General features: G+C 45.0%; 1 protein-coding gene across 2 annotated transcripts; it reads right to left on the bottom strand.

Moving 5' to 3' along the window:
* Positions 1-8,153: 8,153 nt before the first annotated feature.
* On the bottom strand, positions 8,154-95,136 carry TRIM65 (tripartite motif containing 65). Of its 2 annotated transcripts, XM_077459371.1 has the most exons (6): positions 94,555-95,135; positions 63,554-63,649; positions 52,612-52,848; positions 29,725-29,896; positions 29,166-29,309; positions 8,154-9,947 (listed from the first exon to the last, which is right to left on the bottom strand). In XM_077459371.1, exons 1-6 carry the CDS (start codon positions 95,008-95,010, stop codon positions 9,391-9,393), a joined length of 1,662 nt encoding a protein of 553 aa, XP_077315497.1. In that variant the 5' UTR covers positions 95,011-95,135; the 3' UTR covers positions 8,154-9,390. The 2 variants fall into 2 exon arrangements, with proteins under 2 accessions (XP_077315497.1, XP_077315498.1); XM_077459372.1 differs by lacking the exon at positions 63,554-63,649 and having other exon boundaries at positions 94,555-95,136.
* Between the last annotated feature and the right edge of the window lie 26,760 nt (positions 95,137-121,896).

The following is a 121,896-nucleotide window of genomic DNA, read 5'->3' as shown; positions in this document are numbered from 1 at the left end:
CTGTCACCCCTCCCATCATACTTCCCTTCACTGCCATGCCTCCCATCATACTGCCCTGCCTCCCATCATACTGCCCTGCCTCCCATCATACTGCCCTCCACTACCCCCTCCTATCTTACTGCCCTCCACTACCTGCTCTCTTGGGGCCTCCCCCATGGTGGCAGACCACCAGGGCCGGTCGCAAGTGCAACCTTTGCAACCCTGGTTGTTTAGCCATTGGTGTCATTTTATTTTGTTATTTTATTTCTTTTCTTTTTAAGATCTCCTGCTGGGGGGCTATGTTGGGGTCTAAACAGACCTCTGATGTTCTGCCTTTGAGACAGAGAAATAATATTGAGGACAAAGCTCTCAATCTCCATCTCTGCAGCTTCAGCTGCACAAAATGAACGGACAAGAGTAGCTCTGTACAGAGCTTCCCAGCCATTCACAAACTGAAGCATAGTAAACACAGTTGAGACCTGCCAGGTTCCTCATTTATACTCCACATGTGGGCTGCTTCTATGCCCATATTTTTCACTATGGCTTTCATGTTCTAAAGGATGTCTAAAATCTATGTGTGACCCACTATATACAGGTGCAAGTCCGGTCACGGGACCCGCGGACTCGATTGCCGCGGACATACCCGCGATCGTCTCACGGAGCAGCCAAATGAAGAAATGCCGTTGTAAACAGCATTTCTCCATTCTGCCTAGCAACTAGTGACGCTGATCTCTGCTCCATGTGATTGGAGCAGAGATCAGTGTTCACTAAATGAAAGCCCAACCCCCCCACAGTTAGTAACACCCCCCTAGGAACACTTAACCCCTACACTGCCACCCACTGGTTAACCCCTTCACTGCCAGTGTCATTTACACAGGAATCACTGCATTTATATAGCAGTGATTACAGTATAAATGACAATGGTCCCAAAAATGTGTCAAAAATGTCCGATGGGTCCCCCACAATGTCGCAGTAACAATAAAAATTGCTGATCGCTGCCATTACTAGTAAAAAAAAAAAAAAAAAAAATGATTAATAAAAATATCCCTATTTTGTAAACGCTATAACTTTTGCGCAAACCAATCAATAATCACTTATTGCGATTTTTTTTACCAAAAATATGTAGAACAATACGTATCGACCTAAACTGAGGGAAAAAAATGTTTTTTTTATATATTTTTGAGGGATATTTATAACAAAAAGTAAAAAATAATGCGTTTTTTTCAAAATTGTCGCTCTATTTTTGTTTATAGCGCAAAAAATAAAAACCGCAGGGGTGATCAAATACCACCAAAAGAAAGCTCTATTTGTGGGAAAAAAAGGACGTCAATTTTGTTTGGGAGCCACGTCGCACGACCGCGCAATTGTCAGTTAAAGTGACGCAGTGCCGAATCGCAAAAAGTGGTCTGGTCTTTGACCAGCAAATTGGTCCGGTCTGAAAGTGGTTAAGGGAGCCCGAGTGCCACCCCCTCTCTCCAGGCACCCCCTCTATGTAGAATGGATAGATTCATGTATTGCATGAATCTATCCATGGCCGCCGCCGCCACCTCCTATTCAGACCTACAGCCCATTTTATGATGCTGGGTGCCTGAATTACAGCAGCGGGGGTGTTTTTTTAAGCACCTGATTAGAGCCATAGGCTCTAATAGGCATCAAAAATGGTGGACTCGGGAACGAAGAGCATTGCTGTTAATATTTGCTTTTCTAACACTGAAACGCCTCTCTGCCAATCAGGTAGCGCAGGTCTGATACCCATCACCTGATGGGCTGAAAGGACAGGTGATGCTATTGGACATCTAGCAGGAAGCAAGAAGAGACACACGGAGGACACAGCTTGCTGCTGTCTGACCCACCACCAAGATGGGGTAAGTGCCGGTCAGACAGCGGGCAGGTGGGGGTCACAATGGCTGCATTTGATGGGGCACAATGGCGGCATTGATGGGCACAGTGGTGACATTTGATGGGCACACTGGCGGCATTTAATAGGCTCAGTGGTCAATTGATGAGCATATTGGCTGTAATTGATGGGCACGGTGGCTGTAATTGATGGGCACAGTGGCTGCATTTGTTGGGGCACAGTGGCTGCATTTGTTGGGGCACAGTGGCTGCATATGATGGGGCACAGTGGCTGCATATGATGGGGCACAGTGGCTGCATATGATGGGGCACAGTGGCTGCATATGATGGGGCACAGTGGCTGCATATGATGGGGCACAGTGGCTGCATATGATGGGGCACAGTGGCTGCATATGATGGAGCACAGTGGCTGCATATGATGGAGCACAGTGGCTGCATATGATGGAGCACAGTGGCTGCATTTGGTGGCACAGTAGCCGCAATTGATGGGCACAGTGGTCGCAATTGATGGACACAGTGGCTGCATTTTTTGGGCATAATGGCTGCAATCGATGGACACAGTGGCTGCATTTGATGGGGCACAGTGGCTGCATTTGATGGGGCACAGTGGCTGCATTTGATGGGGCACAGTGGCTGCATTTGATGTGGCACAGTGACTGCATTTGATGGGGCACAGTGGCTGCAATTGATGGACACAGTGGCTGCAATTGATGGATACAGTGGTTGCATTTGATGGGGCACAGTGGCTGCAATTGATGGACACAGTGGCTGCAATTGATGGACACAGTGGCTGAAATTGATGGATACAGTGGCTGCAATTGATGGACACAGTGGCTGCAATTGATGGACACAGTGGCTGCAATTGATGGACACAGTGGCTGCAATTGATGGACACAGTGGCTGCATTTGATGGGGCACAGTGGCTGCATTTGATGGGGCACAGTGGCTGAAATTGATGGACACAGTGGCTGCAATTGATGGACACAGTGGCTGCAATTGATGGACACAGTGGCTGCAATTGATGGACACAGTGGCTGCATTTGATGGGGCACAGTGGCTGCATTTGATGGGGCACAGTGGCTGCAATTGATGGGTACAGTGAGGCTGCAATTTATGTTTTTTCAGTATTTTTCAGAAATATTCAGTTTGTTTGCACCCCCACAAAAATTTGGAGCGCCAGCCTCCACTGAGCATACTTGTAGGTCTGGAACAGTTCTACTGAGAATTAGGAACTTCAATCGGATTAAAAAAATCTGTAAGCTAAAAATGGATGGTACCTGAGCCTCATTGGATAGGGGAGAAGAATCCTGGAAGTTTGCCTGTAATGCAGCCTTACGGCGATGGACCCTGTGTAATGGAACCCTGTGCAGTGTTTGTTCTGACCAAAGTGCTATATCCTGCAGGGTGCAATCACAGCGGCCATTTAGCACTCGATTGGCCTGTCCAATGAGAGGTGATCTCATATGTAAACATATGAGATCATCTCTCATCGCCGGCTCCCCTCCTCACACAGACAGCGTGTGAGGAGGGAGAGCTTCCGTGCTGCAGCGTCAGTGAGAACACACACACACACACAGTGAAACACACACACATGCCCACCTGTCCCACCTATCAGTGCTATCTGTCCCCAGTGCCACCTATCAGTGCCACCTGTCCCCAGTGCCACCTGTCCCCAGTGCCACCTATCAGTGTTATCTGTCCCCAGTATCACCTATCCATGCCACCTGTCCCCAGTGCCACGTCCCACCTGGCCCCAGTGCCACTTGCCACCTGTCCCCAGTGCCACCTGTCAGTGACATGTATCAGTGCCACCTGTCAGTGTCACGTGTCATCAGTTCCACGTATTAGTGCCATCTGTCATCAGTGTTAGGTGTCATCAGTGCCACGTATTAGTGCCATCTGTCATCAGTGCCACGTATTAGTGCCATCTGTCATCAGTGCCACGTATTAGTGCCCTCTGTCATCAGTGTCACCTGCCATCAGTACCACGTATCAGTGCCATTCGCCATCGGTGCCACGTTAGTGTCACGTGTCATTGTCCTGGTGCTCCAGGGCCTTCAAAAGTGTAATAGGTAGTCAACAAGTTAGATGTGTAATTTATGCTCCTAGAACATGTGACGGCGCTCCCTGCATGTTGGGTCTCTCTAAGTGGCCAGGCTGTGGAAAAGTCCCACACATGTGGTATCGTAATACTCAGGAGGAGTAGAAGAATGTATTTTGGGGATTTGTGGTATACACATGCCATGTGAGAGAAATAACCTATTACAATGACAATTTTGTGGGAAAAAAAATAAAAAACAAAAAATGTTTTAATTTTGCAAAGAATTGTGTGAAAAAATTACAACACCAAAAACCTCACTATGCCTCTTACTAAATACCTTGGAATGTCTACTTTCCAAAAATGGGTCATTTGGGGGGCATTTGTACTTCCCTGGCCACCAGTACATCAGATGTGATCAATTTTTTATGATTTGCACCACAGCTTGTAGACTCTCTAACTTTCACAAAGACCAAATAATATCCACTACTTTGGGTTATTTTTACCAAAGATATGTAGCAGTATAAATTGTGGCCAAAATTCATGAAAAAATGAATAATTTGCAACATTTTAATCACAGAAACAAAGAAAAATGAATTTTTTTTTTAAATTTCGGTCTTTTTTCATTTATAGCGCAAAAAATAAAAAACCCAGAGCTGATCAAATACCACCAAAAGAAGAACAAAAAATGAATTTGGGTGCACTGTTACATGACTGAGTAATTGTCATTCAGAGTGTTAGAGCACTGAAAGCTGAAAATTGGTCTGGGCAGGAGGGGTGTTTAAGTGCCCAGTAGGCAAGTGGTTAATCACTGCTGGGTTTTTTATTTTTTTGTGCTATAAAAGAAAAAAATAATTAATAATTTTTCTTCGTTTCTGTTATAAAATTTAGCAGATTAGTAATTTTTCTTCATAAGTTTTGGCCAAAATTTATAGCACTACATATCTTTGGTAAAAATAAGTACAAAATGGTGTATATTATACACAAGAGTCCACAAGCTATAGTGCCAATATCTGAAAATTAATCACACCTGAAGTACTGACGGCCTATCTCATTTCTTGAGACCTAACATGCCAGAAAAGTACAAATACCCCCCAAATTACCCCTTTTGGGAAAGAAGACATTCCAAGGTATTTAGTAAGAGGCATGATCAGTTTTTTGAAGTTGTCATTTTTTCCCACAATTCTTTGCAAAATCAAGATTTTTTTTTTTTCCTTTTTCTTTTTTTTCACAAAATTGTCATATTAGCGGGTTATTTCTCACACACAGCATATGCATACCACAAATTACACCCTAAAACACATTCTCCTATTACTCCCGAGTATGGCGATACCACATGTGTGAGACTTTTACACAGCCTGGCCACATAGAGAGGCCCAACATGCAGGGAGCACCATCAGGCGTTCGGGAGCACCCAGGCCAATTCTGACATTTCTCTCCTACATGTAAAAATCATTTATTTTCTAGAAAATTACATAGAACCCCAAAATATTATATTTTTTTAGCAAAGACCCTAGAGAATACAATGGTGGTAGTTTTTATCTTGCACGGTATTTGTGCAGCAATTTTTTGAATGTGTTTTTTTGGAAAAATAAAAAAGTTTTGTGCTTACAAAAAAAAAAAAAAAACAGTAAAGTTAGCACAATTTTTTTGCATAATGTGAAAGATGAAGTTACGCCGAGTAAATAGATACCCAACATGTCACCCTTCAAAATTGCACATGCTCGTGGAATGGCGCCAAACGTCGCTACGTAAAAATCCCCATAGGTGACGCTTTCAATTTTTTTACGAGTTACATATGTGGGCGGGACTTACGTATGCGTTTGCTTCTGCATGCGAGCACATGGGGACAGGGGTGCTTTAAAAAAAAAATGTATTGTTCATTTTACTTTATTTATTTTAGTTTGACATTTTTTTCTCCAAAATAAATTTTTTGATCACTTTTACTCCTATTACAAGGAATGTAAACATCCCTTGTAATAGGAATATGGCATGACAGGTCCTCTTTACAGCGAGATATAGGGTCAATAAGACCCCACATCTCCCCTACGAGAAGCACCGGAGGGCAGTGGGGGGGGGCACGCCCCTCTCGCCTCCTGTAAGAACGATCAAGCAGCGGAACATGATTGGTCTTATGGTGTAGGGAATCGCCGGCTGAAAAAGCTGATATCTGAATGATGCCCGGCATATATGACGGCCGGCGGGCGGGAAGTGGTTAAAAAGTTTTTTTTAACACAAAGTTGTCCATTTATACAATATTTCTAACACATAGCATGTACATAGCAAAAAATACACCCCAAAATAGATTCTCCTACTCCTCCTGAGTACGGCGATACCACATGTGTGAGACTTCCACGGCCTGGCCACATACAGAGGCCGAGTACAGTCGAGCATGGCTGAGTATCACCGAGTATTGCAGGGTATCACCGAGTATGGCTGGGTATTGCAGGGTATCACGAGTATGGCTGGGTATTGCAGAGTATCACCGACTATGGCTAGGTATTGCAGAGTATGGCTGGGTATTGCAGGGTATCACCGAGTATGGCTGGGTATGGCAATTTATGGCAGAGTATTGGCAGGGTATTGCAGGCAATTGTTGAGTATTGCTGGGTATTGCAGATTATTGGCAGGGCATCGCAGAGTATTGTCAGGGCATTGCAGAGTATTGTCAGGGCATTGCAAAGTATTGTCAGGGCATTGCAGAGTATTGGCAGGGCATTGCTGGGTATTGCAGAGTATTGGCAGGGCATTGCTGGGTACTGCAGAGTATTGGCAGGGCATTGCTGGGTATTGCAGAGTATTGGCAGGGAATTGAGGGGTTAATTGTCGGTGAGCAGCACTGTGGGCACTGCAGATCCAGCCCACAGCGCTGCTGACACCGATCTCTACCCCTCCGCTGTACCGATCGGTTGACGCCGGTTTGTTTGCAAGTGATCGCTCCGTCATTTGACGGAGCAATTACGTGGTAAACAGCCTCGATGAGCGGCCGTTTACCGTGATCCGTGATGCGCCAGGTCCTGTGGACCCAGCAGTCATGGATGCTCTCGAGTGCGCGCCCCGCGAGAGTGGAATTCTGGGAGGATGTCATATGATGGCCTCCCAGAGTTAAGCAACCGCCCTGTAGCCATCATTCGGCTATGGGCCAGTTGTTAAGTGGTTAAAGGGGACCCAGTCCATGAAGATCTTTTAAGTCAAAGCCCACTGTGATGGGTGAAGGTTGCACTCCTGTTATGTTAAGAGTCCTGCAGCAGGAAGTTTGCATGTTGCAGTTTCTCTTTCTAAAAAAAAAAAAAAAAAAAAAAAAAAAAAGATCTGTGCACTTCTAAGGAAGTGTTGCAGTTTCTCCCCCAGCCAGTAGAGGGCACAAGTTCACTCAGTATGTCCTATTCCTGTAGTCAAGAAAAAAGAGGGGACAAACTGCTCTACGGAATACAACAGAAAACTGATAACCCAAAATACAAGGTCTATCGGAAGCTGCAACTCTGATGTACACCAAATATACACAAAATAGAAATAAGAAAAAAAGGAATTGCGCTAACCTATATAGACTAAAATTGGTATGAACCCAAAGAAATATATGTACCAATCGAAAAGTGAAAAACAGCTGGAAATCTCCAGTTGTTACACCTGAAAAATAAATCCCCTAAATAAATATATATGCGTATATATGTGCAACACTAGCCAACAAATATACAGTTGCATCTTATATGTCCAGTGATCATATCAAAGAAAAAAAACATACTGTGTGCTGAATTAATAAAAATGAAAAGATAAAAAGCATGAGTGATAAACTGAAACTAAAGCAAGGTGCAAAACAATGTAAACATAAATAGTAATTGTATAATAGATAAACAAATGAATGTGAATAAATTAATTAATAATAATAATAATATATAGTGTCCATATATGATTTAAAATGAAATTAATAATAATAATAATAATAATAATAATAATGAGTAGTGTCCATATAGTTGACTGACCACCCGTGATGAATTTACAGTGGATGACTGGATTCCAAACAAAAGAACTTTTCAAAGTGCGAATGTGCTCTTGCCACCACCACATATATAAGTTGGCTCCTTACCGACTCAATACGACCCCCCCGTTACAGAGGGTCTCAGCAGGCAGAAAAAAATTGGATAGGCATTCACATTAATGAGCTGCTTGTCCGGTCCCAAATCTTCCACAAGATGGAGCTAGTGCAGTCTCTGTAGTCTCTCCCCTCCCGTACACCACTCTCCACTCTGTGCAATACCACATAAAAGATAAAGGCTCCAAATAGTGTAAAACCATCAACTTTTTAATTCAAAAAAATAGTAATGCACTTACATAAATAACTTGGCATCAGGCTTAATAGGAAGTGTGCGCCGGCTGGACGCACACAAACAAACCAACCCGTACTTTCTGGTGATTAGCAAACGAAAAGACAGAGGTGACGTCAGCGAGTCGCTCCATCCTGCGTGTTTCGTAATAACTTACGTCGTCCAGGGGCTATTCCTGTAGTCTAGTAGGTGGTAGAAGGGCGGACATTTTTTTTTTTACTAAGGATGAGCTCAGGTGTGTTTGCAACTTTTACATACACAGTATAGTTGAAAAAACTGAGCTGATAATAAAAGATATGTTTTATTAATACTAAGTATCCAGAGGTCCCTTTTCTTCCCCCATTTTCAGATAAACCACAGTGTACTTTTCACATATAGTCATATATTTTAATATCTTTTAGCATACTTAGATAAGTCAATACAAGAAAATTCTCTTCATCAAATACCCAGATATAGATTTTCTTTGCAACAACTATTGTGAAGTTTGTAGAGAAAGTTGAAAGAACAATATAGTGGTCACTACATACCTCTGATATTTAGGTGTGGTGTATTTAACTAAAGCTACTTGTTGGCTGAATCATTGGTGCAGAGTCCAGCAAAACACATTTCTGGTAATGTATGTAGATGCATTTAAAGCACACTTCCAGGTTGGGCAAACAATAAAAAAGAAAATTTCCCTAACAGTAGTTAAAATTAAAAACACTGCTCCGGTTGCAACACTTGCCTTTAATCTGGAGCTGTCCCTGCAGTACTTCTTGACCACTACGAGATGTCCTCAGTATTATAGGTTGATTAGAGTCCAGCATCGCTCTGCCTGGAACACTGATTACATTACTGTAAATGCAGGGTGTCATGAGGTGTCACCAGGATGCCCTGAAATCACTGTGTACTGTTGCAGAGAATGGTACTGACATCACATCAGGGCTGCTCTCTGCATCTCCGAAAACCACTCACTGTTAGAAAAGATTGTGACAGGTTCCAGGGCTTTACATAACTTCCCAGAAAAATATAAATATATTTTAAAAAGTACCTATACACTGGGGGGCCTCTAGAGGAGAAGGTTGTGAGAGGCATCAGGTTGGGCTTTAAACATGTAATACATGCTTTAAACACTGACCATGCAGAGGTATGAAATAGCCTGAACACAGGTGGTTCTTTTTCAAATATGTTTTCATATTGCATAGCTAGATTTTGTCACACTGCCCCATCCTCCCCTACATTTTGCACACGGTGCAGTTTGACACTGACATCTTCTCCAATCCAAAATACAGGGTACAATCTTTTAATGAAAACACAGTGGAACATGTGCAGGTTTTCCACATCCCCATCCTTGATGCCATAAAAGGTAATGCTACCAGCCGCACAGTCTAAATGAACACCAATCCTTTTGTACATCGGTAGGTTCAGCTGAACTTCTTTGTTACCATGCCAAGCAGAGTGGCCCATGCTCCGTAACTCCAGACTCCATGAACAGCTATTTCTTCCAATTTGGTTTTCCATTTGTTTGGTACGTTTTAAGGAATCATAGGCTACCCCTATCTGCACAAAGAAGGTTGATATTTCCACCTCCCAATAATGGCTTCCCTCCGAGAATCCCTCTGTGCACATCACCTGCCAGCTTTGAAATCTATTGGGGGATTCAGGAACAGTATTACCCCTTGAACTTGTCTTGTGTGTGGCTTTACAATTCTGATCTGATATTCTAATGTGTTTGTTGGCTGTCTCTGGGTCAAACATCAGGTTTCTGTAATCTGTAGATTGAAGCAAGCATATATCCATTAGAATAATAAAAACATGACGTTAACTCATAACGCATAACACATAGAATGCTGAATGTTGCTCTGTCTTGCTTAAAACAGTCACGTGCATTATTTTGGTCAGTTGTAGTGCTTAGCAGAACATACCTAATACATGGGCTACTATCATGCATGAATTAATGAACAGGAAAAGATTGCTAAAGTGTAAATCAAAGTAAGAACTGGATCAGCCATCGGTTCTAAAAGCCAGCAAGAGAAAAGTGGAAGCTGATTTTCATGAAAGTCAGAAAGATCTGTGATGTTACAGATGTAGGAATCCCCTGGGTTACTTAGTAATTGTGACTCAAAGTGCACCTGTACTCATATGCAAGTACAGTAAAACCTTGGATTGAGAGTAACTTGGTCTGAGAGTGTTTTGCAAGACAAGTCATTTTTTTTTTTTTATAAATATTGACTTGATAAACAAGCGAGGTCTTGATATACAAGTAGCGTCACATCACAACTGAGTATAAAAGAGAAGAGAGGTGCCTCTAAGTGTAGTAATATAGTTACATTTAATGAAGGTACAACATTTAGCAACTCACATGGTTGATGATTAAAACAGGCACATTCAAAGAGGCACATCTAAGTACGTAGGCATCCGGGGTAAAGCTGTCCACACCACCATCGATGTCATTCCTTCCATGCTGAGCTGCATGAGCGTTTCAAGTCTCGCTTTGAGATCGCTCTGCTGCAGGATAGTCTTCCCTGTCCCTATCACAGACTGACAGTAATGAGAGCCGGCGGTGCAGAGGATGGTCTATGTGGACAGCTTTACCCCAGATGCCTGCATACTTAGACGTGCCTTTTTTAATCATCAACCATGAGAGTTGCTAAATGTACTTTCATTAAATGTAACCATATTGCTACACGTAGAGGCATCTCTCTTCTCTTTCATACTCTGGAGACTGCCTTTTGTGGATGAACATTTTATGGTTACACAACTTATCTCATTGCTATAATCTGTAGGATTTACGAATGAATGTCTGTAGAAAGAAACATCTGAGTTTCCATTATTTCTTATGGGGAAATTTGCTTTGATATACGAGTGCTTCGAAATACAAGCATGTTTTCAGAACTAATTATGCTCACAATCCAAGGTTTTACTGTTTATCTTAGCCATCTTGCTAGAATTAAAGGCTAAAAAGTAGAAGACGACTGGGAAAGTCAGCCTCTTCTTGCAGAAAATGTTTCTCCAGGCTTCTTGTATTGCTGGCCACAAGACAAAATTGCTGACAGCATAAACACAAGTCTAGGCATTTGGTCAAATGCTCTTACCTAATCCTCAACTTCAAAAGAGGTTATGTAATCAAATGTCCAAGCTCTTGATTGTGAGCAGCACAGCCATGAGGTGACAAAAATTATGACCTTCTATACCAAGAAGACCCTACATGTGAGCAGAGGTCAATTTTAACACTATATTAGCCTCTCTCAGCTTGGTAGCTACAGTTAAGCCTGTCAGGGTGAAATGCATTATAGTGGGTGGTTCTACAAGAGGGACTCGGTAGTGTGTATCTGTGGTCTGAATAAAGTGATGTCATTGGTGCGTGCCCTTCTGTTTTTTGATACATTCTGCATGGCACTTGATTCATCCATGGATGGAACACAGATGAATGCTTGGAGTGGTGTTAACTGCCATCAGTTTATCTAACCTCTCTGCCAGCCATTAAAAAAATATCTTAATGCTGGAACAAAAAGAAGGGGTTTCATGGACTTCCCAATCATGTGATCACTGTGATTGGCTATCACAGTGATCATGTGATCATTACAATCATTGTAACTAGCGACTGTCAATGACAGCAGAGATACAGTCCTGGGGGGACAGGATAGAGTGCAAAGAAAGAACAGATACAGTTGGCAGCATGGAGTAAGACCCATCTCTGTGCTATAGTATGCATTTTGCCAATAGGTTAATAGAAGATACATTTCAACATGTGTCATACTTTATTTTTATAGACCTATTTTGTATACTACTTGACCGTCATACCTACACTTTATGACCAACAGTATGTAGATATAGTTATCTAGTATAGATCTAGTATGTAGATATCCCTACAAATTTCTGAGCCCAGTTGCACAAAGCCAGGTCTGTAAAGACATGGCTTGATGAGTTTAGTGTGGAGGAACTCCAGTGGCCTGCACAGATGCCTAAAATTAAAGGATTTGTTCATCTTTAATGACATTTGCAAAAAAATCCACTATGCATTACATCTTCATCGGTTCATTAATGTGCTTTCTCTTGCAGCAGCTGCTGAGTTCAGCATTCTGCAAGAGTGAAAGAGAATAGACTGTGAATGCAGGAGTAGGGAACAGAGGTATCGATAAGAAAGAGACGGGGGTCTAGCCCAGAGCCCTGACTCAGCTCCCAGGGTCCAGCGCCTGGGCAACAGAGACACAGAGTGAAGCTGCAACCGTGAATACACAGATTGTCAGTCTACAGCTATTTGATCATGTGACCCGCCTGCCTCTATGCCCACTCCCCAGATGCACTCGTTTGGCACCTTTTTTTGCTCTGCAAACACACAGGCACACAAACGTATGATGCTGAGCCTGGTCACTGCTCATCTACTTTCACAGACTGGCATGTCCTCTCTCTACCATTGCTCCTACATGTTTGTCCAGGACTTGCTTATTGCTACCACTGCTCCCATATGTTTGTCCAGGACTCTCTTACTCACATAGGTAGCAGCACCCAGTGCACTCACAGCTTTTAACTGTGACATAAGGAATTTATTACATGTTTGCCCTTTGCACCTACTCAGGTTGCACAGTAAGGACTTGTTTACAATTGTGATGCCCTCTGAAGAGCGGTTTGTGGTGAGAATCTATTATGTCCTTTCCTCACTATGTATTTGAATCCGTAAAACACCCACACCACCATGCCGCAACTGCGTGCATTACATACAGCTTCTATGCAGCCCCATTCAGTTGAATGGGTCACAATTACGTGTTACATAATGTACATTTTACATCTGGAGGAAAAGAGTTTTAACCTTTGAATACGGAAAGGCTTCTTCACAGTAATAAGCTGTTAAAATGTGGAATAGACTCCTTCAAGAGCTGATCCTGGCCAGCTCAGAAGATTGTTTTAAAAAAGAAAGTCCTGGAGTAAATGAAAGAATGCACATGACAGGGGTTAAAAGGGGCTTGTTAGGACCTAGTTTAATGCCACAGGATAGCTCAGTAGTTGTAGGGGGCAGGTTTTGAGCTGGGAGGAGAATACATTTTTAGTTGTATAGGAAGGGGAGGGCTTCAGTCAGGAAAAGAAAGTGAAAGTGAGCAACTTCACTACAACTTATACTCCATACTTAGCAACTTTCCGTGCCTCATGGCAGACATCGATGGCCCAGCTGCGGGCAGCCGCCGCTGTGCATGGCATGACATGACAGGTCAGTGGGGTGCTGCTGGGAGCCAGGGCGGAGGTTCCACTCCTGCCCCCCCCTCCCCGACACCTGCTCGGAGGCCCTGACTCAGCTCCCAGGGTCCAGCGCCGCACCAGGAGCCCCATGAAGTCCATGTCTAGGGACCCTCCGGTCCCAGCACACAAGCGCCGGCAGGCTATGGTGCCTGTGGGGCCCGGGAGGAATCCCCTTCCACGGTGAGACCTGAGGGGTGTGGGGCTACAGCACGAGTCACTCCAGCCCGACCCCCTGCTGATTCTCCGGCGGCAATGGCAGCGCCCGTGAGTGGCTACACGGCCACCCGGGTGGCTCGGCATAGGAGAGTGTAGACTGCGGGACCCGGCGAGGCTGGGGTCCCCCAGCAGATGACTGCACCACAGTGTGTACAGGAACACAGGGAGAGGGAAGGAAGGGGATAGCGGTGCCATGAGAGCGGCTTCATCCTTCTCTGTGGGGGTGATGGTTCGATGGGTCAGTGATGATGAGCGGCCTGGGCCGTCTGGTCTACAGGCTACAGATGACATCACCCAGTGGGCCCCAGCAAGACGCTTTCTTATCTGAAGGGGAGCTGGAAGAGGAGAGTGGCTGGAAGACCAGGCAGCGTTGAAGATCCTGGTGACGGCCGGTGGTGGTCCGCGGCAGCCTGGTAAGCGGCCTGTTTGTCTTACTTCTGTGTCATCTTCTGTGTGTGTCTGTTGTTAGGGGGGTTTGTATGCAGGTAGCACAGATATTTTTCGGGGGCCCAGGAGTTGGTGTGGCTTTTATCTGGCTTGCGGGATGTATTGAGGCGCATTGATTCGTATGCTAGGGCAGGGACCCCCACGTCAGCGTGGGTTCCACCTGGGGGGGACATGGGTCCTTCTGCGACCGTGAGTCTAGTGATGGCTGGGCCAGTAACGGTTTCCCCTTTGGCGACCGTCACCCCTGCTCTGGCCATTGGCCTGGCCCTGGCGACTGTAAGCAGTGCCAGAGCGGACGACGGACAAGGTAAGGTGCAGGACAAGGAGGTGGACCGTGTACGCTTGGTGGTTTCAGCCAAGTGTGAAGTATGTTTGTTTAAAGGGACCGCTAGGAGCTCATCTCAAGCCGGAAGTGCGTGAAAAGTTTGGGAAGGGCGAGTATGTAGAAATTTTTTCCCTGCTCCCGCTAGAGAAGTTTAACTTGGATAGAGGTAAGTTGGATTACAGCAAAAAGGAGGATGAGGAGAAGAGGCGGCATAGACTCATTGCCCGGTCATTCACCAACTGGCTGCAGGCCTTTGCAATTTTGGCCAGTGTGATTGGGGAACGGACGCCTGAAAACTGTTCTGCCCTTTTCTGTTATTTGGACACGCTAGAGGAAGCGTATCGAGTCTACGGGGGACTAGCTTGGCTGGGTTATTTTGAGCAATTTCGGGGGCGCAAAGCAGTGTGGCTATTACGTTGGGACCACAAGGACATCAGTCTTTGGATGCGGCTCATGACATTGGCACGGGCTGGAAGGTCGTTTTTTCCATCAGGGGCCAGCGGATCTTCCTCCTCTGGACAGTCGGCCAACAAGAAGAGGGGATGTTGTTGGGCCTTCCAACGAGGGAACATGCAAATTTGGAGCGTCGTGCAAATTTAGGCACGGGTGCTCTGGATGCGGGGGCTCCCACTTCTTTAATCAATTGTACAAAAGAAGGGCATTAGCCAGAACATAGCAAGGATGCGTCCGTTTCTAGGTAGGTATCCTAACCATGAAGCGGAGGACCTGCTGACTTTGGGATTTCAGATTCCTTGTAGTATTCCTTGCCCCCCACAGCTGGCGGAAAATTGGAGGTTGACGAGGGCTCACCTGGGGGTAGTATCTGATAAGTTAAAAAAAGAAGTTGAGCTGGGTCGGATGGTCGGTCCATTCGAGTGTGTGCCGCTTGAAAATCTGGTGGTTTCTCCGTTGGGGAATGTACTCAAGAAGAAACCCAATGTCAGAAACCATGAATCAGACCGAGACAGAAGTACAATTAAATCACACTGGTTTATTAATAAAAAATAAAAAGGTAAATAGAGTAAGCGTAGTCAAGCATAGCCAGAGTCCAGTAACCAGATGGAGTAGTCAGCCAGGCCAGAGTTCAGTAACCAAATCGGGTAAATCAACCAGGCCAGAAGTCAGGGATCCAGGTAGAGGAACAGCAAGCAGGATAAGGAGCCAAAAGGGATGTCAGAAAGCCAGTCTTTAAACAGGAACGCAGGAGATGGTGTCTTGTGATGTGACCAATGCGAAGGCAGAGATGAAGTGAGCTGGACAGTTTTAAGTAGGCAGGTCAGACGAACAGGATCAGGAACAGCTGGGTAACCGTGGAGAGAGATGAGAGCTGGCAATAAGCCGACAGCTAGGCAGCCAGCCCAGAAGGAAGGGCTAAGCAGTGCCCCCTCCTCAATGACCCCTCTCCCTCGGAGGGCCACCGGGCTTGAGGGGAAAAGTCTATGGAGGAGGGACGAGGGGCATGTACGTCTGAGGATGAAACCCAGGAGCGTTCCTCTGGACCGTACCCTTTCCAATGCACCAGGTACTGAATGCGTCCACGGAACCTAAGGGAGTCAACAATGGATTGTACCTCATACTCCTCATGATTCTCAACCTGTATAGGGTGAGGACGTGGCAGACCAACGGTTTCAATAAGGAGACATGAAATACATCTGAGATGCGCATACTAGGAAGAAGGTCCAACGCATAAACCACTGGGTTAATCCTGCAAAGGATACGGAAAGGCCCAATAAACCGAGGTGCAAACTTCAGTGAGGGAACACAAAGTCAGAGGTTGCGAGTAGACATGTGCAGAGTAAAATATTTCGTTTCGGAATTTCGTTTTCGTCTGAAAACTTAATTTATTTAGTTACTCCCGAAATTCGTTTTTATTTATTTCGTTTTTCGTTCAAAAATTGCATTCGTCCGAAAATCCACATGAATCACGGTCGAATCTGTCTTTGAAGGCTTATGGTGTCTGTCGAATGTATAAAGAAGATTCGACGGAGCTAGTATATAGCATACTTTAGAACCCTATTAAAGTCTATGGGACTCCAACGTTCAAAATCTAAAGTGCTCATTTTAAAGGCTAATTTGCAAGTTACTGTCCTAAAAAGTGTTTGGGGACCTGGGTCCTGCCCCAGGGGACATGGATCAATGCAAAAAAAAGTTTTAAAAACGGCCGTTTTTTCGGGAGCAGTGATTTTAATAATGATTAAAGTGAAACAATAAAAGTGTAATATTCCTTTAAATTTCGTAGGGGGGGGGTTGTCTATAGTATGCCTGTGAAGGGGCGCATGTTTCCCGTGCTTAGAATTGTCCCTGCACAAAGTGTCATTTATGCAGGAAAAAAAGTCCTTTAAAATCACTCGCAGCTATTATGAATTGTCGGCTCCGTAATACAGAGAACACTCATTGAAAGTCATTGATAAAAAAATAAATAAATAAATAAAAAAAGCGTGGGGGTCCCCCAAATTCAATTACCAGGCCCTTCAGGTCTGGTATGGATATTAAGGGGAACCCTGCCTCAAATTTAAGAAAAAATTTGACGTGGGGTTCCCCCTAAAAATCCATACCAGACCCTTTATCCGAGCACGCAACCTGGCAGGCCGCAGGAAAAGAGGGGGGGACAAGAGAGCGGCCCCCCCTCCCTCCTGAACCGTACCAGGCCACATGCCCTCAACATTGGGAGGATGCTTTGGGGGTCTGTGACCCCTCAAAGCACCTTGTCCCCATGTTGATGAAGACAAGGGCCTCATCCCCACAACCCTGGCCGGTGGTTGTGGAGGTCTGCGGGGCGGGGGGGCTTATCAGAATCTGGAAGCCCCCTTTAACAAGGGGGACCCCCAGATCCCGGCCCCCCCCTGTTTGAAATGGTAAGGGGGTACAAAAGTACCCCTACCATTTCACAAAGAAAGTGTAAAAAATGGTTAAATAAAACAAACACACTTTTGAAAAATTCCTTTATTAAAAATAAAAAAATAAAAAAAAGATTCCAGCGGCGGTAATCCACTCTTGCTATCCAGCGACGGACGGTCATCTCTCCACCTGAAGGGTCTGGTTATGGATATTTAGGGGGAACCCCACGTCAATTTTTTTCTTAAATTTGAGGCAGGGTTCCCCTTAATATCCATACCAGACCTGAAGGGCCTGGTAATTGAATTTGGGGGACCCCCACGCTTTTTATTTATTTATTTTTTTATCAATGACTTTCAATGAGTGTTCTCTGTATTACGGGAGCCGACAATTCATTATAGCTGCGAGTGATTTTAAAGGACTTTTTTTCCTGCATAAATGACACTTTGTGCAGGGACAATTCTAAGCACGGGAAACATGCGCCCCTTCACAGGCATACTATAGACAACCCCCCCCTACGAAATTTAAAGGAATATTACACTTTTATTGTTTCACTTTAATCATTATTAAAATCACTGCTCCCGAAAAAACGTCCGTTTTTAAAACTTTTTTTTGCATTGATCCATGTCCCCTGGGACAGGACCCGGGTCCCCAAACACTTTTTAGGACAGTATCTTGCAGAATCTTTTCTCTGTCAAATCTTTTTTCTCTGTCGAATATTTTCTCTATATAATCTTGGACTAATAGAGGTAAGGTTAGGCACATTCGAACACAGGTTCTATAGACACAGATTGTTCAGAGTCATGTCGAATCTCCTATTCTATATCGAACTGTTGTAACAATGAAAACGAAAATAAAGCATTTATTTATGTCGGATCTTTCGTTTTTCGGATTTTGTGCTTTCGTTATCGTTTGTCAAAACGAAAACGAAAATAGCTGAAATTCGGACGAAAATGCATTCGGACGAAAACGAATGCACATGTCTAGTTGCGAGATGACAGCCAGACCCCGTCCCCAACCTGGTAAGAAGGTGCCGACTCCCGTGGGAGTCTATGCCCGGAAGTGGGTGCAAATACCTGTCTTAGACAGGTATCTGCACCCCCCTCCCTCCTAAAAGGTGGCAAATGTGATACCCCTGGGTTCCAATGAGCGGAAGTTCCACTTTACAGTGGAACCGCGCTTTAAGTGGAATACAATGACACATCTTTGAGAACCGGTCAACCACCATAAGGATAACAGTGTTGGCTTGGGAGTTGGGCACCTCCACAATGAAATCCATTGACAGGAGGGTCCAGGGCCTCTCTCCATTGGGTATGGGTTGTAGGAGACCTACTGGAAGGTGTAGTGGAATCTTACTCTGAGCACACACGGAACAGGCAGCTACGAAGGCAGTTACATCAGCCCGTAGACTAGGCCATCAGAATTGTTGGGAAATGGCCCAAATGAGTTGATTCTTCTCAGGATGGCCAGCTGCCTTGGGAGAATGGTAAGTCTGGAGCACGGAGGCACGGAGACTGTCTGGGGCAAAACAGCGGTCACAAGGTTTCTCAGGAGGAGCATGGACCTGAGCAGCAAGAATTTTGTCACCCAAAGGAGAAGTAAGACTGATGCGAACCGTAGCCAAGATACGATCAGGAGGAATCTCAGGAACCGGAACAGACTCCGACTTGGAAGTGGAGGAAAATTGACGTGACAAAGCACCAGCCCTTACATTCTTAGTACCAGGTAAGAATGAGACATTGCAATTAAAACTCGACAAGAAAAGAGCCCATCGCGCCCTTCTGGGAGAGAGGCGCTTAGCCTCAGACAGGAATGTGAGATTCTTATGGTCATTAAGAATGAGAACCGGCACAGTGGTACCTTCAAGGAGATGTTTCTATTCTTTCAGGGCTAAAATTATCACCAACAGCTCTCTGTCACCAATCTCGTAATTGCACTCAGCAGGTAACAATTTCTTGGAAAAGTAGCCACATGGATGCATAGCGCTCTCAGAGATAGGATGTTGAGACAGAAGGGCGCCAACTCCAGTCTCAGACGCATCAACTTCTAGGATAAAAGGCAATGTAGGATCAGGATGTGCCAACACAGGAGCAGAAACAAAGGTAGCCTTGAGAGTCTCAAAGGCCTTAATGGACTCCAGAGACCAACTCTGTGGGTTACCGTACTTTCTGGTCATATCAGTCAATGACTTGACCAGAGACGAGAAGTTATGAATAAACTTCTGATATTAGTTGGCAAAGCCCAGGAAATGCTGCAGAAGACATAAACCCATGGGTCGAGGCCACTGTAAGCCCTTGTACACACGGTCGGAGAATCTGTCGGAATGAGTCTTATCGGACCGTGTCGTCAGATAATCCGACTGTGTGTGGTATGCATCGGACTGATTCTGTCCGAATCTCCGTCCGACCCAATTTTCCAACATGTTGGAAAGATTTCCCAACCAACTGGGCCGGAAGGACCTAATCCGATCATGTGTAGAGCATTTTTATCGGACCAAGTGCCACGCATGCTCAGATCAAATTCCTACATCAAAGCTATTGGCTACTAGCCTGAATGTAGTCCCATCGTAAGGAAATTACGTCATCACGTTCTGAAAGATCGGATTTTTCGCCAACTTGGCCCGACCGTGTGTATGCAACAGTTTCGGACACAATCCGTCGGGCTAAATCCGACGGGCAAAATCCGACGGATTTGGTTGGCAAAATCTCCGACTGTGTGTACGTGGGCTAAGACTGCCGAAAGTTTCTCTGGGTCCATCGAAAAAACAGCAGTGGAAATGACATAGCCCAGGAATATAACTTGTTCACGATGGAACTCGCACTTCTCCAGTTTACAATAGAGACTGTTCTCTCTTAGTTTCTGAAGCACACGACAGACATATTTGTGATGGCTCTCCAGGGACTTAGAAAATATGAGGATATCATTGAGATAAACCACCACACATAACTGCAACAAATCTCAGGCAGGTCAGACGAGCAGGATCGGGAATAGCTGGTTAACTGTGGAGAGAGATGAAAGCTGGCAATTAGCCGACAGCTGAGCAGCCAGCCCAGAGAAGGAAGGGCTAAGCCAGCCCTGACACCCAACAAGTTTTGGTTGATTCATCATTTATCGTATCCAAAAGGGGGTTCGGTGAATGAATTTATCGATCCTGGCCTGTGTTCCGTCTCGTACACCTCTTTTGATGCGGCGGTTCATTGGGTTTGTTTCTATGGCCGTGGGACGTTATTGGCAAAAACGGATATTAAATCCGCTTTTCGATTGTTGCCAGTGCATCCTGACAGTTTTCACTTGTTGGGTTGTCGGTGGGAGGGCGGCTATTTCATTGATCATTGTTTGCCGATGGGGTGATCTATTTCATGTTCATTGTTCGAAACGTTTTAGTTCATTTTTTGAATGGGTGGTTCGGGAAGTGTCTGGGATTCTGTCGGTCATTCACTATTTGGATGACTTTTTGTGCATTGGACCAGCTGGCTCCAACCGCTGTCGAGTTTTGTTGGGCACAGTGCAGCATATGGCAGATTGATTTGGTATTCCGCTGGCAGCTAACAAAACAGAGGGTCCTGCATCAGCTGCAGTCGCTTCTAGGTAAGCTGAACTTTATGGGTAACACCTGCCGGATCATGCCGATGGGTAGGCTGCCACCACAGGGGTTAGTTCGCCACGGCATCACATTCGCCTTACTCGTGATCACAAGGCGGATTTGCTGGTATGGGAGTTCTTCCTGGAGTCATATAACGGCAGGTCGGTATGGATGTCGGAAGCAATGTACAGTTTGGTCTAGAGCTCTTCACGGATGCCGCAGGATCAGCTGGGTAAGGGGCATACTTTGGGGGGCAGTGGAGTGCTGGTCACTGGCCATTAGTTTGGAGGGAGGCAGGTTTCACCAAGAACTTGCCATTGTTGGAATTGTTTCCAATTGTACTTGCCCCTGAAATATGGGGGGAGCAGTTCCATAACAAAAAGATCAGTTTCAACTGCGATAATATGGCAGTTGTGCAGGCGATTAACAGTGTATTTGCTTCTTCGCCACCAGCGGTGCATTTGTTGAGGCATTTGGTGCTGACTTGTTTGCGTTGTAATGCTTTTGTGTATGCTGTGCATGTTCCGGGTTGCGGGTTGCACTTCATGCAATTCATTGGCCTATGCCCTTTCTCGGTTAGTGGAAGAAGTCTCGCTCTTTGGCTCCAGGAGCAGTGCAATTGGGGGTTCCTTGTCTGTGACAGCTGTGGCGGATTGCCTTGGAGTAACAGCAAAGCTGGTTCAGAGGTCGGTGAGTGCGGCTACCTGGTCAGTGTATTCAAAAGTGTGGGAGGAGTGATTTGGACTCCTACACAGCCTAGGTGGGGAAGCAGTTGTGGGGGACGATGGGTTCCTGGTACTGTACTTTTTAGGTTGTAACGTGGAAAAAGGGGTGTTGTCATCTGTGTTGAATAGCAAGTTGGCAGAGTTGGACTTTTTGTTTGTAAGTTATTGGGTCGCTTGGATTGCACCAAGGATTTTTTTGGTAAGCAAGCAGTTAAGGGTTACCGTAGAGGCAGGTGGCCGGCAGACTGCAGGTGGCCAGTTTCCTTTTAGATATTGGGTTCATTGTTCCATGTTTTGCCAAGTGTGTGTACTTCGCCTTATGAGGCCTGGTTATTTCAGGCTCCCTTTTCATTGGCATTTTTTGCCGCCATGCGCATTGGGGAATTGGTATGTTCTTCCAGATGGGGGTCTGATGGGTTGCAGTCCGCTGATGTGCAATGTGGCGATAGTTTGTTGATATTTTGGATACGTAGATCCAAGATGGATCAAGCTGGTTGGGGAGTTAGGGTAGAGCCGTTTGAGGTTTCTGGCTCACCAGCTTGCCCGGTACTGGTGGTTTCACATTTTCTAGCATTACGCCCTGGGCGCATTGGTCCATTTTTGTTGCATGAGGATGGCTCTGCGTTGTCCCGGTACCCGTTCATGGCGGTTTTCCTCAGGTGTTTGAAGTTGTTGAGTTTTTGTCCATTGGACTTTGCATCGCATTCTTTCCGCATTGGGGCTGCTACAGAGGCTGCGCAATGGGGTTTGAGCAAAGGGGTCTTGCGACATATTGGCAGGTGGGAATCTCTGCTTTATCGTCTGTAAGTTCGTCCTAATTTATTATAACTGTCATGGTTGGTTGTATGTTGGTTTGTTCTCTCTGTGTATGTATGGTTAATATATTGGGTATAGCTTTAGGTATGTGTGTGCCTTTGTTTTTGTCATCCTTTTTCTTTCCAGGTGAGGGCTCGTGTTTGATTTGGATCATGGGCCACTCATATGTCCACTGGGGTGCGAGGAGAGCTGATGTTTGGCCTGATGGATGTCAATTAGGCATTCCCAGGGAGGAGGCTGTCATTCGCTGGATTGTGGTGCCAGGCCTCTTGTGGAGCAAAGTGGTACCTGAAGTTGAGCATTATGCTCAGTTTGACAGAGCACCGGATGTGCTTGTTATACATGCTGGGAGCAATGATTTGGGTCTTAGGAGTGGAAGAGATCTAATACAGGATATAAAATGTGATTATTTTTTTTTTTGATCGTCTGGTCCGAGATGGTGGCACGCACACGGGTGGCCAGGTCAGTTTCCGGACTTAACAGAGCCAGGGTGAAAGCTAACCAAGAGGTGGCCTGTTTTTTTATGCAGAATGGGGTTTATCCGTTAGGCACCGGGAGCTAGAGTCAGAACCCTGGAGATATTTACGGGGAGACGGCGTTCATGTGAATGCCATGGGTATCAATATGTGGTGTCTTGGCCTGGAAGATGGTATTCAGAGGGCACTGTGGATGTGGAGGTCTGCACAAACCTAAGGTGTCAGGTTTGTGTGGTGGTGGCAGGGTGCAAGGTCCTTTTTTAGGTTATATGGGCACCAAAAGGTATGGTGTAATGACACGTCTGAGGTACAGCTCCCAGGTGGTGGATGTGTAACTGCTAGTTGTCTGAGTTTTTTTTTGCGGCTGGAGGCCGGTGAAGCGACAAGCAGGTACTGTCCTGGGTTTTTATGCCTATTAGGACCTTGCAGCCTTTTCTCTTTAAATAGTCTGGTCTAATTTATGTTATTAATGTTAATGATTGGTTATTTATATTTGTTAATTCTCCTTTAAGGGGGTGTGGCAGGCAGCCTGTCCTATGTCTACAGGCTTTTGCTAGTAGGTATCCCTCATTCCCATCTCAAAAAGTTGGGAGGTATGAAGCAGAATCTTTGGGGCTGTTTGGAAGCGCTGTATACAGAACTCTCAAAACGCCCCTGCCCATTACAATGAATGGGCAGCGCTTCTGAAGTGCCTGAAAAGTGCCTTGGAAGTGCAGCAACATGGGAGTTTTTAACCCTTCATCGGCTGCTAGCGGGGGTTAAAAGCAACCTGCTATCGGCTAAAAACTGGCGGCCCTAGTGTGAAAGGGGTATAAGGTTGGCTATTACCCAGCCTCATTTATACTTACTAAATGGCTTTGGTGTGGCAAGTATACTGTGAATACCTGTGGCCAGGATCTCAGGTGTTCAAATCACTGGCAGCTGCTCAGCCTGTACAACTGAATGACAGCCTGAAAGAAGCCAGGGCTGTCTGCACATCCAGTGGGTACCCCCAGTCTGGGTCAAATGTCTTGCCCTTGATGCAGTCGGATTGCATTTAGGGGCAACCATCTATCCCAAATAGCAGGTAACCAATGAATGTGCTAAAACATGTCCTAAATGTCTTTGGCTTGTCATTCAGCTGACACCGCTTCCCCAGGAAAAAAATGATCTATGGAACAAAGCCAAATGCTTGTTCTTGAGGTGTGGGACCTGCGCATCTTAGGCAGGATGGAGAGGGGAGCCAAATGGAAAACCAATTTGAAAAGTAAGCACTATTTTACAAAACAGAGGACTGCATAATAATGAGGCTTATGCATAGAGGATTTTTTGCAAATGTCATTAAAAGTTGAACAAATCCTTTAACCCTACTGAACATCCTTGGGATGCAATTGCATGCCAGTTGCAAGGCAGGTTTTCTCATCCAACATCCGGTACCATCACAAATTGCAATTTACACAGAGACATACAAAATCTTGAGGAAAGTCTTCCCAGTCTTGCTATAACAGTGAACACTGTTATAGCAGCAAAGAGTGGACCAACTCCTTGTTAATGCCCATTGCTTTGAAGTTCAACAAGTTTATAAAAGGTGTGATGCTTAGATGTCTACAAACATCTGTCAATAATATACATATATTTTTATGTTCTTCCTCTAACTGTAACTTGGCATCTTTATTGAACGAAAGCTGCAAAAAAATGACATTACAGGATAAGCGTTACTATGGCTATTTTAATGCTAATGAACTTGCCTATCTAGTCTGAAAAAAGGCTAGTTAGAAAGTAAATGATTTTGGCAGAAAATGGAAGTGATTTCACTTGTCCATATATGTGGCTTTTGAGGACAACAACAGAGCTCAATGGAAAAAAAGTGAGCAGTGATCACCATTGTGTACCGACTGGGCAAGAAGCAAGCATTAAAGTGGATGTAAACCCTCATATATACCCAGTGAAGGGAACGGCCTCAGATGATACACAGAGATTAAACAAATCTCATCTCTCTACATAAGTTTTACATGTATATCTGCTGTCTTTTACATTTTATATACTGTTTAGAAAGTTTCAAACGTGTTAGGAGATTTTCTTTTCTGGTTCAGCACTGCAGTGAAGCCTGGGCAAACAGCCAAGACAGCTGCTTGAAGGAAAAGCACACCCCCCCCCTCTCCTCATAGGTAGAAACTTTCAGAGCTGATCATTGAATCGCTCAGCACTGTGCTAATCTATTTATAGCATCCTTCCCAACACAAAACTCAAACTGCTTTTATCATATGTGATGGAGATTGTGTCAGGAGTTATCAGGCTGATTACAGAAGAACTGAGCAGGAGACAGCTACAGGACATAGTGCTTTGAAGAGAGATAACAAAACACTGCAGATATATGTGCCCAGCTCAAATTTCATGAATCGGGTTTACATCCACTTTAACTATCAGCACTGATTGAAGTCCCTGATTCAAAGCTAGATAATTGTGTGGATAAACGAATACTTTGTTATATGTTTAACTAGTTCAGCTCTTTTGACGTGTCCGGTACCTTCAAAGGTTAAAGAGATTTAACAAGCTCATAGATGAAGTAGCAGCCGTGAGTTTGTTTCTGTTTTTATTCAGCTGGCTCAGTTCTTTACTGTAAAAGTGATCTGGGTGGCTGTAGAGCTATCCAATTACTTGAATCACAGCTGCTGCCCCCCTCCACCAGCATCTCCCTTCTCATCCTGTCCCCAATCCCCTCAGCAGAAGTGGTTCAGAGCCGTCATCTATTCACTCGCACACAAGCTCATCTTTTATTCTGTACAAAAAATCAGGGCTTATACAGTGTTTATGTGTACTAAAATGAATTGTAATGTATTTTTTTCCAGAATATAGATTTAATAACCAGTTGCCCAAATATTGTGCAAAAAAATCTATTTACTTTCTCTTTTTCCTACAGGCCTTCTGCTTTCAGAAGGTATATCATGTTCTGCAGGTTTTAAATATTTTTCTAACCAAAAATGCAGAAAAAACAGATGTGTGAAAAATAAAAAAAATAGCTACAGAGGGGAATCGGTTAAATATGTAGTTTAGGGTTGAATGCTTGTAAATGTGCTGGATTCACTGGTTTAGTCTGTGCCTTGCCTTTTAACCTATTCAGCTCTCTGTTCACCCTTTTATAGCTTTAACAAAGATTTCCCTTTATTTACCATATTTTGTGTAAATGATTATAGTTGAATTCCGTACAACCCACAACAAATAATTACCATTCACTAAACAATACAATGCAGAAAATGCAAGTACATCTGTTGTTGTTTTATTGCCGTCTGTGTCCCCTCATTTCCTGTCAAGACAGGAATAATGTAAAATTTCTTCAATAAGGGCACAGACAAAAACCCATTTGTAACAAAAGATGAAAATTTGACCCTTGGACAATTTTTATATTGCTGTCTGTGCATTCTTGTCTCGGTTATGCCCACATTCCCCCATTTCTTTTATTGGTGTCAAAGGAAGTAGGGGAAAATCTTCTCATTGGGGTCACAGACAGAAATAAAAAAATAAAAAAGCTAGAATTTTTAACTCATACTTGCAAAAATAGGTTTTCCTGAAGCCAACATGGCTTATGATAACCCCCCCAACACCCCCCCCCCCCCTCCACCGACAAAGACCAGTTTAAATCTGTAAGTAAAGAGAGAGACTGGCCCATTCTCCTTTTTGTCCTCAAGATCCGTAAGGACATGATGTTGCAATAAGTACCTACCTGCTGACTGATTCGGAGTCCACCTGGGTTCAGTCTCTCCCAGGCGGAGTCCCACATCTTAGGATGCTAAATGCACCAACAAGATGGGGAGCCCCTTCTGGTGGTATTTTGAGGCTGGCGGTTCTCTAACCAGAAGTGTCAAAACCTTCTGTGGTGCACCTGAGCTGGTGTTTGGATGCTGGAGTCTGTGCTGCATGTTTCTGGGCCTTTGGTCAGCTCTTATTTTATGCTATCCTTTCACTCTCCCTTCCCATTATTCCTGGGGCTTAAATTGTGTATGTCTTTTCTTAATTAGACTGCAGGTTTTTTTTTTCCGTTGGTAATTTTTTGCCTCTTCCTGTTGCTTCCTTGAGTACTGGTGCGAGTTTGCTGGGGCGCGGTGTGTGTGTCACTTAGCACAGCATATTTCCAAAAAAAAAACCCAGAGGTATTAGCTTTGCCATTTTTGTAGGGGGGTAGGGGGACACATTAGCATTGTTCCTGAAGGGCCTGCTTTAGGTTCTTTTGGGAGGGAGGACAATTTTTAGTTCCTGGGAGTTCATTCTGTTATGCATTTACTGGCACACCGTCTATCTGTTGATCTGTCTCTTGCTTGAATAGCTCTTTGCTTCCTCTTCTGAGCAGTGTGCCTGCACCACAAACCTATTACCAGACTAACATGTCTGTGGATATTGCCTCTGAGACCTCTCTAAGGGCAAAGGACTCTGTGAGCCAGCAAGTCATGGCCCTTGATGGGCAAGTAGTTATTTAGTGTCTAACCGAGTTCTCCAGCCACTTATGCAAGCAAACTCTAGGCACAATGTCAAGGATGCAGCCCTGCAGAGGAGGTAAAGGGGTTGCAAACCCTTGTTTGTTTTTTTTCCAAAAAAATAACAAACATGCCTACACTTCACAATCGTTTTGCACAGAGCAGCCCCGATCCTCCTCTTCTGGGGTCCCCCACCAGCCACTCCTCTTCATCAGGTGCCCCAAATGGAAAGCTGCTTTCTCTGGGGTCACCTGTGCAACTTTGATCCCGAATTCCACTGCTGCATCTATTGACACAAACAACGGGACTCAGCCCTGCCCCCTGTGTCACTGGATTTGATTGACAGCAGCAGGAGCCAATGGCTCCCATATTCAATATATTTATACCCAAGTGCAGTAGTCCAGGAACCGACGCATTAATGTAAAAACGAAATGTTGTTAATTCTAGAACCAGTACATAAAAGAGTTAATTGAGGAAGTTGTATGGCTTGAGAACAACACACGCTAAGCAATAAGCAACACAAGTGCTGCAAACCTATATAAATATGTTCCATAATGGCTGTGCAGTAATGATGACAGAATAATAGCCCAACTTGTATGCTTACATGCCTGAGCGGCCCACTTGTGCTGGCAGGGATGGCCTTGTGCAGCAAGCCAAAAGATGGTGAAATAGCAGAGCCTGTATCCAGTTGATAAGGCAAGGCTATGTGGCATGCCCATGTATGAACTAAAAGGATGTCTCTACATGGCGGAAGCCAGAGCCATGCAAGCCAGAAGTGGTGCACCAGATCTGACTTCACTAGTGTGCCGGAGCCCGGAGGACACGAAACCCAACCCGCTACCTGTAACAAGTAAAGAGGCTGAGAGGCATGAAGCGCAAGCAAGGGCATGTGTTAGGCCATTTCCATGACCTGGTCATGATTTGGTCATTGATATGGCCTTACACATGATTTTGCTTGCGCTTCATGCCTCTCAGCCGCTCTGCTTCTTCTGCGTAGCGGCTTGGTTTTGGGTTTTCCGGTCCTCTCATGAAGTCACATCTGGTGTGCCACTTCTGGCTTGCACAGCTTTGGCTTCCACCGTATAGTGATGTCCTTGTAGTGGATACATGGGCATACCTCATCATTGGACATACAGTTTCTGCTAAGCCACATTTACCATCGTTTGGCTTGCCGCACACTGCCACCAGCACAAGCGGGCCACTCGAGCATACAAGTTGGGCTATTATTCTGTCATCATTATCATTAGTGCACAGCCATACTATGTAATTTTTTTTAATAAGAGGCTTTTAGTTTTAACATTAATGAGTTGGTTTCTGGACTACTGCACTTGGGGATATATATATATATATATATATATATATATATATATATATATATATATATATATATATATTTATTTATTTATTTTTGATCATAGGACCTACTCAGCTAGTCCCTAAGTGCTTTATCTGCTAAGTGAATTTGTTCATGGTTGCTAACTACTGTGCTGTCGCCTCACTTTCGGGCTCAAATGGGCAACACAGCAGCAGTGTCATATGTTTAGAGACAAAGGTGCACTGATGGCGGCTTCCTGAAAGAAGACGAATGATCATGTCTGGTGGACACAGCCGGTGACCTATCGTGCGACTGCACGGCCCTGCAAGATACGTGTTCTGGGAGGATGTCATATGACGTCCTCCCAGAGCAGCATGCTCCCGCCCGGCCATTTTTTTTACTATAGGCCAGATAGGAAGGTGTTAAACTGGTCCTGTGGGTTTAGACAGGGCCAACATTATAAGTATGCTGCCATGGATTGGCCTCAGGAAAGAAAAATTACAGTAAGTGTTTGATACAATTTTCTGTTTTCTTACTGAATAATTCAAAAATCCATGATGAGACAGTACCTTGAAAAAGCTGGTTTCTGATGGTGCTCATGGTTGTGGGATCTGTTACTAGTTCTGTCTTCAGTTTACTAGGAAATGATCCTAAGGTCTGTGTTGGGCGACATGTACTTGTTATACCAAAACTGGAAGACTTTACTGAGATCTCTATAAAAGAGAGAAACTCGTTACATCCAATATAGTAGAGTGCATATAATATAATTAGATATTTGGTGTCCTCCAAACTCATCTCACTTGTTTACTCCAATGAGCTGCAAGTACCCATTTGGAAACTGGCTAGAGATGAGATTGAAGAAAGCCCAGGCTGCCCTCTAATCTTGATATATCAGGGAACTCATGCTATATCAAGATACTTGATACGGGATCTTAAGCCCCATACACACTATCAGATTTTCTGCTGATTTTTGTCTTCAGATTTACCAAAACCATATAATATGAGGTCAAACCTTAGGAGTTTCAATTTGTATGCAATCAGGCAGGCCCTTGTACTACATGGTTTTGGTAAATCTGAAGGTAAAAGCCAGCAGAAAATCTGATAGTGTGTATGGGGCTTTACACTTACCTATAGTTCCTGCTTGTGTGGCCACAGGGTGTAATGCATTGGGCAGCTCCTCTTGAAGTAATCTTGTGACTTCAGGCAGAACCTTAGTGATTGCATTCATCTGTGCTGTTCCACAGAGCTGAACGTTTGGTGGTACTGGAGCACATCCAACTGGGGCAAGTTGTGGAAGACCCTGCGACAGCAACAGGATAACTTAATGGAGATCTAAACTCTAAATAGATGAGTTGTGCATCATAAACAACTGCCACATATTTTTAAAATACTGTTATTTTTTTTTTACTTTTTGGCATCTCTCTGCTGCTAATCTTCTCTTGCCCTTTCAGCTATTTCCTGTCTACATGCACTTGCTCCAGCATCAGCTGTACAAAATTCCTCCAGACTGGTCTACTGATAACAACAATGATGTATCATGCCTGCACAATCTCATTGGCTTGTAGTTGGAACTAGGAGTACGTGTGACAAAATGAAAATGCAGGAGCAAAATTGGAATTTATTTGTCACCACATAACAGAAAGTACTGTCGAAGTTAATATGAGGTGCTAGTGGTTTCTGTTTAAATCTACTTTAGGGCCCCTACTAAAAATAGCGCCTGTATAGTGCCTGAAAAAATCTGGCCCCTTTCACTCCAGTGTGAAACCTGGAGGGCTTTCACACTGGAGTGGTTTGCTAGCAGGATGGTGAAAAAAGTCCTGCTAGCCGCATCTTTGGAGCGGAGGAGGAGCGGTGTATTCACCACTCCTAAACTGCTCCTACCCATACCGCAGGCAAAGCGCTGCTGCAGTGGCGCTTTGCGGGAGGTTTTAACCCTTTTTCGGCCAAATTAACCCTTTTTCGGCCGCGGGTTAAAACTGCCCCGCTAGCGGCCGCATATTTAGAGCCACTTTACCGCCGACGTCCGCACCGCCCCAGTGTGAAAGGGGCCTAAGGCTTGGTTCACACTTGGTGACAGCAGAAGTCCGGTGCATCCCTGTTCTCCATTTCTCAGTGGTTGTGCTGTGTAATTTGGTCCCCTGTATAACCTACAAAACCTGGCTGCTTCTGCCTGGTTCTGCTCTCCCCCTATAAACTGACCACGGTTTATCATGGCTGTTGAGCCCTGACACTGTGGTCAGTTTTCACGCTTCCGTCATCTGCAGTTCTTTTGTCTGCTGTCCCCCGTCCTCTCCCCGCTTCCTTCCCTCCCTGCCTGTCAGCTATGTCCACTCCCCAGCCACCCCCCCCCCTGCTACCATCATAACTATAGTATAAGCATGTCATCCCCTCTGTTAAATAACATTGTGTCCCAGTGTCTGTGCTGTATAAAAAAGATGTCAATTTCTGCCTTATGTCAGAGCGTCTCCTGGCACTCATGTGACCGCTCGGCTCTCTATTCTCTCTCTTCCCCGGCTCACATCAGCAGGAGTTCTTGGCCCCTCCTACTATAGCTGTCAGCCTGGGAGAGGAGAGAGCAGAGGAGTCACGTGACACTCTGATATAAGGTAGAAATTTACATTTTTTTTATATAGCACAGACACTGGGGCACATAATGTTATTTGACAGAGAGGATTGTATGTTTATTCTATGAAAAGGAAAAACAGAAAAGTGCAATATTTGTTATACAATAGCAAGTAACATATGACCACTCAAATCAGGTAAAGGATGAGAAGCTCATCTAGGGGAAGGAAACCCGCGAGTGCAGTCCACAATGCCTCAAGTCCGGGATGTATCCATGCAGTGACAATCGCGGTGAAGCAGAAAGACGCCGGCAAATGCTGTGGTGTTCCGGGTTGGCTGCATGCTCTGAAATGCATTGTGGTTCTCCTTTCCCCCCGTGATGTCACACGCCTATGTGTGCTGCGCTCCAAGCTGGTTAATTCCAGCCAACCCGGAACAACACAGCATTTGCCGGTGTTCTGTCAATTTCTCCAACCCATCAGAAACTCAAACCGTGTCACTTAGTAATTGGATATTTTGACAAATTGGTGGTTGGACACAACACAGACAACCGGATAGAGTGCGGTACAGGAAGACTGAGCTGTTTTGACAGCACAGCGGCTAACTTGGACAAAGTTATTGCCGCCAGAGGTGGCCATTTTGTTGATTAGTATCAGAGCGGAGTAAGAATCTCCACTCATATTATCCTGGACCGTAATCTATTCGGTTGCCAGTGTTGTGTCCAACCACCAATTCCTCAAAAACTCCAATTACTGCTGGTTTAAAGAAAGCGTAAGTTAAGTGGTTGGAGCTTCTGACGGGTTGGAGAATTTGACAAACACCATCTTTCTGCTTCACAGCGATTGTTGCGCCATGGATACATCCCTGGACTAGAGGCATTGTGGACTGCACCCGTGGGTTATCTTTCCCTAGATGAGCTTATTCTTTACATGATGCGAGTGTTCATATGTTACTTGCCATTGTAATAAATATTGCACTTAGAGGCGCTTTTCTGTTTTTCGTTTTCAAATTGCATCTCAGAGTTGGCTTCACTCCAGAGAAAAGCTTTCACCCTTAGTGCTGGTCTCCCACTCGAGAATTATGCAACACCATCATTAAGACTTTTTATTCCTTCTCCATGGATGTTTTGTTTCCCATCTCTTCCGCCATGGACTCTTTTAACCCATCACTCATCTAGTGCATGTTTTTAACACACACATCCTGTGCGCTAGCATTACCATTTGTTTTTGTATGTTTATACTATAGTGGCTTAACAACCACTTTACGTTAGCCAAGAAAAAGTATTACCTAAACTCCAAACTTGCTTCATTGCTGCTAACTCAGTACAACATTCAACTAAAGTTATACACAGTAATATTTGGGGTAACAGATTTAATTCTACCCCTTTAAAGATGACTTGTGGATTTTTTTTCCTTCCCAAACCCCCATACACATACCTTTTGGTCTATCCTTATCCCCTTTCCTCCCCTATACCCTTCTTCTTTCTTCATAACCACCACACACACACACACACACACACACACACACACACACACACAACACCCTTTACCAACCCTAGTCCAAGTGGTGCCAAAACACATTACTGCGCTCTCTCTCTATTCTTCCTCCACTCCTTCTAACACTCCAAATAAACCCTTCCAATCCCCTTTACCTATCAGACTTACCATACACCCATAGCATAGCTTATGTCAGCTACCTGGTACTGCCCTATGGCCCAACCCCAATACCCATGCTATTAACATAAGGTGTACCCTCCCTAATACAAACAACCAACCCCTTTACCAACCACACACTTAATACCTTACCAACACCCTTCCCTGGACATTGCATTTACCATTGTTTCTTCATTTAAAGTACTATACAGTGCCATTCTCTTGAAAAAGAGAAGTCTTTGAGCCAGATTTATAATCATCTGCTTTTACCAACATCAGGGAAAAAGATGAAAAACTGCGCTAAGGTAAACAAACAATAAGTGGAAAATTAATCCCCAAAAACTGAAATCAGCTGCGGCTTGACTGTATCACATATTACAGAAAAAGGCAATTAGAAAAAATATTAAGCCGGGCTGCGCGTCACGCTAAACATCACCTCGTGTTCAGTGTCCAGGCAGGACGGGTTTGTCCGTGTGCGTCCGGCCGGCGCGACGGACTTAAGGTTTGTAACTTCAACGACCTTGTAAGTGTTATTTTATATTCTTACGTTTTTTAATAAAGGGTTTTTACACTATTGGAGCCCTATTCTCTTTTCCATGGTGTACGTTTTGAGCCTTCCAAATTTGTGAGAAGTATCCCACAAAAAACGCATCCAGCTATGAAGTTCCGGTAAGAAGTAACTTCAGATACTTGGTGGTGGATTGAACACTTTTCGTATATGGAGGATTCTATTTGCATTTAATCCATTACAGCTGGACTTTTTTCTTCATTTTTTCATTTGTTTATTATTTTGTGTGTGTTTAAAGACTTTCAGTTCACGGGTGTTTTGTGATGTGATCACTTGATTTACAAAAAAAAATTTGTACACCAACTTGTGACCTGCCCTCTTAAGAGTGTGGCTGGGAATAATATTTATATTGTTTGTTCTCCCACTGGTTGGAGGTAGAACAATATTGTTCTTACATTGTTACTTTAATTTGTTGTAGTGCACTTAGTGCGGCTTAACCTTTTACCAACATCATACTTCAAGTGTGAGCCACCACGCTGATCGTAGCCTTTCTTCTCGTAAACAAGGTGCATTCACAGTGGCACTCCTTTGTTTAGCTTTTCTAAATGCAGACTGCATCTGGGAAGTACAAACAACTTTTATGCTTTCAGATTACGTTTTCCTGTGTTTAGATGTTCCTATGTTAAAGTAGGTTCAGCGGCATTTAGCTAAATTTACACATGATTAACGTTTTCTAATCAGATCCTCGATGCAGCTAAACTGACTGCATCTAAAATGGTGAGTTTGAATTACACCACTGAAAACTAATTACCTGGGGGGTGTGGCTTGCGCACACAGGAAGATGGCCGCTTAAGCCCAGAGCTCTCCACAGCCGACCAGATTACAGCGATTAACGGGCAGGTGAATAACCGTATCGTTATACCGACCATACCAAAATACTTTCCAGCTATCAGAGACCATTATGTCTCGTAAACGGGGTCAAGAACAGGGCCTGAAAAAGCTCACAAACTTCTCATTTAAATAGAACGGTGGGCTGAGGAAAAAACAAAATGGCGCCGCCGGAGCTGAGGAGAATAATACAGCGCTATTTATTGATAAAAAACACGGCCAAATGAACGAAAACTGTACAGGATTATCATCCTCTTATATTACTGACTCTCCTCAAACTTCACTAACCTCTCAGAGTCCCGCAAAATCGCAGATGAAAATGGACTCATATCACCAGAACACTAACGCAGTGAATACAGTAATACAAAGTGAGAGTACCATATCTTTATTACAATCATCCATTGCTGCTTTCCCTACCTCAGGACAGCCGGTTTTGGATACCACAATGAAAGATATGCTAATATCATTGCAGTCCTCATTTGTATCAAATTTATCCTCCCTAATCCACAACTTCTCCCTAGAAATGAAACATATGGATGGGAGATTACATTATATGGAAGATAAAATGGAGGAATGTACTGTAACAGTTAACAAACTAGTTGATGCATATACAGAACAAAAAGATGATTTCTTCCGGGTCAAGGCAAAACTGGCAGATCTCGAGGACCGTTCTCGACATAATAATATTAAAATAAGAGGAGTACCGGAGTCCGTTCCACCCACAGAATTACGTAACTATGCCAGCACAATGTTTTCATTATTACTACCTGATTTATCTCCAATTGAACTTACTATTGACCGTATTCATAGACTTCCCAAACTGCGACACCTAGAAGAATCGATTCTCAGAGACGTCATTCTGCGAATTCACTTCTATCAAGCCAAGGAACAAATTTTATCGAAAACCAGAGAATTAAAAATTCTCCTAGCTCTGTATGCAGATATAAAACTCTTTGCGGATCTATCGCAATCTACATTGCAAATGAGACGTCAACTAAAGACAATAACAAAAGCACTATCAAATCATAAAATGATATACAAATGGCGCCACCCGGCCACTATACTAACCACCTACAATGGCAAACAGCATGCCATATCTATTATTGATGGCAGTATGCAGCTACTCTATTCATGGGGTATCATACTAGACCCCCCACAAAATGTTCCTAAACTGCGAGGAAAGCCAAAAGTGTTTCATTTCAGACACCACAAGGAACAGAGTAAAGCGTAATTTAAATGAAACCTTCCTGCCCGATATTTATTAATAGTTACATGTCCGGTCAGCCTTTTTGAACTGGAATCTTATTATCTGAACTTTCCCCCCTTTCTAGGTCAGCACCTCCTAGAGATATTTACTGCTGACTTTGTGTCTGTCCTTTTTGGAACGATTTATTATTATTTTATTTTTTATAGATATAAGTTTTGATATTGATAATTTTCTTTATTTATTTTTCTTTCTTTCTTGAATAATACGTGCCCACTAGTAACGTATATTAACTATTTAGTATATATAGTGAATTAACTATATTGGTTTATTTTTTATAACAAGTATTGCATTTTTGACATCCTTATAGTGTAGTCCTCTACATTGTTTAAGGTATTGTATCTCATGTCTCTACTCTTTACTCATATCTAGCAATATAACTGAGAATTACTTTAACCACTTGCCGACCGCCTAACGCCGATGTACGTCGGCAGAATGGCACGGGCAGGCATAAGCACGTACATGTACGTGATTTGCCTCCCGCGGGTCGGGGGCCCGATCGGGCCCCCGCCCGGTGCCTGCGGCGGTCGGTTTTCGTTCGGGAGCGATCCCGGACGAGGGGACGGCCATTCATTCATGGCCACCCCCTCGCGATCGCTCCCGACGAATAGAAATCCCCGGTGACATCACTTCCTCTCCTGTAATGTAAACACAGGAGAGGAAGTGATGTATTCTCTCCTCCGTGTCGGTATTTTTCGTTCCGACACGGAGGAGAGCGGATCAGTGAGTTGCACCAACACATCCCACACACAGTAGAACATGCCAGGCACACTCACACCCCCCCTTTACCCCCCGATCACCCCCCCAATTACCCCTGCCCCCCAGTCACAGTGACACCAATGTCATTTTTTTTTTTTTTTTTTTTTTTTTTGCATTGGTGTCATTTGTGACTGTAATAACTGTTAGGGCAGTTAGAGTTAGCCCCCTTTAGTTCTAATGTACCCCCCTAACCCCCCCAATAAAGGTTTAACCCCGTGATCACCCCCCGTCGCCAGTGTCACTAAGGCTGGGTTCACATTGCAGCGGTTTATGAGAACGAATGTGATTCGCACCGCACTGCAGTGCAAATCACATCCGATCTCTGTGCGATTCGAGTTCAGCCATTCGCCGCACCCGCCGCACCCGCCACACCCGCCGCACCCGCCGCAAATTCGCACGGGACCCTTTTTTTGGCCCGCAGCAGAATCGGATCGCATGGGTGTTCACACCATGCGATCCGAGTTTGCAGATCGCACTGCGATATGCGAACTGATCTGGGGGTGTCAGTAACATTTCACTGACACTCCCAGCAGTTCGCATAGGGCAGTGTGAACTGCCGCCGGGAGGCATGCGATGCGGGAACCCGCCGCGGATTCGCGGCGTTTCCGCATCGCTCCAGTGTGAACCCAGCCTAATAAGCGATCATTTTTCTGATCGCCGTATTAGTGTCCCAGGTGACGCTAGTTAGGCAGGTAGGTATTTAGGTTCGCCGCAGCTTTTTATAGCGCCAGGGACCCCCATATACTACCGCATAAAGCCCCCTGATTGCCCCCTAGTTAACCCTTTCACCAGTGATCACCATATAACTGTTACAGGTGACGCTGGTTGGTTAGTTATTTTTTTATAGTTTCAGGGCACCCGCCATTTATTACCTAATAAAGGTTTAACCCCCTGATCACCCGGCGGGTGTCATTTGTGACTAATAACTGTTAGGGCAGTTAGGGTTAGCCCCCTTTAGTTCTAAGGTACCCCCCTAACCCCCCCAATAAAGGTTTAACCCCGTGATCACCCCCCGTCGCCAGTGTCACTAAGGCTGGGTTCAGATTGCAGCGGTTTGAGAACGGATGTGATTCGCACTGCAGTGCAAATCACATCCGATCTCTGTGCGATTCGAGTTCAGCCATTCGCCGCACCCGCCACACCCGCCGCACCCGCCGCAAATTCGCACGGGACCCTTTTTTTGGCCCGCAGCAGAATCGGATCGCATGGGTGTTCACACCATGCGATCCGAGTTTGCAGATCGCACTGCGATATGCGAACTGATCTGGGGGTGTCAGTAACATTTCACTGACACTCCCAGCAGTTCGCATAGGGCAGTGTGAACTGCCGCCGGGAGGCATGCGATGCGGGAACCCGCCGCGCATTCGTGGCGTTCCCGCATCGCTCCAGTGTGAACCCAGCCTAATAAGCGATCGTTTTTCTGATCGCTGTATTAGTGTCACAGGTGACGCTAGTTAGGCAAGTAGGTATTTAGGTTCGCCGCAGCTTTTTATAGCGCCAGGGACCCCCATATACTACCGCATAAAGCCCCCTGATTGCCCCCTAGTTAACCCTTTCACCAGTGATCACCATATAACTGTTACAGGTGACGCTGGTTGGTTAGTTATTTTTTTATAGTTTCAGGGCACCCGCCATTTATTACCTAGTCTCACTAGTGTACCCCTAAATTTAGGGGTGTCTACTTTCCAAAATGGGGTCATTTGGGGGGGGTTTGTGCCATCTTGGCATTTTATGGCCTTCAAAACTGTAACGCCCTTAGAAAGCCTGAAGGCGGTGCTTGGTTTTCGGGGCCCCGTACGCGGCTAGGCTCCCAAAAAGTCCCACATATGTGGTATCCCCGTACTCAGGAGAAGCAGCAGAATTTATTTTGGGGTGTCATTTCACATATGCCCATGGCATGCGTGAGCAATATATCATTTAGTGACAACTTTGTGAAAAAAAAAAAAAAAAAAAAAAAGTTTGTAATTTTCCCGCAACTTGTGGCAAAATATAAAATATTCCATGGACTCAACATGCCTCTCAGCAAATAGCTTGGGGTGTCTACTTTCTAAAATGGGGTCATTTGTGGGGGTTTTGTGCCATCTTGGCATTTTATGGCCTTCAAAACTGTAATAGGTAGTGAGGAGTGAAGTCAAATATTTACGCCCTTAGAAAGCCTGAAGGCGGTGCTTGGTTTTCGGGGCCCCGTACGCGGCTAGGCTCCCAAAAAGTCCCACATATGTGGTATCCCCGTACTCAGGAGAAGCAGCAGAATTTATTTTGGGGTGTCATTTCACATATGCCCATGGCATGTGTGAGCAATATATCATTTAGTGACAACTTTGTGAAAAAAAAAAAAAAAAAAAAAAAGTTTGTAATTTTCCCGCAACTTGTGGCAAAATATAAAATATTCCATGAACTCAACATGCCTCTCAGCAAATAGCTTGGGGTGTCTACTTTCTAAAATGGGGTCATTTGTGGGGGTTTTGTGCCATCTTGGCATTTTATGGCCTTCAAAACTGTAATAGGTAGTGAGAAGTGAACTCAAAAATTTACGCCCTTAGAAAGCCTGAAGGCGGTGCTTGGTTTTCGGGGCCCCGTACGCGGCTAGGCTCCCAAAAAGTCCCACATATGTGGTATCCCCGTACTCAGGAGAAGCAGCAGAATTTATTTTGGGGTGTCATTTCACATACGCCCATAGCATGTGTGAGCAATATATCATTTAGTGACAACTTTGTGTAAAAAAAAAAAAAAAAATTTTTTTTTGTCATTATTCAATCGCTTGAGGCAAAAAAATAAAATATTCAATGGGCTCAACATGCCTCTTATCAATTTCCTTAGGGGGTCTACTTTCCAAAATGGGGTCATTTGGGGGGGTTTTGTACTGCCCTGCCATTTTAGCACCTCAAGAAATGAGATAGGCAGTCGTAAACTAAAAGCTGCGTAAATTCCAGAAAACGTACCTTAGTTTGTAGATGTGACAACTTTTGCGCAAACCAATAAATATACAATTATTGACTTTTTTTTTACCAAAGACATGTGGCTGAATACATTTTGGCCTAAATGTATGACTAAAATTGAGTTTATTGGATTTTTCTAATAACAAAAAGTAGAAAATATCATTTTTTTTCAAAATTTGCGGTCTTTTTACGTTTATATCGCAAAAAATAAAAATCGCAGAGGCAATCAAATACCATCAAAAGAAAGCTCTATTTGTGGGAAGAAAAGGACGCAAATTTTGTTTGGGTACAACATTGCATGACCGCGCAATTACCAGTTAAAGCAGCGCAGTGCCAAAGTGTAAAAAGACCTCTGGTCATTTACCAGCAAAATGGTCCGGTCTGAAAGTGGTTAAGGAATATATTTTCTATAATTGTATCCAAGTAGATATTTTCAGTATGTCCATTAATGTATTGTCCCTAAATGCACGTGGACTGAATCATCCCGGAAAAAACGCTCTTCTATGTGGAGATCTGCTTTATCACTCAACTGTGATATTTTGTGTGTCCAAAACACACACATTTTGTTCAAGATGCATCTCCCCAATGTAAACACAAACAGTTTCCACATATCTTTCAATCAAATTACTCTAAAAAAAAAAAAAGAAGTGTGTTGATAGCTGTCAGGAATACCCTTTCTTTTCAAGTTGACAATTGTATCACAGATCCGGAAGGTAGATATATCTCTTTAATCTGCACTATCAATAACATACCTTATACCTTGGTGTCCATTTATGCTCCAAATGTATGACAAATGCCCTTTATTAAAAAAACTATATGTGCAGCGAAAAAAGTCTAAAAAGGACATCTCCTAATTTGTGGGGATTTCAATTTAATTCCTAATAATGATATGGATTCCACTGCTGCTTCCAAAAGATACGCTTCTCCACTAGCTGAGTTTATCACCTCTAATGATTTATTTGATGTGTGGAGATGCTGTCATGCTAGCGAACGAGATTATACCTATCACCACGTCATAATACTTATTTGAGAATAGATTTATTCTTAACCGACAAATGGTTACTTCAGAACATTTCAGCTTCCCACATCCATGCCGCTACCTGGTTGGACCATGCCCCTATTAGCATTACTTTAGCTGCTAAATCCTCTCAACTTAATTCGTACATTTGGAGAGCTAATAATTATCTCCTCCAAAATGATTACTACTCCATGATCCTTCAACAACACCTAGATGAATTTTTTTCAATCAACTCAACAGATAGGTCCAATCCGATGGTGGTGTGGAATGCTCATAAAGCTGTTATGAGAGGCGTGTTTATACAACTAGGAGCTAGAGCAAAGAAAAAGAGAACCCAGAGATTAGGTGAACTTACTAAAGTACTAAATTACTCATACTGAAGATCTTAGCAAAAACACTCCTCTCCTTAAATCAAATTTTTTTTCATTACGCCATGAATTGAGATCCTTACCTTTAGAAAAGTATGAAAAATCATATAAAAAATTCAAAGCCAATACATACACAACAGGAAACAAAGCTGAGAAAGCAATGTCATTGCGAATTAAAGGTTATTGATCAAAAACTAGAATCCCATTCCTTTATCATCCACATAATAATGAGAAACTGCTCAAACCTGATTCTATTTCTAAAGCATTCAGTGCATATCATGCAGAATTGTATAACATTAAAGACCATGCTACTACAAACCAACCTTCCCAAGAAGAAATTAATAATTTCTTGGATAGTGTTAACCTTTCTTCCATCTCACAACAACAATTAGAACATCTTAATTCTCCATTCACTGTCCAAGAAATACTACAAGTCTTCCGTAACCTTCCTAATTCTAAATCCCCTGGTTCAGATGGCTTCACTGGAGAATACTATAAAAAATGTCAATGTACCTAAGCTCAGTATTTGTGTAAGGTCTTTAATTTAGCCGCCGATACATCATCATTCCCCATTGAAATGCTTAACGCTTTACTTGTGACCCATCCCAAACCAGATAAAGAGCCCTCATCGCCAAAAAAATTCTGTCCTATATCCCTGCTTAACTTAAGACTTAAAATATATGCAAAAACTATAGCCAAAAGATTAGAAAATATTCTTCCTTCTCTTATACCAATTGGGTTTTACAAAAGGTCACCAAGCATCAGATGCTACTAGAAGAGTAATAAATGTGATCCACCATGCAGAAATTACAAAGACGCCATCCTTATTTCTATCACTTGATGCTGAAAAAGCGTTTGATAGAGTACATTGGGGTTATCTATCATCAACTCTCAAAAAATTTGGATTTCAGGGTAAAATACATAAAGAAATTATGGCCTTATACTCTGTACCTTCGGCTTGAGTATACACAACAGATTCCCTATCGCTACCATTCCAAATAACTAATGGTACAAGACAGGGATGCCCCTTATCCCCTTTAATTGACAATCTTATTAAGGAACCCCTGGCTGAAAGCATTAGGACCAATCAGAAAATCTTAGGAATTTCCATTGCTGACCAAGAACATAAAATCAGCCTTTTTCGGGTGATGTTATCCTCATGGTTCCAAATCCCTTAATCTCCTTACCAGAAATTCTGATAATTTAATTTAGTTTAGTAATGTCTCTTATTATAAAATAAATGATAACAAGTCATACATTCTCAATTTGGGTATATACAAGCAGACCAGCGAACTTTTAAAAACACAATTTCCTTATTCTTGGGCCGAAAATACAATAAAATATTTAGGGATTCAACTGTCTACATCTTCTAAATCATTATTTCAACTCAATTATATACCACCCCTCACAAAATTATAGGGAGACCTCGCCAAACTAGCAACATATGAATTCTCCTGGATGGGTAAATTGGCAGCCTTTAAAATGCCCCACCTACCTCAAATGTTATATTTATTTAGAACTCTCCTGATTCCAATCCTGATTTCATCTACATACTTCAAATCACTTCAATCTATCCTCTCTAAATTTATTTGGCAGGGTAAAAAATCTAGATGTGGTCATGGGAACTTAATAAAACATCGCCAAGCAGGTGGTACAGGTTATGTGGATTTTCAAGATTATTATTTGGCCTCGGTACTCAAGCAATCCAAGGAATGGTTTATGTCTTCTCAATCCACAATATGGGGGAAGATGGAATCTGCTAAAATTCCAGGGGGTAATTTATCTTTATGGATACCTTCCGTAGCACTTGGTTCCAAGATTCCATCTTGTATGTCTCCAACAATAATCGGCAACTCTTAAATCCTGGACCCAAATTCTAAAACTTACCTCTTCATATCCTCTTCTAACCGCAGCCCAAATTCCCTTGGAAACATTACATAATTTTATGAAATCAACTTCCCTTACATCTTGGGTACAAAAAGGTATAAAATATCTAAGTGACTTAATTGATAATGGGGAAATTAAAACATTTCCCTCACTTCAAAAATAATTTCACTTGCCAAATTCAGACATATTCCTTTACATTAGAACTAAGAACTGTATTAACGAACTTCCTTCATGGTATTGCAATGTTCCAACAGAGGCTTGGTCCTTCCTCAAAATCCCCACTCACCCTCGAAAAGGGATTTCTCTCTTTTATACTGTTCTTCAACAAAAAAATATTTTTATTAAATCCGCTCCAATACTTAGATGGGAAGAAGATTTAGGACACACCTATACGGTGGATCAATGGGAAAAAGCTTGTAATACCACGTATAAAGCCACCTGCTATTCCACACTATGCGAACTATCCAGTAAAATATCTCAACACTGGTACCTTACTCCTGAAAAAATGTCTAAAGTTAGCAGAAATTCGGAAAATAAATTTTGGAGATTATGTGGACAGAAGGGAAATATGTTTCATATATTCTGGACTTGCACCAAAATTAAATTATACTGGGAACACATTTTTCAGTTACTCTCTGTATTCGCCAATGGAAACATACCTTTAAATCCTTCTCTAGCTTTACTGTCCCTTGATATTGATTGCTTTACTGTCTAGCTTTACTAGCTTTACTGTTGCTTGATATTGATTGTTATCCTACTCCAGTTAGAAATGTACCTTTCTGTCCTATTATCAGCTAGAATTAGTATTACAAGGAAATGGCAAAAATCTGATCCTCCTACGGTACTGGAAGTAGTAGAATCGACCCAAACACATTTTATCTATGAATTAACATTAGCCCTCCGACAAACTAGTAAAGAACATATCTATAAATTATGGCAACCTTGGTTAAAATGGACTAACTCCCAAGATATTGTTCAGGTCTTCTGTTCCTAACTTCTGTTGAATATATCTTTTCTTTTTCTTTGAAGTATCAGAGAGAATACATTCCTCTCGGACACAATATAGCTCCCATAGGGGTGTCCGAGATGATAATTTTCTTTGTTACCTCCAATTCACTTGAATTACCATTTTTTGTATCAATGAAAGGATACTTCTTATATAGCTACTCTTTTATTATCTTTTAAACAAGTATTTCATGAATTTAAAGGCAAATGCATTTATTATCTCTTATTTGATACTGATGTTTATCTTTATATATGTTATATACACGTTGTAATAATAGCGTCTTATCTGTTATTATATTTTCTTTTTTTGTTATTTGTCTGGATAAACTTTCAATAAAAACTATTGAATCGAAAAATAATTACCTGCATTTATATGCATTTGGAAATGTCCTAAACACATACTGTATAACTGCAGGTTTGGCAGTGCCAGTGTGAATGAGGCCTAATGTGCAACTAGACTCAAGACAGTTATAAATAATACAGCAGCTGCTCTTTAGCCTAGACCCACTTTTTCATCCATTTCACAATTCTGTGTGGTTATAAAGCAGCTACCATATTAGTTGAGATGCAGATTATCAGCATATCTTTCTGCTCCTTGACACAATCAGTGTCATAGAGGCATGGGCAAGATAAGCCTCTTATGATGTAAAACTCAGGATAGGCAACTATGTAGCTAAAAGGACACAGGGTACCTATAGGTGTATAGTAATATAATACAAAATCCGAAGTCCCCCAAAAGGAACCCCGTGGGTGCTGCAACAAAGTGTAACTGTCATGGTTATGCATTAGAGTTGTTCTCCTTACCTGTCTGCATGTGTTCATTTCTAGAGACCAGCCGAGCTTCACCTGACTGCTTTTATTTCCTTCCTCTGGAATGGCTCCACCCTAGCCCCTATCAGACTACACTATATTAACCTTTGCACTGCTAGCCTATCCTGCTGATCAACCTTTGTGTATTAGCTTCCTGTTTCCTGTCGTGTGCTCTGCTTCTGATTTCCGTTACCGACCTTGGCGTGTTCTGACCATCCCTGCTTGCCTGTGACCCTGACCTATTGGCGTGTACCTGACTACTCTGTTCTGCTTGTGGCCCCGACCTTGGCTTTGTCCCTCACCATCCCTATCCTCCTGTTACCTACTGTGGGTGTGAGCTGGGGGACCCTGGGGGTCGCGACCTGGAGCCAGTTGCAGCCAAGACCATCTTCACCACTCGAAGCTCTGGTGAACACCAGCTGGCTCTTAGACTCGGCGCCCCGGGGAATCTTACGCTCTTACCCCAGTGGGATCTGTCCCCCGTCTGCAGCCGTCAGCCGTAGGGTCCACAGCCTTGCGGTGCATCCCCAACCCTACGGTGTGCACCTGTCACCTGGGCTCTAGGTGACCTGACAGTTTGATCAGCCATGGACCCGGCTGACGTGCCGCTCCCTGCTGTCGATCCATTGCAGGGCATAGTGCGGAGACTCGAGACCCAGGAATCTAATCAGACTCAGGTGATGCGATTCCTCCAGGATCTGGCTTCTCGCTTCGAGCAGCTACAGGCTTCCTTGGGAACCCCGAACCCGCAGCCTCAAGTACAGTCTGCGACTGCACCTATCGCACCAGTCGCATTCACGCATTCATTAGTACTGCCTGCTCCGTCCCGTTTCTCTGGGGACTCCAAGGCCTGCAGGGGCTTCCTCAGCCAATGCACCATTCATTTTGAGCTCCAGCCTCAAAACTTTCTATCCGATCGGGCAAAGGTAGCCTATATCATTTCCCTCCTCTCCGGTGAAGCTTTAGCCTGGGCTGCCCCCCTGTGGGAGAAAAATGATCCAGTGGTTTCCAGCCTGTCCGACTTCTTGAAGCTCTTTCGTAACATCTTTGAGGAGCCAGCTCGGGTTTCTTCTGCGGCTAGTGCCCTTTTACGCCTTCGCCAAGGATCTGGTTTAGTGGGCCAATATGCACTTCAGTTCCGTATCCTTACAGCGGAATTGAGCTGGAACAATGAGGCCCTGGTCGCAACCTTTTTACATGGCCTCTCAGACCGAGTGAAGGACGAATTAGCAGGAAGAGCTATCCCCGCCGGTCTAGACGAAGTCATTTCCTTATGTAATCAAATTGACATTCGCTTCCAGGAGAGGTCCTTAGAAAAAAGACACCAGCACCCCCCAGGTTCTAGTCAGCCTGAGCTTTTTCCCCGTCGCCCTGTGGAGCATCCTCCGTCTGCTGAGGAGCCCATGCAGCTGGGCCGGACCAGACTAACCCCCGAAGAACGTGCTAGACGCAGAACTCTGGGCTTGTGTCTTTATTGTGGGGGAAAGGGTCATTTTCGTGACTCCTGCTCGCTCCGTCCGGGAAACGCTCGGGTCTAATACATTTGGAAGGTGGAGTATTGGACCCAGAAACATCACCTTCTCGTCTCCTTCTTCCGGTGTTCCTCCACGTAGGCACTTCTCCCCAATCAGTCCTAGCATATCTGGACTCCGGGGCTGCCGGCAATTTTATGGACTGGAGAACTGCCTCTTCTATGAAGCTTACCCTTTCTCCCCTTGCTACTCCACTAGTAGTCTCGGCAATTGATGGCACTGTGCTCCCAGGGGGTCCTATCCATTTCCAGACGCTACCTATTAGGATGTTGGTAGGGATACTCCACCAGGAGTGGATCTCCTTCCTCATCCTACCCAAGGCCTCTACCCCCATTGTATTGGGTCTTCCTTGGCTGCAGCTCCACTCGCCACATGTGGACTGGGTATCTGGGCAGATCCTGGCCTGGGGTCCTTCGTGTTTCTCGTCTTGTCTTTCCAAGGTGACCCCCAAGAGGAAACTTCCCATTGCTACCACATCTGTCTCGTCCGATCTTCCTGCGGCTTATAGCGATTTCCGGGATGTGTTCTGTAAGAAGTCTGCTGAGGTACTTCCTCCTCACAGATCTTTTGACTGTGCTATTGACCTTGTCCCTGGAGCAACCCTGCCCAGGGGTCGTACCTACCCTTTATCCATTCCAGAGACCCAAGCCATGTCTGAGTATGTCGCTGAGAATTTGGAGAGAGGTTTCATCCGGAAATCCTCATCGCCTGCAGGAGCAGGGTTCTTTTTCGTTGCCAAAAAGGATGGCACCCTCAGGCCCTGCATTGACTATAGAGGTTTAAACGCTGTGACTATTAAAAACCGTTACCCCTTACCTCTAATATCTGAGCTATTTGACAGGTTGAAGGGGGCTTCCATTTTCACTAAATTGGATCTCAGAGGTGCATACAATCTCATTCGAATACGAGAAGGTGACGAATGGAAGACCGCATTTAACACTAGGGACGGGCATTACGAGTACTTGGTTATGCCTTTTGGTTTGTGTAATGCTCCAGCTGTGTTCCAGAACTTTGTCAACGAAATATTCAGGGATCTACTGTACCAGTTTGTTGTCATCTATCTGGATGACATTCTCATCTTTTCCCAAAATCTGCCTGCTCACAGAAACTATGTACGCACCGTACTTCAGTGCCTTAGAGAGAACAATCTCTATGCCAAGATGGAGAAATGTTCCTTTGAATGTTCCGAGGTCCTGTTTCTGGGATGTTTTGTTTCTAGTGAGGGTCTTCGCATGGATCCCGGAAAGATCTCTGCCATTACCAACTGGCCCCTTCCTGCTAGCCTTAAGGCCACACAGCGCTTCCTTGGCTTCACAAATTATTATAGGCAGTTCATAAGGAATTACTCTTCCATTGCTGCGCCTATTATCGCTTTGACCAAGAAGGGTGCTAATGCCAAAGACTGGTCTTCCGAGGCTGTCTCTGCGTTTCACGATCTGAAACAGGCCTTTGTCTCTGGACCCCTCTTGAGGAGACCAAATCCTGAAGACCCATTTTTTATTGAAGTAGACGCTTCTTCGATGGGGGTGGGAGCTGTGCTTCTTCAGGACTTTGAGAAGAAACGTCAACCATGTGCGTTCTTCTCCAAAAAAAATTCTCAGGCAGAGAGAAATTATGCCATTGGTGATCGGGAACTTCTCGCAATTAAATTGGCGTTGGAGGAGTGGCGTCATCTCTTGGAAGGTTCCCCTCACTCCATAACGATCTTTACTGATCATAAGAATCTACAGTACCTACAGAATGCTAAACGTCTGAACCCCAGACAGGCCAGGTGGAGTCTCTTCTTTTCTCGTTTTAAATTCACGATTACGTACAAACCTGGTTCCTGCAACGGTCGAGCTGATGCGCTCCCTAGGTCATTTGACACCTTGGACGAGGAGTCCAACCCTGATCCTGAGCCGATCATTCCTACCTCTTGCATTGTTGCCCATTCTACCACCCTGGAATCAAAGATTCCTCCTGGTAAGACCTTTGTTCCCACGGAGCTAAGAACCAAGATCCTTCGTAGGGGACATGATTCCAAGATGGCAGGTCATGCTGGGTTCCTCCGATCCTTCCTGCTTATCAGTCGTCACTACTGGTGGCCTAATCTCCGCTCGGATGTTAAAGACTATGTTAAGGCTTGTCACGTCTGTGCTCAGTCTAAATCTTCCACTCAAGCCCCTGCTGGTCTTCTCATGCCCTTGCCCATTCCTAAGGAGCCCTGGTCTCATATCGCCATGGATTTTATCACTGATCTTCCACTATCGGAGAATAATACGGCCATTTGGGTAGTAATCGATCGGTTCTCCAAGATGGCTCATTTTGTTCCTCTTCCTGGTCTCCCTTCTGCCCCTGCCTTGGTTCCCATTTTTGTACAAGAGATTTTCCGCCTTCATGGTGTTCCTTCGCATGTCGTCTCGGACAGGGGTGTGCAATTTACTTCTCATTTTTGGGGAGCCTTTTGCAAATCCCTCGACATTACCTTGGATTTTACCTCTTCTTATCATCCCCAATCCAATGGCCAGACTGAGAGAGTTAATCAGGAGTTAGAGGTCTTTCTCCGTACCTTGGTCTCTGCCCATCATGATGATTGGGCATCACTATTACCGTGGGCTGAGTTCTCCCACAATAATCATGTTAACGTCAGTTCTCAGAAAACACCCTTCCTCACTGTTTATGGAAGACATCCTCAGCTTCCCCTTCCTATGATTTTTTCTTCTGACATTCCAGCTTTGGCTACTGTTCAGGAATCATTCAATTCCATGTGGGCTGACATTCATGATTCCCTCCAGAAAGCTGCCAACAAATTCAAGAGTTTTGCTGACTGTCGCAGGCGTAAGCCATCCTCTTTTCAGCCAGGAGACAAAGTCTGGCTCTCCACCAGGAACATCAAACTCCGGGTTCCTTCCCTCAAATTTGCCCCAAGATTCATTGGTCCATACACCATAATTTCTAAACTGAATCCGGTTTGTTTCAAGCTCCAGATTCCCAAAAGCCTCAAAATCTCTAACTCCTTCCATGTTGCCCTTCTAAAGCCGTTAGTCCTCAATAAGTTCTCTCGTCCCTCCCCTACCATAGCACCGGTCTCTGAGGATGATCAGGAGTACGAGGTTAGCCAAATTTTGGATTCCCGACTCTGTAGAGGCATTCTCCAGTACCTCGTGCACTGGAAAGGTTTTGGTCCTGAGGAGAGGTCGTGGATTTCGGCTTCCGAGGTCTTTGCACCTCGTCTGTTGAGGAAGTTTCATTTGAAGTTCCCCTCTAAACCTGGTCCCAGGCGGGGGAGGGGGAGGCCTCGTAAGAGGGGGGGGTACTGTCATGGTTATGCATTAGAGTTGTTCTCCTTACCTGTCTGCATGTGTTCATTTCTAGAGACCAGCCGAGCTTCACCTGACTGCTTTTATTTCCTTCCTCTGGAATGGCTCCACCCTAGCCCCTATCAGACTACACTATATTAACCTTTGCACTGCTAGCCTATCCTGCTGATCAACCTTTGTGTATTAGCTTCCTGTTTCCTGTCGTGTGCTCTGCTTCTGATTTCCGTTACCGACCTTGGCGTGTTCTGACCATCCCTGCTTGCCTGTGACCCTGACCTATTGGCATGTACCCGACTACTCTGTTCTGCTTGTGGCCCCGACCTTGGCTTTGTCCCTCACCATCCCTATCCTCCTGTTACCTACTGTGGGTGTGAGCTGGGGGACCCTGGGGGTCGCGACCTGGAGCCAGTTGCAGCCAAGACCATCTTCACCACTCGAAGCTCTGGTGAACACCAGCTGGCTCTTAGACTCCGCGCCCCGGGGAATCTTACGCTCTTACCCCAGTGGGATCTGTCCCCCGTCTGCAGCCGTCAGCCGTAGGGTCCACAGCCTTGCGGTGCATCCCCAACCCTACGGTGTGCACCTGTCACCTGGGCTCTAGGTGACCTGACAGTAACAGTACATTTTCCAGTGAAGGAGTCCTTGGTAATCTCCCTTCCTGGCTTCAGATACCCCAGTTTAAGACCCCTTGAATCGAAGCGTGTCAGGCCTGCTCATTTGAGACTCCCACATTGCCTTTTCTGTCCATTCCATGTCATTTTATTGGATTTTGATTGTGATATTCCCTTACAAGTCATTGTGAGAATTTTATTCCAATAAATATTGGTTGACCTGCATCATACGGAGCTGTTTTCTCTCATTCCCTTTTATATATCATCCTGCTCCTTTTTTGATCCTGGTCTGTCCATGTTCCTGTGGATGTTTTGGAGACGTACCTGGCTGGCGTTCCTGCGATCCTTCGTGTGCCTTCACTGGTCGGGGATTGTGAGCCGCTCACCTATTTACTTCAGGCGACACTCATAGGAGAATCACAGGTGCAATTGACTCACTGCCATTGGTATGTGTGTCCATCACATCTGGTTAGCGTACCCTAACATGTGTGTATTGCCTTTGGGATCTGATTGGCCTACCCATATCCTTACCAAGGTTTCTAGGAAGGGAGATTACCAAGGACTCCTTCACTGGCCTATGTACTGTTACACTTTGTTGCAGCACCCACGGGGTCCCTTTTGGGGGACTTCGGATTTTGTATTATCTTTTTGGGACATTTATTTGCTTCACACATTATTATGTATATTTTTCACTTTTTGACCATTTTGTGTTCATGCATATGGTAATATTTTTAAAGCGCTAAACATATTGTTACACATTTGCTTGACTTAGTTTGAGTGTTGGCAGCTTTTGCACTGATTTTGGGTTTAGTGCCGTATTTCTCCTTTTCTGGTTTAGCATATTCTCTCCTCACACATCCCTGTTCTTGCTCTTGTGCTAGCGATCGTGCGTGGCCCGCGGTCATCCTAACTGCCAGCCTTGCGCACCGGCTCCCCCACTGTGCAGCGGGCGTACGTGTGCTTGCTATAGGCATTTAAAGGGCTGACCTGCCGAAGTATAATGACAGCGGCTGGTTGGCAAGTGGTTAAAAATAAAAAAATGTGATCACTTTTATTGCTGTCACAAGGAATGTAAACATCCCTTGTGCCAGTAATAGGTGGTGACAGGTAGTCTTTATGGAGCAATCGGGGGTCTAAAAGGCCCCCAAATCCCTCCTTTGCACTTCAAAGTATGCAGATCACCAAAAACGGAGATTCTGAATACTGTACTTTTTTTTTTAAATCACCGCTATTGGCAGCCGAGTAAACCGGAAGTGACATTGTGACATTTCTGGCTTCCTTCCAGTCTTGCTCTAGCCGGTGGAAGTGCCAGATTGTGACACGGGTCTCACGGTGGGACAGGAGGCCCGGGAAGAGCGGCAGAAAGTGGGGAGGGGGGGTGTCCCCTCCTGCTCCTTCGGGATAACAGCTGATTAATTATCCCTAAAGAGCCGACCGCCCACTGTAAAAAAAAATGGCTGCAGGCATAATCCTGGTATAACCCCTTAAAGTCGAGGCCACATATGTGCGTACGGTTGGTGCTAAGGGGTTAAAGTGAACTTGTGGGCAAGTCCGCTGCTGTGTCTCAGCCAATCAGGAGGGAGTGTCCCAGACAACCAATGCTCTTGTGCAACATCACTGGATCGAGATAGGGCTCAGGTAAGTATTAGAAGGGCTAAGGGGAGCTGCTGCACACAGAAGGTTTTTATCTTAGAATCATAGAATACATTAAGATTTTTTAAAAAAACTTCTGCCTTTAGAACCACATTAAGATGACCACCATGTAACTAGCTGTTTAAGAAGGAGGTGGCAGTGGCAGTTTTCCCATTTCTTTTGTGACAGGTATAGTTAAAAGGCATCCTCTGTCAAAAAAAACGCCCAAAAAGTTCTACCTGCAAAAGAAAAAAGTAAAATCCTCTTGTATTGAATTGTGCTATTGTTGTGTTGTCTCCATTTATCTTGTAAAGCAGGGGGCAAACTGTTGGCGTTATATATAAATTCTGTATAATAAAAATAACTCACGCTGGCCACACCACAGGCCTCACTGCACTTGGTGGGATCCTCCTGCTGTCTTTCACCTCATTTCTGTGTCCAGTAGTGACGTGGAGGTCAGCAGAAAGAACCACTGAGCAAAGTTCGGGGACCAATAGATCCACACTCACTGTAGGTTAAAAATGGAAGCTGCTGACTTTAAAATTTGTTTAAACTGAAGTTCCACTTTAAAAACAGAGGTTTGTGTTAGACATGTGCATGACGAAAAAATGTGTTTCGTTTTGTTTTGGTTCGTTAATCTAGTTATTTTGTTTAGTTAAATTCGGTTGATTTGTTCAATTTTTCAGAATTCGTGCTTTTCAAATTTTTACCGTTTTTTTTTTTTTATTATTTGAAACGATCAAGTCGATAAATTTATTAATTGTTCAAAATTAAAATGTTATATTACTTGTGATTCAAATGCAATGATTCAAGTGAACAAACAAAAAAATAATCTTCCTCAAATGATTATAACGGTTTAAAAACAGCATTATTTTGAAATGGTACTCTAATAACACACACAGTCTTTGATTTCAGCAATATGTATAGTGAGAATTTGACTGGAGTTCAATGTGAAATTCAATAGAATTTCAGTCCGAATTTCTGAAATTTGTACGAATTTCATTACGTTATTCGGAGCATTCTGTAAAATTTCTTTATACTGTAATTCAGGTATTCCGATATATCCGAATAATGAAAAAATTGTGCGAATATTAATTCGGAACGAAGCGGACTGCACATCTAGTTTGCATTACATTTTCAGTGTGAAGCCACAACACCGCGTGAAGGCCCCTCTGAAAAGTGTGTCCCCCATGTCATATCAACGAAACGGGATTGCTGGTAGGCTAGAGTGCATTTTCCCTCTGTAGAAAAATAGAATGGGATGCTCTCTATCAGTGTTACCTCTAGAAATTCTGCATCACTAGTCTTGGTATCCAGTAGCTGCTCTGCCTCTGTACGATACTTGTTTAGGTCCTGAAGATGTTGCTGTAGCAGATGAAGATGGTCAGAAACCTGGGCCAAGGCTGCTTTCTCTTCACACCTTGTAGACTCAACAACCAACGTCTGAGATTCCTCCAATGTTTTCCGCACTTGGTCAAACTTGGTCATCACTCTGGTCACCAGGTTAGTATGAAAGTCCTAAAACCAGTATGGATGGAATTTAGAATTTTGGTGATCTAAATGTTTGTAGCTGATCAAACTTAAAGAGACACTGTCACAAACTTAAAATAATGCAGGTAAAAGCATAGAAAAATCAAGTACCGTATTTGCCGGCGTATAAGACGACTGGGCGTATAAGACGACCCTCTATTTTTCAAGTGAAAACATAGGTTTTGGGCAATACTCGTGGCATAAGACTACCCCCCTTCTGAGGCAACACCATTTTAAAAAAAAAACATTAGAACGATTAAAAAATACAAAGCAAGAATGCTAACTACTCATCCGCCTTGCTGTGTTATGTCATAAAGTAAATCAAACTATAATAGCACAAACAGATCTATTGAATGCCACAACACTGGAAAGTAGAATTTTTCACTAACCAAACCTATACCACTCTTGGGTTATATTCTATGGGAATTGTCTACCAAAATGCATTTAATAACCCCCCGTCACATGTCCCAGATTTACCTGTCCCTCTTGGGTGCCTGGGACCTCAAAGGCAAACAGCAGGATGTATAGTAGTAGGAGATCAGTGAATGGATTTACCCAGGGAAGTATGGTGAGCGGTGTATTATTTTAATGAATACAACTCCTGCTTGGATTGGCAGAGGCTGTAGCATCGTCAGCCCTTGTCTCTCTCTCTCTCTTAATAGAATACATCGCTCGCTGGGATTGGCTCAACGGCGTATACTGTTTGTAGCTGCAGCCACATACAATATTAGCAGACATTTGGGGGCTGACATCCATCGGGCAGCATTGTATACCTGTATACCCGGCGTATAAGACGACCCCCGATTTTTGGGCATTTTTTTTAAGTGTAAAAGGTAGTCTTATACGCCAGCAAATACAGTAAATAAAATGTACCTATGTGCCTTTGAACTAGCTGACTAACCCTTCCAGTACGCACAGTTACAGTCCCTCTGCCTCCTGCCCTCTCCTTTTCTGAGAATGTCCAGATACTATCTGTGCTTGTCCAGCTCATCTGCTCCTCCTCTCCCTATATAACTTTTTTTGTATCTACTAAGAAAGAAGTGAAGGGGTCTGCTGATGTCACATGAAAAATGTCAGCACACTGTGGCAGTCTCAGTCCTTTTAGATGTCTACATGAGGTAGGCTTTTACACACAGAGCAGAAGGAGCTCACTCCTCCTTAAAGGCACTGGGACACATTTGATGCCCAGCAAAGGCATCCAGTGCATCCCTTCATCCAATTCAAGCAACTGTACAAGAATGTGGCAACCAACCCAACACCTATAACTGCCCTTTGCAGCAAGGTGCACATGGAAGGACAATGGATGTCACAAACAAAAGAGACTCTGGAAATTTAGAGTTAGGACTGCAGTATATACAGAGGTCCCTTGATGTGGGTATGCATATATTTACAGATGTGTGCAAATAAAATCCCTCTGTTTTTAACGTACGCTGTTAGAAACATTGACAGAAACAATTTGATTGTTTTGCAGGCTGGCTAGTAAGTGTGCTGGAAAATCTTGTTTGTGATGGGTGTTTCCCTTCTATGTGCACCTTGCTGCAAAGGACAGTTGGGGTGTGTAATACTGGAAAATATTGATATTAATGCAGATGGAACATGAGAATAATATGTCTTGTACAACAAAGCTTTGAAAGGACTTTGATATGGAGGCAAATTACAGTGTTTAGAGCCAGCCTGCAGTAAATATGGCTAGAACAAGGCATAAGGTCATTATCTAACCAGTGAGATTCCTGATGATATTCAACTGCCCCCTCACATCTGGCCAGCATGGTGCCTGAAGGGTGATGAATTGGATGGACACCCCATGTTTTGCGTGTCCTAGTTTCCCCCCCCCTCCCTTTTTTTTGTGCTAATGTTTATAACTTGATATATGTATTATTATATGTTATTTCTTATATTCATGAAAAAATACTTAGATCACAATTGTGGTCTTATATCATGATTATATGTTAACATTATTAGTTTCAGTTATAAATTTGTAATTTCCTTTTTTTTTTTTTGGGAGATATTTAAATAATTTCCTTTTATATTATATGATCATGTCTTTTTTATTTATTTTTTCATTGTATTGTATGTTTACCCATTTACCAGGATGATTTGGCGCAGTTCTGTCTAGCCTGTATCTGCCGATGTGTACAGGCAGTGTGAGATGCTGTGTGGCCACCCAGTGTCAAGGGCTTTATTGGCCCATATGACGCTGTATCTGTTCGGGTGGGGGGGGTTTGTAATTCATGCTTTCCCCCGATCAGTGTTGTGTTGATTGCCTGATGTGACAGTTCCCTGCGTACTGCTCTCACTATTACAGTGTTGTGCAGGTGCGGGAATCACTGTCGGGCGCATGCGCAACAACACTGTTGGCCGATCCGGATGGCTGATTGGATGACTACGGATGGGGCGTGTGTATTTAAGACACGCCTCACTGGCGTATCTTCCGGGGATAATTTGTATCCCTTTTGGGCTGTCCGTACTGGACAATTTGCTGGGGGTGGCTTCAGGATTACTTTATATCTATAAGTATATCTTTGTTTTTCTATACACCGGTCATGTCTGTGTTCTTTTGTTACTTTGTCCTACTTGTCTGTGTTGGCTGTATGTCCATGGACTGTTTCATACCATTATACATTACTAACAGATTCCTGGACTGGACGGCGGTGATTTCCTTGCTAGGAACTTCCTTTTGCTGATCATCCCTTGTCAGTGTGTTGTACCTGTTTGCTTCAACTTCTTGTGGTCAACATCTATGTTTATCTCACCTACATTGTCCTGGTGAGTTATATTATATATATATATATGTTGTTCTTGTTTTGAATATTCACTACATTTATTCTTTATCTTTTTAGAATATTTGTTTGTTCTCTATTAATTGAATTGCGGATCTACGTGTGGCTGGCCATTCCTGCATAAGCAATTTTATTAATACTTTGGTGCCCATACATACAGGGAATTTCTTCTTTTTTCATTGTATCCTTGTGGATTCGGTCTAGTTATACCTTTTCTTTTCCTAGTAAGTTTGCATTTATTTATATGTACAATTTCCTGGTCCCTTAAATACCCATTATATGTTATTACACATGCCCCCATGGTGTCTCATTCTCACTGCTTCTTTTTGCACTGGTGTTGCGGACTTTTGAGCCAGATTGCGCTTGATCATCTTATGGTCTTATTTCTTCACTATGTAAATTATATGTTTATATTTCTCTTTGCAAATTATTATACTGTATTTATCTCCTATTTTATTAGCTGGTCAGAATAAGCTCCAGAAGAAGCGTGAGGACACACGAAACATGTAGAGCATAACATCATATCTTAATCCCTTTTGATGTTCCGCCATTTTGGATTAGCTTCTATTTCACTGCTTAGAGTGTCTGCTGGTGGTTTTCACCATTATAGTATTGTATTAGAACAGCGGTAACATATTAGGGACGATTCTCAGATCAATTATGGAATAATTTTCTTCTGTAATTATTGTGTGTTTTAAAAATGTTTTTCTTGTAAATAAAAATTATATTTTTTAACTAAACAAATAGTTGTACTGTGCCTAAAAAGTCCATAGCCCAATTTTAATTTTTTTTCCATGTCTAAAGTTTGAATTTAGGACGTGGCACGTGTCTACTTGTAATGTTGTATCCACCTTACCACATGGTGTGGCGATACACGTAGAATTTTTCAATTTTTGGATAAAAAAAAAAATTGATAAAAAAGGACCCAGGCCTGAGAGATTCAGAGAGAATGCGTGTGTGTGAGTGTTAGACTTGCAAGACCCCTTTCTTCCCCTGTTAGCCCATCTTTCTTCTCCTTATTTCTAACTGTAATGTACTGATACCCCTATTGTAACCCTTATTCTAATGCTGCGTGCACACAACCGATTTTCCCATCGGAATAAACTCCGAAGGTTTTTCCGACCGAGTTCTGACGGAGTTCTGCTGAAACTTTCTTGCATACACACGATCACACCAAAGTGCGATTGTTAAGAAAGCAGTGACGTACAACAGGACTAGAAAAGGGAAGTTCAATAGCCAGTAGCCAATAGCCTCGGTCTCTTACTTGCTTCAGAGCATGCGCCGTTTTTGGTCCGTCGGAACAGCATATAGACGAGTGGTTTTCCCAATAGGAATTAATTCCATCTAAATATTTAAAACATGTTCTATTTCTAGGTCCGTCAGAATTTTCGTAAAAAAAGTCAGACGAGACATACACACGAGCAGAATATACAATGAAAAGCTTCCATCTACTTTTTCTGTCAGACATTCCGCTCAGGTGTACGCGGCATTAGAATTAGTTGTCCTTTTATTGGAAGCCAGACACCCCAAACAGCACATATTACATTTGGCACCCCAGAAAGCATGTGGAAATCCTAAAAGCCACATAGAACCTACAGGACACAAGGGCTCAGATTCACAGTTCCATAAGGATAAGCAGGACTTCTATGAATCTCTCATTGTAAAGTCAGCTGATAACGCCATACAAACCAGAAGGGCTGCAAGTGTGGTGAGTCTTTTCTATGTATATGCAAAAGTTTACATTTTTTTGAATGATATCAGGTACAAGTGGTAATGAATGAAGAATATTGAATGCTAGAAGAGCGATTTGTTTTTGGTTTATTTGTGAATTGTAAGAGCTAAAGGCAATTGAGTTTGGTTTGTTGCTCAGTGCAGTGTTGGAATGTTAGTACTAAGAGTTGTGTATTGTGTGGATTGTATAGTTGTGAAATGGAACTTGTGTATACATATGTTAAAAAATATTCCTCTGCCAGTTATTCATGAACCTCTTAAAAGCCACTATTGTCTCAGTGTCAGCAACATAATAGCAGATTATTGGGTAAACAGCTAACAAAGAAAGTGAAGAACGAAAGGTTGACAAATTAAATTGCAGTGTTGCTATTCATGCAAATGGGGGGGAAGTGGGAAGCAGAGAGAAGACGTCTCAGGGAGTAGAAAATTTGTGAAAACCTTCTAAAGATTGCAACAGCCTCCAGTATTGAAATGAATTGCAGGCTACAGCTGGCAATTTGTCAGGAAGAAACTGTGAGCTACAAGAACAGCTTCAGAGGTGCAGCATGGAGTGTGATACAAAGAGCAAACTTTTAGAGTCATTGCAAATAAAGTTGTCAGAGATGGAAGTGTTGGTTACGTCTTTAGAAAACTAAAGGCCCTGCATGGCTAGGCCACAGACAGCCGCGCGGGCCCCCCGCTGGGGTGGCGGGGAGACGGGCCCTCCGGGGAGGACGGGGACCCCGGCGGAAGGGTACTGGTACTACTGGCTGGTATTGATACTGGTGGCTGGTACTGGTAATGCTGGTGGGTACTGGTACTGCTGGCTGGTACCGATGACTGGTACTGGTGGCAGGTACTGATACTGCTGGCTGGTACTGATGACTGGTATGGATGATGGGTAGTGGTACTGCTAGTGGGTACCGGTACTGATGACTGGTACTGCTGGTTGGTACAGGTACTGTTGGTACTGGTACTGATGGCTGGTTGTCACGTACCTTACAGCCGAGTCTGAAATGCTGAGGGTGGCCTCTTGCATGGTTCTGGTCCCAACACCCCTGGTAGTGGTGACAGGGAGTGCTGGGGCAATGAAAGGGTGCAGGTGCCTGCAGGCTGAAGGCTGGAGCTTAGAGGTACAGGATCCTCTCGGAGGAATGCATGAAGACTGATCACCAGAACTCAGCGGGAGCCAGACAGGTTAGTAAGGACTCAGGAACAATTGCAGCATCAGGAACAGGCAAAGGTTGGCAACTGGCTGGCAACAAGGTGCATAAACGGAAGGCTAGTTCATAGTCATGGACAGGCAGAGGTTGGCAATGGGCTGGTAACAAGGTACAGAATCAGGAAGCGTAGCCGTAGTAGAGAATCCAAGCCGAGGTCTTTATAATCAGTATAGGTAGATAACAGGCAGGGGTGATCCAGGAGAGTGGTCAAGGAAGCCAGGTAACAGGTCAAACAGCAATCAGGAACACAGGAACAAACTGAAGATGATCCAGCACTGGTATCAGGCAGAGACTCTGTTTATATAGGGCACCATGCGACAGGATTGCCGGACGCGAATGTGCGTGCGGGAATGCGCACACACATTTGTATGGGCACACACGTTTGTATGGGTGCGCCAGTGCGCGCGTTCATTCCGGAATTCGTTCGTATCTGACGGGGACACTGCGCATGCCCATTGGCATTAGCGGAACTAGCCAATTAGCCACTGCTGCACGGAGAAAGGCATTAGCAATGTGAGTTCTCTGACAATTTTACTGCTGGTTGGTACTGGTACTCCTGGCTGGTACGTCTGGCTGGTACTGATACTGGTGGCTGCTGTCCCAAATCGTGGGTTCCTGTGTCCTAACCCGCCATCCCCGAGCATAATTGTGACAGAAGCATGCAGCTGCAGTAGAGAGTAGAGCTGCTTCCTGACACAGGCGGAGTACATTTGGTATCACTCCACCTGTGAAGGAGCCAGCGCTATACAGGAAGCATCAGCTCTGCTTCCTCTAGCGGAGGCTCAGTTCTTCGCACTAATGCTTGGAGATGGTGGTTCGGGAACCCCCAATTTGGGCTTGCCGACCTGCCATCTCAGAGCAAGACATGGCAGGCCACATCGGAGACGTGGCGGGCCAGCGGTTGGGCACCCCTGATGTAAATGCATAATCAATTACCACATGGTACCATGAGCTTGTTAATTAGCAATTGTTTGCAAACAATGAAAAAAAAAAAAAATAGTCGAGCATTAATGGATTAAAAAGTTACAAATGAAGTTACAAATGTTGTGATGCGGTACAGATGTTTTGTTTTTTGTTTTTTCCATTAACTAATTGTCTTTCAGATTGAAATTAGCACTTACTCTTCTCATGAGGAAAGTCCATGGATGTCTTTAAAGCGGAGGTCCACCCTAAAGTGGACCTTCCGCTCATCGGAACCCTCCCCCCCTCCGGAGCCACAATTGGCACCTTTCAGGGGGGAGGGGGGTGCAGATACCTGTACAGTACAGGTATCTGCACCCACTTCTGGGATAGCTCTCTGCGGAAAGGGGCGTAGATTACCCGCCCGCCCGCCCCTTTCAGCAAGTGCCCCGCTGCCTGCTGGGAAACACACAGATCCCAGAGGCAGCGAGGACCGTCCTTATTGCGCAGCGCGACTCGCGCATGCGCAGTAGGGAACAGGGAAATGAAGCCGAAAGGCTCCATTTCCTGATTCCCATACCCAAGATGGCGGCGGCAGCACCCGAGAGACGATCTAGAGATCGGCTTCGGGTGCCGACATCGCGGGCGCGCTGGACAGGTAAGTGTCACTATTTTAAAAGTCAGCAGCTGCAGTATTTGTAGCTGCTGGCTTTTAAAAAAAAAAAAAAAAACGCGGAGTCCCGGTGGACTCCCGCTTTAATTAAAAGTTGAGTGTTTGTCATTGTTTTATGGTGGTTGTCTTGTCATGTTGTTTTTGTGTGATAATGGCCAGATTTTTCATGTTTCTTATTGTTTGTTTTTTTACTTTTTTTTCCTTCAATTTATGTGTAATTCTCTTTTTGTATTTGTTTTAGTTTTCGTGATTTTTTTTTGATTGCTCTTAGTAGGTATTGATGTTCTACTTTAAGACCCACTGTTTGTGTAAGCAAATATTTTAGTGGCCAGCTATACTGTTTTTTTTTTTTTTTTTTTTTTTGCATCAGTATACAGCACGCCATGATCTCTCTTCATCAAATTGTGGCTAACTTTGCGCCCTTGTTACTTTGGTTCCTTCTTCTTGTCGCCACCATTTTGCCTGTTGGCAGTGCTATTTTCACATCACATGCAAATCTTTTTAACATTTTCCTCTATTTAATTCTTTGTTTATTTTATTAAAGTTTCAGAGAAGAAGTATATTACAAAAAGTATGCTACCCATTCCATTTTCATATCTATCCCCAACCCCCCCCCCCAAACCCGCTCCCTCCCTCCCCTCTCTCTCTCTCCATCTCTCCCCCGCGCTCCCCCCCTCATTTCCCCTCGGATCCACTCATTCTGAGATATTCCCTTGTTTTCTTGAACTCCAGCCATTTTCCCCACTTACTAAAGTAAGTTTCCACTTGGTCCCCTCTTCTAGATATTGATTCCTCCATTGATCTTACCCACTCTATTTTGCCTAACCATTCCCTCATAGATGGGGGTTCGGGGATGCCCCATTTCTTTGGGATCAGGCTTTTTGCTGCAATCAATAAGTGAGGAATCAATGAGTTTTTATATTCCCCCAGTGTTTTGTCAGTATCGTGAAACAGGCATGTCCATGGTTCCTTCTTTACCTCTTCCCCTGTTATTCGGAAAATATTTTCTATAATTTTCTCCCAGTATGGGCCAATCTTTCCACACTCCCACCATATGTGTGCAAAGGTTCCCACCTTATCGCAGCCCCGCCAACATAGTGCTGACATACCTGCTCTCCTCTTATGCGCTCTTTGTGGGACAACATACCATCTTGCCATTAATTTAAATGACATCTCTAATGACATATTGTCCCTAGATATTGTACCTGCTATTCTTAAGATCTTCTTTCTACGTTCCTTATCCCCCACGGTGCCCAACTCTTCTTCCCATTTTTTCAGGAATAGTGGTTCCCCTGGGTCCTCTTCCTCCTGTAGGATTTTATAAATTTTGGACATACTTTTTTTCTTGCAGCTCGAGTCCGAGAGCATTCTCTCCATTGGTCTGAGATCTCCTGTCCCTCGGAGTGGTCGAGGCAGAGTCTGAACAAAATGTTTAATTTGTGCATATCTCCAACTATCAAAGTTCCTACCTCCCGTGGCCAGCTATACTGTATAGTCTATGACAGGGATATGCAATTAGCGGACCTCCAGCTGTTGAAAATCTACAAGTCCCATCATGCCTCTGCCTCTGGGTGTCATGCTTGTGGCTGTCAGAGTCTTGCAATGCCTCATGGTACTTGTAGTTCTGCAACAGCTGGAGGTCCACTAATTGCATATCCCTGGTCTATGACATGGTACCTACAGTGGGGACGGAAAGTATTCAGACCCCCTTAAATTTTTCACTGTTTGTTATATTGCAGCCATTTACTAAAATCATTTAAGTTATTTTTTTCCTCATTAATGTACACACAGCACCTCAATATTGACAGAAAAACACAGAATTATAGAATTTTTTTGCAGATTTAAAAAAAAAGAAAAACTGAAATATCACATGGTCCTAAGTATTCAGACCCTTTGCTCAGTATTTAGTAGCAGCACCCTTTTGATCGAATACAGCCATGTTCTATCTTAGCCACCCTAATTGCAACCTTGCATTTCTTGTTGCATTCTTTATAAAGTTTGAATGCTGATGACAATCCCTCAACCTATTTTTTGAAGGCCTTCGCTTTAATACATTGGCATTTTTACATTGGTGTTAAGCCATCCAGGAAATTTTGTTTGCTTGTTTAAATTTATTACCCAATGGGATGCACTGGCTAATGCACTTTTTAATATGCTCTTAAAGCGAACCCATCTCTCCTCCGTGTTCTTTGTTCCTAAGATTTTATCCCAATTTATATCTTCTAGCAAGGATCATAGTTTAGGGAAGTTGGCTCTTTTGAAATTCAGTGTCTTTGTATTTCCCTTATGGTTCCTATTTGTGTGATTTATACTGAAGCCAATTGACCTGTGATTGCAGTTTCCTAAATGTTCCTGTATTTCCACATCCATGATCAGGTCTGTATTGTTGGAAATCAGTAGATCTAGTTGGTGCATCTACCATCTGACCCATGAAATTGTCCTGCAAGACATTTAAGAACTGGCGAGCCTTAGACTAATGCATGGTTCCCTCAGCCCGTCTATGTCTGGATAATTAAAAGCCTCCATTATGATAACACTTCCCATCCTTGCCGCTAATCCAAATTGTGATAGGAGGTCCGCCTCCCCCTTCTCCTTCAGGTTAGGGGGCCTATAGCATACTCCCCTTAGCTTCATCCCTTTGGAGCTCTACCCATAAGGATTCCACCTCCTCCCTAGCTCCCTTAGTGATGTCATCTCTCACATTCATGTGTACATTATTCTTGATATACAGGCATACCCCTCCCCCTTTCTTACCCTCTCTATCCCTACGATAAAGATTATACCCTTGAATGGTTGCCAGCCAATTATGAGAGCTGTTGAACCAAGTCTCTGAAATTCCCACAAAATCCAAATTCTCCACGTGCAACAATATCTCTAGTTCACCGATCTTGTCCATCAGGCTCCTGGCATTGGGGAACATGCCAAGTAGTTTAGACTGGATGCATACTATCTTCTTATTGGGTGTTCCGAGATTGCAACTAGGACTTAGTTACTATACTTACCTTGTCAACCTACCACTAATGCTCCCAATACTACCCTCTGGACTATGTTCCATGTTGACTATATCTACCTCTGGACCCTCCCCCGGATTGCCTAGTTTAAAAACCCTGCCTAAGAGAGCTGGTCACATTGTCCTGCTATGCAAATTGGATGCACATCCAATTCGCATAAGTGTGAACCCAGCCTAAAATGCAAATCAATTTATAACTTTGAAATGCGTTTTTTGGGGGGGATTTTTGTTATTCTGTCTCTTGCTTTTAAAGTAAACCTACCATTAAAATTATAGACTGATCATTTTTTTGTCAGTGGGCAAACATACAAAATGAGCAGGGGATCAAACACTTTTTCCCCTTTCTGTAGATTAAAACAATGAAGCATCAGCCTGGAGAACATTAATTATTACATACCTTAATATTCTCACTTTTACTGTTCCAGTCCTCAATCTCTTTTTCGATGTTCTCTTTCTGGTGACCATTGGATACTAAATCATTTAAAAGACTCGTCTGTAACATAGGAGAAAAATAAATGTGCAATCATGTTGTGTAGATCCATAGAGCCCTATTCAGACTTATACGTTGCATTGACATGTGTTAAAACAAGCTTTTTGCCTTGTATTGCGGCAATGTGTGATGTATTGTTTTATTATTCATTAAGTCACAATGATCTACTGGATTAAAGCTTTACTAAACCCTTCTCTCTTTTACAGCCAAATAAGCCGCCATCTTAGCTTGTTAGAGCTGCAGTTGCCATGGTGCTGCACATCATCGGTTATGACTGACACCAGCCATTTGATGGTTTGACAGTTTGGTTGAGAGCACAAGCAACTGTGGCAGTTATCATTCATGGCATGCCTTCAATATAACTGTTTAGGGAAACCATCAAATCAATGGGTTTAGCTCTGCTTTAAGTTCTGGATTAGTTCTTATTCACTTGCAACCCATTTAGGTCTCTAATCTCCAAATGCCCTGGTCTACCTTCTTATTACAGTTTTTTCATCCAATGGTTTAAAACCCACAATGCCTCACAACTTTTTTTCTGTTTATAGTCCAGACTCAGTGGAAATGTGTTTCCTGACCCCTCACCCCAGTTCTCTATACTGGCAGAGCTGAGTATTGGTCACACCTTTCAACACAGACTTGTATTGCAAAGGAGGAATCATAGAAATGTTGCTTTTCTAGTGGGAAGTGCTTAACCACTTTCAGACCGGACCATTTTGCTGGTCAATGACCAGAGGTCTTTTTACAATTTTTTTTTTTTTACACAAAGTTGTCACTAAATGATATATTGCTCACACATGCCATGGTTATATGTGGAATTGTACCCCAAAATACATTCTGCTGCTTCTCCTGAGTACGGGGATACCACATGTGGTTGACTTTTTGGAAGCCTAGCCGCGTACGGGGCCCCGAAAGCCAAGCACCGCCTTCAGGATTTCTAAGGTCATACATTTGTAATTTCACTCCTCACTACCTATCACAGTTTTGAAGGCCATAAAATGCCAATATGGCACAAAACCCCCACAAATGACCCCATTTTAGAAAGTAGACACCCCAAGCTATTTGCTGAGAGGCATGTTGAGTCCATGGAATATTTTATATTTGGCACAAGTTGCGGGAAAATTACAAACTTTTATTTATTTTTTTTTTTTTTCACAAAGTTGTCACTAAATGATATATTGCTCACACATGCTATGGGCATATGTGAAATGACACCCCAAAATAAGTTCTGCTGCTTCTCCTGAGTACGGGGATACCACATATGTGGGACTTTTTGGGAGCCTAGCCGCGTACGGGGCCCCGAAAACCAAGCACCGAATTCAGGCTTTCTAAGGGCGTAAATTTTTGACTTCACTCCTCACTACCTATTACAGTTTTGAAGGCCATAAAATGCCAAGATGGCACAAAACCCCCACAAATGACCCCATTTTAGAAAGTAGACACCCCAAGCTATTTGCTGAGAGGCATGTTGAGTCCATGGAATATTTTACATTTTGCCACAAGTTGCGGGAAAATTACAAACTTTTTTATTTTATTTATTTTTTTCACAAAGTTGTCACTAAATGATATATTGCTCACGCGTGCCATGGGCATATGTGAAATGACACCCCAAAATAAATTCTGCTGCTTCTCCTGAGTACGGGGATACCACATGTGGTTGACTTTTTGGAAGCCTAGCCGCGTACGGGGCCCCGAAAGCCAAGCACCGCCTTCAGGATTTCTAAGGTCATACATTTGTAATTTCACTCCTCACTACCTATCACAGTTTTGAAGGCCATAAAATGCCAATATGGCACAAAACCCCCACAAATGACCCCATTTTAGAAAGTAGACACCCCAAGCTATTTGCTGAGAGGCATGTTGAGTCCATGGAATATTTTATATTTGGCACAAGTTGCGGGAAAATTACAAACTTTTATTTATTTTATTTTTTTTTCACAAAGTTGTCACTAAATGATATATTGCTCACACATGCTATGGGCATATGTGAAATGACACCCCAAAATAAGTTCTGCTGCTTCTCCTGAGTACGGGGATACCACATATGTGGGACTTTTTGGGAGCCTAGCCGCGTACGGGGCCCCGAAAACCAAGCACCGAATTCAGGCTTTCTAAGGGCGTAAATTTTTGACTTCACTCCTCACTACCTATTACAGTTTTGAAGGCCATAAAATGCCAAGATGGCACAAAACCCCCACAAATGACCCCATTTTAGAAAGTAGACACCCCAAGCTATTTGCTGAGAGGCATGTTGAGTCCATGGAATATTTTACATTTTGCCACAAGTTGCGGGAAAATTACAAACTTTTTTATTTTATTTATTTTTTTCACAAAGTTGTCACTAAATGATATATTGCTCACGCATGCCATGGGCATATGTGAAATGACACCCCAAAATAAATTCTGCTGCTTCTCCTGAGTATGGGGATACCACATGTGGTTGACTTTTTGGAAGCCTAGCCGCGTACGGGGCCCCGAAAGCCAAGCACCGCCTTCAGGATTTCTAAGGTCATACATTTGTAATTTCACTCCTCACTACCTATCACAGTTTTGAAGGCCATAAAATGCCAATATGGCACAAAACCCCCACAAATGACCCCATTTTAGAAAGTAGACACCCCAAGCTATTTGCTGAGAGGCATGTTGAGTCCATGGAATATTTTATATTTGGCACAAGTTGCGGGAAAATTACAAACTTTTATTTATTTTTTTTTTTTTTCACAAAGTTGTCACTAAATGATATATTGCTCACACATGCTATGGGCATATGTGAAATGACACCCCAAAATAAGTTCTGCTGCTTCTCCTGAGTACGGGGATACCACATATGTGGGACTTTTTGGGAGCCTAGCCGCGTACGGGGCCTCGAAAACCAAGCACCGAATTCAGGCTTTCTAAGGGCGTAAATTTTTGACTTCACTCCTCACTACCTATTACAGTTTTGAAGGCCATAAAATGCCAAGATGGCACAAAACCCCCACAAATGACCCCATTTTAGAAAGTAGACACCCCAAGCTATTTGCTGAGAGGCATGTTGAGTCCATGGAATATTTTACATTTTGCCACAAGTTGCGGGAAAATTACAAACTTTTTTATTTTATTTATTTTTTTCACAAAGTTGTCACTAAATGATATATTGCTCACGCATGCCATGGGCATATGTGAAATGACACCCCAAAATAAATTCTGCTGCTTCTCCTGAGTACGGGGATACCACATATGTAGGACTTTTTGGGAGCCTAGCCGTGTACGGGGCCCCGAAAACCAAGCACCGCCTTCAGGCTTTCTAAGGGCGTACATTTTTGACTTCACTCCTTACTACCTATTACAGTTTTGAAGGCCATAAAATGCCAAGATGGCACAAACCCCCCCCCCCCAAATGACCCCATTTTGGAAAGTAGACACCCCTAAATTTAGGGGTACACTAGTGAGACTAGGTAATAAATGGCGGGTGCCCTGAAACTATAAAAAAAAACTAACCAACCAGCGTCACCTGTAACAGTTATATGGTGATCACTGGTGAAAGGGTTAACTAGGGGGCAATCAGGGGGCTTTATGCGGTAGTATATGGGGGTCCCTGGCGCTATAAAAAGCTGCGGCGAACCTAAATACCTACCTGCCTAACTAGCGTCACCTGTGACACTAATACAGCGATCAGAAAAACGATCGCTTATTAGGCTGGGTTCACACTGGAGCGATGCGGGAACGCCACAAATCCGCGGCGGGTTCCCGCATCGCATGCCTCCCGGCGGCAGTTCCCACTGCCCTATGCGAACTGCTGGGAGTGTCAGTGAAATGTTAATGACACCCCCAGATCAGTTCACATATCGCAGTGCGATCTGCAAACTCGGATCGCATGGTGTGAACACCCATGCGATCCGATTCTGCTGCGGACCAAAAAAAGGGTCCCGTGCGAGTTTGCGGCGGGTGTGGCGCGAATTCAGCCATACTATCTGTATGGCTGAACTCGAATCGCACAGAGATCGGATGTGATTTGCACTGCAGTGCGGTGCGAATCACATCCGTTCTCATAAACCGCTGCAATGTGAACCCAGCCTTAGTGACACTGGCGACGGGGGGTGATCACGGGGTTAAACCTTTATTGGGGGGGTTAGGGGGGTACCTTAGAACTAAAGGGGGCTAACCCTAACTGCCCTAACAGTTATTACAGTCACAAATGACACCAATGCAAAAAAAAAAAAAAAATGCAATTGGTGTCACTGTGACTGGGGGGGCAGGGGTAATTGGGGGGGGGTGATCGGGGGGTGTGAGTGTGCCTAGCATGTTCTACTGTGTAGTGTCGTGTTGGTGCAACTCACCGATCCTCTCTCCTCGGTGCCGGAACGAAAAATACCGACACGGAGGAGAGATTACATCACTTCCTCTGCCTGTGTTTACATTACAGGAGAGGAAGTGATGCAATGCTTCACTTCCATTCGTCAGGAGCGATCGCGAGGGGGTGGCCATGAATGAATGGCCACCCCCTCATCCCGGATCGCTCCTGAACGGATACCGACCACCGTTGGCACCGGGGGGGGGCCCGATCGGGCCCCCCACCCGCGGGAAGGCAGGGACGTACAGGTACGCCCATATGCCTGCCCGTGCCATTCTGTCGACGTATATCGTCGTGCGGCGGTCGGCAAGTGGTTAAAATAGGATTTTTATAACAGCTTACCTGTAAAATCCTTTTCTTTGAAGTACAATCATGGGACACAAAGCCATAGTGATTACTATGTGGGTCATAGGCCACCTTCAGGTGATGGACATTGGCAGTTGCGGTGCATGAATCTATGGTCGCTGCTGACACCCCCTATTCAGGTACCCAGCCCATTTTCTGGCACTGGGCATCTGAATTACACAGTTTTTTGGAAGCACCTGATTAGAGTTATAGGCTCTAATAAGCGCCCCAAAATGTGAGAGGTGGGCGCAACGCTGTGCGTTCGCTTCTCACTCTGCTGTATGTTTGAACCGCCTCTCAGCCAATCATGTTGCCATGTCTGTGTTACCTGTCACCTGAATGGCTGCAATGACAGGCGCTGTGATTGGATGCCTATCAGGTGTCCAATCATAACAGAGGACGAGAGGAGGAGGGACGGGAGAAGAAATCGGGATCGGGGAAGAAATGGAGGACACCAGACACCGCTTGCAGCCTGCAGCCATCACCCGCTGCCCACCAGAGACAAGGTAAGAGCCGGGCAGATGGCGGGCGGGGGGCACAGTGGCAGCACTTGGGGCACAGTGGCCCCAGAATTTTTCAGTTTTGTTTGCGCCCCCCAAAAGTTTTGAGCACTTGCCACCACTGGACACCCTAAACAGGAAGTTGCCTCCCTATATAACTCCTCCCACTACTGGGAGTACTTCAGTTTTTGTAGCAAAGCAATACACGTGTATACCAGAAAGAGGGGAGGGACCTATGTTTCCCCCGTGATGTACTTCAAAGAAAAGGATTTTACAGGTAAGCCGCTATGAAAATCCTATTTTCCTAATCGTACATCACGGGACACAGAACCATAGTAATTACTATGTGGGATGTCCCAGAGCAATGCCAACTAAAGGGAGGGAGACACAACAGAATTAGGGCAACATGAGACTAGAGGAGTTATACTTCTGCCTGCAGCACACTATGCCCAAAGGCAATAATCTCATGCCTTTTTACATTCACCTGATAAAATCTGGTAAATGTATGGACTGAAGACCAAGTTGAGGCCTTGCAGATTTGAACCATGGAAGCTTGGTGATGCACTCCCAAGAAGCACTAACAGTCCTAGTGGAGTGCGCTTTTGATTTGAGAGTGTGCCATCCTCCTCTTTAAACCATAAGTTTGAACAGTTACTTGCTGAATCCATTTAGAAATAGATTTTGATGTTGCCTGTCCTCTTTTAGGACCTTTAGGCAACACAAACAAAACATCAGTTTTTCGAATCTGAGCAGTCGCCTTTAAGTAGCCCTTTACTGTGCTCTAACCACATCAAGAGAATGTAGTGATTTTTCTTCCATAGAACAGGCTTCTGGAATAAAAAAAGAAGGTAGAACAATATCCTGGTGTAGATAAAAACCAGACACTACCTTCTGTAGAAAGTTAGGATGAGGATGCAATACTACCTTAACCTTGTGAATAATAATATGGCTCTTTACAAGAGCAGTCAACTCTGATACCCTTCTTGTAGAAGATATGGTTACCAGAAAAAATAGTTTCCTTGTCAAAAGGACCAAGGAAATATGTCGTATTGGCTCAAAAAGGCTGTTTTTGTAACGCCGACAGAACTAATTTAAGTCCCAAGGGTTCAGGGGTTACCTCACTCAAGGTCTCAAGTACTCAAGGCCAGCTTAATTTCTAACCCCATCTGCTGAAAGTCAAGCATTCTACCTATGACATACTTCCTGGGGTGCCAACCCCTGGATTCATCCCAGGAGACATGTGCCTTCCAGACTCTATAATATGTGATTCTGGAGGCCGGCTTCCTTGCATAAACCAAGGTAAATACCACTGAACTTGACAGTCCACGTTTCTTCAGAATGTGGATCTTAATAGCCAAACCGTTAAATTTAGTGTTTGTAAGGTAGGATGGAATACCGGACCTTGAGAGAGAAGGTCTGGACATGGTGGTAGGGTCCATGGGACCCCTACCACCATCCTTATGATCTCTGCATACCAAGATCTCCTGGGCCACAAGAATCACCAACTTAATTTCCTGCTTGATCCTTCAAAGATGTCGTGGATGCAGGCAAAATAGGAGGGAATGCCTAAATCAGTGAAAACGGATTCCACAGGAACACCAAGGCATCTGTTCCGCATGCTAGCGGATCCTTTGTTCTTGACACAAAGTTGTCGATTTCTTTGTTGAACCTGGATACAAACAGATACGGTCAAAATATATTAATACATTAAAATGTTTGTTCGCCAATGCCAGAAGTCTGCCAAGCAAAATAGGCGAGTTGGAAGCTCTGGTGCATCAGGAGAGCTATGATGTAATCGGTATTGCTGAAACTTGGCTTCATTCCCCACATGACTGGGCTATTAATATTCCTGGCTATGCACTCTTTCGGAAAGACAGAGTAAAAAGGAAAGGTGGAGGGGTCTGTCTGTATGTGAGAAATTATCTCAAAGCGAGTGAGAAAGAGGACCTGGTGGACGGAGAGTGTGATGAGTCTGAGGCATTATGGGTGGAACTGCATACAGATACGCGTAGTTCAAAGTTAATCATTGGAGTTTGTTATAGACCACCCAATGTTAATGAGGAGGTGGAGACTCAGCTCCTTGCACAGATAGAAAGGGCTGCAAGGGCTGGGACAGTGATAATAATGGGGGATTTTAACTACCCAGAAATTGACTGGGGTAATGGCACTGCTGGGACAGTTAAAGGGCAAAAATTTGTAAACCTATTACAGGACAATTTTATGGTACAGTTTATTGAGGCCCCAACTGGTAATCTCAAACCATGCAGAACGTATTACTAATGTTCAGATAAAGGAACATCTGGGTAGTAGTGACCATAACATGATTTCATTTGATGTTAGCTGTAAGCAAAAATCACATACGGGAAAGATAAAAACACTTAATTTCAAGAGAGCAAATTTTCCAAGGATGAGGGCTGCTCTCCAGGACTTAGACTTCAAAAAGCTTGTTTGTGATCTCACTGTAAAGTATATTCCCATGGGCAATAAGTTTAAAAGGTTAAAAATAAAGCCGATGTGGATCACGGCCAAAGTTAAAAAAGCTATAAACTATAAAAAAGAGCTTTCAAAAAATATAAAAATGAAGGAACGCTAGTGTCATTTAAATGTTACAAGGAATATAACAGAATGTGTAAAAAGGAAATCAAGGATGCAAAAATTCTAAATGAAAGACAGATTGCAAAAGACAGTAGGACAAACCCCAAAAAATTCTTCAAATATATTAATAGTAAAAAGGTTAAGTCTGAGCATGTAGGCCCTTTGCAAAATAATCTGGAGTGGGTGACTGGGGACAAAGAGAAGGCTAACTTATTAAATACTTTCTTCAGCTCTGTGTATACAAAAGGAGCATGGATAAAATGCTGCCAGTTTTAGCGATGCTTTACCGTCATTTTAGCGGTGCTATTTGGCTGCTAGCGGGGCACTTATAATCCAGCTAAGGGGGTTAAATGTGCCTGTGAAGCGCCCCTGCCAAAACGCACCGCAGGTGCTTCGGCAGCGGTGCCCATTCATTTCAATGGGCGGGAGTGGTGGAGGAGCGGTATACACCACTCCAAAGATGCTGCTGGCAGGACTTTTTAAGGTCCTGCCAGCGCATCTACTCAGTGTGAAAGCACTCGGGGCTTCCACACAGACTGCAGGGGAGCCATTTTGCAGGCACTTTACAGGTGCTATTTTTAGCCCAAAAGCACCTGAAAAACGCCCCAGTGTGAAAGGTGTCTAACTGTTAGATTTTATGAGATGAAGGGGAAAAAATAAATAAAAAATAATCGGCCTAACATAATCGGCCCAAAAAAAAAAAAAAAAAATCGGCATCATATATCGGCCATCGGCCGTGGCAATTTCTAAATATCGGCATTGGCCAGAGAAAAACCCATATCGGTCGACCTCTACTTTGGAGTCAGACACATTGGGAAATCTAGAGCTTGAACCTTCTTGTTCCAAGCTGATAGGATACTGTATTGCAGCAGTCTTGAATGAAACTAAGCATAAGGAACGGCCTTGAATGAATCTGCCATCTTTCCCAACAACCTCATGCAAAGCTGAATAGAAGGATTCATCTTGCTTCGACCACCTGAATCAGTTCCTTTATGGCGCTGATCTTTGCCTGGTGCAAGAATACCCTTTTCTGGGTGTATCTATGATCCGACCCAAGTATTCTAGCCTCAAGATTTCTCTAGGTTGAGAATCCAACCTAGAATACAAGGGTACTGACTGGTCTATCAAGAGTAGATCGTCAAGATAGACTATAATCGTTATACCTTGGGCCCTTAATTTGGCTAGAGGAGTGGCTAGAACCTTTGTAAACACTCAACGTGCAGTAGCTAGACCGAAAAGAAGAGCTACAAACCGAGAATAAAGGTTTTCTACCTATAAAAGTAGATATTACTGGTGAGCGCAGAAATAATGAAAAATATAAAATTTAACCTTGTGCTGAATAGTGAAAAAACTGTGAAAAAGAAAACTAAAGCAGCTGGCACACACAAAGAAACGTAAAATTATGGAAATGTGGTGCTGCAAATATTATCAAACATGTGTAACTAAGTGTAAATAGCCACCTCCCGCCCGCCCTATAGCCGAATGACGGCCGTAGAGCTGGCGGCCGTCCCTGGACGTCCTTTTGTTTACTTCCGCAATGCGCGCCGCCGCGGACGCGCATCGCGGAAGTTTTGTGCTCGCCGTGTCTCCCGGAGACAGGCAAACATAGATCGCCGTGAACGGCCAATCAAAGCGGCCATTCACAGCGCGATCGCAGCTGCCAATGGGAGATGATCTCAAATGTAAACATATGAGATCATCTCCCATTGCCGTGTCTTTCCCTCCTCACACAGAGACAGCGTGTGAGGAGAGAGAGGATCTGTGAGTGACATTTTTTTACTGTGACTAAAATCTGTCAGCCCCAGTGCCATCTGTCAGCCCCAGTGCCATCTGTCAGCCCCAGTGCCATCTGCCAGTAGTGCCAGTGCCGCCAGTGCCACCTGCCAGCGCCAGTGCCACCTGCCAGTGCCATCCGTCAGCCCCAGTGCCGTCAGCCCCAGTGCCGTCAGCCCCAGTGCCAGTGCCACCTGCCAGCGCCACCTGCCAGTGCCATCTGCCATCCGCAGTGCCATCTGCCAGCCCCATTTGCCAGAGCAATTAGCCAGAGAAAATAGCCAGCACCATCTGCCAGTGCCATCTGCCAGTGCCAGCCCCAGCGACATCTGCCAGCAACATCTGTGAGCGACATCTGTCAGCGCCATCTGTCAGCGCCATCTGCCTCCAGTGCCATCTGCCTCCAGTGCCATCTGCCTCCAGTGCCATCTGCCTCCAGTGCCATCTGCCTCCAGTGCCACGTGTTGTCAGTGCCACGTGTCGTCAGTGCCACCTGCCACGTCAGTGTCACCTGCCACATCAGCGTCACCTGTCAGTGTCATCTGCCAGATCAGCGTCACCTGTCAGTGCCATTTGTGATCAATAAAAATGTCACAAAGATTATATTCAGCTGAGGAGGCATATGATATTCTTGCAGCCGACGAGAGCAACGGGGAGGTTTCCGCTTCGGATTCCTCCTTATATTCAGATTCTGAGTCTGACGTGGACTACGAGCCTGTCCTCAGCAGCGGTACCATGACAGCCTCAGAGGAGGAAGATGAAAGTCCGCCTGTCAGATGAAGGCGTACTGGTGAGGAGTCGGTACCATCCACCAGCACTGCAGAGCCATCCACCGGCAACCCAGTGCCATCCACCGGCACCACAGTACCTCGGCAAAGGCCAAGTACCAGTGTGTCAACTCGGCCCCAAAGGGTTAGGTCCCATGCCAGCCTTCCCTATTCCCTCCAGAACCCCTTGTGGCTTCCTCCTAACTCAGGAGAAGCTAACGTTCCCCCTTTCACTGCCAACCCAGGAGTCCAGGTGGACACACACAATTTTTCCCTGATGGACTTTTTCCACCTAATTTTTACAGAGGACATGCTTGAATCCATTGTGGTCCAGTCCAACCTATATGCCCAACAATTTATTGAAAGCAACCCAACGTCCTCTTATGCCCGTCCCTACGAGTGGAGAGCCCTAACAGTGGAGAAGTTTAAAAAAATTTTGGGCCTCACATTTTGTATGGGACTAAACAATAAAAATGAAATACGTACATATTGGTCATCCCGCCCCATCTATCACATGCCCATCTTTTCCCCAATAATGCCCCGGACCAGATATCTCATGATAATGAGATTCCTACACTTTAACGACAATACCCAGTGCCTTCCCCGGAATGACCCAAATTTTGATAAAACTTTACAAAATTCGGCCGCTAATAAATTATTTTTCTGAGATCTTCCCCCAGTTGTTTACACCAGACCAACACATATGTGTGGATGAGTCCCTGATCAAATTTTCTGGCAGGCTGGGCCTAAAGCAATTTATTCCCTCCAAAAGGGCCCGCTATGGGGTGAAGATGTATAAATTGTGTGATCGAGCCACAGGGTATACATATTCCTTCATGGTATACGAAGGGAAGGACACCCAGCTACATCCCCCTAATTGCCCCGAATACATCGGATCGAGTGGGAAAGTTGTTTGGGAACTCATAAACCCACTCCTGGAGAAAGGCTACCATCTTTATGTGGATAATTTTTATACAAGTTTACCCCTGTTCCGCAACCTCCATAGAAAGCAAACTCCAGCATGTGGCACCGTAAGAACGAACCGGATGGGCTTTCCTCAAAGCCTCGTCAACAAAAGGTTAAGAAAAGGCGAAGCGGCGAGTTTACGGAACGAGGACATTTTGGCTGTGAAGTGGAGGGACAGAAGGGATGTGTACATGCTTTCTTTGATCCACAACAACACTTTTGTTGAGATCCCCAGGAGGGATGGCCCAAAACAAAAACCCACTTGTATCCATGAGTACAACATGTTCATGGGGGGTGTCGACTTGAACGACCAGATGCTCGAACCCTACCTTGCCACGAGAAGAACATACAAGTGGTATAAAAAAAATTCAATTTATTTCTTTAATTTGGCCATATACAACACGTATGTAATCTATCGTAAATCCACAGAAAGACCCATACCCTTCCTTTGCTACCAGGAGGAAATCGTCACTGCCCTTCTATACCCCAACGGTCCACCACAAAACATTCGATCCGATGTAATTAGCAGACTCTCTGAACGCCACTTTCCTGATAAAATCCCTCCCAGACCAACAGGCTGAAGACATCAGAAAAAATGTCGGGTATGCAGCAAACGAGGATTGAGAAGAGACACCACTTATCATTGTGCCCAATGCCCTTCCCAACCAGGCCTCTGCATAGGTGACTGTTTCCGCCGTTACCATACTTCAGTGAATTATTAGTGAAGTATGGTAACCATAACCCTCACTTCCTGCCATTTACCTTCACACCCCTTATGCCTCTGCTTGCTCTGTAACTTACCCTGGCTTGTTATTCGACCACGCTTCTGCCTACTGATTCTGTTTATGCCTCTGCCTGATCTGGAACTGACCCTGGACTGTTATTCGACCACGCTTCTGCCTACTGATTCTGTACATACCTCTGCCTGATCTGGAACTGACCCTGGACTGTTTGACCATGCCTTTTGCCTGCCTCTTGGACTGATCTTGTACCCTCTCAGTGGACTAGTGGGATTCATAACAGGGGTCTCACATATGTGAGGGGCTCCAGAATAGTTTTTTTGTATGAAGAAGACAATTTCCTTTGTTTTCTCATTCCTAGATTAGGGTCTGGAGACTCGGAGGCTTCAAAGAGATTTGGGTGGGAGAAGCCACTACCCCTATCCCCATTCTGTCCTGAACAAGGCCCTACTTCTGCCTGCTGCCTGTAGGACCTATACCATCATGCCTCTGCCTGTCGCATGAACTGACCACACCACATGGATGGACCATGTTCCTGCCTACTACCAGGACCAATATTTTGGCAATGCTGACGATCTCTGCCTGCACTGACCTTGGACTGTATATGGACAGTATCCCTGCCTGCTGCCTATATTGACTATGGACAGTATACCTGCCTGTTGCCTGGAAAATTGTGTTCACTTTTGCTGACCAAGTCCCTGCCTGCTGCCTGGACCAGTGCTATCATCCTGTGGACAACTGCGCTGCTAAAACCACAGGTAATCTTTTGTTTACTCTTTTCTCAGCAGAATGTATTTTGGGGTGTAATTCTTGGTATGTGCATGCTATGTGTCCCTGGAACACCTGATGGTGTTCCTTGCATGTCGGGCCTCTGTATGTGGCCAAGCTGTGTAAAAGTCTCACACATTTGTTATTGCCATACTCAGGAGGAGTAGCAGAACATATTTTGGGGTGTCATTTTTGCTATGTACATGCTATGTGTTGGAAATATCTTATAAATGGACAACTTTGCGTAAAAAAAAATGCGTTTATTATTTTTTTTCCACATTTTCCCAAAACTTCTGGAAAAAAAATGAACCATTCAAACGACTCAATATGCCTCATAGATTATACGTTGGGGAGTTAGCTTTCCAAAATGGGGTCACTTTGTGGGCATTTCCATTGTCTTGGTGCTCCAGGGCCTTCAAAACTGTAATAGGTGGTTGAGAAATAAGATTTGTAATTTATGCTCCTAGAACGCCTGGTGGTGCTATTTCAATATTGGGCCTCTGTATGTGGCCAGGCTGTGTAAAAGTCTCACACATTTGGTATTGCCATACTCAGGAGGAGTAGCAGAACGTATTCTGGGGTGTCATTTTTGCTATGTACATGCTATGTGTTGAAAATATCTTATAAATGGACAACTTTGCGTAAAAAAAATGCGTTTTCATTTTTTTCCACATTTTCCCAAAACTTCTGGAAAAAAAAATGAACCATTCAAACGACTCATTATGCCTCATAGATTATACGTTAGGGTGTTAGCTTTACAAAATGGGGTCACTTTGTGGGCATTTCCATTGTCCTGGTGCTCCAGGGCCTTCAAAAGTGTAATAGGTGGTTGAGAAATGAAATGTGTAATTTATGCTCCTAGAACGCCTGATGGTGCTATTTCAATATTGGGCCTCTGTATGTGGCCAGGCTGTGTAAAAGTCTCACACATTTGGTATCGTAATACTCAGAAGGAGTAGCAGAACGTATTTTGGGGTGTCATTTGTGGTATACACATGCCATGTGCGAGAAATAACCTATTACATTGAAAATTTTGTGAGAAAAAAAAAAATCTTCATTTTGCAAAGAATTGTGGGAAAAAGATGACAACATCAAAAACCTCACCATGCATCTTAGTAAATACCTTGGAATGTCTACTTTCAAAAAAGGGGTCATTTGGGGGGTATTTGTACTTTCCGGGCTTGTTCTGGTCGCAAGAAATGAGATAGGCCACCAGTACATCAGGTGTGATCAATTTTTTATGATTCGCACCACAGCTTGTAGACTCTCCAACTTTCACAAAGACCAAATAATATCCACTAATTTGGGTTATTTTTACCAAAGATATGTAGCCGTATAAATTGTGGCCAAAATTTATGAAAAAAAAATTATAATTTGCAAAATTTTATCACAGAAACAAAGAAATATGCGCTTTTTTTCAAAATTTTCGGTCTTTTTTCATTTATAGCTCAAAAAATAAAAACCCCAGAGGTGATCAAATACCACCAAAAGAAAGCTCTATTTGTGGGAAAATAAGGACACAAAATTCATTTGGGTACAGTGTTGCATGACTGAGTAATTGTCATTCAAAGTGTGAGAGCACCAAAAGCTGAAAATTGGTCTGGGCAGGAAGGGTGTTTAACCACTTAACAACCGCCCATTGCCGATTAACGGCTTCAGGGCGGTTGTTTAACTCTGAGAGGCCGTTAATTAACGGCCTCCCAGAATTCTGCTCTCGCGCGCCCCCTGGGGCGCGCACACGAGATCATCCGTGACCGCCGGGTCCACTGGACCCGGCGCATAACGGATCACGGTAAACGGCTGCTCGTCGCGGCCGTTTACCACGTGATCGCTCCGTCAAATGACGGAGTGATCACTTGTAAACAAACCGATCGGTACAGCGGAGGGGAAAGAGATCGGTGTCAGCAGCGATGTGGGCTGCATCTGCAGTGCCCACATCGCTGCTCACCGAATTTAACCCCTCAATTCCCTGCCAATACTCTGCAATACCCTGCAATACTCTGCAGTACCCTGCCATTACTCTGCAGTACCCCCCAATACTCTGCAGTACCCCCCAATACTCTGCAGTACCCCCGCCAATACTCTGCAGTACCCCCGCCAATACTCTGCAGTACCCCCGCCAATACTCTGCAGTACCCCCGCCAATACTCTGCAGTACCCCCGCCAATACTCTGCAGTACCCCCGCCAATACTCTGCAATACCCCGCCAATACTCTGCAATACCCTGCCATAAATTGCCATACCCAGCCATACTCGGAGATACCCAGCCATACTCGGAGATACCCAGCCATACTCGGTGATACCCTGCAATACCCAGCCATAGACGCCCCCCCCACCCCTCACCGCCCTCCGGTGCTTCTACCAACTCGCCAGTAAGATCAAAGCCAGAATCTTTTTTTTATTTTTTTATTTCAGGCTTCCCAGCCTAGAGGTGAGATGTGGGGTCATATTGACCCCCAGATTTCACTGTAAAGAGGACCTGTCACCCCACATTCCTATTACAAGGGGTGTTTACATTCCTTCTAAAGGCCCATACACACGGTCGGACTTTTTGACAACAAACATGCAAATTAGCTGTTTTGGAGCAACATCCGACTGTGTGTACGCTCCATCGGACAAACTTTTTCTGTTTTCATCTGACTTTTGTTGACTGTGCGAACGGACAAACTTTCTGGCAACAAAAGTCCGATGGAGCAAAGTCCGACCGTGTGTACGCAAAAGCATCGGACTTTTGTACAAGGTACAAACACGCATGCTCAGAACCAATGCAAAAGATCAGACTACAATACAGAAGTTCACCAAAGGTGGCGCTGGAGTCATTGAAGTCCTCTTTTGAAGCAGCGTCAGTACGTTGTGACGTCATTACGTTCGTGTTTGTTATCAAAAAGTCCGACCGTGTGTATGCAATACAAACTTGTGGACCACGCCCTTTGTACAAAAGTCCACGGAAAAGTTTGTAAAAAGTCCGACCGTGTGTATGAGGCTTTATAGGAATAAAAGTGATCAAAAATTAATTTTTGGGGAAAAAAATGTCAAACTAAAATAAATAAAGTAAAATGAACAATAAAAAAAAAAATAATAATAATTTAAAGCGCCCCTGTCCCCATGTGCTCGCATGCAGAAGCGAACGCATACGTAAGCCCCGCCCACATATGAAAACGGTGTTCAAACCACATATGTGAGGTATCGCCGCGAACGTTAGAGCGAGAGCAATAATTCTAGCCCTAGACCTCCTCTGCAACTCAAAACATGTAACCAGTAAAAAAAAATTAAAGCGTTGCCTATGGGGATTTTTTAAGTAGCGACGTTTGGCGCCATTCCATGGGCATGTGCAATTTTGAAGAGTGACATGTTCGATATCTATTTACTCAGCATAACTTCATCTTTCACTTTATGCAAAAATTGGGCTAACTTTACTGTTTTTTTTGTTTTTTTTAAGCACAAAACTGTTTTTTCCCCCTAAAAAACGCGTTCGAAAAATTGCTGCGCAAATACCGTGTGAGATAAAAATTTGCAACGACCACCATTGTATTCTCCAGGGTCTTTGCTAAAAAAAAATATATAATGTTTTGGGGTTCTCTGCAATTTTCTAGCAAATAAATGATGATTTTTACATGTAGGAGAGAAATGTCAGAATTGTCCTGGGTGCTCCAGAACGCCAGATGGCGCTCCCTGCATGTTGGACCTCTGTATGTGGCCACGCTGTGTAAAAGTCTCACACATGTGGTATCGCCCGTACTCGGGAGTAATAGCAGAATGTGTTTTGGGGTGTAATTTGTGGTATGCATATGCTGTGTGTGAGAAATAACCTGATAATATGACAATTTTGTGGAAAAAAAAAAAAAGGAAAAAAAATCTTGATTTTGCAAAGAATTGTGGGAAAAAAATGACAACTTCAAAAAACTCATCATGCCTCTTACTAAATACATTGGAATGTCTTCTTTCCAAAAAGGGGTCATTTGGGGGGTATTTGTACTTTTCTGGCATGTTAGGGTCTCAAGAATTGAAATAGGCCGTCAGTCCTTCAGGTGTGATCAATTTTCAGATATTGGCACCATAGCTTGTGGACTCTATAACTTTCACAAAGACCAAATAATATCCACCAATGTGTACTTATTTTTACCAAAGATATGTAGTAGTATAAATTTTGGCCAAAATTTATGAAGAAAAAATTACTAATCTGCTAAATTTTATAACAGAAACGAAGAAAAATTCATTTTTTCGCAGAATTTTTGGTCTTTTTTCTTTTATAGCACAAAAAATAAAAAACTGAGAGGTGATTAAATACCACCAAAAGAAAGCTCTATTTGTGTGAAAAAAAGGACAAAAATTTCATATAGGTCCAGTGTTGCAACACTGAGTAATTGTCATTCAAAATGTGAGAGCACCAAAAGCTGAAAATTGGTCTGGTTATTAAGGGTGTTTAAGTGCCCAGTGGTCAAGTGGTTAAGTGCCCAGTAAGCAAGTGGATAAGTGCAGATGTGAATATACAAAGCAAAAGAAATGTAAATAAAGTCCAAATAAATGTGCTCAATGTTCTGATCCACAATGGGAAAAAAAACGTTTTAAGTGCAATGGACCACAGACGCTCCAGGACTTTTCAGGCGCAGATACGCCACCCCTACATGTGTCCCCACTCACCAAATGGCGATGACCCCCCTGCTTTGCAGTCTTGGGGTCACTTCAGGCTTTTGTGATGGTATCCAGAGAAGCTCAAGAGTGGTGTTGTGCACATCAGATCAAAGGATTTCTTGTTGGAATTTCTCAGCAGAATCACCAAGCACTAAAAACACTAAAAATACTGGAAATACGTCAACATGTTTCGCCAACCTACAGGGCGTTATCAAAGACCGAATACCCCGCCCCACTCGACTGTCTTAAATAGAGGAAAGGAGGAAACATCCCCCACACAGAGGGCTAATCAGCATCCACATGGGAACCATGCTGAGGATGAAATGAAAAAACAGTGCAAATAGCAATCTGCAAAAATGATTGCAAGGACTAAAGACATCATTTCAGCTAAACCATGGAGCTCACTGGGAATACATTTACATGCAAAATAAAATTAATATACATACAAGCCAAAAACGAAGAAATATAAAATATATATAAAAGAAAGAACTAATATTAAAAAAGGAAAAAAAAATGAAATGTAAAAATGAAAATAAAAATACAATTAAAAATATGGAAATAGGCTCATGGAAGTATGCATCCTTGATGTCGATTGACGCCAGAAGTTCTCCTCCTTGTAGGATGGAGACAACTGATTGGATTGACTCCAAAAAAGAGCGGATATTCAGGAACCGGTTTTGATTTTTGAGATCCAGAATGGGTTTGATGTCTCCATTCGGTTTTGGCATGGTGAAAAAAGCTTTGAACAACACCCTAACCCCTGCTCTTTCATGGGGACCACCATGATCACTTTTTGCCAAAAGATGGTCCAATGCTTGAAAGAAAGACTTCTTTTTCTCTGGATCCTTAGGAACGTTTGATCTGAGAAAACGAGGAGATGGGAACTCTCGGAACTCCAGTTTGTACCCTGGAGCTATTGAGGAAGTCCCTCATCTGTCTCGACACTCTTTCTGCCAGACCCTTGAGAACTGCAGAAGGGCAACTGATAAGAGGCATGGAGGAGCTCAGCTTTGAGGAAAGATTAGAGGAACTGAATTTATTCACTCTTGATAAGAGGAGATTAAGGGGGATATGATCAACATGTACAAATATATAAGGGGTCCATATAGTGAACTTGGTGTTGAGTTATTCACTTTACAGTCAACAAAGAGGACAAGGGGGCACTCTTTACGTCTAGAGGAAAAGCGATTTCATCTCCAAATACAGAAAGGTTTCTTCACAGTAAGAGCTGTGAAAATGTGGAATAGACTCCCTGCAGAGGTAATTCTGGCCAGCTCAGTAGATTGCTTTAAGAAAGGCCTGGATTTCCTAAGTGTACATAATATAACTGGGTACTAACATTTATAGATAAAGTTGATCCAGGGAAAATACAAATGCCTCTCGGGGGATCAGGAAGGATTTTTTCCCCGCTTTAGCAAATTGGATCATGCTCTGCTAGGGTTTTTTGCCTTCCTCTGGATCAACTGTGGGTATAGAATTGGGTATATGGGATTGTATGATATTAGATTTTTTTTTTTTGTGGTTGAACTAGATGGACTTGTGTCTTTTTTCAACCTGACTAACTATATAACTATGTATTCCCCCTACTCGAGTCAGAAGGCTTTAGTATTTTGTAGGTTTCCTCCCTCAAGACTTCTTTTGTCCCTGGGGTTGACCCTGAGGATTACCTCTTGAACTTGATGGGAGAGGCCGTCTTAACGGCCTGGAGGCTGATGCTCCTGGCACTGGAGAAGGAGCTTGTTAAAATTAAATATGTTTACTCCTTTTCTTAAACGGCAAAGGGGTACTTTTTCCACTAGAAATTCTTTGACTGTATTACCCAAATCACCCCCAAACAGCCATTTCACCGCAAAAAAGAAGACTAGCCAGGAGCTTCTTGCACGGTGCTTAGCGAAAGGCGTGAGGCCTGAAGAATAGAAACTCTTATAGCGACTATTGCAAACATAAAGCTGCTAGTAGCTTGCCAGATCCTGGGCCTGCTAAACAGGATAACTTTGAGCACCTGATTAAGCTGGTCTCCCAAGGATTGAACAATTACTGTCAGCGCAGGCTGAAACACCCAACCTGCCAGAGAAAAAAGTGTTTTTTAATAGGAATTCCAACTTTTTATCCATTAGATCCCAAGCATTTGAGCATTGTCTGCCGGAAAAGTCAAACTGTCATTCATAGAAGATATAGCAGCATCAATTGCTTGTATCCCCACCTTTAGTGAATGTTTTTCTCCATAGGATAAAGTGTGAAAAACTTATCAGGAGGGAAAAAAATGCTTATCTGGGTGATCTCACTCAGATACAAAAAGCTTTTCCAGCAATGAATGGACAGCAAAGGCAAGCACAGCTTGAGTAGGCTTTAGCGAACCCAAACACTCAGTTAAGGGTACATAAATGTAGGAGCAGACCATTCAGCAAGAAACTGCACCATCAATCTTACAGATTGTGAAGTTGCCCCCCCCCCCCCCGCATTTGACCCTTCATCAGCCTCACCACAGTCCCCTGAGGGAATTCATCTTCTCCTACCCCCAGTTCCTCAGTTTGAGGGTCCTGGGTAATGGAAGGGAACCTGTCACATTTTGTCCCACACTGGAATGCGATTAAAGCCGGTAACCTTTTTTTCCCAATCCTATCATGGCTGAGGATAAATAACTTTTTAGTAATATAGACAGGGGCTGTAGTGTTGAAAACAGCTGCAAACATTCTATGGCCCCGATGCTCACTCTGACTAGCCACCCCCTCTCAGGGGAGAATGCCATTGTAGAGATGAGTAGGCTTTCCAGAGCTTAAGGGAGACCCGTTTAGCCCTTTTTTGGGGGTGTTTCAACCCCCCCTTCTGACCATAGCCCGATGTCGCTGCTATTAACGCTCAGCCTGATGCTATCAGTAAACGTGCCAAGGGAATGCCTGTGTCACCGACCTCTTACATGCCCCTTTTTTGCTCTTGTGTCCCTCTAACATCTGCAGCCAGCAAAATGGAGCTTTTAAATATACTCCAACATTGTGCTAAGCCCCGTCCCTTCCATCACATCGGGCCCCCCCTATTTTCAAAAAGAGGGTTTTCCCACGCAAGCAAGGGCCTCCGATCCGATGGGATCGACGTGTGTGTGTGTGGGGGGGATGTCGAGGAGGAGACCTGTGACAAGCCGCTGTGCAGGGGCGGTGAAAAAATACAGCGCGGCATCGCCAATCTTTTTGGCTTCCCCTTATCCAGGGAGAGGGGGAGAGCTTTATCCAGGTGGGGGGGTTTTAGTGGAAAAAAATCCCCCCCCCCAATCTTCCCCGCTTCCCTCGCCAGCTTCTGTGACACAGCATGATCCTTGAGGAAGCATGACAAGGTACGTGCTCTATACAGCCCCCAGTGATGACTCTTAGGCATGACAACATTTACTTTTTTTAAAGAAGACATTTCATAAGAAAATTTAAAAATTCCTTAGAAATACTTACCTTTCCCGCCGCAGGGATTTCTGTGGTAAAACCAACAGACCCAATCTTCACCCCTCATGGTAGACTCCGTTACAAAACCTTCAGGAACCGGGGACCCTCGGAGTAACCCACACTCCTGGACCCATAAAGCACCCCGCCAGTAAAAACGTTATGGCTGCAAACACCAAAGCACTGGATCCCGGGGTCAAGTTCTCTAAAAAGAGAAGCGTTACAGGCTAAATCTCGTTTCTTCCGCCACGAGGCCTGAGTACCATTCACATAGTTGCCAACTGTCCCGAATTTCGCGGGACATTCCCGGGATTAGGACATTTGTCCCGAATTAATTTTGTCTCCGCTGACCGCCATTTTTAAGAAGACCAGAAGTTGGTCTACACCTGTGGCGCCGCCCACCCCCGCTGCTAGTGTGTGTTTGTGTCAGTGTAAAGGGCACCACAGTTAAATGTCTGCGTGCGGCAACGGCGGCATGTCGGGGGCCAGTCTGTCAATGTGGATGTCGGGGGCCAGTGACAGTCATGGTATGTGGATCTCGGGGGCCAGTCTGTGGATGTGGGGGGCCAGTCTGTGGATGTGGGGGGCCGACCAGTGGTATGTCGGGGGCCAGTCTGTGAATGTGGGGGGCCAGTCTGGAGATGTGGGGGCCGGTCTGTGGAGTATGTGGGGGCAGGTCTGTGCAGGATATGGGGGGGCGGTCTGTGGATTTCAGAGGGGCACCAGATGTAAGGAAGGGCTCCGCTGATGGACACAGATGTGAGGAAGGTACCTCTGATGGGGCACCTGATATAAGGACAGACTCCGCTTGGGACACCTGATGGCATCTGGTGGCAAGCAATGTGGCTAGTGACGCGCGCATAGCTACCACTGATTCTGCATTATGGTGAGTTGAATGATTTCATTTTATATTACAATGTAATAATAGAAATAATGCGCTTCAATCATCCTGACACCATAACAATCATGGTGCCGGGATGATTGAAGCGCCAACACCAGGTATTTGGAGTATCTTTATCTGCTGATTGTCAAACTCTGGAAACACATATTGCTATTGTGGTGTAGGATCGGGAGGCTGCTGTCCCTCCTTTCCCTCTCCCCCCCCCCTTCCCTCTCTCCATCCCACATTCATATCAGACTCTAACCACACCCTTTGAGCCACGCCCCATGTAAACCACGCCCACTATTTTACGTAAACCACGCCCATTTTTACCTTTTCCTAGGCCACACCTATAAACGCCCCCTAATTATACCACGACTCCGCCCACTGCCAAAAAAGTGTTTTGATTTTTTTTTTACAATGTTGCAACAATGCATTCAATTCAGCCTGAAAAGACACTTTGAATGGATCCGGCTGCATAGCTAGCCCCAGCATGAATTGCTCCAGTGGAGCTCAGCACAGCACATCTTTACTCATGACCAACACCTTAGACACTGGCGAAAAAACTGAAGTACTCCCAGTAGTGGGAGGGGTTATATAGGGAGGCAACTTCCTGTTTAGGGTGTGCCAGTGTCCATCACCTGAAGGTGGCCTATAAACCACATAGTAATTACTATGGCTCTGTGTCCTGTGATGTACGATTAACCACTTGGGATCCGCGCTATTGCCAAATGACGGCATTAGCGCGGACCTACATTTCCGGGACTACGTCTATTGACGTTGTCCCGTGTACGAGCGGCCTGCGCGCCCCCTGAGGGGCGCGCGCGGCGCGCTCTGTGATCGCGAGTCCATAAGACTCGCCTGATCACCGATCCGTGCAAGGGGTCGATCCCGACCCCTTATCACGTGATCAGCTGTCAGCCAATGACAGCTGATCATGTGATAGAACGGAGCCGGTAATCGGCTATTATTCCTCCTCGCGCTGACAGCGCGAGGAGAAAAAAAAAAAGCCGATCACCGGCGGCCGTGATCGGGACATGAGTCCCGATCACGGCCAGCAATACAAGCAACCACCTGCCCCCTGCCAGTGCCCACCTGCCCCCCGCAGTGCCATCCTGAATAAAAGTAAGTGCCCCCCGTCAGTGCCCATAGTGCCCACAGTGCCACCCCACAGTGCCACCCACAGTGCCCACAATCTGCCTCAAAGGTGCTGCACCCCAGTGCCGCCCATCAGTGCCCAGCAGTGCCGCCCATCAGTGCCCAGCAGTGCCACCTATCAGAGCCACCTATCAGTGCCCATCAGTCCCATCTATCTGTGGTACCTATCAGTGCCCATCCGTGCCACTTATCCGTGCCACCCATCCGTGCCATCTTATCTGTGCCCATCTTTGCCCATCGGTGCCGCCTTATCTGTGCCTATTAGTGCCGCCTTAACTATGCCTATCAGTGCCCACCAGTGCAGCCCATCAGTGCCCACCAATGCAGCCCATCAGTGCCCACCAATGCAGCCCATCAGTGCCCACCAATGCAGCCCATCAGTGCCCACCAATGCAGCCCATCAGTGCCCACCAATGCAGCCCATCAGTGCCGCCTAATCAGCGCACTTCAATGAAGGAGAAAAATGACCCGTTTGCTAAATTTTATAACAAACTATTAAAACATGATTATTTTTTTTTGCATCTTTTTTTGTTTGTTTAGCAAAAAATAAAACTGATAACTGATAAAAATTTCATTTGGGTACAGTGTTGTATGCCCGCACAATTGTCAAAGTGCATCAGCGCTGAAAGCTGAAAATTGGTCTGGGACTGAGGGGGGTTTAAGTGCCCAGTAAGCAAGTGGTTAAGAAAGGGAAGTTGTGTAGAGAAGATGATCTACTTTGAGGCGTGGTTAGTTGGGTTGTTATAGCAGACAGTTTTGTGAATTCTCTACAAGATGGATTCATATACTTTGGTTTTTTTGACACTTTACTTGGTCCAGCTCAAGCTTTGCCACTGACAACGATGTTCAATGTAACTCCCCCTCAGTACAGCTCTCCTTCTCAATAAAGCTCTTTTTATCAGTACAGCCCCCCCCCCCCCTCCCCAGTATAGTTCTCCCCCTCAGTACAGCTCTTTTTATCAGTAAAGCCCCCCCCCCCCTCCCCAGTATAGTTCTCCCCCTAAGTACAGCTCTTTTTATCAATACAAATCTCTAGATCAGTACATTCCCCAGTATAGTTCTATAACCTCAGTATCTATCCCCCCTCTTACGACAGCTCCAATCCCCTCCACCCTGTACTTTTTTCCCCATCAGAACATTACTCCCTCTCAGTACAGCTCTCCTCTCCCATTTCAGTACAGGTCTCCCCTTCCCTCAGAACAGCTCTCCTCTCCCACCTCAGTACAGCGCTCCTCCCACCTCAGTACAGCTCTCCTCCCCCTTCAGTGCAGCTCTATTCCACCACCTCAGTGCAGCTCTATTCCACCACCTCAGTGCAGCTCTATTCCACCACCTCAGTGCAGCTCTATTCCACCACCTCAATGCAGCTCTATTCCACCACCTCAATGCAGCTCTATTCCACCACCTCAGTGCAGCTCTATTCCACCACCTCAGTGCAGCTCTATTCCACCACCTCAGTACAGCTCTATTCCACCACCTCAGTACAGCTCTATTCCACCACCTCAGTACAGCTCTATTCCACCACCTCAGTACAGCTCTATTCCACCACCTCAGTACAGCTCTATTCCACCACCTCCGTACAGCTCTCCTCCCACCACTCCGTACAGCTCTCCTCCCACCACTCCGTACAGCTCTCCTCCCACCACTCCGTACAGCTCTCCTCCCACCACTCCGTACAGCTCTCCTCCCACCACTCCGTACAGCTCTCCTCCCACCACTCCGTACAGCTCTCCTCCCCACTCCGTACAGCTCTCCTCCCCACTCCGTACAGCTCTCCTCCCCACTCCGTACAGCTCTCCTTCCGTACAGCTCTCCTCCCCACTCCGTACAGCTCTCCTCCCCACTCCGTACAGCTCTATTCCTCCCCACTCCGTACAGCTCTATTCCTCCCCACTCCATACAGCTCTCCTCTCCACTCAGTGCAGCTCTATTCCACCACCTCAGTGCAGCTCTATTCCACCACCTCAGTGCAGCTCTCCTCCCCACTCCGTACAGCTCTCCTCCCCACTCCGTACAGCTCTCCTCCCCACTCCGTACAGCTCTCCTTCAGTACAGCTCTCCTTCCCACTCCGTACAGCTCTCCTCCCCACTCCGTACAGCTCTCCTCCCCACTCCGTACAGCTCTCCTCCCCACTCCGTACAGCTCTCCTCCCCACTCCGTACAGCTCTCTCCCACCTCAGTGCAGCTCTCCTCCCCCCTCCTTGCAGCTCTCCTCCCCCCTCCTTGCAGCTCTATTCCTCCACCTCAGTACAGCTCTCTCCCACATCAGTACAGCTCTCCTCCCCCTTCCGTACAGCTCTCTCCCACCTCAGTGCCGCTCTCCTCCCCACTCCGTACAGCTCTATTCCTCCCCACTCCGTACAGCTCTATTCCTCCCCACTCCGTACAGCTCTATTCCTCCCCACTCCGTACAGCTCTATTCCTCCCCCACCTCCGTACAGCTCTCCTCCCCCACCTCCGTACAGCTCTCCTCCCCCACCTCCGTACAGCTCTCCTCCCCCACCTCCGTACAGCTCTCCTCCCCCACCTCCGTACAGCTCTCCTCCCCCACCTCCGTACAGCTCTCCTCCCCCCTCCGTACAGCTCTCCTCCCACATCAGTACAGCTCTGCTCCCCCCTCCGTACAGCTCTCTCCCACCTCAGTGCCACTCTCCTCCCCACTCCGTACAGCTCTCCTCCCCTCTCCGTACAGCTCTCCTCCCCTCTCCGTACAGCTCTCCTCCCCTCTCCGTACAGCTCTCCTCCCCTCTCCGTACAGCTCTCCTCCCCTCTCCGTACAGCTCTCCTCCCCTCTCCGTACAGCTCTCCTCTCCTCTCCGTACAGCTCTCCTCCCCTCTCCGTACAGCTCTCCTCCCCTCTCCGTACAGCTCTATTCCTCCCCACTCCATACAGCTCTATTCCTCCCCACTCCATACAGCTCTATTCCTCCCCACTCCATACAGCTCTATTCCTCCCCACTCCATACAGCTCTATTCCTCCCCACTCCGTACAGCTCTCCTCCCCCACCTCAGTGCAGCTCTATTCCACCACCTCAGTGCAGCTCTCCTCCCCACTCCGTACAGCTCTCCTCCCCACTCCGTACAGCTCTCCTCCCCACTCCGTACAGCTCTCCTCCCCACTCCGTACAGCTCTCCTCCTCACTCCGTACAGCTCTCCTCCCCACTCCGTACAGCTCTCCTCCCCACTCCGTACAGCTCTCTCCCACCTCAGTGCAGCTCTCCTCCCCCCTCCTTACAGCTCTATTCCTCCACCTCAGTACAGCTCTCTCCCACATCAGTACAGCTCTCCTCCCCCTTCCGTACAGCTCTCTCCCACCTCAGTGCCGCTCTCCTCCCCACTCCGTACAGCTCTATTCCTCCCCACTCCTTACAGCTCTATTCCTCCCCACTCCGTACAGCTCTATTCCTCCCCACTCCGTACAGCTCTATTCCTCCCCACTCCGTACAGCTCTATTCCTCCCCACTCCGTACAGCTCTATTCCTCCCCACTCCGTACAGCTCTATTCCTCCCCACTCCGTACAGCTCTATTCCTCCCCACTCCGTACAGCTCTATTCCTCCCCACTCCGTACAGCTCTATTCCTCCCCACTCCGTACAGCTCTATTCAATGCAGCTCTATTCCACCACCTCAGTGCAGCTCTATTCCACCACCTCAGTGCAGCTCTATTCCACCACCTCAGTGCAGCTCTATTCCACCACCTCAGTACAGCTCTATTCCACCACCTCAGTACAGCTCTATTCCACCACCTCAGTACAGCTCTATTCCACCACCTCAGTACAGCTCTATTCCACCACCTCAGTACAGCTCTATTCCACCACCTCCGTACAGCTCTCCTCCCACCACTCCGTACAGCTCTCCTCCCACCACTCCGTACAGCTCTCCTCCCACCACTCCGTACAGCTCTCCTCCCACCACTCCGTACAGCTCTCCTCCCACCACTCCGTACAGCTCTCCTCCCACCACTCCGTACAGCTCTCCTCCCCACTCCGTACAGCTCTCCTCCCCACTCCGTACAGCTCTCCTCCCCACTCCGTACAGCTCTCCTTCCGTACAGCTCTCCTCCCCACTCCGTACAGCTCTCCTCCCCACTCCGTACAGCTCTATTCCTCCCCACTCCGTACAGCTCTATTCCTCCCCACTCCATACAGCTCTCCTCTCCACTCAGTGCAGCTCTATTCCACCACCTCAGTGCAGCTCTATTCCACCACCTCAGTGCAGCTCTCCTCCCCACTCCGTACAGCTCTCCTCCCCACTCCGTACAGCTCTCCTCCCCACTCCGTACAGCTCTCCTTCAGTACAGCTCTCCTTCCCACTCCGTACAGCTCTCCTCCCCACTCCGTACAGCTCTCCTCCCCACTCCGTACAGCTCTCCTCCCCACTCCGTACAGCTCTCCTCCCCACTCCGTACAGCTCTCTCCCACCTCAGTGCAGCTCTCCTCCCCCCTCCTTGCAGCTCTCCTCCCCCCTCCTTGCAGCTCTATTCCTCCACCTCAGTACAGCTCTCTCCCACATCAGTACAGCTCTCCTCCCCCTTCCGTACAGCTCTCTCCCACCTCAGTGCCGCTCTCCTCCCCACTCCGTACAGCTCTATTCCTCCCCACTCCGTACAGCTCTATTCCTCCCCACTCCGTACAGCTCTATTCCTCCCCACTCCGTACAGCTCTATTCCTCCCCACTCCGTACAGCTCTATTCCTCCCCCACCTCCGTACAGCTCTCCTCCCCCACCTCCGTACAGCTCTCCTCCCCCACCTCCGTACAGCTCTCCTCCCCCACCTCCGTACAGCTCTCCTCCCCCACCTCCGTACAGCTCTCCTCCCCCCTCCGTACAGCTCTCCTCCCACATCAGTACAGCTCTGCTCCCCCCTCCGTACAGCTCTCTCCCACCTCAGTGCCACTCTCCTCCCCACTCCGTACAGCTCTCCTCCCCTCTCCGTACAGCTCTCCTCCCCTCTCCGTACAGCTCTCCTCCCCTCTCCGTACAGCTCTCCTCCCCTCTCCGTACAGCTCTCCTCCCCTCTCCGTACAGCTCTCCTCTCCTCTCCGTACAGCTCTCCTCCCCTCTCCGTACAGCTCTCCTCCCCTCTCCGTACAGCTCTATTCCTCCCCACTCCATACAGCTCTATTCCTCCCCACTCCATACAGCTCTATTCCTCCCCACTCCATACAGCTCTATTCCTCCCCACTCCATACAGCTCTATTCCTCCCCACTCCGTACAGCTCTCCTCCCCCACCTCAGTGCAGCTCTATTCCACCACCTCAGTGCAGCTCTCCTCCCCACTCCGTACAGCTCTCCTCCCCACTCCGTACAGCTCTCCTCCCCACTCCGTACAGCTCTCCTCCCCACTCCGTACAGCTCTCCTCCCCACTCCGTACAGCTCTCCTCCTCACTCCGTACAGCTCTCCTCCCCACTCCGTACAGCTCTCCTCCCCACTCCGTACAGCTCTCTCCCACCTCAGTGCAGCTCTCCTCCCCCCTCCTTACAGCTCTATTCCTCCACCTCAGTACAGCTCTCTCCCACATCAGTACAGCTCTCCTCCCCCTTCCGTACAGCTCTCTCCCACCTCAGTGCCGCTCTCCTCCCCACTCCGTACAGCTCTATTCCTCCCCACTCCTTACAGCTCTATTCCTCCCCACTCCGTACAGCTCTATTCCTCCCCACTCCGTACAGCTCTATTCCTCCCCACTCCGTACAGCTCTATTCCTCCCCACTCCGTACAGCTCTATTCCTCCCCACTCCGTACAGCTCTATTCCTCCCCACTCCGTACAGCTCTATTCCTCCCCACTCCGTACAGCTCTATTCCTCCCCACTCCGTACAGCTCTATTCCTCCCCACTCCGTACAGCTCTATTCCTCCCCACTCCGTACAGCTCTATTCCTCCCCACTCCGTACAGCTCTATTCCTCCCCACTCCGTACAGCTCTATTCCTCCCCACTCCGTACAGCTCTATTCCTCCCCACTCCGTACAGCTCTATTCCTCCCCACTCCGTACAGCTCTATTCCTCCCCACTCCGTACAGCTCTCCTCCCCCCCACTCCGTACAGCTCTCCTCCCCCACCTCCGTACAGCTCTCCTCCCCCACCTCCGTACAGCTCTCCTCCCCCACCTCCGTACAGCTCTCCTCCCCCACCTCCGTACAGCTCTCCACCCCCACCTCCGTACAGCTCTCCTCCCCACTCCGTACAGCTCTCCTCCCCACTCCGTACAGCTCTCCTCCCCTCTCCGTACAACTCTCCTCCCCTCTCCGTACAGCTCTCCTCCCCTCTCAGTACAGCTCTCCTCCCCACTCCGTACAGCTCTCCTCCCCACTCCGTACAGCTCTCCTCCCCACTCCGTACAGCTCTCCTCCCCACTCCGTACAGCTCTCCTCCCCACTCCGTACAGCTCTCCTTCCGTACAGCTCTCCTCCCCACTCCGTACAGCTCTCCTCCCCACTCCGTACAGCTCTATTTCCCCACCCTCAGTACAGCTCTCCTCCCACCTCAGTACAGCTCTATTCAACCACCATCAATACAGCTCACCCACCCCCCTCGTCAATACAGCTCTCTTCCCCCCTCAGTACAGCTCTTCTCCCCCTTCTGTACAGCTCTCCTCCCCCCTCCGTACAGCTCTCTCCCACCTCAGTACAGCTCTCCTCCCCTCTCCGTACAGCTCTATTCCTCCACCTCAGTACAGCTCTCCTCCCCCCTCCGTACAGCTCTCCTCCCCCTTCCGTACAGCTCTCCTCCCCCTTCCGTACAGCTCTCCTCCCCCTTCCGTACAGCTCTCCTCCCCCTTCCGTACAGCTCTCCTTCCCACTCCGTACAGCTCTCCTTCCCACTCCGTACAGCTCTCCTCCCCACTCCGTACAGCTCTCCTCCCCACTCCGTACAGCTCTCCTCCCCACTCCGTACAGCTCTATTCCTCCACCTCAGTACAGCTCTCCTCCCCACTCCGTACAGCTCTCCTCCCCACTCCGTACAGCTCTATTCCACCACCTCAGTGCAACTCACCTCCCCCCCTCCGTACAGCTCTCCTCCCCCCTGGCGTACAGCTCTCCTCCCCAATCCGTACAGCTCCACTCCGTACAGCTCTATTCCCCCACCCTCAGTACGGCTCTCCTTCCACTTCAGTACAGCTCTCCTCCCACTTCAGTACAGCTCTCTTCCCCCCTCAGTACAGCTCTCTTCCCCCCTCAGTACAGCTCTCTTCCCCCCTCAGTACAGCTCTCTTCCCCCCTCAGTACAGCTCTCTTCCCCCCTCAGTACAGCTCTCTTCCCCCCTCAGTACAGCTCTCTTCCCACCTCAGTACAGCTCTCTTCCCACCTCAGTACAGCTCTCTTCCCCCCTCAGTACAGCTCTCTTCCCCCCTCAGTACAGCTCTCTTCCCACCTCAGTACAGCTCTCTTCCCACCTCAGTACAGCTCTCTTCCCACCTCAGTACAGCTCTCTTCCCCCCTCCGTACAGCTCTCCTCCCCCCTCCGTACAGCTCTCCTCCCCCCTCCGTACAGCTCTCCTCCCCCCTCCGTACAGCTCTCCTGAGTCTCCTCCCCCTTCCATACAGCTCTATTCTCCCACCTCAGTACAGCTCTCCTCCCCCTGCCATACAGCTCTATTCTCCCACCTCAGTACAGCTCTCCTCCCCCCTCAGAACAGCTCTAATCCACCACCCTCAATACAGCTCTCCTCCCCCTTCAGTACAGCTCTATTCCTCCTCCCTCAGTACAGCTCTCTCCCACCCCCTCCGTACAGCTCTATTCCCCCACCTCAGTACAGCTGTCCCCCCGCCCCCCCCAGTGCAGCTCTATTCCACCACCCTCAGTACAGCTCTCCCCCCGCCCAGTTCAGCGTTCAGCTCTCTCCCACCTCAGTACTCCTCCCCATCAGTATAGCTCTCCTCCCCCCTCAGTACAGCTCTCCCCCCACCCTCAGCACCGCTCTCCTTTCCCCTCAATACAACTCTCTCCCCCCTCAGTACAGCTTTTCCACCATCTATTGAACAAAAAAGTTTGAGCTGAAGTGTTTGTATTAATAATTTTCACTCACCCTATCTTTCTCACTTTGCTCTTCTATATCCTGTAGGTTATGAGTCCGGCAGCTTTTCAGCATGCACTTGCAGCATATGCACCGTTTCTCTGTGCAGCAATATAACGTCAGTTCTTGATTGTGGTCCTGACACATGGTCCTAGCTCCCTTAGGTCCACTTTCTGCGAGAGCAGGTGCCACTAGAATCGTCTTCTGCTCCAGTACTTTCCAATCATCCACCACCTTTTGCAGGCTAACATTTTTCTTGGGTTCTGGCCGCTGGGGAAAGTTTCTCCTACATTCAGGACAGCTGAAAGTATCAGATACAGGATTCAGGGAATCCCAGTGCCCATGAATACATACCTGGCAGAAGGTGTGCCCACAAGGAAGAATTAAAGGGTTAGTGAATATTTCAAGGCAGATGCTGCAGCTCAGACTGCTCTTGATGGAATCCATCTCCTTCGGAGTTTGTGACATTGTAAGAGGACTGGACACAGAGTTCAGCCACAGGGAGAAGCTGTTATGGGGAAGACAGTGACAAAACTGGAAAGACTAAATGGCAGAAACGAAACTGAAACTTGTTCCAGCCTTCCAGGAAGAGGTGGTGCCTGGAGAAGGGCTGTCGGAAGTCACATGGAGCAGGAGAAACAGGTTTAAAGGGAACTCATGCTGTTTTGTCACTGGGAATATTTTTATCCATTTATTTTAAATCAACTTATTTTTAACCACTTGCTGTCTGGGGAAATTTTTTCACACACATGTTAAAATCAGCATTGTTTGCTAGAAAATTATTTAGAACCCCCACATTATATATTTTCTGAAGGCCTCTGGAAAAATGATTGCTTTTGCAATTTTTCTTATGTCACACACATATTTTCACTGCTGTTTTTAACCACTTCAGCCCCGGAAGATTTGGCTGCTCAATGACCGGGCCATTTATTTGCGATACAGCACTGGGTCGCTTTAACTGACAATTGCGTGGTCGTGTGAAGTTGTACATGAACAAAATTGATGTCCTTTTTTTCCCCCACAAATAGAGCTTTCTTTTGGTGGTATTTGATCACCTCGGCGGTTTTTATTTTTTGCGCAGTAAATAAAAGAAGAGCGACAATTTTGAAAAAAATATTTTTTTTTCTATAATAAATATCCCACATTTTTTTATCAAAAAAACACATTTCTTGACAGAATCCATGGCAGACTACGAGTGGTTTACCCTGCCTCCTCTCCAATGCTATAGGACCCCATACCCATAAATTTGAACTCACTAATAAGGACTGCTTACCTTTTTTGTCTTCCTCTTTGGACCTACAAACAATGCACTTACGTTTGTCGGATGTTCAAATCGATCGAGGTTGTTGCCGGGCGTACATCCTAGCGTTGTGAAGATAGCCCAGGGCTCCAGGCCCCTATGTCCTGTGGTGGGGACCGCCTTTCGTATGCTCAGGAAAGGAAGCAGTGGATCGGCTGACAGGTCTGAAGATTTACTTTTTCCTCCATGGCAGAAAGTTTTGGTGTGTCCTTGTTTGTCTCCCCCTCACGTCCCATCTTTATTGTCTTTTGTATTTATTTAGTTGTTTATTTTGGCCTCTATGGCGCCTGGAACGCTCTTCCATGACATGGCTCCCTCTTACGGGTTTGCGGCCCCAGGGTGCTCCTGCATGACCCTGGGGCGAAATCGAGCATGTGCAGTACAGCCGGGGACACGGCGGCCACGCAAGCGCTCTTCAGCATGTTGCCACTGCGCAGGCGCAGACGGGGCACGGCGGTGACGTCATTACAGGTGTGGAATTTAAATCCTTGTCAGTCCCTGTCATATTAGGGATTCCTCTGGGCAACTTGCACATGGTCCTTCACCAGTACTCCTCCCCCCAGATTTATCTCCACCCTGCTTTCATGGTCAAAAGAAAAGAAGCAGGTGTTACTGATCTACGTGGATTCACTGATAGTATAAGGAAACTGCGGTGCCTGTCCCGAAAGGCGAAGAGTTTCAGGGGGTATACTCCTCTCTCTTTCTTATGCAGAAGAATGTGGGTTCATGGCGCCCCGTGATAGACCTAACTTGCCTAAACAAGTTTATAGAATATGAAAGATTCAAAATGGAGACTTTATCTACCATCCACCAGCCTGTGCAGCCAGGCAATTGGCTAAAAGATGCCTATTTTTCATGTGCCTGTGGCAGAAGAATTCCGCAAATACCTCTGATTCATAGTTGGGCAAGAACATCTACAGTTCACTTTCCTCCCTTTTTGGTTGACAACCTCACCCCGAGTCTTTTCAAAAGTTCTCCTGGCCATAGTGGCCCTCATCAGAACAAAAGGGATACCACTATCTTGATGATCTTCTGCTACTGTCCCAGGACAAGAAGCAGCTATTGATCCACAGAGAGCAGGTTATCACCACACTGCTCGAGTTTGGTTGGCTCCTAAACTTAGAGAAAAGCCATCTGGATCCAGTAGGTATACCTAGGGGTCCAGTTCGACATGGTGGAAAGCACCATATCGCTCCCCGTGTAGAGAAGATCCCAGTTATCCAAGGGAAAATCTCACGGGCTCTGAGCTACTTACGCCTAAAGGCCTCACAATGCCTAAAAATTATCGGCACAATGGTCTCTATGACCCTCATGGTCAAATGGTCCCTGTGGAGGTTACGCCCTTTCCAGACAGGGTTTCTCCATCAGTGTAGCTCAGGGGACGGCAATCAGTCCATTCACATAACCTCAATGATGAGGAACAGCCTTTTCTGGTGGCTTCAGCACAGAAATCTGCTCACCTGCCACTCCATTGCCCCCTTCTCATGGGTCGCAGTGGTGACCGATGCCATCGGTGCTGGTTGGGGAGCCCTTTGCGGTTTAGAACTTGTTCAAGGCAAGTGGGATACATGCATTCACAACCCAGGTCCAAACGTTCTGGAACCATGGGCAGCCTGGTGTACCCTTCAATTTTTCACTCATCTCCTGAAAGGGGAGTCAGTTTTACTGAAAATGGACAACACCACAGCAGTCTCTTATGTGAAGAGGCAAGGGGGCACTCGGAGCTCCACACTGATCCAAGAAGTCGAGCCCATCATGTCCTGGGCTCAGGAAAACCTGACCAATATTTCAGTAGTCTTTGTCCCTGGAGTCCAGAATGTCCAAGCTGACTTCCTGCCTCGCACACAGTGGTCTCTTCATGTGCAGTCGTTCAGAGTCAATCCCAAAGTAGACCTATTTGCATCCCCCTGCAACTTCAAAATCAAGAAGTTTTACATTCAGGGCTTTTGCAGCCAGGCCTTTGGAGTACACACACTGACAAATCAGTGAAGCTTCAATAGGACATACGCCTTTCCCTCGCTTTCGTTCATCCTCAGGTTCTTACGGAAACTCCAAGCGGAAGCAGTCAAGGTGGTAGTGATTGCACCTTACTGGCTGAACAGGCCATGGTTTCCCCTCCTGACCCAGCTCAGTTTCCGGAATCCGGTGCCTCTTCTTACCAGGCCAGATCTTCTTTCCCAGGGGGCAGTCCTGTTCCCATGTCCGGCATCACTAAGACTGATGGTCTGGTTCTAGAGAGGGAAAGGCTGGAATATTTCGGGTGTGTTTCAAGAGTGATTTTCACCCTTATGAGCTTGAGAAAAGCAAGCACAAATAAAGTCTATGAGAGGATATGGGCCAAGTTTGTTGAATCCTAATCCACTACAGGCATCCAGGAGTCTGGGATATCCTCCGCTTCCTCCCATCTGGCCTAGATCTGTCTCTATCCATCAGGTCTTTCAGAGTTCAAGTCTCCGCTCTATCAGACTTCTCTGGAACATCATGGGTGGTTCACCCTTTAATCTGGCAGGTCTTCTGTGGGACCAAGATTCTCCAAATGCGATCTTTCTCTTGTTCTTGACTCGCTAGCTGGTCTCAGTATCCCAGGATCCGCTCAACTTTCTATCAAAGATTTTTCTGTTGCCTTCTTAGCTGCCATCACTTCGGCCAAAAGAGTTTCATAGATCGGGTCCTTGGGTCATGAAGAACCTTCCTGATTTTCTTTCCGGACTGGATGGTCCTCATCCCTATGCTTGTCTCAAACCCGAAAGTTACTTCAGTGTTCCATGAGAACCAATAAATTGTCCTACCGACATTCAGAACCCCGGTGTCCTCTGAAGTTCATCCTCTGGATGTAGTAGAAATACTGAAGGAGTACTTGCAAGTTACTTCCTCCTTTTGCACTCTGTCTGCCTGTTTATCTTGCACTGGCCAGGCAGTAACAGAGGGAAGCGAGCTTAGTCCAGAACGATTGCAGCCAGGATCGTCCAGTCCATCCAGCAAGCCTATAGGGCCAAGGGTTCGGCTCCTCCAGAGGTGGTGACAGCACATTCCACCAGGGGTATGGAGGTGTCGTGTGCAACAGCCCGGCATTTGGTTCCAGACGTCATCTGTAAAGCAGCCTCATGGGCCTCCATTAATACCTTTATGTCACATTATTGCATAGAGCCTACGTCTCTATCTGCTTTGAACTTTGGTTTAAGAGTCCTGTCAGTTGACGGGTTAAATTAAATTTCTTTTGATCAGCATACCTACCCGTGTGGATTGGCTAGTCATTTCCCACACGTAGTCTGCCATGGACTCTGTCAGGAAAACTGAAAATTTATTATCAATACTTAATACCATAATTTTCATTTCCTGATGGACTCCATGGCAGACGGAGTTCCCACCCATCGGTCATAGAGTTGGCTAGTTAAGGAACGCAGTCCCTAGTGGTGAGTTCAAATTTATGGGAATGGGGTCCTATAGCATTGGAGAGGAGGCTGAGTTAACCACACATAGTCTGCCATAGAGTCCATCAGGAAAGGAAAATTACGGTAAGTATTGATAATAAATTTTCATTATTTTTCCTCAGTTTGGGCTGATACGCATTCTTCAACATATTTAAAAAAAAAAAAGAAATCGCAATAAGCGTATATTGATTGGTTTCCTGCAAAAAGTTATAGCGTCTACAAAATAGGGGATAGATTATTGGCATTTTTATTATTATTATTTTTTGTACTAGTAATGACGGCGATCTGCTCTTTTTATCAGGACTGCGATATTGCAGCAGATAGTGTAAAAAATGGACCCTCGCGCTATTAAGTGCTAAAACGTGAAGAAATAACTAAGTACATATAAAAATGGAAAAGTAGAAATTATAACAATGTATAATCCACAGTGAAAGTGATACAAAAGTGCAAGTGTTGCTAAAAAATGCAGCGGGACAAAATAGACAACACTAATACTCCCCTTGTTACCTAGTAGGTTTTGCATTGCTGGTACTTGTAGTGCCTATCCTGAGACACTGAAAATTGAAGCTCGGGGATAAGGATGAGGACACTGAACATTGAAGCATGTACCTCAGGATAGGCACTACAAGTACCAGCAATGCAAAACCTACTAGGTAACAAGGGGAGTATTAGTGTTGTAACGCACGGCCCAGTGTTTGTGTTGTGTGTAACATCACTTCCGTAACATTATGTGATGGTTTCGCTTAACTGTATTGCCGAAACTATGTTGGAACGCACGGCGCGAGTGTTTGGAACGCATCGCGCATGCGCAGTACGCAATTTCTGGCGGGAACGTCACTTCCGCAGCATCCTGTGATAGGCAGCAAAATGTGACACTACACCATTACCATTACAGATTTCCTTATATCTAGAAAAAACTAAACCGGAAGTGTCCGAACGGCCATTTTGGAAGAGGTCAGCAGGATGTAAACAATAGGAGACCGGATGTTATAGCTCCACCATCTTGCTCCTCTTAGATGGCAGAGAAGGAAGTGTATATATATCACTATTTAGACCGGAAGTAGTTATTCGGCCATCTTGCTCCTCCTAAATGATGCAGAGCAAATACACCTAATGCCATCTTAAAACATGATTATCGACCCGGACGGAAGAAATAGAAAATAGAGGGTATTAAATACCAATAAAAGTCAGCGCATAAAAATAAAAGGACCATGTGCATGTAGCAATACAGCTGGTAAAAATGGATAAGAAATCGCAAAATGACAACTAGCGCCAGGATATAGTTATTACTGTAAAAGATATAATGGCAAAAAATAGTGACTGTTATCCTGGCCATTTAAAGTGCTAAGTCACTGTAATAAATTAAAATATAGGTAAACGTACAAATATATATATTAACAATGTCAATGCCAAAATTTTTTATCCAAATGTATAAAATATTAAAATAGATATAAAAATAATAAAAATATTATATAAAAATTATTTTATGGTGAATATAAAAATTGTTATGGACAACCGAAAAAATGAAATAAAAAATGGCATCCCGGAAATAGAGTAGGACTTTACATGGATATACCCTATCATAATGAATTGCAGCAGATAGATCAAATATTTTTGACATGTTTTTGGGACCATTGACAATTCTACAGCGATCAGTGCTATAAAAATGCACTGATTACTGTATAAATGTCACTGGCAGGGAAGGGGTTAACACTAGGGGGTGATCAAGGGGTTATCTGTGTTCCCTCACTGTGTTCTAACTGTAGGGGGGGGTGGGACTGTCTAGGAGGAGAGATCAGTGTTCATGCATAGTATGAACACACGATCTGTCTCTGCTCCTCTGAGAGAACCGCGATCTGTGTGTTTACACACACAGATCCCGGTTCTCATTCTGTCACGAGCGATTGCCGGCACTTGAGTCGGCTCCTGGCACACGCTGCAGTGCGATGTAAGGTAACGTTGTTTCGCCCAGTCGTGCCATTCTGCCACAGTAAAACTGCGGCGGCTGGTCAGCAAGCGGTTAAAGCGCAAATTTTCAGGAAAAAAATATACTACAGGAATTGTAGTGCACACAATCACAATATAATACCATTTTTTTTGTTAAAATATAAAAGATGGGGGCGTGGCTTGTATGCGATCGTGATGGGCGCTTAAGCTGTTAGGTCCGCTAATCGACCGGGGGAAAAAGCAACATAGCCAGCGGGATACCAGGCGGACGGAGACCACAAAGAGCTCTAAGCCATCATCGCAGTCTGCTCCATTGTCGCCTCACAAGCAAAAGGATGAACGATGCCCACAAAAGCTCACAGACTTCTTCACACTGCCAGCACCAGGCAAGGGGAAGCATCAAGATGGTGCCGGTGGGATGGCCTCACAAGCCTTATCGTCCTATATTGATCTACCTGACGAGGATCCAGGAGACTGGGACACCACACTACAACCTATACCCACCCAGGGATTACCTCCTAACAGCCTGATCTCTAACAGTCCAACCAAAGCGAGGATGAGGATGGATCCTTCCTTACAGGCCTCAGGCACAGTGAGTACAGGCAGGCACCTGGATCACATAAGCCTCAGTCTACAATCATCCATTGCAGCCTTCCCCACTTCAGGACAGCCTGCACTTGATACAACTATGAAAGACATGACAGGAAAAGGGATAGGGCAGTTTCTTGCCCCCCCCCCCTTTTCCTCATGGGAGAGCGGCTGGATCAGCTGTTTCAAGTTCCCCAGCAGAGCCTGTGGCTCACGGTGAAACAGCTGTTAGTCACGTGTATTGAGGAGGGGTACAGGTGACCCCCTCTTCAGACATGTGAAAAAGTCCAGGAAGAACTGGTTTAAACCAGTTTTCCCGGGGTATGCAGGGCTATTTAAAGGGGGTTCCTTTTAGGGGGCTCGTTCACCTCAGAAGAAGAGCTGTGGTGTTCTCTCTGGGTTCTGCCCTGAACAAACAGTCTCTTCTAGGGCCGGAAGATGAGCCTTGTTCGGCGACTGATTGAGCGGGCTGGAGAGGATGACGGGGAAGACTGGATTCGCCAGTGCCTAGACTTACCCCACACGACGTGTCAAGAAGCTCCGGTGGGAGCTACACCGCCTGTCAGCCGTCCTGAGCGGCCAGCGGCCAGCAGTGGAAGCCCGGGAGCCGTCACTGCGACAGGAAGAAGGGGATGCCGAAATTGTGGAGGAGGAGCCGGCGCATCAGCAAGGAAGCGCCGCCCCTGGTCGTTCGAATGGGGTGGCGAAGAGGAAGCGCAACCCCCGCCGGAGCTATTCTCCTACCCCGCCGTGCCCTGCTGTTCACAAAAGAGCTGGTCCTTCTCAGGACCATAGCAGAGTGCAGGCGGGCGGGGGAAGGCTTGGAGCGGGCAGGCAGAGCGCCCAGCTGAGTGGAAGAGCTCCCATGTCTGAAGTGGTGGGCGGGGCCGGAGGCAGTAGCGGAGGCGGAGCAACCTCTCTGAGGGAGTGGTCTCCCTCTCCACAGCGTCAGGCATCACCTAGGCAACAGTCAATGCTGCCTGTCACTGAAGCAGGGTCTGATAGTGGGCCTGCTTTGCATCAAGGGAGTGCAGGTACGAATGATTCTTATGTTAACGATTAATTGAAAGTTGTTGTTGAGTTATTAGCTAAAGTGTCTAAAGAATTAGCTATTCAGAAATCGTTTTGCCAGCCAGCTATAAATAATGTTTTAGCTTCTGATGTTTCAGCTATGGGAGTTTGGTCGCCACCTAGTGGCGTTTCTGCTAATTGCGCTCCAGCTTTGCCAATTCATGTAGAACAGAATAGCAATGTGTCTTATAGTAATGCTGTCACAAAACTTGCCAGAAATTTGTTTAAAGGAATCCATGTCTTGTGATATTTCGCCGTTAGGATTTCATTTATCTCAGGTTACTAAGGAAAAAATTTTGCGGAGGGAATTTTTAGATATGCTTTCACTTCTTCCTTCCGCTAAAGATTTTATTAATGAATCAGAGAAAAAAGAGGATGATGACAGACGTAGACCTGTAGCAAAAAATTTGAATAACTGGTTACAGGCGTTTTGTATTTTTGCAGGTGTGCTATGTGAAAAATCACCTGAAAAGAGTACGGGTTTATTTCCACACTTAGGCATTAAAATTGAGGCATATAAAATGGTTTAATTATGATGAAGCATTTCGTCAGAAATTGTCAGTTCATCCTAGATTGCACTGGGGAGCTAAAGATGTGGGCCTTTGGCTGAACCTTTTTTCTGCCCCAGAGGCAAATGGTGGCAAGGCCAATCTCAGCACCACCAGTTCAAAATGTTTCCGGTTATAAAAGAGGAATCTGTTTCAACTTCAACGATAGTCAGTGTAAATGGCCCAATTCCTGTAAATACAAGCACAAATGCGCCTTTTGTGCTGGAGCGCACTCAGTTACAAAATGTTTAAAAAAAATGTCAGCAACAAATTTGCAATCTGGACATTTTTCAAAAAGCACACACACCAGTGATATTGGCAAACATGCTCCCATGGCTTCAGGAGTTTCCAGCCAAGTCGAAGGCCCATCTTCTCATTGAAGGTTTTAGGGATGTTTTTTGATTGCCTATATTTCAAGGTCAGGGTTGTACCATAGTTAATAATTTAAAATCAGTATCTGAATTTCCTCAAGTAGTTTTAGATAAGGTTAATTTTGAAATTTCAGAAGGAAGGGTGGCGGGCCCCTTTTCTTTCCCTCCTTTTTTACATTTCAGGATTTCTCCTTTAGGTGTAGTTCCAAAAAAGGAAAATAATTAGTTTAGATTAATTCATCACTTATCTTTTCCCAAAGGCAATTCCCTTAATGATCAAATTAATGAGAGTAGGTCATCAGTTTCATATGCTTCTTTTGAGGATGCTCTAGTAAAGTTAAGAATGTTGGGGAAGGGAGCTATTTTAGCAAAGGCGGATGTCAAGTCAGCTTTTCGCTTACTTCCCATTAATCCTTTATCTTTTAATGCCCTTGGATTTTTCTTTAATGATAAGTTCTATTTCGATAAATGTTTACCTATGGGTTGTTCCTTGTCTTGCTTTTATTTTGAGTCTTTTTCTTCATTTTTAGAGTGGGTAGTTTCTGCCATTTCCGGTTCACAATTTTGAATTCATTATCTAGATGATTTTTGTTTTTAGGCCCTTCCGATTCTTTTCTTTGTGTTAATTTATTACAGAAATTTTTTCAGGTTTGCGACCATTTTGGTATCCCATTGGCTCAGGAGAAGACTATTTGGCCTTCAACTTGTCTGGAATTTCAAGGTATCGTTATTGATACTGAGTTAATGGAGTTTAGGTTACCATAAGAAAAAATTTAGAAGTTAGGCTCTTTATTGGTAAAGTTAATCAGGAAAAAAAAGCCTGCTTGAAGGAGATGCAGTCTCTTTTGGGGCTTCTGGCTTTTGCTACAAGGGTCATGCCAGCGGGCAGAATATTTTCCAGGAGGCTTTACCTTGCTATATCTGGTTTAAAGTCCCCCTTTTCTCATGTGCGATTATCCAGTGATATGAAAGAGGATTTGCTGGTTTGGTTGCAATTTCTTTCACATTTCAATGGTAGGGCCTTATGGCAGGAGGATTTCATTCTAGATTCAGATTTCCTTCTCTTCACTGATGCAGCACGGTCACATGACTTTGCCGCAATTTGGCAGAAGCATTGGTGCGCTGAATTTTGGCATGTCTCTTGGTTAGTAAAGGGTTACATTAAAAACAGTCTTATTGGAATTATTTCCTATCATTGTTGCACTTGAGCTTTGGGGTTCTTTCTTCCAAAATAAAATTATTTTGATAGGTACAGATAATAAAGGAGTAATGTCCGCTATTAATTGCTTAACATCCAAGTCTCCGCCAGTCAATGTCCTTATGAGATACCTGATTTTTAAATGCTTAAGTTTGAACATATGGTTAAAGGCTGTACATGTACCAGGTAAGGACAATGATTTGGCGGATGCGTTGTCCCGTTCACAGATGGAGCGTTTTTTCAAGCTACTTCAATTTACGGGACCTGGTTTAAGGCCTATTTCTGTTTATATTATCAATTCTTTGGCACCTTCTACTTCTAAAATTTTTGAATATGATAGGTGAACCGTTGGGTTCCGTGTCTGAGTTACTGTTATTAAAGTTTCTTGGTTCTCTGTTTGAGCAAAATTATTCTTGGTCATACATACATAAAACTTTGTCGGGAATTTAATTTTTCTTGAAATTACATAACATGCCATCTTGCATGTAGTATTTTTCTATAAAACAAGTTTTAAAAGGTTACAAAAGGAATAATTTTAGGCCGGATTTAAGGAAGCCCATCACTCCATTAGTACTGGGTGAGCTTTGCTCCATGACAGATGAAATCTGTTTTTCTTATTTTGAATCGCTTCTTTTTCGGGTGTTTTTTTTCGGTTATGTTTTTTGCGGCGCTTAGGGTATCGGAGCTGGTTCAAATACACATATCTGAGGTTGTTATTTCTGAAAGTTCAATAAAAATTTTGATTAGCAGATCTAAAACGGATCAGGTAGGTAAAGGTAATTGGTTGACATTGGATATGTGTGTGAGTGCTAGCATTTGCCCGGTGGCTCTGATGCGTCAATATTTATCATTTGAGCCTTTGGGGTTTTCAAAGTTTTTCATTCATGAGTCAGGTTTACCCCTTACTAAATACCAGTTCCTATGTGTTTTTAAGAAGTGTTTGAAGGCTTTAATCTTAGATCAGGAGCATTTATCGTCACATTCGTTTCAAATTGGCGCAGCAACAGAGGCCGCTAGTTTGGGTTCTGATGTTCGATCCATTAAACAGATTGGTAGATGGAAATCGGATAGGTACCTATTTTATATTCGTCCTAACGTAATACTTTGATTTATTTCAGGTAAAACTCGCATTGTGTGGATGATTGGACACTCCTTCATCTATTGAGCAACGAGTTTATACTAGCAATTTAGGATTGGATGCTACTAAATTTAAGATTTTTTGGTGCGGAAAGAGGGGAATGTTATAGTCAGATCTAACCCCTTTTACAGCTTCTTCTTCATTTCCCTCTCCGGATATCTTAATTATTCATCTAGGAGGTAATGATATTGGTTACCGTAAAACCTTGGACCTTATTTTTCAGATTAGGGATGATCTACACAAAATCCAGTTATTTCCCAGTTCGGTAGTGTTTTTTTTCAGAAATTGTGCAGAGAATAGGTTGGCTTTCCCATCCTATACACCCTTTTGAAAAAATCAGGAAGAGAGTGAATAGGGCAGTATCCAAGTTACTGTTGAGATTGGGAATGTTATCCTTTAGACACACTGAGCTAGAAGGGGGTTTCCCAGGCCTTTTCAGGCAGGATGGCATCCATCTGTCTGATATTGGCTTGGATATTTTCAATGTAGATTTAAGCTCTTGTGTTGAGTTGGCCGCGGGTTGGGGCTCTGTGGGCAGTTGGCCTTAGGTCCACCTGCCCTTTTGGGTATTTTGTTGTTGCTGCCTGAGCCGTAGAGGCTGGGCTAGCTTTAAGTTTATTGGATGAGTTTTTGATGAGTTTATGTATATATTTTTGAAACCAGTACTAAACAACCACGGCTTTTATTATTCAAATACTTGTCTGCTTGTCTTATTTCAAATTATTGCATAACATTCCGGCCTGCTATCCCATGACAGGAAAAGGGAGAGGGCAGTTTCTTGCCCCCCCTTTTCCTCATGGGAGAGCGGCTGGATCGGCTGTTTCAAGTTCCCAGCTTTTTCACAGCTGTTAGTCACGTGTATTGAGGAGGGGTACAGGTGACCCCCTCTTCAGACACGTGAAAAAGCCAGGGAAGAACTGGTTTAAACCAGTTTTCCCGGGGGTAGGCAGGGCAATTTAAAGGGGGTTCCGTTTAGGGGGCTCATTCGCCTCAGAAGAAGAGCTGTGGTGTTCTCTCCCCTCCCTCCCTCCCTAAAAAAAAAAAAAATGTATTTGAGTATATTTTATCTTATGTATTTTATGGTTATTGTTAATATATTTTGTCGCGTTTGTTATTATGTGGTAAGTCACCTTTGCAAAAAAAAAAATTATATATATATATATATATATATATATATATATATATATATATAGAAAATAAACAGCAAAGGGGGACAGTGTTGGGTATTTTGTTGTTGCTGCCTGAGCAGTAGTGGCTGGGCTAGCTTTAAGTTATTGATAAGTAAGTTTATTAGATGAGTTTTGATGAGTTTATGTACATATTTTTGAAACCAGTAATAAACAACTGCGGCCTTTATTATCCAAATACTTGTCTGCTTGTCTTATTTCAAATTGTTGCATAACATTCCGGCCTGCTATCCCATGCTTCTTTCATTACAGTCATCCCTCATGGCAAACTTCTCCTCCCTTATACTGTACACAAATTCACATCTGAGATGCAAGGGATGGGAGAAAGGGTGCAGTACATTGAGCATAGGATGGATGAATGCACCACTATAGTCAATGATCTAATATACGCCTACAAAGACCAATCTGATGATAAAAATTGGATAAAAGCGAAGCTCGCAGACCTCGAGGACCACTAAGAACGAAACAATGTCAAAATTAGTGGGGTACCCGAATCCATCCCCCCATCAGATCTGCATAAATACGCCAGTGACATGATTTCCAAATTGCTCCCTGAAGTTTCACTGATTGAGCGCACTGTTTATCGTATCCACCGCATACCCAAACCTAGACACCTGAATGCATCAATCTCCAGGAACATTCTCAAGGCCGTCTTTAAAGCAGGGAAAAGGGGACAGCTGCCCTGGACCCTGTCATTGTTGTGGGGCGCAAAGCAGCTGCCTCATACTTGCCAACTTTCCCAGTTCAAATTCCCTTGTCCCTTGAAGTTTTAGTCCCGTGCTGCATCCCGATATCTCAGTGTGAAGTGCTGGTACTAATGCTGCCCAGCTCTGCCCTATTGTTGTGTACAGATGACTCACATGCAGACCCTGTGTTTACATGTAAATACCCAGCATTCATATGTAAATAGCAACGGCATTACTAAGTAAATAGTTGCGTCCTGCGGCATTGATATGTAAATAAATGCAGCATTCATATGTATATCATGCTCCCCTGCAGTAAGGAGATGATGTGCTGTAACCTCTAGCAACCAATCAGTGAGCAGTATTACTGTACAGTAATCTCTAGCAACCAATTAACAAGCAGAAATCATTTACTGTAACCTCTAGCAACTAATCAGTGAGCCGTGATGTGTGCTGTAACCTCTAGCAACCAGTAAGCAGTAATGATATGCTCTAACTGCTGGCAACCAATCACAATTGCTGCCTGATCTGATACAGTAAACTGATTTTAAGTCTAGCCTCTATTTATTGTATGTCTCAGAGCAGGTGGAGAGAGAAATTGCATTGGGGGAGGGCAAGAAAAATTTTGCCCATGGTCCAATCAATATTAAAGATGGCCCTGGACACCTCTCCATCCTCTACCACGCTTCAGTGGGTGGATAGGTTTACCTATTTGGGTATTATTATCTCAAGAGAGAGCAGGGACTTTGTTCGGCTCAATCTTGAACCTGTACTGGTAGGGATCAAGTCCAAATTGAAGGCGTGGGGCAATCTTCCCCTCTCCCTTATAGGTCGCATTAACCTTCTTAAAATGAAGATTCTCCCCAAACTTACGTATATTTTTAGGAACTCTCCGCAATGGCTGACTAAAACCTTCTTTAACTCCCTGAAGCAACTTTTCCTCTCCTTCATTTGGGGCCCCAAGTCCCCTAGATTCCGATACACCAATCTCACCAGGCCTTTGGGTAATGGGGGGTTGGCTCTTCCTGATTGCCACAAATATTTCTTAGCTACTCAGCTCGTAACCGCCCACTGGTGGTTGCGGCCGGACCTGACCAATGCTGCAACTGTCCTGGAGGCAGCTATAGTGGGGTCTCTGGAGGCCCTGAGGGGGTTGATATTCAGGGGGCTAAAAACTCCTCACTGCCTCACCCCTTCTATGAGCACCATTATCAGGGCGTGGAAGGTGGGGGAGGCGCTGAGGGCATCCCTGCCGAACTCCTGGTCTCCCCACACCCCCTTGTGGCTGAAGCCTAACCTTCCGCAGTTCAATACCATCCCGGACCCGCAGGCCTGGGCCAAATAAAAAATACTGACTCTTGAACATGTCATCACTAACGGGAAACTTACTACCATTCATATACTACGCACTAAATTTAATGTGCCAGCGTGGGCCCATTTCCGATATCTCCAAATAGCTCATGCATATCGATGTCAATTTTTGGGTCAGCCGGTTGTGTTAGAATACTCTGAGCTTGAATCCATCCTTCGGGTAAAAGACCTGGAGAAACCCATGTCTCAGATTTATGGGTCCCTGCTGGTTGCTGCCGTCCCCGAGCTGTCCTCCCTCCGCAGGAAATGGGTGGGGGACATACCGGAGTTAGATGACGACGACTGGAGGGAGGTTTGGGACTTCCCATTCTCCCCTTTGGTATCAGCCAGGGACAAACTGGTCCAATACAAAATTGTTCACAGGGCCCATTATACGCCCCACAGATTGCATCAAATGTCGCCAACGCTTTCCTCTGCGTGCTGGCGATGCTCCTATCAGCCGGGAGACTTCATTCACATTTTCTGGACTTGTCCAGCGATTGAAGGTTACTGGAAGGAGGTTCTCCTGGTGATAGGCAAGACCACTAAGATTAGTATCCCTTATGACCCTAAATATTGCCTGCTGGGGCTGGTGGAGCAGATGTCGATCCTCAGAGCTAGGAAAACACTTATATCCTTGTTATTGTATTATGCACGAAAGGCCATCACCATGACCTGGAAGCAATCGTCTCCCCCTTCTATCAAATTCTGGAAAAACCTGGTGAATGCTAGTTTACCCCTCTATAAGGCCACCTACTCGAACAGGGGTTGCCAGCAAAAATTTGAGAAGGTGTGGACCTGCTGGTTGGATGATGACACTACGGCAACTGATGTAGTGTTTACTCCATAATTCCTCATTAAGGTCATAGTGGGACGATAGGTTGACCCAAATGTTACTATGATATTCTGTCCTGTCTATATACCATGTAGCATGAATACCTCCTGTAATACCCTCTCCCCACATTGGGGTATAGCTAGTTAAGGTTGTGGTTGTTTTAAGTTCCCCTGCTGCGGCCTGTTGCTGCATCGGGAACAGATTGTATGTTATGAGAATGTGTCCTTATGTGGCCGGTTGCTGCATTTGGAGGATGGCCCCTGCGTGGGCAATGTTTGGCCCCTGCGTGGGCAATTTGTATTCCTATGAAAACTCAATAAAAAAAGATTAAAAAAAAAAAAAAAAGATGGCCCTGGACATTCTAATGAAGATTAACTAAAGCTAGATCATCCTCTGATCTCCTAGCACCTTATAATGGAGTGCATTTTTATGCTGATCTCTCTCTCAATATACTCTCAACCTGAGAAGACAAATGAAAACAATCACAAAAGCCCTCAACAACCACAAAATCCCATATAAGTGGCGCCACCCAGCCACTATAGTGGTTACCCGCAATGGCACAACCTATACGGTATCAAAGCCCAAAGATGGCCTACGGCTCCTACACTCCTGGAAAATGATCCCTGAGCTGCCAAGGAGTGACATTGCTTCCTCCTCAGGCCCTCCGCAACAGGGACACCAACAAAGGGAGCCTGTCATGAATCTGCCACCTAGGGGTTAAAATAGTGCAGACAAATTTCAGTGATTGGTAACAGGCTGCCTTATTTAAACACCTCAGCAGCACTGTATCTTTGCTGTCTGGTCTGCAGCTCATACCTGTTCCAGTGACTACCTGTTCCTGTGATCCGATCTGTTTCCTGTGTTTGACCCGGCTTGTTTGACTACGATTTGATCTCTCCTATCCTGACCTTGGCCTGCCTTGTAACCACGCTCTGCTCTACACTGCTTGATATCCTGTTGCCGAACTTTGCCTGTATCCTGACCATTCTCTGCCTGCCGTCTATATCTACATCTGATCACCTGTTACCAAACCCGGCTTGTCTGACTACGTATTCAGTGTCTCCCCAGCTTACCAGCCTGCTTCCTGTTTCCTGCTGCACCAGCTGAACTGACAAGACCAAAGACGAACCAGGCACCCATATACCGCCAGGCTTTTGTGACCACTGTTGCAACATCGGTGGCCCTTGAGCCGGGGTTGTACGAGACAGCCTTCCCACTGCACGTCAGGCTCATCCGGCAGGTACGTAACAGAGCCAAAACTCAAAATTTGAATGAAGTATCCTGCTACATCATATCTTAGCTACAACATGTATCTCCGATCCAACTTCCAGCAAAATGTCACTTGTTTTTGAACTTTACCCCCACATATGGTCAGTATCTTGCAGAATTTCTACTGACCTTTGAGTTCTCTTTTGTCTTTTTATTTTTTGTTTTTTTTGTTGTATTCGTGTTACTCTGCTTTTCTGTTTTACGGTTCATCCATCAAGACAGTTTGGACTGATACCTAAACCAAGTTCTTGTCCCAGAGTAAAAGGGTTAATCCTATTCTCTTTTTCCTGTTATCACAGACTGCATTACTGTAGAAACATGGCACTAAACTTTTTTGCCTCCAGGACTACCAAGAACAAAGCACCGTGCATCATCGTCTGAGAATCCACCTAAGTGTAACCACCTCATCATCTAAACGTCAGTCTATATCATCAACTACACCAACAATCTACACTCCACTATGACCATTAACATTCTAACTATTAATGCGAAAGGCCCGAATCACTCAGCCAAAAGAGCATCCTTATGGAAAACTGCACTGACAGTGATATACTATGCGTTCAAGAAATGCACTTCGCTCAAGAAGCTACACCCTTCTGCCAACACAAATCCTTTCCACACATCTAGAAATCTTGCTAGTCAAGAAAGCAACGGGGAGTGCTAATAGCTATTCGAGACACTGTCTCCTTCCAGTTACAAAAATACACCCTCGATCCAGAAGGGAGATACATCATTCTAAACTGTACCATAGAAAATGCCCAATACACCATAGTAATTTTGTATGCCCCTAATCAATGTAAGCCCTTGTACACACGGTCAGAGAATCCGTCGGAATGTGTCCTATCGGACTGTGTTGTCGGATAATCCGACTGTGTGTGGTATGCATCGGACTGATTCCGTCTGAATATCCGTCAGACCAAATTTTCCAACTTGCTGGAAATATTTTCTGACAAACTGGTCCGATCGGACATACTCCGATCATGTGTAGCCTACTCCGACGGACAAGGTGCCACGCATGCTCACATTCAAATTCCGACACGGAAGCACTCGTTCAGGTAAAACTACTGCTCGTAAGCGATATAGCACATTCGTCACGCTGCAATGTTAAAAATTCTTTCAACAAGCGCATTCTCTTGTTCTTTACAATGCTACAAGAGCGAACTTCTTTGGATGCTCATAGTCACACACACTTCTCCCGAACGTATTTCATTACTCTTTTTTAACCATTTCAGCAATACAATTTTAGTTTGCGTCACATCTACACAATTTTAGATTTTGTTTATTCTTTTTTGGATGTTTTTTTTTTTTTTATTCCTAAAAATCTCCTTTAAAGACAGTTTGCTAATTTCTCCTTTTTTTGGGGTGTTTTTTGCGTGTAAATTTACCACAACAACATTATTTTATTTTTTATCTTTGGTTTTTCTTTTTTAATCTAAAGGAGGTTGTTTAGTGTTGGTACCCCTTGTTATTCATTTCACTTTGTATTTTTGAAATGTACCTGCCTGCTCACAAATAAACTGGCCTTTTGGAAGGAAAACACATTACACAAGTATTTCATCAAACAAAAAAAACCTTTATTTTGGTCGCTATAAAATAAAAATAGGAACGCAGCGCTGGAGAAACTTCTTACTTTGGTGCAGCCTTTGGCCCCCAGGGCAGACATGAACAAATTATAATAGAAAAAATTGTTGCCCTTGGATATATCTCACGGAGAGAAGTCTGGTCCAGAAGTCCTAGAGAACAGGAAATTCAGATGCCATTTATGTCCCCAGAATGTGGATCTTCAAGAGGCTGCATCTTCTGACAGACCAGACTGAACCCAGGCCATCACTCTCTCGTCTTCCTTGGGCACTTCCCACCAGGCATCCTTCCAGGCTGTGGCTGGGCTCCTGTAGTTGGGGCAGGAGGAGAAGGAGGGCATTGGTCGACCTCCTGGCTGCCACTTGCCACAGCCTCCCCCCGACTGAGGTCTTTCTGTGTATGAAAAGGGGACATAGTTTTAGTTTTTTGATCATCAATCACATCATTTTGTGCTCCTGACTTTTGATAATTGAATGTTACCAAATAGAACAGACTATCATTCTGAGACCAGCATTTTTCTTTCCCGTCCCAATCATTTTTGGTCACTACTGTCTATTGAGATGTAAACCACTTTGAGAAATCACAACTTACTGATCAATAAGAACATCTAGTTAACTTCAATAAGTGTAACACAAGAAATATGTTCAACAATGCAATACCTGTCTCAATCTGGGCCCCACCACATGTTGCTGCCTGGAAGGCCCAGGTTGGACGTTGGAAGCCTCAGCTGGGGGTGAAGGATGCCTTGAAGGAAGACTGGAGAGTGGTGGCCTGGGTACCCCTTGGTCTACCAGAAAATGCAGCCTGTCAAAGTGAACCATCCTGGGGTAATAAACGGCATCTGTATCTCCTGCTCTCAAGGACTCCAGGTGCTTCTTTCTCTCCCTGAAATATGTAATCCTCATGGCCCCAATTTTCCTATTCAGATAGGCCATGTCTGCCGTGGGGACCATGATCCGCACCAAAGAAAGCAGTTTCTCCAGCGCTGCGTTCCTCTTTGTTATGTCGGCATAAAACTTGTTGTGGAACTGCCACAGGCAAGGCATCTCCTTGTAGAGTTCTAGGAATAGCCCCATAAAATTTTCATTTTGGAATGGATCCATATTGTCTGCAAGACACAACACGACAAGACTAATAATGCCATTAAAAACTCTCCTAATCTTGTCCCAATATCGGCCTAGATAGAAACAGTCTAGTCTAGTGATGCACCAAGTTAAACATTTTACCTTCGTTTGCACGTTCGTCACGTCCGCGCCTCACTCTCTTCCCAGATCGTACGGACAATACACACGTGTTGCGTTTTATATACAGTGCGCATGCATGAAACTCCGCCCGCCCCTGACGTTCTTTCTAGACTATTCCCCGCCCCTTCGCTTCTGGCGCAGTGGGGAGAGCACATGGCGGAGAGAACGCAGGTGCGCACTAATAATAGTTCCACTAACGAGGAGGAGGGTGAGGAAAGCCCGGAGCCTGAAACGTCCCGATCCAGGAAGACAAGATTTAAGGCCTCAAATATGTCTTTTGGAGAGATGTTGGAGATGGTCGACATATTGAACAGGACCGACTATGATGGGAAGTATGGACCTTACCCAAACCCAAATATCAGAAAGGCCAAGATCAGGAATAAAGTTGTGAAGAGTCTTCATAAGAATTTTGGGGTACACCGATCCAAGGATCAACTGAGAAAACGCTGGTCAGACCTGAAACTGAGGGAGCACGAGCAGTACCTAAGGATCAAACATGTTCTTAAAAAAGTAAGTAGTTGTCGTGTGTTCATATGATTATTCTTGCTTGCATACTGTTCCATGTGCTTTGATTTCATGTTGTGCATTTTAAAATGGCCACTTTCAAGTTCATGGTTTCGTTCATTCGTAAGAAACATCGTTCTGCAGGGAAGTATTCCAGCTTAACAAAGTGTACCCAATAATGTTCTCACCTTGTAACTCGGCCCAAAAACAGAATTGTACAACACTTCCAAGCAATGTTTCAGATTCCTATTTCTGCCCTCTGTGTGCTAATTATTCTTTGTTTACATTCTCATAGGGGAGAGAAGACTCGGCAAGTATGAGGACACCTGGGACCGCACCCCTCCCAAAGAAGGGCAACATCCAAAAGCAGAAACAGAGGAGCAGGAGGAGGAGGAGGAAGGAGAGATCGTGGAGGTTGGAAAAATTGTCACCACAACAGGTGAGTGTCGGAGAACACAGCTTCCGGTAAGCTCAGCAATGTATATCACCATATTTTTATTACATGGTGTGTTTTTTTTGCATTGTTTTGTAGGTGATGTGGAAGAAGATTCCCGTTTTACCAGTAAAAGTGCCCAGATCTTGATCGGGGAGATAATGGGGTGCAATCGTGATTTGGAAATTATCCAACAAAACATCAATGATGTAAAAAATAAAATGAAGAACATCATTGATGTTTTGGGGAGAGTGTGAAACAACAAAAACTAGATAGGGTTTTATTTTTGCTATTTTAAAAACAAAATGTTGTATTTATCAAAATTCCAAATTTGGAAGATGCACAGAGTGTGTAAACATGCGCTATCTCCCATCATGGGGGATCAATGTACATGTTTTGTGGAAAGTGTCTGAGATGAAGGGGTTGCAGCCCCAAAGCATGTACATTGATCCCCCATGATGGGAGATAGCACATGTTGACACACTGTGTGCATCTTCCAAATTTGGATTTTTCAGGGGTGACACCCCATGTGATGAAGGCAATATCAGCCCAGTTTGTACATACTCAGGTCTGATATTGTCTTCACTTTTCAAAGTTGAACTTTGTAAGTTCCTGTGTTCAGTATTTTACGGTTTAATACATGCCTGTTTACACAAAAACAACAAGGAAACTAAATTCTGATTAAACTCTGTTTTGGATACACACAATCTCTTGGTTTGTTGTAAAAACCTTTTGAAACGCACATGTGAATGTGCTTCTATTAAAAAGTTTAATTATAAACAATAGTTTTAGTTTGTGCTGAGAAGGAGTGTGATTTACTAAAGGCAACTCCACTTTGCACTCCAAGTGCAGTTTCAAGTGTACTTTTGCAGTGCACTTGTAGTGCATAGTGGATGTGCCTTTAGTAAAAAACACCCAGAGTGAGGTGTAAATTTGGACAATCATGCCATTTTCCTGCCATGGTGCTGAAAATGAACACGATTTTGGTCAGTAATGCACTACATACATTAGTTACAAAAAGAAGGTGTGTGTGTAGCAGACCCACAACATAATAACATTATCTGAAGAAGAGACTGTCCCCTCATCTCGCTCTGAACTTGGGTTTGCACTGTTGGTGAAAAAGGCACAACTTAAAAAAAAAATGGCAAAGTGGGAGGCCACAGTCTGCCATTCCTGTGGCATTGAAGGACACTGTGTAGTGAAACAAGAACAACAATTATTAATTTGACAAATCAACATTGCAAGCAGATTAGACACCCACATTTTTGGTCTAAATTAGTATAACATTTTGGGAACTGAGTATTTAAAGCCTAAAGTATAAGGCCCCCTTATGAGAGTCATCACCCCCCCCCCACCCCCCCCATATGATGGGCCCTTGCTAAAAAATGAGGGGAGATGTTTAGGACAGGTAACCCTCTCCACTTGATTGAGAGCTGAATGCCTAAATAATGTGTGATACTTTGTGAAGCCCCTCCTTACTTACACTATTGGTAGCCCACGGGACAGGTAAGAAGTGTCATAATAACAAAATGAAAACAAAATGGAAGCATATTTTGACATTCTGCTATTACATAGCAAGAAAATTAATGTGTTAAAAAAAAAAAAAATCCATTTGAAAGTATTGAGGCAGGCCCTTACACTACATGCTTTGGTGAATTCGTCCATAAATGTGAGCATCAAAAAGGTAGGTATAGTGTGTATTGGGTTTGGTCAAGTCATCAGATAGTGGATTGCTATCAGCTGAGCTAGCAGTTGGGGGGAGGGGGGTTCCTAATGAGTTTGGCACAACCCCAAAAATTAAAAAAAAGGTCACTTTGCATGAATTGAAGCACACACATCACATTTGTAGACATTTTAGGGGGTGTTTATGGGGAAAACAATACTATGGAGCTGACAAAAAACATTGTTAAGTGACTAGACTATAGTTTTATGGGCCAAGAAGAGCATGGTGGGGAAGTTAGTGAAGCAAATATGCATGAGGACAAAGGGGCACAGCATATGAATTAGAGCATATTGCAATGATGGTAATTAGGGAATGAGGAAAGAAATGCAAGACATTAGCAATCATGAAATACACAGAATGTGATGTTTAAGGATAAAACTTAACTTCATATAGTCCTTCTGCAGGACCTGAATGATGACAGAACAAGTCTCTGGAATAATGATCCCCAGAGCCTGGGGGGAGATGCCTGTAGAGAACTTGTATCCTGCCTGGTGATATAAGGTGTCAGCAAAGCCAGCAGACGGTGAAAAACGGGGTCCGTCATCCGGAGATAATTCCTGAAATGATCAGGATTATTCTCGCGGATCTCACGAAAAAAGGCATGTGCGAGAACTGGTCACGCTGGCGCAACCAATTCTTGGTCCACAAACGCCTCCCCTCCCTGTTCATGGACCGGGCTTGTGTCAAAGTAAGAACCCCAACACGAAGCCCCTGCACAGCACAAACTGTACGACGAGTACGTAGACGAAACATGGTTTGAAAACGGTCGGCTCGTCAGAACAGACACCAAAAAGCACCGATAAACAGCAAGGCCTGAAAGAACGACCTGAATAGCAGAAGCAAGCAGACAATAAAAAATGCCTTTCAAAGCGTACTATACCAAGATATAGTCCACAATGATCAACAAATACTTAATGACTGCACGCACTGATTATCAGATACGCAAAGACAAGCAGAAAACGAAGAGCAGTAGCGATCTGAATCACTAATGTGAAAGGCGCGAATCGTCTCTCCCCAAACTTCTACTAACACGAGATCAGCAGAAGGAGCCCAAAGGGTGCCAGACGTGGTGCTGAACTTCCCTTTTCTAGTCCCGCCATACACGGCTTACGTCACTGCGTTCTTGGCAACCGCAAAATCCTTAAACTTGGTCCGACCGTGTGTATGCAACAGTTTCGGACACAATCCGTCGGACAAAATCCGATGGATTTGGTTGGCAGAATGTCTGACCGTGTGTACAGGGGCTAAGATGCCATTTGTCAATCCAAAAATTAAAGAAACACAACAAGGACACCTGCTAATGTTTGGGGTCTTCAACTTAGTGCCCCACAACTAATTGGATACCTCGTCTGGACCCAAGAGATTTGCTTCACCATTGAACAAATTGCTCACATCCAATGATTTATATAATGTATGGGGGTGTTGTCACGTGGATGAAAGGGACTACACGTACCTGTCCCCGCATCACAATACACACTCTCGCATAGACCTATCCCTTACTGACAAATGGCTACTGCAAAATATTCATGCCTCTCAAATCCACAGACCACGCTCCTGTAAGCATTAAAATTGTAAATAAACCATCAAAACTACAATCCTACGCGTGCAGTGGTGTAGCGTGGGGGGTGCGAGGGGGGCAGGTGCCCGGGCGCAACATTTGGCGGGGCGAAATCCCATGTTAGTGTGTGTCACTCTGGCTCCATCATCCTATTTTCTATTTCCTGTGTCCCCCACTATCCGGCCGCCATGTTTAAAGTCAGCTGGGCGGCCCCGCTCCCTGTGATTGGGTGAATAGGGTCATGTGAGGCTGACCTGTCCTTAATGCTCCTGGAGTCCCGCCTATATTTCCCGTTGATTGTGACATGCAGCCAGTGAGTCTGGCAGTGTGGCAGACAAAGGTCAGATCGATGGTGGACAAAGCAGGTGAGATGAGCATGCAGCCGTTGCTACAACTAATTATCCTCTCCAAGGCAAAGCACCACTGTGAGTGAGTTCTGCCTTTCTCCTCACAAGAAGTGCATGCATACTTTCCTGGCTTCCTATTGGCTGTGAGACTCGGGACACTGAGCTGCTTCCAGTCCAAGGAGTCCATGCAACACACTGCTCAGAGCTCCTCTGCTGTTCCATGGACACGTGTGCTGCTGTACCCAACATGTAATGAAATAGACATCTCTGGGTCACTCACTGTGGTATGTGAAACTCAGCATGTATAACACAGTCACATAGGATAAACTACACTCACAGTCTACACTACACACATACACAGAGCATCACCCTCTTCCACACTTATCCCAAATGTCCCCCTCTCCCCCCACTTATCACATATGTCCCCCCTCTCCCCCCCACTTATCACTTATGTCCCTCCTCTCTCCCCACTTATCACATATGTCCCTCCTCTCCCCCCCACTTATCACATATGTCTCTCCTTCCCCCCACTTATCACATATGTCCCTCCTCTTCCCCCCCACTTATCACATATGTCCCTCCTCTCCCCCACTTATCACATATGTCTCTCTTCTTTCCCCCACTTATCGCATAGGCCCCCCCCCCACTTATCACATATGTCCCTCCTCTCCCCCACTTATCCCCAATGTCCCTCCTTTCCCCTTACTTATCCCATATGTCCCTCCTCTCCCCCCACTTATCCCAAATGTTCCTCCTCTCCCCCCACTTTTCCCAAATGTCCCTCCTCTCCTCCCACTTATCCCAAATGTCCCTCCTCTCCTCCCTCTTATCCCAAATGTCCCTCATCTCCTCCCACTTATCCCAAATGTCCCTCCTCTCACCCCACTTATCTGAAATGTTCCTCCTCTCCCCCACTTATCCCCAATACCCCTCTTGTACTATCTCTGCAGTCTCTCACCATCTCTCACCAATACCCCTCTAGTCCCATCACTTATTCCTGTCATTTCCTCTCCTCTCCTCCCACATATCCCCCACTTCTCCCCAATCCCTGAGGAAAATAGCCCTGCGTATAGTATGTCTGCAGTCTTTCACTGTGTCTCCTGTAGTATGTTTGCAGTCTCTGACCATCTCCTGTAGCATGTCTGCAGTCTCTGACCATCTCCTGTATCATGTCTGCAGTCTCTGACCATCTCTTGTATCATGTCTGCAGTCTCTGATCATTTCTTGTACTTTCTCTGCAGTCTCTCACCATCTCCTGTATCATGTCTGCAGTCTCTCACCATCTCCTGTATCAACTCTGCAGTCTCTCACCATCTCCTGTATCATGTCTGCAGTCTCTCACCATCTCCTGTATCATGTCTGCAGTCTCTGATCATCTCCTGTATCATGTCTGCAGTCTCTCACCATCTCTTGTATCATGTCTGCAGTCTCCGACCATCTCCTCCTGTATCATGTCTGCAGTCAATGACTATCATGTCTAGCACTAAATATTAGGCACAACCCTTAAATTGGGGTTATTATTGGCTGGCTGCCTGCTCTGCTGTATACAAGTGTTCCTCGTTAGTTACAACCTAAGCCTCTAATTGGCTACCCGCAGTCTTTTATTATTGATTGCTAATGAGAAGATATCTCTTTGATTGCTGTAGTCAAAGAGATATCTCAGATCTAACCAATCATAAAAGGCTCAGGCTGTGAGTGGGGAAACCCTTTGCATTTCAACAGCCACAGCACGTAAGAAGCAGCAGAGCAGTCCCTGAGCCCCCATTCTTAGGTGCTAAAAGTCCACAGGTTAGGGGGCACAAATTACTTGCCTTGCCCCGGGTGCTAACAACCCATGCTACGCCACTGTACGTGTGTCTTGTTCTTTCTCCTTCAAAATCCAACTAATACTGAGCACCTATCCAAAAAACTAGAAGCATTCTTCACTACAAATACAGGCTCAGTGGCTGACCCGGCAGACCTGTGGAATGCCCACAAATCCTACATTAGAGGATTCTTTATATAACTAGGTTCAAAACGTAAGAAAATGAGGATGCAGCGTTTTGAAGAACTGATGGCATCAATTGCAATCGCAGATCTTCAAAACAAATCACATCCCTCTCCATCCCTGCAAACCCAAATTTACAAGTTACATTACGAATTTCGCCCTTTGTTACTTGAAAGCTTTGAAATAAAGCAGCGCAAACTAAAAGCTAGAACACATGTAACGAGTAACAAAAGAGGGAAGGCAATGGCCACCTGCATTAAAGGCCACTGCCTAAAATCCAAAATAGCATATTTTTATCACCCAACTACCCACGACAAACTACTAAACCCTCAAGCAATAGCTGACGCATTCAGTTACTATTGCAGCAACTTGTACAATATCAATGCTAACAAAAGCACACACCAACCTTTTCAGGAAGAGATTCAATGCTTCCTCAACCACATTAATGATCCCGCATTATCACCCTACCAAATTTCATATCTAAACACATCATTCTCTACAGACAAAATTCAAAAAACGATTGAAAAATTACCAAACTCCAAATCCCCAGGCCCCAATGGGTTTACTGAGGAATACTTCAAAAATTTTCAATCAATATTAACCCCACATCTATGTGAGCTGTACAATCATGCTGCCTCCTCCTCCTTTTCCAAATGAAATGTTATCTGCACTTGTGGTAACCCTGCCGAAACCAGGAATCGAGCCCACATTACCCCAAAATTTCCGCCCCATATCCCTATTAAATCTTGACCTTAAGATATACTCCAACATAATAGCTAACAGACTGATAGATATTCTTTGCTCTTTAATCCACAAGGACAAAACTGGCTTCACTAAAGGCCCCCAGACCTCAGACGCCACAGGGAGATTAATCAATGTCCTTCATCATGCAAACACGACTGGAACACCTTCTCTGCTTCTATCTTTAGAGATAGAGAAGGTGTTTGACAATTAGAACTAGATCTCCCTAGACCTAAAGAAATTTGGATTTGAAGGTCAAATTTTCAAAGCCACACTAGCCCTTTACACTAAACCAGTGGCGTAACTAGAACCTTCAGGGC

Source organism: Lithobates pipiens, unplaced genomic scaffold, assembly GCF_037356315.1.
Source record: "Lithobates pipiens isolate NorthernLeopardFrog02 unplaced genomic scaffold, aLitPip1_a1.2 Scaffold_28, whole genome shotgun sequence".
Classification (NCBI taxonomy): domain Eukaryota; kingdom Metazoa; phylum Chordata; class Amphibia; order Anura; family Ranidae; genus Lithobates; species Lithobates pipiens.
The sequence above is the reverse complement of the archived record's forward strand: the minus strand, read 5'-3'. Positions and strand labels throughout refer to the sequence as shown.

Excerpts from the sequence above, each read along its gene's own strand:
- TRIM65 (XM_077459371.1), bottom strand. The coding sequence starts at position 95,010 with ATGTCACAAACTCCGAAGGAGATGGATTCCATCAAGAGCAGTCTGAGC. Across the intron at positions 63,650-94,554 it reads AGCAAAGTGAGAAAGATAGG|ACGAGTCTTTTAAATGATTT; the intron begins GTGAGTGAAAAT and ends CCTATGTTACAG. Across the intron at positions 29,310-29,724 it reads CACACAAGCAGGAACTATAG|AGATCTCAGTAAAGTCTTCC; the intron begins GTAAGTGTAAAG and ends TCTCTTTTATAG.